The sequence below is a fragment of the Ahaetulla prasina genome, chromosome 9, assembly GCF_028640845.1.
Source record: "Ahaetulla prasina isolate Xishuangbanna chromosome 9, ASM2864084v1, whole genome shotgun sequence".
Taxonomy (NCBI): Eukaryota; Metazoa; Chordata; class Lepidosauria; order Squamata; family Colubridae; genus Ahaetulla; species Ahaetulla prasina.
Genome location: NC_080547.1, coordinates 34,743,165 through 34,847,695, shown reverse-complemented (window position 1 = coordinate 34,847,695; position 104,531 = coordinate 34,743,165). Strand labels below are relative to the sequence as shown.

General features: G+C 39.8%; 1 protein-coding gene and 1 long non-coding RNA gene across 2 annotated transcripts; both read left to right on the top strand.

The window, feature by feature from the left end:
• The first annotated feature begins 12,714 nt into the window (after nt 1-12,714).
• Nucleotides 12,715-20,935, top strand: LOC131204035 (uncharacterized). Its single transcript, XR_009156517.1, has 3 exons — nt 12,715-12,802; nt 13,112-13,195; nt 20,857-20,935. It is a non-coding gene; the product is annotated as an uncharacterized LOC131204035 (long non-coding RNA).
• Nucleotides 20,936-21,737: 802 nt separating this feature from the next.
• LOC131204032 (zinc metalloproteinase-disintegrin-like MTP9) lies at nt 21,738-72,184 on the top strand. Its single transcript, XM_058194833.1, has 17 exons — nt 21,738-21,915; nt 22,881-22,984; nt 23,958-24,034; nt 25,868-25,946; nt 27,098-27,174; nt 36,207-36,405; nt 37,835-37,897; nt 38,562-38,633; nt 39,128-39,297; nt 40,630-40,714; nt 41,398-41,528; nt 58,796-58,973; nt 59,478-59,567; nt 60,773-60,968; nt 62,401-62,503; nt 67,114-67,237; nt 71,837-72,184. The coding sequence occupies exons 1-17, from the start codon at nt 21,753-21,755 to the stop codon at nt 71,867-71,869; spliced, it is 1,944 nt and encodes a 647-aa protein (XP_058050816.1). The 5' UTR covers nt 21,738-21,752; the 3' UTR covers nt 71,870-72,184.
• Nucleotides 72,185-104,531: the final 32,347 nt, after the last annotated feature.

The following is a 104,531-nucleotide window of genomic DNA, read 5'->3' as shown; positions in this document are numbered from 1 at the left end:
GGGCAGAGCTGCAGAGGCAAGCCTGATTCGGATTTCCCTGACCCGGCCGTCAGCGGAGGAGTGGGACACGACAGCATGATTTGTCTAAGTCAGGTGCAGCAATTTGTCTAAGTCAGGTGCCACGTTATAAAATCTTTTGTCAAGGGCATTCGGGTTGGACCTAGAGCCTGGGTTTTGCCACTGGCGCTGGGCAACGTCAACGAAGAGTTTTAGAACCGGAATGGTCTCTGAAACCACAATGGGTTCTGCAAACAGGTGATCTGAAGGGTCTTTTGTCGTCTGGTCAGTAGGAGCAGATGTCGTAATTCCTAGACCAGTGGAAGTTTGTGCTTTGAAGAGCAGGGAGCAGAAATAAAGGTGCAGCCTCAGAATAGGGAGGCAAAGTATCTGAGGCCGAGCGGTCAGGAGACCATTCTCCAGTATTGGTAGGAGAAGGATAGCCCAAAACATTGGAAGAGGGCCTATCTTCCTGTGTGGAAGGTTCCTCTTGAGCTGGTCTGACTGTCTTATTAGACTTTTTCAAGGATTTGGTGATGGCTTTTTCGATCGCCTTGTGGCGTCTTTCCTCAGCTTTAGAATGAGGTTTGGAGGCTTTTGTAACTGGGTTGGAAGCCCCTTTGGAATGGACTTGGGGGACATTTCCTGAGGGCCCCTCTCCTGGGTCGCTAAAACGGCAGCTCCGACCCTTGCCAGTGGAGCCCTTCTTTGCCTCCACCATCTTAATTGCTAGCCCGCCAAATTAACCGATCTGATAAGGAAAGCAGCAGTGATGAAAAACGATTACTCACAACCTCCGTTTGTAGAAATGGTAGATCAGAGAAAGCAAGGTCGCCAAAGCTTAGTTCCAGCAGGAATTTGAAGGCTCAGCTGTTAAGTCAGGCCTTAAAAATATTGCTCGCCGAAAGAGGCTGCTAACGCGATGTATTAAAATGGGGAATTGTATTCCCCCGCCCCTTCTGTCAGAAGAATCGCTAGCCACAAGGGCTTTTAGCACGAAGCAGAAACCAAGGAGTTTTTCTCCTCTCCGAAAGTCCAATCGCTAGCAGCAAGGGCTTCAAATGCGATGAGAGTAATATGGGGAATTCTTCCCCTTCGTCAGCTTAGTCGCCAGCTACAACGGCTATGAAGGCGACAGATCGTGGCGCAGAAGCCTCCAATGCCTCGGCAACTGCTCTGATGTAAATTAGCAGACGCCTGCTCGCTATGCTAATCACCAACAGCGAGCCTTCTGGGCACACTTCAGGGCGAGCCCGTGGTCGCTGACCCAGGAATCACCAGTTGACTGATTGCAGCCGAATGGAAAAAAACCATCCCTCAGCAGAATCGGGTTAAAAAACCTTTCATGCTGGTAAGAGATCTATTAGTTGTTAAGGTTTAAAAGAGTAGGAAAACACAACGACACATCTGGTCCTGGCAAGGACGGAGTCGAAAAGCTGGCGTACAGCATCTGGAGGCGGGGCTTAAGAAAATCCTTGCAGACTCGGTCTTACGGCAAGCAAAAGGATTTTCCCAAACCTGACTGCCGTTTCCCCCGACAATGAGAATTCAGCTCACAAGGAGCGAAAAATAAGCTGGGAAATGCAAAAATAAGGAGCCAAAAAATAAAAATAAGAAACTTACACTAATAGATTGCCTCCTTCATGTCAAACTTCACTTACCTTTAACTAATTATGAATCTCTGTTCATGTCTCCTTGCAGACATATATATTAATTCCGATGGACCATCTGGCACCAAAGCCAATCAATAAGTAAAGTTATTTTTTTCTAAAATCCATTGCCTATGGGAATCATATTTTCAGGAAAGCTAAACCTTAGAAAGTTATTTTAATATAATCTCACATTATTTTTAGGCTTAAACCAGGCTCCAGACTAGCTGCTTGATTGCAAAGTTTGCAGGATGAAACCAGAGGTGGGATTCGGCCAGATTGCACCGGTTCAAGTGAACCGGTAGCTAACACCATTGGCTGGCCCCGCCTCTTGTCCCTCTCCTTCCAGCCACTCCTCACATGACTGGCTTTTTGCCTAGGTTTGTCCTGCTGTCGGGGCAGGGGGAACAAATGGGGGCCTGGGGAGGAGGTGCCTTGCCTGCTGCAGCTGCCAGCAGTTGGGGGGCAGCCAGGGACTCCCTCTGTCAGCTGGCCCTCCCCCACCAACCTGCCTGCTGGCCTGAAACTTTGAGATGAGCACGGCAGGCCAGAAACAGATCTCAGACTCATGTGGGCATGATGCGAACCAATAGTAAAGGTAAGTAGAACCCACCTCTGATCCTTATATAATGTGAAGTAATAATAAGAGCGGAAATCAGAACTTGAACTATGGTAGTATTAATGTTTGAACAATATGGTGATTGGCATAAAAATAATATATTGAAATACTGAATAACCAAATAATGAGAGATTATAATTCAACAAAAATATGTGTATTATTACCAAAACATATGAAGAACGGTTGCAGGAACTGGGTATTTAATAAAAAGAAGGACCAGGGGAGACATGATAGCAGTGTTCCAATATCTCAGGGGCTGCCACAAAGAAGAGGGAGTCAAACTTTTCTCCAAAGCACCTGAGGGTAGAACAAGAAGCAATGGGTGGAAACTGATCAAGGAAAGAAGCAACTTAGAACTAAGGATAAATTTCCTGACAGTTAGAACAATTAATAAGTGGAACAACTTGGCTGCAGAAGTTTTGAATGCTCCAACACTGGAAATTTTTAAGAAAATGTTAGATAACCATCTGTCTGAGACAGTGTAGGGTTTCCTGCCTGGGCAGGGGGTTGGACTAGAAGGCCTCCAAGGTCCCTTCCAACTCTGTTGTTATTATTATTATTATTAACTATATAAACTTGTCAACAGTAGTAAATAAGTTGAATATTATTTTATTTGTACTGAAATGTAAGACACTCAGGGCTATACTGTTTATGCACTGATAATAATATATAACAGATTAACAGAATTGGAAGGGACCTTATAGGTTATCTAGTCCAACCCCCAGCTCAAGCAGGGGACCCTATTCCATTTTTGACAAATGGCAGTCCAATCTTTTCATGAAAATCTCAAGTGATGAAGCTCCCACAACCTCTGAAGGTCACTGTCAGAAAGTTCCTCCTTATTTCTAGGTTGAATCTCTCTTTGGTCAGTTTCCATCCATTATTCCTTGTCTGGCCTTCAGGTGCTTTGGAAAATAGTTTCACCCCCCTCTTCTCTGTGGCAGCCCCTCAAATGTTGGAAGATGGCTATCCTGTCTCCCCTGGTCCTTCTCTTCACTAGACTAGCCATGCCCAGTTCCTATAACCGTTCTTCATATGTTTTAGTCTCCAGTCCCCTAATCATCCTGGTTGCTCTTCTCTGCACTTTTTCTAGTCTGCACTTTTTTTTTTTTAATAGTGTGGTGACCAAAACTGGATGCAGCACTCTAGGTGTGGTCTTACTAGGGCTTTATAGAGTGGTATTAGTACTTCACTTGATCTTGATTTTATCCCTCTGTTAATGCAATTTAGGATTGCATTGGCTTTTTTAGCTGCCACTGCACACTGTGGCTCATATTTAGCTGGTTGTCCACTAAGACTCCAAGATCCTTCTCACAATTACTGCTATTAAGCCTGGTTTTCCCCAGTTTATATGTGTACTTTTGGTTTTTCTTACCTAAGTGTAAGACTTTACTTTTCTCTACATTGAATTTCATTTTGTTAGATAGGGCCCAGTGTTCAAGTCTATCAGGATCCATCTGGATCTTGAGCCTATCTTCTAGGGTGTTGGCTATTCCTGCCAGCTTAGTATTGTCTGCAAATTTGGTGAGTTCCCCCTCTATTTCCTCATCTAAGTTGTTTATGAAGATATTGAAGAGTACTGGGCCTAAGACGGAACCTTGTGGCTCCCCACTGCTTACTTCTCTCCATATAGATTTAGATGTTTGTAAAAAAAGAAAAAAAGAAAACTTGGGGAGAAAAGAACAAAGACTGACATATTGACATGTTCTAGTTGAGATTAGAGTGATAAAAGAATTCCCCAGATATGCATGATCTCAGTGATCTAAGAGCCTAGAGGGAGGAAACCATCGGTTGGGACAAGGATTGATGTATTTATAATAGCTATTGGATAAAAAAAAACTATGTTTCGATAGGATTTCTGCCTCTTTGTCTCTCTCTCTCTCCTGCTCTGAGGAATCAAACTTCTTTGATCTTCCACTGATTCATCAGGAAATGTGACAGGCAGAATAGTAACATATTGCAGCCAGTGGTGGGATTCAGCTGATTTGCGCCAGTTCAGCGAAATCAGTTAACTTTTTGTGCAGTTTGGTGAACCAGCTGATACCACTACTGGCTGGCCCTGCCCTGCCCCGCCCGCCCCTCCCAGCCACTACTTTTCTTGCCTCACCTGCTCCAAGTTTGAATAAATCCAGGATGAAGTTCATGGTGGGGAGGCTGCAGGGTCATGACTGGGAGCTGCACTGATCAGCTGGGAGGTGGCAAACAGACAGGCAATGCCGATCAGCTTGCAGGCTGGGAGGCGGCGAATGGACCAGCCACAACATTGGGCTGGCAGGCAGTGAATGAACAGGCTGCGCTGATAAGCTGAAGTGGCAAATGAACCAGCCACGCCAATCAGCTGGGAGGCGGCAAATGATCTGGCCACACCGATAAGCTAGGAGGAGATGAATGAACCATCCGTGCCTATCAGCTGGGAGGCCAGTCACCTGTGAGTGATCAGCTGGGAGGCCACGCCAATCACCTATGAGGCAGTGAATGGACTGGCCACGCCAATCAGCTGGGAGGTGGCGAATGAACCAGCCTGCTCTGATCAACTGGAAGGCTGGGAGGCGGTGATTGAATCGGCCATCCTGATCAGTTGGGAGGTGGCAAATCGACCGATCACGCCAATCAGCTGGGAGATAGCGAATGAACCAGCCGCACCAATAATCTGAGAGGCGGTGAATGAACCGGCCATGCCGATCAGCTGGAAGGCTGGGAGGCAGAGAATGAATTGACCACGCTGATCAGCTGGGAGATGGTGAATGGATCAGCCCGCTGAGTGGCTGAAGGTGCCCTGCAGCCCTTTTTTGGCCTGTGTAGCCTCCTGCAAAATCCTGCAACAACCACAATTCACTCACTAGCCTGTTTTTCAACTCCATTCTCTGGCATTCAGGGCAACAAAAGAAGACCATGTGACAACCAGTTTTTTTCAAAAGTTCAATCAGACCTTCTAAAAGACCTTCTAAAATATTGCGAGATCTTTTTTTTCCTGCGAAGTTGGAAGGTCTGATTGCACTTTTTAAAAAACTGGTAGTCAGATGTTCCTCTTTTGTTTCCCTGCATGCAGGAGAATGGAGCTGGAAAGCAGGTTAGTAAGGGAATTGTGGTTGCTCTGGGATGGGGTGGAAGTGAGGATTTTGCATTATGATTGTTCATAAATAAGTAAGAACCAGTCAAAGAGAAATGGAGAAAATCCCTATCTGTAGATCAGCATTTTTCAGTCTTGGCAAGTTTAAGATGAGTGAACTTCATGCTGCTTGGGGAATTCTGGGAATTGAAGTCCATACACCTTAAAGTTGCCAAAGTTGAAAACCATGGGTATAGACTAGAGTTTAGGATTTGGTGCAATTAAATAAATCAGTTGTGGTTTCCTTAATAAATAGTGATTAAAGCAATGTGAACCATTACTGGACTTTTTGTGAGAAACTGAAATTAAAAGTTGATCTGTAGCTTTGATGATTAGATATGGGATTATGGAAATAATGTAGACAAATGTTAATCTTAGAGTAAGAGTTTGATATATTTTTTACTTATATCTGTACCCAAAAAAGTTGGAAGTCATTCTTTTTTGGTTTTCCTTCTTTTCCTTTCTTTCTTATATTTTCACTCTTTTTCTTTCCTGAGCCTTTTCTTTTTTTTCAAATCTGTTTTAATTGTTTATCCTTTAGCTTTGTATTTTTTTGATGTATAAAAGATCAAAGACTCAGCCATTTTAATTCTACATTCCTTTTTTACAGAAATCATATCAAAATTTAGAATGAAATCCACTGGGAGCCATCTCATATAAGGCAGGCTCTGAGTCCCTCTAACTAAAAAGTGTTTATCGAAAGAAGAAAATATTTGTAGCTCAGGGTTGAACTGTGGGGTCCTCTGAGCTTGATGGTTTTCTTGCAGATGTTTCATTACCAAACTAGGTAACATCATCAGTACTAGAAGGGAGTGGAGTTTGCTCTTATTTTCCTGTACTAATGGCTTATCCTGTCAGTGTTCATCAGTTGCTTCACAAATAATGTTTTGATTGGTGCCAGGTCTCTACAGCCTCAGGCAGAGAAGGACTATAATTCACCCTTCCCTCTAATGTTCTTTAAAATACAGAGTTTCTCAGCATTACATTAGGAACCTCCAACATGCAAACAGTGGTTACTCATTCTAAAATGAATTCTCTTTACCTGGAGCTTCAAAATTTGCTATTTGCTGGGAAGGTGTGTAGCTAAAAATCAGTCTATACTAAGTGTATATCTGACTTTGGGGATATTTCTTCATAACCAAACAAAAGTGTATTTTCTGTTCACACTGCTTGCTCGCTGGATCTGGATATCACAAAACAAAGCCCACATTTTGTAATTAGTCCCCGCACCCCGTTTTGGCTGGCAAAGTGCTGTCAGCCACCCACCCAGCTACACCTACCCAACCACGCCCACCCAGCAGATCATTAGGGCAGAGAACCAGTTGTTAAATTATTTTGAATCCTACCACTGATTGCAGCCCTGAAATTATGGATTAATCCCGAGAAAAACCCTCAATATACTTCAGAGTCAAACTAGATCAAATTGAACTCTCCCCTTCAACACTTCTTCAGTCTGTATTGTGTGACATTTCTTTAGTTCCCTGGATTTGCTTAAAACAAGGGGGGAGTTTTCTAAGGGGTCAGAGGGCTATTGAAAACAGGGCATGACTTCTTGGCTAGGAAAAGGAGTGGATATCTTGTATGCCAGGACAATATATCACATGCGAACCGCCCCTTTATGCAGTCTCTAGAACGCCTCTTATTGTGCTGTGAAAATACCAGCAGTATATTTTCTTACCAACCTAATGGGGAAATGCATGACCCCTAGAGTATAATTCTTAAAACAGCTTATTAACGCTCTCTTCTGTATCATATATCTAAATCTATACTTAATGTGAGAAGGCATGTCCAAACAAATTGCAACTCAGTCTCTGGCTAATCTGACAAGGTTATAACCTATTGCTTTGGACTCTCATGCAGTGCACCTAGAACAAACGTTCAGGTAAGTAAAACGTTCAATCTTTCAACAAAGTACTTGAGGCTAAAGCTCCCCTGCAGGAAGTTAGGACCAAAGTTTATAGGGCCCTTTACCATAGCGAAAGTGATTAACCCTATTACAGTACAGTTTAAGGTCCCCGGCCTACTAGGGGAAATGCATCCAGTTTTTCACAGCATCTTGTGAATAGAATAGAATAGAATAGAATAGAATAGAATAGAATAGAATAGAATAGAATAGAATAGAATAGAATAGAATAGATTTTTTTTTTATTGGCCAAATGTGATTGGACACACAAGGAATTTGTCTTGGTGCATATGCTCTCAGTGTACATAAAAGAAAAGATACGTTCATCAAGGTACATTTACAACACAAATGATGGTCATAGGGTACAATTTAACACTTAATGATACAACACTTAATGATAATCATAGGGTACAAATAAGCAATCAGGAACAATCAATATCAATATAAATCATAAGGATTACCAGCAGCAAAGTTACAGTCATACAGTCATAAGTGGAAGGAGATGGGTGATGGGAACGGTGAGAAGATTAATAGTAGTGCAGATTTAGTAAATAGTTTGACAGTGTTGAGGGAATTATTTGTTTAGCAGAGTGATGGCATTCGGGGAAAAACCTGTTCTTGTGTTTAGTTGTTCTGGTGTGCAGTGCTCTATAGCATCGTTTTGAGGGTAGGGGTTGAAACAGTTTATGTCCAGGATGTGAGGGATCTATCAATAGTTTCACGGCATTTAAAGCCGGCAGTAGAATCCCAGTTTAGGCCAGTAGGTCAAGCAGCCCCACAACCAATCATAGTGCAAGGGAAAATGATTACGAGATTAAAAGAATATTAGATTCCTGATTGTACAAGGGAAGATTGCAATATTTAGTACAATGCAAGGAATATCCATTGTCCAAAGCCACATGGGTAAAGACAGACTGGTTGGCTAAGCACTTTCATGAGAGATACCCTCATGAAGCCAAAGGGATCTCCGGAGGGAAGAAAAGGGCCTGAGATTGAACACTAATCAATCTCTCTGTGCTTTCTCTTTTTTTCCAGGAGGTGCTCTTTGGTTAAGGGGGTCTGATGGTCAACTCTGAAGTGAGAATGACTGAGGCTGTCTTGGAGGCTTCAGAGTTGCAACACGGCAGAAGAAGGGGCAGGGAGGGGACAGCATTGATAGCTGCGGTTTTGTAGCCTAGACAAAACACTTTCCTGTGGGAACCAAGGACTTTCCAACAGGTGACTGGAGAGAGAAGGAGAGAAGTTACCAGGCAACCAGCCAGCACCTTGATTGGACAATGTGACTTATTGTTTGGGGCAAGGGGAAACTTTCACTTTTTAATTTGGTGAAAACCATGAAAACTTTCAGAGCTGGTTTTCACCAGTTGTGCCAATATGATTATCTCCAATAAAACTGTTCTTTGAGGAATCTACCTGCCTTGGAGTTCTGTTTGCATTGGGTGTATCACTTGGAGCACTGACAGTATTTGATAATATACCTTAGATTCTGGAGTGTTCATCGTTTTTATTTTATTATTATTTATTTAAAACTACATATTAAAATACTAAAGGGGAAAAAATAACAGCAGTAATATTATTGTTAACAGATGGAAAGGAGGGGAACATGAAGTACAGGAGGAAAGATGGGGGTCAATCCAACAGAATGGTGGGCCCCAGTTGGGGCTTCAGACCAGCTGTCAGAGCCGGGTTTTCAGGCCCTCTTGGAAGGCCAGAAAGGAGGGTCCAGATCTCCCTTCCAGGGGGAGAAGAACCCAGAAGGCAGCAAAGGCTCCTGTCCTAGGCAGCATCAGCCCAAATCCCTTCACTGATGGAGGTGCCCACCTTGCCCCCTCTGCCACCATGGGTTGCGGGGACCAATCCCATTGATCTGAGGTGATTCATTTATTATTCCGTTTATATGGACACATGGTGCATAATTCCTTGACAACTTTCATATAAGTAAAAGCCAATTTGGCAGAGCATTTATCCCTTTCTTATCATCTCTCCACCAATCCTGAGCAGCATCACTGGAGGGGAAAAAGAAATGACTAGTCTTCCTCAATGGGTCTAGGAGGCTCCCACCTTTGGCTGTGCCTCCTTCACCTCCAGCCACCCACCTCAGCCCATTCACAGCCAGCTTTCCTCTTCCGCTGGCCCTCCTCTGGTGATTCTCCCTGGCCAACGGGCCTCGGGCCCTCCGCCTCTCGCTGTGGCCCATTCACTGAGACACTCTTTGTCCCAGTTTTGCTCCATGGCACAAAATGCCACCAGCCAATCACACAGCAACAATGGAGCTGGGACTGGCGACCGAGAGGGCTGGGAGAGGGATGCAATTGGTGATAGGTTACAGAAGTGAGCAAGATCTATTGCGGGGGATGGGGGTGTTTGCAGGAAAATGCTGCCTTTGCGCAGCTCCTGGTGGTGGTGCAGAGGGTGGCAGGGCATCAGCGGTAAGCATGGCTGTTGCTAGTGTGTGTGTGTGTGTATATATGGAATGGTATTTCGCGCAATTGGGGGGGGGGTGTAGATGAACTGTCCGTTAGGTGTCAGGTTAGAGTCTAGGTGCAGAGGCAACAACAGGGATAATGGTGGTGAAAAGGCCAAGCCTAAGGTCCCATCCTATCCTCCATCTTCTTAGCCATCCCTTGATGATCACCGGCTCTTTCTTATTTATTTATTTATTTATTTATTTATTTATTTATTTATTTATTTATTTATTTATTTATTTATTTGTCACAACAGTATATATAAGCATAAGCAAGAAATAACTATACGATATGTAAGCACATATATAAGCGTAAGCATGAAATAACTATATGAATTGGATACAATCAAAGGGAACATTAGGACAGGAACGGTAGGCATGCTGGTGCTCTTATGCACGCCCCTTACAGACTGCTTAGGAATGGGGTGAGGTCAATAGTAGCCAATCTAAGGTTAAAAAGTTTTGGGGATTTTGGGAAGAGACCACAGAGTCAGGTAGTGCATTCCAGGCATTAACAACTCTGTTACTGAAGTCCTATTTTCTGCAATCAAGATTGGAGTGGTTAACATTAAGTTTAAATCTACTGTGTGCTCGTGTATTGTTGCGACTGAAGCTGAAGTAGTCTTCAACAGGAAGGACATTGTAACAGATGATTCTATGAGTTAAACTCAGGTCATGTCGAAGGCGGCGGAGTTCTAAATTTTCTAAAGCCAGGATTTCAAGTCTGATGGCATTATTGTCATTGAGACTGGGAAACTGGTGGTGTATCCCAGTTAAATTACTGGATAGCAGAAATCAGATTACCTGACTCCTTTCTGTTAATGGTAGAGAGTATCTCATTTCAATATAAAAACAACAACATATACTTTTCAGAAAGAGTGTTGTCAGAAATAATTTCTATTTCTGTGTGTGATATTTACTTTTCTCTGAATGTTGCAATCGTTTCAATCTGTCTTCTTCTAGGGGTGGTAAAAGACAGGCAGTCCTTGAACATTATTCTCCAAGGGCAGAATACGTTATAACGAAGTTCGTTTAGTGATTGTTCAAAGTTACAATGGCATTGAAAAAAGTGACATGACCATTTTCCACAGTTACAACCTTTACAGTATCCCCATGATTATGTGCTCAGAATTCAAACACTTGGCAACTGGTTCATATTTATGACCGGTGCTGTGTCCCAAAGTCATGTGATCACCTTTTACAACCTTCTGACAATCAAAGTCGATGAGGAACAACCATGAGGAACAACCAGGTTGCTAAATTATCAACTGCAGGAACAATTGAGGCAGGAATGGTCATAAAATGGGGCAAAATTCACTTATCAAATGTCTCACTTAACAACAGACATTTTGGGCTCGGTTTTGGTGGTTGGTCAAGGACTACCTGAAATACCAAAGGAAATTTCCAATTGTATTACTTCAGTTTGATATGGATGATGATGATAAGAAGGTAATCTTTAGAATAGAATAGAATGAGCCGGAAGGGACCTTGGAGGTCTTCTAGACCAGCCCCCTGCTCAAGCAGGAAAACCTATACCATCTCAGACAAGTCCAGTCTCTTGTTAAAACATCCAGTGATGAAGCACCCACAACTTCTGGTGGCAAGCTGTTCCACTGCTTAATTGTCCTCGCTGTTAGGAAGTTTCTCCTTAATTCCAGGTTGTTTCTCTCTTTGTTTAGTTTCCAACCATTATTTCTTGTCCTGCCCTCCGGTGCTTTGGAGAATAATTTGACCCCCTCTTCTTTGTGGCAGCCTCTCAAATATTGAAATATTGCTATAATGTCACCCCTAATTCTTCTTTTCTTTAGACTAGCCAGATCTAAAACCTGCAGCCGTTCTTCATATGGTTTACTCTCCAGGCCATCTTAGTCAGTCTTCTCTGAACTTTTTCCTCTGAACATTTTCCAAAGTCTCAGCATCTATTTTTGTAGTATGGTGACCAAAATGGATTGCTGCATTCCAGACTTTTGACAGTCTTCTTTTGACAATTTTATCTATTTATTTTTATTTATTTCATACCCATTTCGTGGCTGAAGGTGACTCTGAGCAGCTCAGAATATAAAACACAAAAACATTTGAAAATTCTAAGAACATTAAAATTAAAAAAGAATTAAACTGAAAAAGCAGGGATTTGGATATCCTGTAAAGATAAGGGAGGAGCAATGGCAGAAAAGGCTCTTCTTCTGGATCCCACCAGCTGAAATTCCTTGGCAGAAGGATCTGCAACAGCCAGCATGATTGGGGCAAGTCAATCCCATTGGTTCTGCAGATATCTTGGCCTGAAACTTTAAAGTTAATAATTAATATTCTTAATTGTACCCATAAACAGATCAGTGCAGCTCTTGTAACAAGGTGTTATATTTGCTATCCAAGGAGCCTCCAAAACTTTACATGCCAAAACTCTTCTGAATACTCTTCAAAGGAAGCCCCTGTAGAACATGCTACAAAAATCCAAGTGGGAGATGGACCATAGTTGGCAGCAGGAGGCTTGCTGCTTTCCAAGGGTGAGGAGGTGCCCATGAACTCACAATACAAATCAAATGCATACTTCTATTTCTTTTTCAAGTTGAAATCTGAAGATTTATCTGAAGAACACTAACTTGTGAAATCATAATTATGAATGCTAGAATCTTAAGAAAAACTTTGGTGATTCAGAGAAGTTTAGGATTATTATTTTTGGATCAAGAGCTGGGCTGTTAGATAAGACTGTAAGATGCCATCAAATGCCAAAGAAAAAAGCCATCACCTTGTGTAGAGGATAGCAGTAAATTATATGCGTGGGTTGCCCCTGGTTCGGACCGGTTCACAAGAACCGGTAGTAAAACCAGTGAGAGGCTCTGCCCACTGACCTGGACATCATCAGGAAACTTCTGCGCATGCTTCTCACATGCGGTCCCGTTGTGAACCAGTAGTAAGAGCAAGTAGAACCCACCCCTGGTGTGGTGGCACAGTAGTTAGAATGCAGTACCGCAGGCTACTTCTGCTGACTGTCGGCTGCCTGCAATTTGGCAGTTCGAATCTCACCAGGCTCAAAATTGATTCAGCCTTCCATCTTTCCGAGGTTGGTAAAATGAGGACCCAGATTATAGAGAGAAATATGCTGATTATGTAAACTGATTAGAGAGGGCTGTAAAGCACTGTGAAATAGTATATAAATCTAAGTGCTATTGCTATTGCTAAATAAGGGCTTTAGCTTCTTCATTCTGTTAAAAAAGTTTCCTTTGCAGAAGTGATCAGGTTAAATATGTTCTCTTATTATTTTCTAATCCCTGCCATGAGAAAGCTAAATGTCAGAGTGTGTGTTTATTATTACAGGTTCTTGGCATGGATGAGATTTACTCTGCTAAATGTTTTGTATTTGTCTTTCAAGGATTGGGACCATCTCCAGAAAGGCAATGAAATGCCATTACAAGTCACATGAAAGTTTTTTAAACGTAAAAGTGGACAGTGCCAGGTAAGAGTCCATGGACAAGGCCATTCATGAGGCAAAAGAGCTAAGAGATGTTCTCTTCTTCCGATGTTGTTTTTTGATTCACTGCAGTAAATGAGGATTGTCTACTCTTTTAAAACGAGGGGCAACTTGGGTAGTAAACACTCACAATGTTCAGAAATGAATGCTCTTGAGAGAGGAACATGAAGAAGAGCCAAACACTGATGGGTTCATTTTAAAAGAAATGGATTTTAAAGAAATAGGTCTCAACATGGTATTTTTAACATACCTTCTGAGTCTCACTCTTTGCATATGTCTCAGGAAGAAAAGGATATATACTTAAGCTTTGCTGGCTGAGGAACTGTGGGAGTTGAAGTCCACAAGTCTTAAAGTGGCCAAGGTTGGAGACCCCTGGACTAACAGACCTCTGAGGTCGCTTCCAGCCCTATGATTCTATATTCCATGAAAGCAGCCAAGTTGGTAGCCAGCGCCACCTCTTACAGTAGCCAATTCCAAAGCTGAATTATAAAGAGTAAGGTATACAAAATAAGATTATTAGGAGAAAGTCTTTAAGGAAAAAAATGTGCATGATGCAGAATTACAAATACAGCCTACTTTGGGAATAAACTGAAAGAATTGTAAACCTGGAAAAACAAGAGTTTCTCTAATAAGACTTTAGGAGAAGAAAAATTTAACTTCCCCTTTGTACTGTACCCTTTAAAATGATATATGTTGCAGACCACATCCATGAACACCAAGTAGCAGTCAGAAGACAGGATGAAAATTCCTTAAGTCCTTAACATAGAGTTTCAACTGGGAGAATAGAATAGAATAGAATAGAATTTATTGGCCAAATGTGATTGGACACACAAGGAATTTGTTTTGGTGCATATGCTCTCAGTGTACATAAAAGAAAAAGAAAAAAAAATACCTTCATCAAAGGTACAACATTTACAACACAAATGATGGTCATAGGTTGCAATTTAACTCTTAATGATAGCAACAAAAAGTTACAATCATACAGTCATAAGTGGAAAGAGATTGGTGATGAAAATGATGAGAAGATTAATAGTAGTGTAGATTTAGTAAATAGTTTGACAGTGTTGAGGAAATTATTTGTTTAGCAGAGTGATGGCCTTCGGGAAAAAACTGTTCTTGTGTCTAGTTGTTCTGGTGTGCAATGCTCTGTAGCGTCGTTTTGATGGTAGGAGTTGAAACAGTTTATGTCCAGGATGCGAGAGATCTGTAAATATTTTCACGGCCCTCTTCTTGATTCGTGCAGTATACAGGTCCTCAATGGAAGGCAGGTTGGTAGCAATTATTTTTTCTGCAGTTCTAATTATCCTCTGAAGTCTGTGTCTGTCTTGTTGAATTGCAGAACCGAACCAGACAGTTATAGAGATGCAAATGACAGACTCAATAATTCCTCTGTAGAACTGAATCAGCAGCTCCTTGGGCAGTTTGAGCTTACTGAGTTGGCGCAGAAAGAACATTCTTTGTTGTGCTTTTTTGATGATGTTTTTGATGTTAGCTTCCATTTTATATCTTGCGATATGATAGAACCTAGATGTGTAAAGGTTTCTACTGTTGATACTTTGTTGTCTAGTATTGTAAGAAGTGGAAGTATGGAAGGGTTTCTCCTAAAGTCTACCACTATTTCTACGGTTTTGAGTGTGTTTAGTTCCAAATTGTTTCGGTTGCACCACAAGGCTAGTCGTTTGACCTCTCATCTATATGCGGATTCGTCATTGTCTCGAATGAGACCAATCACTGTTGTGTCATCTGTGAACTTCAGTAGTTTAACAGATGGATCGTTGGAGAGGCAGTCATTGGTATACAGAGAGAAGAGAAGTGGGGAGAGCACACAGCCTTGGGGGGCCCCTGTGCTACTTGTACAGGTATCTGATGTGATCTTGCTTAGCTTCACCTGCTGCTTCCTGTTTGTTAGGAAGCTTGTGGTCTACTTACAAGTCTGTTCAGGTACCTGTAGCTGATTTAGCTTAGGAATGATGGTATTGAATGCTGAACTAAAGTCTACAAAGAGGACCCATGCATAGGTCATCTACACATTAATTGCAAGAGACAATCAAGAAGCCAAAAAGGAACAAAAAAACCAAAACCCCAAACATTTCCTCACTGGCAATCCACTACCAGATGAGCAAACTCAAATATCAAGATGAACACTGGACCAAAAATCTAGAAGTAACCCAATCAAGGAACTTCCAACTCAGACAAAAAGCTAACAGCAAAAACAACCTAATTTGGTAAAACGGAATTAAAAAGAAGACTCTCATCAACACCAATAGGGAAAGCCACTTGTATATAAATAGAGAGAAAACCCCACTCCCTTCTAGCATTGATGATATTACCTAGTTTGGTAATGAAATGTCTGCAAGAAAAAAAGGACCACACAATATTTATGAGCAATAGCTGCTTAAAAACAGCGGTAATATCAGCACAGTAATACAATAGTTTTACAGTAGTATCCTAAAGAATAGCCTTAATAATAATAATAACTGACTGCCAAAAGGTTAAGCATAATAATTGTTTCAGAGTTGTTTTGCCTTGTCTCTTGCCAGCAGCTGATTGAAAGAAACAGACAAAAAGAGATTAAAGGAGATTCAAAGGAGATTAATGCCAAGGAGAATGTCAAAAGGAACTATTTTCTTCCCTGATCTGTTTCTTTATTTCTTTGTTTTCTCTGTTTATTTTTATTTTATCTTCCAAAGCTGTAAAGGGCCTTATGCTGCACCTTATGCAACATTAGAATTAGTGGGAGTCAAGAATGCACACATTTCTCCTGCCTATATAAAAAAAACAGGGCTTTGTGGCTACCATCTTGACACTCTTTTACCAACCCTCCCTGCAGATGCCCATAGCTGCAGTCAAAACTCATGAAAATCACTGAACCTTGTTAATGGTGGTTAGAATTGGGGGAGAGATTCATTAGCAAAATGAATAACAAATGGAGTCATAAAGAGCCAGTTTGGTGTAATGGTTAAGATGCTGGTCTAGGAACCAGGAGACTGTGAGCCCATCTAAGGCATGAAAGCCAGTTGGGTGACTTTCGGCCTCTCTGTTAGCCCAACAGAACTCATAAGGTTCCCCAACAATGTGGTTGGAGAAGAAAATAGGACAATGAAAGAATGTTAGGAATGTTCACCACCTTGATGTATTTATAAAAATAATAAAGGCAGGGGAGAAAAACTAAACATAAACCAGAAATCAAGAACAAGACATTTGGCCATAAATCATATAGATGTAGGAGAAGAAAAGACAAAGCTGGAGGATGGAGTTAAATGTAACATCAGTTTGGAGTTGTTGCATTGTCAAGTCTAGTCCTCCATGAATTTCATTGACTCTTTTCTAGTATCAATTTAACATTTACCATTGGTTGACTAGATTTGTGTATACAGTGGCAGAGGTAAACCTTCTGTGCTTTGAATTCAATGGCTTTGTTTGATTAATTGTGGCTGCATTGTGTTGAATTCCAACATGACCTGGTCACTCTCTGCCAAAGTTCCTGCAACTTCAATCCCCCTTATCATTCCATCTCTGTTAATCAGAGTTCAGTCCAGTATAGCTGACCCTCTATTCCTTCCACAATTAATAGAAGCCACCATGGGGTTGTCAAAAAATTTCTTTCTTTCTTTGACAAAGTGACTAAATCAGTGGATAAGGGAATCACTGTGGACATAATTTTACTAGACTTCAGTATGGCATTTGACAGAGTAGACCACAGCCTACGTCTTGGAAAGATTGAACAATGTGGGATAATCAGTATCACCACCACATGGATTTGCAACTGACTGACCAACCACACTCAGCAGGTAATTCTCAATGGAAGTACATCTATATGGCAGGAGGTATGCAGTGGGGTACCCCAAATTCTGACTTAGGCCCAGTACTCTTCAACATCTTCATAAGTGATTTAGATGAATGAATAGAAGGGGAACTCATCAAATTTACAGATAGCCCCAAGCTGGGGGTAACAGCCAACACTTTAGAAGATAAGCTCAAGTTTCAGAATGACCATGACAGACTTGAACTCTGAGCCTTATCTAACAAAATGTAATTCAGTGATCAGAAAAGTAAGATTTTACACATAGATAAGAAAAACAAAATGCACAGATACAGACTAGGTGTTACCTGGCTCAACAGTAGCAACTGTGAGTGAAATCTAGGTGTCCTAGTAGAACCAACGTTTAAGTGTGAGCCAGCAGTGTGCTGCAGCTGCCATAAAGGCTAATGTACTCCTAGGTTGCATGAATAGAGGGATAGTTTCAAGAAATGATATTTTCTTGGTTTATACTGCACTGGTGAAACCACACTTGGAATATTACATCTAATTCTGGTCACCATGATAAAAAAAGAGAGAGAGGAGAGGAGAGGAGAGGAGAGGAGAGGAGAGGAGAGGAGAGGAGAGGAGAGGAGAGGAGAGGAGAGCAACAAACATGTTAAGGGGTCTGAAGACTAAACCATATGATCAAAGAAGAGAGAACTCGTTATGTCATGTCGAACAAAGAGAAGGACTGGGGGTGATATGATTACAGTCTTCCAGTACTTGAGGGGCTGTCACAGAGAAGAGGAGGTCAATTTATTCTTCCAAGCAGATGAAGGCTGGACAAGGAGTAACAAGTAGAGGGTCATTAGAAAGAGATTCAACCTCGAATTAAGGAATAATTTTGTGACAGTGAAAATAATTAATCAAATGAACAGTTTGACTCTGGAAGTCCATCACTGGAGGTTTTCAAGAAAAGGTTGGACAGCCACTTATCTCTAATGGTATAGGGTCTCCTGCCATGGACAGAGCTTGGACTAGAAGGTCTCTTCCAACCCTATCATTCTAGACGTTAATCTGGCCCTTCTTTCTTTAATGCCTACTTTCCAAGAAAATTAAGACGTTAATCCTAGTGCAACAATACTGTAAGTGTGTTTGAAATGGCTGCTGCCAGTTATGGAATATTGTGGTTTGGCAAGGAACCATTTCTTCTCAAGTATAGTAAACATCCTCCTCTTGTCACAAATGACAAATGAAACCTTGTTGTCCTTTCTTTTCTATTGATGTTGTGACTCAGAAGGGCTTTCAGCCTGCAAAGTCTGTGCCCACACAAATATTTGCAGTTTTCCTTGTCTTGTAAACTGATGAGTGGGGTGAAAATACTTCTCTGAGGTTCCCTGCTTAACCTTTTTTTAAAAAAAAGATTAAGTTGCCAAAAGGAAGAATGATCTAAGCATGCTTTGAATCATTTGCAAATCTACCGACGTCTATCCTAGACTTTCCAATTGAACTTTCACATTTATTTTACTTTGGTATCCTTTTCAAGGGCCAGTGTGATATAAGTTAAGGTGTTGAATTGAATTCGGGATATCCATGTTTAAATCTCCAGTTACCATGCATCTCACTGGATGAGTTTTGACATTACTTTTCTTAATATACACTAACTCTCAAGATTTGTGTTGTGAGGAAAAATAAGAAGTTATCTCATGTATATTTTAAGCTCCATGGAGGAAATGTGGGAGATGAAAGTAAGAGAATAAAGAAGATTCTTGAAGATCGCTCTTATGCAACAATTTTCCTAGATTAGATTGATGAGTTTTCTGTTTCTGTTGATTCTTTTTGACCAAGATAATATAATTTGATTGAGCTTGTAATAGCTTCTAGATTATGAGAATAGATAATAATACACCAGCAAGTATAACACAAAAATCACAGGAAAACAGAATAAAAAGGAAAAATATAATTGTTCTAAAATATCAAAAAAGGATTAGAGTAAATATGACATTCTGTACAAATGATAGGACAGTACTTAAGTAGGGCCAAGAAATAAAAACAAACTGATCCAATAATAACATCTTGAAATAAACAAATCAGAGTGACCAGATTTTTTAGTAAAGAATAGAAATAATAATTATTGGCAAACATCTGCATAGAGGGGACAATATAGAATAACATTTTCCATAAATTTAATTATTCCTCTACCACTGTCTGTGTTCAAAAGGATTTTTTGATACCCTCCTTCAGTAATTGCTGTTGGGAGGGCATTGAATTTTGCTAGGGATAATGTCCTTCTGAATTTTGGGATACTTGTGTGACTAAGATATCTGACTGGTTGGAGAAGATGTGCAGTCGTTCAAGAAGGGATTTCTGAGAATTTATTTATTTAGAAAATGTATATGGATGCCCACTCATTCTCCATGAGTACAGCTGGAAAGTCTGCTTACAGCTCTAAATCAATGGCCCACTGTTTGAGATTAGCCAGTGCATGTTCATAGACCATCATGGTGATGGCTGGCCAAGAAACCAAAAAGTTGCGATTTGGCATGTATTGCCTGGATCCAGAAGCACTAAAAGCTGTCAATCATCATTAAAGTGGACTGTCAAGCACAAATAACCAAGAGCATTTGTTGTGTTCAATGCACAGAAGAATTTATGATTGCTATCTCTAATAAAAGAACCTCAAGAGGTTCACTTTTTAATATAGTTGAAAAGAACAAATAGATATTGAGCTGTACCATGGGTTGTTTTTCTAAAGAATGGCATGCATGTACAGTACAATGGCATACAATATGGGAATCCAAGAGATAACTTTGACCCAGACGAGAACTGTTGCATCAGCAAAGAGGGTTGAAGGGTACCTGAAGCTGCAAATTTGGCTATAAATGAATCCCTATGGATTTTATAGAAGAGATGGTATCCCTAAGACTTCCAGATGCTACAAAATTAAAATCTAGATATGATGGCTGCACTGCTTAGGGTTGCTGGTAGATGCCCAGTTGATTAGCAATATCTGGAAGTCTAAGAGACTATTGGTAAAGATAAGGCAAAAGTTTCTGAAAGAAAAATCCTTATACATGTAGTACATATACCTGTACATGTATTCACCCACCTAAATAAAATACAGATAGACAATTTGTTTGACTAAGTTAGTGAATTCTGAGAAAACGTTGCTATATAAAATTTATTTTCATAATGAAGATAGAAGAAGAAATAAATAATGGTGATTTTACCAAATGTGGAGCATATGGAGGAAGAGAACAGATGGGGAACCCTAAGACCTTGCATTATGCAGAATGTGGAAGAAGAGATGGAGAAAAAAATCCTAAAAACTAGTTAAAGGGGAAATTGAAAACAAATTTAGATAAATTTAGGGAGTGTATTAGATAAAGGTGTCAGAAACCTATTTTTGCATGGTGAACAACTAAAATAATTTACCCAGAAAATTAAATATTTTAATAAATAAATATGCAATCAAAATATAGCATATTTTATAAGTAATAATGCAAATGTAGCCACACTCAGAGAAAGGAAAACAGAGATCAGGCAATAATAATTGAGACAGAATTAATCTGAATCACCTGGAAATGAATAACAATCACAGGGGAAAAGTATGTGATGATTAAGATGTTTCCTTGTCTACTGACATGTGAGTGATTATCTCTTCTTCAGAAGTAAAACACAGAGAGACAAAGAGACAAGTTAATGGAGAAGAATGAGGTTGTTCAGTTGAGTAGCAGCCATGAGGAATGATCTCAATCATGGAATTCTGTTATAATACTGGTTTATCATTTATCCTGCCCTCAAACAGAAAGGCTAAATTCAGCATAAGATGTGGCTTGAGACAACTTTGATAGCTCTTCTCATAATAAGCTTTGCAATTTTAATCAGTTTGGTGTCATTGCAGGAGAGGACTGCTGATGATGGTGAGGGCAGAAGTTCTGGAAGAAAACAAGCTGGCCACCAAAGAGAGTGTCAAAGGCTCACACAACTCCTTGTTTCTAAAAGAAGAGAAGGTTCTTTTGCCTTTATCCTCTTGGAATGAAGCTGCTGTTTCTACTGCGGCTTCTCTTCATCCCAAAATTGCCAAACAGAGTAATCAAAAGTAGATCTTCTAAAAAACCTCCAGTGTTGGAGCACCCACCATTTCTGAAATCAAACCATTCCACTGATGAATTGATCTGACTCTGAATGCATATTACTGCAGCTGACATTCACATCAACATATAAATCTCCTGTTTCAGAAAATGGAGGGGCTGGTGAAGGAATTATGTGAAAACAAAAGCTCTTGAGTTCTCTACAAAGGGAGAAATCTACCATGGCATAGAAGGTTTTTTTCCCCTGTACTGAAGTCAGGGACCACTTAGGTAAATGCATTGGCATGGACTCAGTCTTTCCTACAATAACATCGTTTTTCAGAGGCTACAAGTCAGCTCATTGAGCTTCCTGGTTAGCAACCGGCACTAAATGCTGGCAATATTAAAAGGATGCTAGAATGCTCAAAAAGTGCCTCTTAATCACAAAATACTATTTAAAAAACCAACTATTGGCATCTAAGACCCCGATGCCCCCATTAAGAGGCCCCAAATTTAGTTGTATTAACACGTGAGCCAGGAAAGGCAGTGCTGTGAGCATGTAATCCTCTCCTTTTGGCTTTGAGGGATGCCTTCAAAGAAGCTTTTCAGATGTCATAGTTGGAGTGACAAGCACTAAGCCAGTTGGAAAACTGCCCTCCAGTAATATTGTTACAACTTAGAATTTGGGCAAATCCTTTAGCAAACACCTTTGCATATAAGGGCATGAATGAAGCTGAAGGACTCGTTCCTTGCTTCTCACAGTCAACAGGAGAAGAGCTCAGGTTGGCTTGGAAGCAGAAAGAGATTCCCTGTCCGCCAGTCCGATCCAGGCTCCAAAATGATCCAAGGTCTCTTGGTAACTATATGCTTAGTGGTTTTTCCATATCAAGGTAAGATGTTCTCTTTTGTTTCCTTATTCAGATTCTCACTGCTAAAAGTCTATGGCACCCAACAAATTTCTATGGTTTTTCTTTTGATGCTTAAGCAATATTTCCTCCACTTCAGTTTCTACAGACTTAGCAAAAGAGTGCTTGCTCTCAAAGCTCACATTTCTTCGAAAGTTACATAGATGGTTTTTTTGGTATTTGCTTAAATTTTGTCAAGCCGCAAAGAGATCCTAAGAAAGAAAAGTCCTAATATCCTCAGAAGAAAAGCAGATTCATTTGGAGAAATGAATTCATCTTTTCCAATGATGTGAGTAAAAAAAAAAGGATTAGAAGACTGAAGAGGACAGAGAGGCAGAGTTTGTAACAAGAAAGTGATAACTATGATGCTATGAACTGTTTTTGAAAGTGAAAGAAAGGAAAGGAAAGGAAAGGAAAGGAAAGGAAAGGAAAGGAAAGGAAAGGAAAGGAAAGGAAAGGAAAGTCAACCAAACCATAAGGATGGCAGTGAAATAGCAGTTCAGTAAGTTGTATTTGCATATAAAGCTATGTTTACCCTAGCTTTTTGACTGATGACTATACTAAACCATCATGTAGTATGGTTTACTAAATTGTGTGAATCAGACTATTGTGATTTACAGGTTCTCATGGTACCTTTTATCACTTAGTGCACAAATTACCACATTCATTGAGATTTATTTATTTATATATTTATCTAATTATTCAAGCTCCAAAATTTTTCTTTTGCCCTGCCCAAAACAATGTCTCCAGTTAGTCTCCCAGCTCTCAAACATCATTCAACAAATTCCATATCCAGAGATAACCTGGATTTCTGTGCCAAATTCCACTAGAAAAAGATTCCATTCTTCATTGGTAAATGAATAACAAATTGAGTTGTGGATGTGGGAATGGTAGAATAACATCCCAAAGTAAACCAAACCATTCTTTTCTTTCTTTTTTTCTTTATGAAGGGAGCTCTTTAATCCTGGAATCCGGGAATGTTAATGATTATGAAGTAGTGTATCCACAAAAAGTGCCTGCACTGCCCAAAGGAGTTCAGAATCATGAGCAAGAGGTAAGAAAAAGACCTCTGTTTCATCAGCAAATTACTTCTTGTCAGCCAACAGAGCTTTTGGTATTCCTTTCCTGCCATTTCATAATTATCTGGATTTATGCATTGCAATCTATGTGCCTCATTGATTCACTCATTCATTCATTCGGTCATTCAACAAATTTATATGTCAGCCTTCCTAATATACTATAACTAATAAAGTGTTGGGAAACACCCAGCTATATAGGGAAGAGGGTTCAAGCAAGGAATTAGCCTTGAGTCATTTCATAGCTGCAACAGATCCAGGACTGACATCCTCACCCACCCACCCCCAGGAAGTTCCACTAAATTTTATCTATCTGTTCTGAAGAGAAGGGAAGCAGTCTAGGGAGATTCCTGTATTATAGGCAGAATACAATAAACTGGTTAGTTTAAACTTTACATGTGTGGATCTGGTTACTTCTGCCTAACATAAATTTTCTCTTAATACGTGACTTTGAGGGATTGTTTCTTTCTTCCTTTTTATGTTCTTGGGTCATCCTTCATAAAAGATGATAAGTAGCTGTGACAAGTATTATATAAATAAATTATTATATATTATATAAGTAAATTATACTTTCTAGCTTCTCAGAATGCATCATTTTGAAATATAAAAGTTGTGTTTCTAGGTGAAGATGGTATAGTGGTTCCAGCCCAAGATTAGGACTAAGAACCAGATTCAAGTCCATAACTGGATGACTAGTCAGTCTCTCTGTCCCAGCCTAACTTCATTCACCAAGATATTCAATTGGAGAATGAGATCTTGAACTTACAGTATATAGGAAAGTTTAATTTAATTTAAGATTGTATAGTGTCCTTCAAGCACCAGATGAAATACTCTAAATCTAATAAATAATTTGGCTGTACCTCTCCATTTGACACAGGTGTAGAGTTGTTAAGAGGGTAAACATTTTATTTGTCTATTTTTTAAATAAACCACAAACTCTTTGCATTTCAGACCAAGTATGAAGACACAATGCAATATGAATTTCAAGTGAATGGAGAGCCAGTGGTCCTTCATCTAGAAAGAAATAAGTATGTTAACTCAGAAGTTCTCTTAACTTTACGAGGACAATATGAAAAATGTATATTCTCTGACATAATCCAAGAGAAATAATAATTGTATTGCTTTGTTTGGGAAACTAAAAGTAAATTAAGTAAATTAAATTTTACACCATAGGAGAAATAGATACAGCTGGTGAACACGTTAATTATATTTTACCCCTGAACTGAGATTTTTTTTATTTATGCTTTTTATGGTACATTGCTGGACTATAACAATTTAGATAAAGTTGAACCATTTAAGGCTGATAACCTTCTATCACTTGAATTACCTAGGTTAGTTATGAAATATTACAGAGTTTTTCAAATGATTGCTTATGCTGCTTCACAGATACCTCATCAATCTATATAACATTTCCTAAGAGACCTATATAGCATGAAAGGCATGAAATATCATGATCTCTTACGGCACAAAAGGGGACACAACCTAAATAAGCTCAGGTTTCATTATGCTTTTTTTTTTTAAAAAAAAGTACCATGTGAACCTTCTTAGTGATGTTCCATTTGAACTGTAAATCAAGATAATAATAAAGATATTATTTATTTTATTATAAGCCACCTGGCTTATATTTGCATACTAACTAACCATGGAAACAGGTTTTTGGTCTTTTACCGACTCATCTAGCCAGGCCTTTAAAAAAATTGACAGCTTTGTTTCACTACAGGGAACAAAAGCAGAATAAAATTATTTTTCAGCAGAAAAGAATAGCATAGTTGGAAGGGACCTTGAAGGTCTTCTAGTCCAACCTCCTGCTCAAGCAGGAGACTATATCATTCTATAGCTTTCCAATCATTCCTTAAAAACCTCCATTGATGGAAGACCCACAACTTCTGAAGGCAAGCCATTCCACCTATTAATTATTCTCATTGTCAGGAAATTTCTCTTAATTCTAGGTTGGATTTCTCATATATAAATAAACTAATAACACCACTAAAAGAAAATATGCCATTTTCATTACCCCCAAGCCTGTAAATGCCATATCACCATTGAAATTAGTATGCAACTGTAAACATGGGAAGTCTCTGCAATCCTGATGCAATTTAACATTAGTGTTAAGACCAAGATATATAGTTGGTGCATTAAGAATGACTGTCTGGCTTTTACTTTAGAATGTATTTTGCTTTTGACTATGCTATATCCAAAAGATGCTATTTTTGCCTTTTTTAAAAAAATCATCTTTGGTATAACTATGACCTGGATGACTGAGAAGCTCCGTAGACCATGCTATATGTGCCTCAAATGAATATTGCCTTTATTATTAAGTATAGGCTGCAAAGAAATGGCCCTATATGTGGGTATCTGTATGTCACTTTATCTTATATCACTGGAGATATTTCATGCTAAATTCTGAAGTGTGCTTTAGAAATTCTAGTTTCCCCTTTTGTTTTGTTTAAAACTTCAAGACAGATGCTTCTGTATCCCTTTCTTTGAGGTTGCTTCATTTTACTCTTAAGTAAATAGAGCTATACTGCCCCTCTTTATAGACCAATCAGTTTAATCAGATGGTTGCATAGACCAGAAGAATGAAAAGAAGAGCAATACAAACTGTCTTCTCCTGGTCAATCATACCCCCTCTGAGCCTTGATGAAGAGAATTGCACAGCTTCCTTGGTGTAAATCCCTTTCCTCAGGGGAATCTAGTATGCTCAGCACTCCCCTTAAATAGGCCTCCTCATGAGATTTGAATACCTGCTCCTTTCCTTTGATACCAAACAATATGCTAAAATAAGTAATTGTAGACTTACTATAAAATTATCTCTGTCCTACTTAATTCCTGACATAGATATTCTCTTGCATTCTTTCCAGAGGACTTTTTGCAGGAGATTACAGTGAAACTCATTATTCCCCTGATGGTAGAGAAATTACAACAAACCCTCCGGTTCAGGTAATATCCAGAGTTTCTTACTTTTAGGAAACAAATTGAGAGGAATATTTGGGCACAATATTCCAAATATGTATGTACTAGACCAGGCTACTCAAACAAGAAAGACTGTATATGTATAAAGTATCTTATATCGAAATATTCATATAAGGATGTATGGATTGTTAAACCCAGTTTGTTTAATACATTGAATTAATAGGGCAACATTTCAATAACCAGTTCTTTCCTTCTGGTTAAAAACAAACATTTTTGAGTGAGTTTCACAAATAGATTTATTATGAGAACATCAGGTTTATAAGATCTACCTTTTCATTTTTAAACCAGATTACAGTGATAAATGCAAAATCATTTGTTTGTAATACTAAAAGTGGGGGAAATTCACTTTGCTCCTATACAGAAATTCATTTGATACCTCTCACATTAAAAGGGCCCAGAACATGGCTGCACAGCAAAAATATCACAGCATTAACATGCTTCATGAAGTCCTTGGCCCCTTCCCCCCAGATTGATCTAAAAATGCATCCTCTGTGTCCAAAAACTATCTTCTTCTGTCTTAACATTATCAAAGTTCATACAAATTGCTCCTATTTAGCGTGTAACAGAAATCTCCTGACTTTAATGTCTACCTGGATCATGATTCCAGATGATGCTAGGAATTATATCATATTTCTGAAAGCTTTCATTGTGTGGGCTCAAGGAAATAACAATTAATTGGTATCATTAGTAAATGTGAAATTTTTCATACATTCCGGTAAGATTTCAGAATGTAGGACAATCATCAAGTCTGACAGTTTATTCAGCAAATCCTGTGGTTCATCACTAGAGTTGATCTCCAAGAAGACAAGGCTTATAAATTGAACAGAATATTTACTATTTGTGTGTTGGTTGTCTGCCCAAAAGTTCTTAGCATTTTACCATCAGGGGGGCTCTCCCTGCAGTATAACTGGTTTTTATGGAGATTTGTGTTTATCCGATGTTCAGTTTGGAACAATCAATATTAAGCATCTCTTCTATCCCCCTGAATCAAAATGTTCTGAATAATTACTGTCTTAATATTTCATTGATGTGTTGGAATACACTGGAACTGCCCTTCTGCTCATCAAATTACACTGCAAACAAGCTTTAACCAGTGTGATCCTCTTGCCCCCATACAGGATCACTGCTATTATCATGGTTACATTCAGAATGATGCTGACTCAACTGCAGTCATCAGTGCATGCGATGGCTTGAAGTAAGACAGTCTCTTTTATTTATTTTATTAAGAATAAAATACTGCTCTTGGAGTTGTCATAACTCCAATTTAAAATGAAGGACATCAGTTTTTCATGCAAACTAGTTGGGTGTGACGTCTGCAGAATTTAGAAGGACTTTGGTTGAATACCAAGAAGAGCTACTGCCAGCCAGTAGAGACACTAGGGAGCTAAATCAGGTCTGTCTAAAGGAGCTTCCAAGCCCATGTCTCCTTTGTATATAGGAGGTGATGTTACAGGTAGAGAAGATGAGTAAATTTCAGATTGCATACTGTGCTAGAAAGTGTACAGGAAGAGGCAAGCAGACTTTTCAGTTCTACCCAGAAACACTTTCTTGAGTCCCTCTGCACACCTTCTTCAACCAGCTAGATAGCTTAGCCACATAAAAATCCCAAAATTCGGACAGTTCTTATCATTAGTCGGATTCAACATCCTCCCAGTAGCTGTTACTGAAGGAAGACACTAAAAGATTCCCTTTATATAGCAACTGTGTCCATGCAGTGGGGGAAGGAATAAAATGATCGAATATAACAGAATAACAACAGAATAATAAAGGAAGAACAGAATGATAGAGTAACAGAATTGGAAGGGACATTGAAAGTCTTCTAATTCAACCTCCTGCTCAAATAGGAGATCTATATCATTCTGGACAAATAGCTGTCAATCTCCTTTTAAAAATCAGTGGTGATGGAACACCAACAAGGTCTGAAGGTAAACCTTTCCATTGGTTAATTATTCCAACTGTCAGAAAATTTCTCCTTAGTTCTAGGTTGCTTCTCTCCTTGAATAGTTTCCATCCATTTTTTCTTGTCCTGTGTTTTGGTGGATAGATTAACCCTCTCTTAGCCCCTTAAATATTAGAAAACTGTTATCATGTCACTCTTACTCCTTCTCTTCATTAGACTAGATGTACCCAGTTCCTACAACCACTCATCTTATTTTTTAGCCTCCAGCTCCTTCTTATTCTGCATTTTTATTCCCCGTTATTATCCATATTATTCTAAATTACCCTCTCTAAGCAGTTGCTTCCCAAGAATTCTTATTTCCATTCTTTATTAAATATCCTGGTCATCCTGACTCATATCTTAAATTGCTGATTTAAAATATGATTTTATTTTCTTCATTACTATCTTGCTATAGATTGTACAATAGATTGTAATATTCCTCTTTTTCTTTTTAGATATTTAAAATAGCTATATTTTTCCTCTGTTATCCTAATTAGTTGTGACTTCTGGGTTTTATCTGCTGATCTATGGCTGAATAAAGATTTATTGATTCACTGTACAAGAGGGATCTATATACATACATGCATGCATACATACACAGTACGATTTACGTTGATTGTTTATTGAGTATCCTACAACTGCTGTAGGCCACACTTGGAATACTGCATCCAGTTTTGGTCGCCCCGGTGTAAAAAAGATGCTGAGACTCTAGAAAGAGTGCAGAGAAGAGCAACAAAGATGTTAGAGGACCGGAGGCTAAAACATAAAAAGAACGGTTGCAGGAACTGGGTATGTCTAGTCAGATGAAAAGAAGGACTAGGGGAGATATGATAGCAATGTCCCAATATTTGAAGGGCTGCCACAAAGAAGAGGGAGTCAAGCTATTCTCCAAAGCACCTGAAGGCAGGACAAGAAACAATGGGTGGAAACCAGTGGTGAAATCTGAACCGATTTACTACCAATTCTCTGGCTGCGCATACGCTCTGCATACACATGTACAGTGCACACCACATACCAAATGCGAGGTGTGCGTACATGCAGTGCATGCCAAACAGAGGCATGGGGTAAGTAGAACAATGTGTGGGGGTAATCAACTGTGGCGCGCAATCTTTTTTTTACTTTTAAAAGCATTTTTTACAACCTATTCACCTGTATAGGTTGTAAAAAAATGCTTTTAAAATTAAAAAAAAAGGCTCTGATGATCAGGCAGGTCAGCTGTGATCGTCAGAGCCTTTTTTTATCTTTTAAAAGCATTTTTTAAAAGAAGCGGCAAGCAGACAATTGGGTGACGGGGAGGGCATGGGCGGGGGGGTGGGGCAGGTGATTTTTGCTACCGGTTCTCCGAAGTTGGCTCCAGAAGTTGTGAATGCTCCAACACTGGAAGTTTTTAAGAAGATATTGGATAACCATTTGTCTGAAGTAGTGTAGGGTTACCTGCCTGGGCAGTGGGTTGGACTAGAAGACCTCTATGGTCCCTTCCAACTCTGTTATTTTGACTATCGCTAAGTGTTGTATCTTATGATATATGATGAATGCATTTTTATGATGATCATGATTTATCACTTATAGCTTTTATATGTAATGTGAGCTTATGCACTGAAGACAAATTTCTTGTGTGTCCAATCACACTTGGCCAATAAAGAATTGTGTTCCATCCCAACCCAGCCCATCCCAATCCAACCCAACCCAACCCAACCCAACCAATTCTATTCCATACTATTCATTGGTGGGTTTCCCCCGGTTCGGTCCGGTTCTTGTCAACCAATACTAAAACTGGTGGGAGGCTCCGCCCACCCACCCAGTCGTCACTATGGACGATCTGGGCATGCACGTGCTCCCATTCCGAACCGGTAATAAAGGTAAGTAGAACCCATCCCTGATTCTATTCCATTATATATATATGATATAAAGTATTTCACAATTATGAGATAAAGTTTTACACAAAAACAGAATCTTTCAATAGGTTTAGTCTTATATTTGCATAGATAAGGCCCCCCTAGTATACGACCTTATTCAGGGGGGCGTCGCGGACCTCATAGGCGTTACAGAAACCTGGCTGGGCACGGAAGGGGGCGTGCCCCTTGTTGAGATGTGCCCGCTGGGTTTCCGTGCATTCCATCAGCCGAGGGCTCAGGGTAGGGCTGGGGGGGTGGCGGTTGTGATTAGAGAGAGTCTAGAGCCGAGGGAGACCACTGTACCTCAGATTACCGGGTGCGAATCCCTCTTTGTGAGATGGGGTCATAGGTGTCAGATGGGTTTGCTGGTCACGTACCTGGCTCCTTGCTGCGTGACAGCTGCCCTGCCCGAGCTCCTGGAGGTGCTGGCTGGGGTGGCAGTTGAGACCCCCAGACTTTTAGTCATGGGGGACTTTAACTTGCCATCTTCCGGCTCGTCATCGACGGCAGCTCGGGAGTTCACGGCCTCCATGACGGCCTTGGACCTGACCCAAGTAGTTGATGGCCCTACTCACATTGGGGGTGGCACTCTGGACCTGATTTTTGTCTCTGGTCAGTGGTCGAGAGATCTGGACTTGAAGGAAATAGTCATTGAACCTTTGTCATGGTCAGATCACTCTCTTCTTCGCCTGGACTTTCTGACCGCCATTCACCACCGCAGGGAGACGGAGCCGATACGTTGGTTCCGTCCCAGGCGCCTGATGGACCCGGAGGGGTTCCGGACGGAGCTTGGGCCATTCCCTGAGGGTCTGGCTCACGGCTCGGCTGAGGAACTTGTTGCGGCCTGGGAACGGGCCGCGGCGGGGGCCTTAGACCGGGTCGTGCCTTTGCGGCCTCTGACCCGGCGCAGGTCCCAACCGGCTCCTTGGTTCTCCGAGGAGCTGAGAGGGATGAAGCGCCGGAGAAGACGCCTAGAGAGTTCCTGGAGGTCTAGCCGTTCGGAAGCTGATCGGACACTAGTGAAGTCCTATACTAGGACTTACCTAGTGGCATTGAGGGAAGCGAGGCGTAGCTACGCCTCCTCCCTCATTGCATCGGCAGATAACCGCCCAGCCGCCCTGTTTCGGGTGACTCGCTCCCTCCTACACCAGGGGGAGCGGGATGACCCGTTGCAGGGACGTGCTGAGGAGTTTAACGGTTATCTATACGATAAAATCGTTCAGCTTCGGGATGGTCTGGACCAAAATTGCGGTGACGCGGGTGAGACGGCTGAGGGTGGTCTTGGTGACATTTTATGGGATGAGTTTGACCCTGTGGCTCCCGAGGACATGGACAGGTTGTTGGGTAGGTTGAATGCCACCACGTGTTTACTGGACCCGTGCCCCTCCTGGTTGGTGCTGGCCACTCAGGAGGTGACACGAGGCTGGCTCCAGGCAATTACGGCGCTTCCTTGGTGGAGGGAGTCTTCCGGCCGCCTTGAAAGAGGCGGTGGTGAGACCCTCCTCAAGAAGCCTTCCTGACCCGGCTGTTTTAGGTAATTATCGTCTGTTCCAACCCGCTGGCGAAGGTTGTAGAGAGTATGGTGGCATATCAGCTTCCCTTATACCTGGATGAAACTGTCTATCTAGACCCGTTCCAGTCCGGCTTCCGGCCCGGTTACAGCACTGAGACGGCTTTGGTCGCGTTGGTGGATGATCTCTGGAGGGCCAGGGATAGGGGATGTTCCTCTGCCCTGGTCCTATTAGACCTCTCAGCGGCTTTCGATACCATCGACCATGGTATCCTGCTGCGCCGGTTGGGGGGATTGGGAGTGGGAGGCACCGTTTATCGGTGGTTCTCCTCCTATCTCTCCGATCGGTCGCAGACGGTGTTGACAGGGGGGCAGAGATCGGCTCCAAGGCGCCTCACTTGTGGGGTGCCGCAGGGGTCGATCCTCTCACCCCTTCTGTTCAACATCTATATGAAACCGCTGGGTGAGATCATCAGTGGCTTCGGTGTGAGGTACCAGCTGTACGCTGATGACACCCAGCTGTACTTTTCCACACCGGGCCACCCCAATGAAGCTATCGAAGTGTTGTCCCGGTGCTTGGAGGCCGTACGGGTCTGGATGGGGAGAAATAGGCTCAAGCTCAATCCCTCCAAGACAGAGTGGCTGTGGATGCCGGCATCCCGGTACAGTCAGCTGAGTCCTCGGCTGACTGTTGGGGGCGAGTCATTGGCCCCGATGGAAGGGGTGCGCAACTTGGGCGTTCTCCTGGATGAACGGCTATCTTTTGAAGACCATTTGACGGCCGTCTCCAGGAGAGCTTTTTACCAGGTCTGCCTGGTGCGCCAGTTGCGCCCCTTTCTAGACCGGGATGCCCTATGCACGGTCACTCACGCCCTCGTGACGTCTCGCCTGGATTACTGCAATGCTCTCTACATGGGCTCCCTTGAAGGGCATCCGGAGGCTGCAGTTAGTTCAGAATGCAGCTGCTATAGAGGGAGCCCTCGTGGCTCCGATGACACCAATCCTGCGCAGACTGCACTGGCTACCTGTGGCCTTCCGGTGCGCTTCAAGGTTTTGGTAACCACCTTCAAAGCGCCCATGGCATAGGGCATTACGGGACCGCCTACTGCTACCTAATACCTCTCACCGACCTGTGCTCTCACAGAGAGGACTCCTCAGGTGCGCCAGCTAGGCAGTGCCATCTGGCGACGCCCAGGGAAGGGCCTTCTGTGGGGCTCCCACCCTCTGGAACGAACTCCCCAGGACTCCGTCAACTTCCGGACCTCCGAACCTTCCGTCATGAGCTCAAGACACATTTATTCATCTGTGCAGGACTGGCCTAGATTTTAAATTTATAGGGTTTTAGCAAACTGCAGCAGATGGATTCACGAATTAAAATAAGAATGGTCTGACCGTGACATTTTATGGGATGAGTTTGACCCTGTGGCTCCGAGGACATGGACAGGTTGTTGGGTAGGTTGAATGCCACCACGTGTTTACTGGATCCGTGCCCCTCCTGGTTGGTGCTGGCCACTCAGGAGGTGACACGAGGCTGGCTCCAGGCAATTACGAGCGCTTCCTTGGTGGAGGGAGTCTTCCCGGCCGCCTTGAAAGAGGCGGTGGTGAGACCCCTCCTCAAGAAGCCATCCCTGGACCCGGCTGTTTTAGGTAATTATCGTCCGGTCTCCAACCTTCGCTTTGCGGCGAAGGTTGTAGAGAGTATGGTGGCATATCAGCTTCCCTTACACCTGGATGAAACTGTCTATCTAGACCCGTTCCAGTCCGGCTTCCGGCCCGGTTACAGCACTGAGACGGCTTTGGTCGCGTTGGTGGATGATCTCTGGAGGGCCAGGGATAGGGGATGTTCCTCTGCCCTGGTCCTATTAGACCTCTCAGCGGCTTTCGATACCATCGACCATGGTATCCTGCTGCGCCGGTTGGGGGGATTGGGAGTGGGAGGCACCGTTTATCGGTGGTTCTCCTCCTATCTCTCCGATCGGTCGCAGACGGTGTTGACAGGGGGGCAGAGGTCGGCTCCCGGGCGCCTCACTTGTGGGGGGCCGCAGGGTCGATCCTCTCACCCTTCTGTTCAACATTTATATGAAACCGCTGGGTGAGATCATCAGTGGCTTCGGTGTGAGGTACCAGCTGTACGCTGATGACACCCAGCTGTACTTTTCCACACCGGGCCACCCCAATGAAGCTATCGAAGTGTTGTCCCGGTGCTTGGAGGCCGTACGGGTCTGGATGGGGAGAAATAGGCTCAAGCTCAATCCCTCCAAGACTGAGTGGCTGTGGATGCCGGCATCCCGGTACAGTCAGCTGAGTCCTCGGCTGACTGTTGGGGCAGTCATTGGCCCGATGGAAGGGTGCGCAACTTGGGCGTTCTCCTGGATGAACGGCTGTCTTTGAAGACCATTTGACGGCCGCCTCCAGGAGAGCTTTTACCAGGTCCGCCTGGTGCGCCAGTTGCGCCTTTCTAGACCGGGATGCCCTATGCACGGTCACCACGCCTCGTGACGCCTCGCCTGGATTACTGCAATGCTCTCTACATGGGCTCCTTGAAGGGCATCCGGAGGCTGCAGTTAGTTCAGAATGCAGCTGCGGGTTATAGAGGAACCCCTCATGGCTCCCGTATGACACCAATCCTCGCAGACTGCACTGGCTACCTGTGGCCTTCCGGTGCGCTTCAAGGTTTTGGTAACCACCTTCAAAGCGCTCCATGGCATAGGGCTGGGTTATCTACGGGACCGCCTACTGCTACCTAATACCTCTCACCGACCCGTGCGCTCTCACAGAGAGGGACTCCTCAGGGTGCCGTCAGCTAGGCAGTGCCATCTGGCGACGCCCAGGGGAAGGGCCTTCTCTGTGGGGGCTCCCACCCTCTGGAACGAACTCCCCCCAGGACTCCGTCAACTTCCGGACCTCCGAACCTTCCGTCGCGAGCTCAAGACACATTTATTCATCTGTGCAGGACTGGCCTAGATTTTAAATTTATAGGGGTTTTAAATTGGTTTTAATATTTATATTTATATTTTAAAATTTGGCATTAGAATAAGTTTTTTAATGATTATTTTAATGTGTATATAAATGTTTTATTTTCCTGTGAACCGCCCTGAGTCGCCCTGAGATAGGGCGGTATACAAATATGAATAATAAATAAATAAATAAATAAATAAATAAATAGATAGAAACAATATTTTTTAAAAAAAACTCTAAGTGTATACAATATTGAATTCCATGCCAAACTTTCTCCATACAAATACTGTACGGGTATTTCCTGGTTGTGTTGCGAATGTGTATTTTTCTGATCATAGCAGAATCTTTGGGAAGCATGAGAAAGTGATATGAGTTCTGAGGATAGAAAATAATAAATTCAGTTAGTTTTAAGGAGGGATTCAAAAACACAGGGACTGTTGACTTGGTTAATTAAAAATGGCTCTCAGAGTTTAGTTGTTTCCTTGAAGACATTTCATTACCCAACTAGGTAACATCATCAGTGCAGGTCATCCCTGAACTAACAATATTCTCTTTTATCGGTTCTCTCCCATCTGAATGTGCAGATGACAGGGGGCAGTGCCCGGCGCCTACTGCAGGGTGCCCCTCCAAGACAGAGTGGCTGTGGATGCCGGCATCCCGGTACAGTCAGCTGAGTCCTCGGCTGACTGTTGGGGCAGTCATTGGCCCGATGGAAGGATGCGCAACTTGGGCGTTCTCCTGGATGAACGGCTGTCTTTGAAGACCATTTGACGGCCGCCTCCAGGAGAGCTTTTACCAGGTCCGCCTGGTGCGCCAGTTGCGCCTTTCTAGACCGGGATGCCCTATGCACGGTCACCACGCCTCGTGACGCCTCGCCTGGATTACTGCAATGCTCTCTACATGGGCTCCTTGAAGGGCATCCGGAGGCTGCAGTTAGTTCAGAATGCAGCTGCGCGGGTTATAGAGGGAGCCCCTCATGGCTCCCGTATGACACCAATCCTGCGCAGACTGCACTGGCTACCTGTGGCCTTCCGGGTGCGCTTCAAGGTTTTGGTAACCACCTTCAAAGCGCTCCATGGCATAGGGCCGGGTTATCTACGGGACCGCCTACTGCTACCTAATACCTCTCACCGACCCATGTGCTCTCACAGAGAGGGACTCCTCAGGGTGCCGTCAGCTAGGCAGTGCCATCTGGCGACGCCCAGGGGAAGGGCCTTCTCTGTGGGGGCTCCCACCCTCTGGAACGAACTCCCCCCAGGACTCCGTCAACTTCCGGACCTCCGAACCTTCCGTCGCGAGCTCAAGACACATTTATTCATCTGTGCAGGACTGGCCTAGATTTTAAATTTATAGGGGTTTTAAATTGGTTTTAATATTTATATTTTAAAATTTGGCATTAGAATAAGTTTTTTAATGGTTATTTTAATGTGTATATAAATGTTTTATTTGCCTGTGAACCGCCCTGAGTCCTTCGGGAGATAGGGCGGTATACAAATATGAATAATAAATAAATAAATAAATAAATAAATAAATAGAAACAATATTTTTTTAAAAAAACTCTAGGTGATATACAATATTGAATTCCATGCCAAACTTTCTCCATACAAATACTGTACGGGTATTTCTTGGTTGTGTTGCGAATGTGTATTTTTCTGATTGTAGCTGAATCTTTGGGAAGCATGAGAAAGTGATATGAGTTCTGAGGATAGAAAATAATAAATTCAGTTAGTTTTAAGGAGGGATTCAAAAACACAGGGACTGTTGACTTGGTTAGTTAAAAATGGCTCTCAGAGCTTAGTTGTTTCCTTGAAGACATTTCATTACCCAACTAGGTAACATCATCAGTGCAGGTCATCCCTGAACTAACAATATTCTCTTTTATCGGTTATCCATCTCTGACCACCCTTTTCTACATTATTTTACAGAGGACAGTTCAAGTATCAAAGGGAGACATATCTTATTGAACCCATGAAGCTTTCCGACAGTGAAGCCCATGCAGTCTACAAAGCTGAATATGTAGAAAAGGAGGAGGAGACCCCCAAAATCTGTGGGGTAACCGAGACTACTTGGAAATCAGATGATCCCATTAAAAAGGCCTCTCATGGGTCTATTACTCCTGAAGAAGTAAGTCTCATAAACCCTCAAGTATATAATGTCATTTGAGAACAGGGATACATTTATTTGTAAATTAAAAGAGAAATTTTTGGGTGATTAGATAGAATTCATAAGGGAGGAGCCCCCATTTCTAAATTCTTTATCCTCAGCAAGTTGTGGTTTCATACATTATGTTTAATTGGTCCTTAATTGGTCCTTTATCTTGAATGTTCTAGTCTCAATGTCTGGTCATGGTCACTTTATTCAAACTGGATCATGTGCAGCAGAGTTAAGAAAGTGGCTGTCAGAGAGCAAGGAGAGAAATTGCATTCTAGAATTGGCAATTTGGCTTTACAGCTCTATAGGCTGAAAAAACATGAATACACTTTCCTAGGGAAAGAAGCAAGTAATACACCCACACACATGCAGATCTTAGCTTAAGTGTCCTTCCTGAGTAATTTGGGCATTGTAGTGGTGAAATCTAGGAGTGGAAGGCAGGAGGGAAGGGCTCTTTCCCAGGGAAATAAGAGGCAGATCAGCAATGAGTCCTTGGATTGCAGAAAGAAGCCCAGAGAGGATCCTCCCCAAAATTTTCACAGGATGTATCCAATGGTTACTCAGAGTGTACTTTAGTCTGGCAAGATTCCTGTCTATAGGAGAGCAGCAGTAAAGAAACTACTCTCAGCACTTAACCATGTTGTTCTTGTTCCTTTTGCCTGAGCAGTCTGAAACAATATTTCAGTAATCATTTCAAAATTACATCAAAAGCAAGATGTACATCTTTGACCATTTAGGGTGAGTTCAGGGGGTCAAAATTAAATTCTGTTCAGAAATAGGTAGTCTTATATACAATTATCTTTCAATGTCAGCATCCTAAATTCCAAAAACAGATTAATTGGAAACAGTTGTCACAGCATATTAATATAAAGAAAGTTATTTGTGTCGTGACAAACTTTTTTAAAAGGTAACAACATTTGTTTCTGCTTGACAATCCATTGCATAATGTACTTTTTCCTCAAACATTCAGTTCCTCAACCTTTCCAGCTTTGGAGATGGATTGGGGGTGGGGGGGAGGGGTTGGTTCCATATGAGAAGAAGGGTCATGTGTGTGCACAGCTCCATTTGTGTGAGCAGTGGGCACATGCACCATCTCATGCAAATGGAGCATTTTCGCCCGTGCTTGCTCGCTGCCCATGCAAGTGAGATGCACATCCACCATTTCCAAGGCCCAGAAGTGGTTTGTGGCCCAGGGTTTGGGGGGTCCCGCTCTAAGTGCTAATATTTTACCAAGCTGTCTCCCTATAAATGTCTTCTTCAAAGAACCAACATTTCTGAAAATCAAGTATTTTGACCAGGGAGTATAACAAGCAGTTTTCTAATTATCTGATGATGACCAAGATTCTTGTGGGCTGCTAGGAGCAACTTCTCTAAACAGCCTTTTGTTTATTGTTTTCTTTAGCAAGACAGATACTTGGATGTCAAAAAATACATTGAGTTTTACGTAGTTGTGGACAATGCAATGGTAAGTATCCTGGATATCATTCCATTTTTTTCTACGTTGATTTCTGCCTTTTTTAATCTCGGCATTTTTGAAGGCATTAACAAACATCCTAACTGGATTTTTTCTAAAATGTGCTTCATCATAAACTTTGATATTTTTTTGTTATTGGAACCAACCAATATTTAAAAAGCTAAGAGACATTTCTAAATATACTCTAATTCACACATTTGTTTTTTTTGGATTCCATCTAAATTTATTTTTATCTCACATTGGTTAAACAATTCTATGGGTTTCTTTGAAACATTCCTGAACTATTTGTTTATCCAAGTTGACAACACATGAAGAGTAAGATGTCTAGTGGAGAATGCTTATCTTACACTTCTCTAAATATGGAAATATGGCATCCAATTTAGGAAAGCAGTAGGCTGACCAAAATTTTCTCCAACCAGGAGAAGAGCCCATGCTTGCTGCTGAAAAGTTAATAATCTTAATATATTAATGGCACAAATGTAAATTAAAAGATCAGCACAAAAGAATTCTTTGGACTGCTTGGATAAAAAGTATTTTTGTTGAAATCAGCAAATTCAATGATCCTTTCACTGATATGTTCTTTCTCTCCCTCCTTCTCTCCCTTCTTCCTATAATTATGATCTCATCTTAATTTTTTTTTTGGTCTTTTCTGTAGTACAGGAACTACAGCCGCAATTTAACTACTATAAGAACAAGAATATTTGAAACTGTCAACATTGTAAATAGGGTAAGAGGACATGGCAATGATTTCACTTGTTAGATTTAAACTTCTCTCAGTCCCATCTCAGATTCTCACTGTGTTCACACAACACACTAACCAGGTAAAGAGAGCTAGGAGATGGACTTCTATAAGAATGCTACCTTTTGGGGCTTCGAGTCAAGCAAAACTGGGTCATTTGGCCAGTTGGTGATCCAGCATTGTAAGGCCATCTCAGAAAATAGTTTATTAGGTTAATAAGCCTCTTATGTGGTGGTTCCCTTGGAGACATTTCATTATGTGACTAAACAACTTACTTGAGTAAGCAAAGAAGCAAACTCAGAGAGTACCAAGGACTCCACAACTGAGTCCAGAGCTCCAGAGATTTCTCTTCTATGGATGCCTACATCTTTTATTTTTCTACCTGCCCATAGAAGCCAATGTCAGTTGCTTTTTAATCTTGAAAGGTTTCTCAAGGTTTACTTGCATTTGAGTTTCTGATTGTTGCCATGTTCACCTGACAGATTTACAGACCTTTGAATATTCATGTAGCACTGATTGGCCTAGAAATTTGGTCCAACCGAGATAAAATTAACGTGCAATCAGCATCGGGTGTCACTTTGGACTTATTTGGAGAATGGAGAGAAACAGATTTGCTGCCCCGCAAAAGGAATGATAATGCTCAGTTACTCACGTACGTCTCATTGTGGGGAAAGGGAGTGGGGGTATCTGGGAGTGGGGGATTATGGAAGGTTAGTGCTTGCACAGCTTCCACTCTATGCTTTATACTTTAAACCATATGTGAACTATATTTCTGGGTCAACCACTTTCTTTTTTTGTAGATGAGAGCTGGTTTTGAGAAGTCCTTGAATGATTGCTGGTCAAAAACTCAGCTTGATTTCATTTCACCTGGATTTAAAATTGAAACTCAAATGATTATCCTGCTATGCTTTGGCTGTGCTTACACATGCATTTTTCATTCCATTAAGAAATGTTTTGGTTCCCAGTTTGCATTCATTAAATGAATGCTTGCATTACACAACTGATAAACCAAGAATAAAGCAGAATAATAAAACACCTAATCTATTTTTAGAGCTTAGCAATAGCACAGCTGAAGAGCCAACTTGGTCCAAAGATGCTTCCATGGTCAAGTGGCCAGCATGATTAAATACCAAAAGCACATGGAATGCTATTACCTTCCCACCAAAATGGTGCCTATTTATCCATTTATTTTTTTGTGCTTTGGAATTGCTTGCTTAGCAGGAGTTGGAGCAATGACGGGACCTCATTGCATCAAGCATTACTTACGGTAGATCTCAAACTGTCCACTTTCCAGTCAACAAGCCCAGTTTCTTAACTGCTCAGTTCTGCACCCAATCAGCCTATATATTGTCATACAATTAACACAGTTATTGTTTTATATATCTATAAGATATATAAAATAACAATTGTGTGGTGAGCAATCTAATAGGATACGTGCATAGCAAGTAGGTCTTATGAAATATCTTAGGGGCTAGGTGGAGGGGAGATCTAAGTGCAAGGGAGAATGTTAAAATATACCCCAAAAAAATCCATTTTATGTTTGCCACAGATGTTGATTTGACTTTTCACCCAATCACCTCTTCCAAACCCATCCATTCTTCAATAACCCCACACTAAATTGATAGACAAAATCTATTAAATAAATATGTATTGGGGGTTGGTTTTCATAGTTTATGGAATTTAAATTAACCTAGTGGACTGGATTCAGACAACATGCTAACCCCTGTCCCCAACCTAATTCACGCTACCAGCCAGATCACCATATAGTGAAAATGCATCCTGAATAAGTTTAACAGATCTGCTTCGTTAAATGGCTTCTGAGACTAGAGCCTAAAATAAATTCTAACATTTTGAAAACTGGTAGTAACTGAGGATAGGACGAGGGGTTTGCAAAAAGCCATAGAGAGTTATATATATGCCCTAAGACTACAAAATATGCTTCTATCATCTATAAATTTTAATCCCCTCACCTTCTTTCTTACAGGAGAATTGACTTCGATGGATATACTGTAGGACTTGGTTACGTGGGCACCCTCTGCGTGCCCATGTATTCTGCAGCAATTGTTCAGGTCAGTCAAAAGGATACCTGTTAGCTATTTGTACTCAAGTGAAAACTTATATACAGGCATAACTTCTTTACAAATAAAGTATCTTCTTATTTTTGATCCATGTCATTTTCATCCATATTTATTTGTGGATTTGACATCTCCAAGTCCTCAATGATGGCATTTTGGCACAATGCATTCTAGATATATTGTAGATCAAGCTTCTTGTATGCAATGAGCTATGTATCAGAAGGTGACAATATATTATAATGTTACTGGATCAGGAAGAGTCAAACGGTGCTCTATTTTTTTATTCAGAAAGAACATCTCATTCTTAAGTCTGTTTAGGACTTCATCCTTCAATATCCTGAAAATGCTAACTCACACAAAAAATGTTGAATAAGTTGCCTGCAAGTTTTAGTAACTAAATAAATGCAGAAAGCAAGTGAATGCGTAGGTTTTGATCTTCTTCTGTGCTGTAGCTTCTGGGCTTTAAAGTTTTTTTTTTCTAGATGTATTTGTGTATGTTCTGGAGTCTTGGTGAGCAAACATGCATTCAGAAGACCTAGAGGAGTTCTGAGATGGTATCCTCGACTCAAAATTTGTCACTTAGTCACCAATTTTAGACACTTAGTGTTAATAATAATTGGATTCACTTTCAGTTTCTTAATGGACTAACAATAAACAAAGTATTCTCTTTTCTTCAGGATCATAGCGAAAGAATAGATTTGATGGCATCTACAGTGGCCCATGAGTTGGGTCATAATCTGGGCATTAATCATGACACAGCTTCCTGTAATTGCGCTGCTAACGCATGCGTTATGTCTCCATCAATAGCGTAAGGATTGTGGAACACTTTTTATGCCTTTCCAATTAAGTTATTGTTAAATACTTGCAATTAATTGTTAAATATACTAAGGACTTACAAAAATGAAATAGTCAGGAAGTTAGAAAAAAAGAGGGTTTGGATCAACGGTGAAATCTACTTACTTTCGCTACCGGTTTGGGTGTGCTCCCGCACAGATGCATGCGCAGATGGTTAAAAAATGGGATGTAATGACATCCTGGTGGGTGCGCAGAGCCTCCTGCCGCTGGTGCTACCGGGTTTGGTGAGTCGGATAGAAATGGGGGGATTTCACCACTGGTTTGAGTCATTTGTGTGTCACTTTACCATGTGTAGTGAAAATGTGTCATATTTAGAAAGGTAGAACTGCTCTCGACAACCGAATAGCCATCATTCAGCAGCTTCCTCCAAAACACAGGAGTTTAAAGAAAGAGCATAGGAAGCATAGCCCAAGAAACCAAATATGAATATCTGTGATGGATAAAAGAGAGAAGCAGGTTAGACATTCCTAAAATGGGAAGCAAAATGGGGTGGAAAATATTCTGAACATACAACAGACCACATACAAGTCTTTTTGAACAAGTTATCAGTCAAGTACATAATTAAAACACATTTCAAATTTCACCCCCTCATTGTATTGTTTAACCAATATTTTCCCCTTCCCCTCTTAAAATTTTATTATTTGCACATTTCTATCAAAACATCCATTCTACCCCTCTATCCTGAGATTGATGTTAAATCAAGTCTAGTTCCCTCATTTTTGCCCCCTTTCTTGCCCCCCGCTTCTTCATTAAACAAAATACAACCATAATTATCTCTAATTTTATCAAAGACAGACCAGTAACTAAAAAAGAAAATAAGGATAAGGTAATATCTAAAGAAATCTTTCACACATTAAATCTCACCTTTTAGTTTCAAAAAGGTCTCCCATCACTTATTATTTAATATAATATAATATAATATAATATAATATAATATAATATAATATAATATAATATAATATAATATAATATAATATAATATAATATAATATAATATAATATAATATAATATAATATAATATAATATAATATAATAATATAATATAATAATATAATAATATAATAATATAATATAATATAATATAATATAATATAATATAATATAATATAATATTATAATATAATATAATATAATATAATATAATATAATATAATATAATAAAATATAATATAATATAAAATAATATAATATAATATAATATAATATAATATAATATAATATAATATAATATAATATAATATAATATAATATAACAACAGAGTTGGAAGGGACCTTGGAGGCCTTCTAGTCCAACCCCCTGCCCAGGCAGGAAACCCTACACCATCTCAGTCAGATGGTTATCCAACATTTTCTTAAAAATTTCCAGTGTTGGAGCATTCGCAACTTCTGCAGGCAAGTCGTTCCACTTATTAATTGTTCTAACTGTCAGGAAATTTCTCCTTAGTTCTAAGTTGCTTCTTTCTTTGATCAGTTTCCACCCATTGCTTCTTGTTCTATCCTCAGGTGCTTTGGAGAACAGCCCGACTCCCTCTTCTTTGTGGCAACCCACAAATTTCATAATCCCATTCCAAATAAAAGAAAAAAAATTAAAATAATAAACAAAATGAAAAGAGCAAAGTGAAAAGGAGCGAACATGTCTAATTTCTCACATAATTTCATGCTTATATTCAAATATTCTATTGAAAGTTTTATCTCAAATTATTTCAATTTGATTACATATGCTTAAAACTTTCATATTTTCATCTTATTAAATTTCTTAATACCCCATTCCTCCTTTTCTCAACATTTTTATAATCCTCTGATGATCTTTAATACACATTTTAGCTTTACATTATTATATCATGCTTTTTGTATTCTTAACTATCATTGCTGCAAGCAGCTCTTGTCTTTCCTAAAATATTATTAATATTCCAGTTCTGTAGTCATTTCTTATATTTCTTGCTTACTTCTCTTGTTTTCCATTGTTTTCTGCTTTGTTCTTTGCTGTTATAAGTCTTAAAGGTCAGCCATCTGGTTGCTAAAATTCTCCTTTGAAATTGTCCTGAAATCACAAAGACATTTCCCTCCTGTATTTCTTCTTCTGCCTTTAGGTGTCAGTCTTTAGTCTACAGTTGCAATCCACAATTAACAAAGTATCCATTTTGTCTAAGATAGAGATGCACCTTTTTCTTCTGCATCAATTTGTTTCCCTTTTTCAGTCCAGTTTAAATAGTTTCATTGCAATCCTTTAAGTCCAAATTTGTAAAGAATAGAGGAACTGGGAGATGTTCGAATAAAATCCATTTTTAAAGTCTTAGTTAAGTCCTTTCTTTTTTCTTCTTGCTTGTAATTTTTAAATAATCGATAAAAACCTCCAAAATTCTCCAAAGTCAATTTTAATTAGAAGTCTTATTTTCTCTGTTTTCTCTATTTAATTAGGGCTCTAGACTTAGGTTCCAAGCCAAATTTGTCAGATTTTAAGTATCATTAATTATTTCCTTCCATTTTCATTTCCTGTTTAAATTAGCCACTATTTCTCAATTTGTCTTTAAAAGCTTATTGGCAAAATTACTCCAAGTGCCCCTTCGTGAGCTGGTATTAACTCACCCAGCTTCAATATTTTGTTCAGTGTTTGTGCTTTATCCTCCTGCCAGTTCTTTGTGACTGTCCCGACTTCAGGCAGCTGGTGATGGCTGTGGTCCTCCTCGCTGGGTCGAGGGAAAAAAGCCAGAGCTGCAGGGAATTTACAACTTTGTTGTTCATTCCAGCGGTTCCCTTCATTCTTCACTGCCCCTGCAGGGCAGCTATGGTCCAAGCCGGACCCCCATATTGAGGGGATTTTCAGTGCTCACCCCGGATATCTCAGGGTTCGTGTCCGTTCCGTTGTGACGCTGGCCATGCCTACTCCTTTGTGTTCTTGTATTCAAGAACTAACTTGGTGGCCAATTTTTGTATTCCTAAAGATTTGTATTAACATTAGGAAGCTGCTTGGGTGGGCTTATGATGCCATGTTTGCATCCATTTAAATATGCAGTTTTAGTGGTCAGTGGGACGTTGCTGATATTATGACCTTTCAACAAAAGAAATGAACAATGAATATTTTAAGGCAAATAGAGTTAGTATACTTAGCTTTCTATTTGCCACAAAGTATTCATTGTTATAAAAACTACTATCCCTCCAAAAGAAGAAAAGAAAAACAAAATTCCACTGTTCCGTTAGCTATTTTGTTAGCTTAGAGAAAAAAAAATCACTAATAAATCACTTTGTTAGCGTTAGAGGATAAAATCACTGTATTTCTTCATTAGCCTTTGTATATGTTTTTGCAATGAATTCTGTTCCTAGTCCAAATATGGATGATGTCCTGATCTTGTTTTGTTTCATTTCTACAGTTCAAATCCTTTAGATGTGTTCAGCTCTTGTAGTATCCAGGAATACCAGACTTATCTTACTAATCAAAGTCCACAATGCATTCTCAACAAACCTTTGAGCACAGATATTGTTGCACCTGCAGTTTGTGGAAATTACTTTGTGGAAGTGGGAGAAGAATGTGACTGTGGGTCTCCTGAGGTAATGGGTGATTTACCTCTCCAAGAAAACCCTTCCGTACTGAAAACCCCTATTTTGTTGACATGGCCACATTATCTGTCCCACTATTTTCTTGAGCTGCTTCCTCCCAGAATTTATGACCTTTAATCTACACTCTGATTCCTAATAATATTTTTATAAGAACAGTAATTTAGTGAAGTGTTTCTTTATATTGTTAGATATACATGCAATAATGTCCTTGAGAGACAAAAGGAGGAGGAAAAGTCTACTCGATGGTCACATAAGAAGTAGATTCTTTTCACATAGGAAATATCAGCTATGTCTGTTTCACACAGATATCCCATCATCCATTTGCAATAAGAAACTGTTTATGTATTTGGTAGCATGAACCCATAAGAGGGAACACATCGCAGAAATATCTTTTTCCTTGGCAGTTTCCCTCTTCAAAATAGACCAATTCAAAAAGACCAGGCCAAAGCCTATGACATCATTTGGTATGCTTTGGTTTTCAGGATTGTCAAAATGCCTGCTGCAACGCTACAACTTGTAAACTGCGAGATGGAGTACAGTGTGAATTTGGAGAGTGTTGTGAACAATGCAGAGTAAGACATGTTTATTTTTAACACCGAGAGAGATTGTACCCTGCTCCATACTAGCCATTACAATGTGTTAAGCAATAGTCTTCATCCATTTGTATATTATATACAAAGTCAACTTTTTATTGCCCCCAATAATCTGGGTCCTCATTTTACCTACCTTATATAGGATGGAAGGCTGAGTCAACCTTGGGCCTGGTGGGACTTGAACTTGCAGTAATTGCAAGCAGCTGTTAATAACAGACTGTCTTAGTCTGCTGAGCCACCAGAGGCCCTTGGCTGTTTTCTTTGAGCAAACCATTTTAACCTATTTCCTATCCCTTCTACCAGTTTATTTGACCCTTTTGAAATTATCCATAGGGAGGATAATTTAACAAAATTTCAGCCTTGTCTCAATCTAAAATGCATTTTTTTGGCATGTTAAATCACGTCTGTGAAAATAATATATTTGTTCTTTGACTGAGTTTGCATGGAATCCCAATTTAAATAAGGGTGGGCAATGTTTGAGATTGATGCCCTAACTCAGCTTCCTGACTTTCTGGAAGAATCCACGAGTTACTGCCGTATATTCCTCAATCCGAAAAGAGAACTCTTGGAAAGCATTAACCCTGTGAATTTTTCCATTTCGGAGACAGCCTCCTGTAGCACAACTTCAGGCTTTTCCTCCAAACTTTTTAAAAAAGGCTTCTTTACATCCATTCCATATTCCAAGTCCTGATTACTTTGGTTAATTTCCTCCAAACTCTCATCCAAAACGCCTCCATTTTTTTCCAATTCGTATTGTTGAATAATTAAATACATTCTTTCTGTATAATCCTGTATAAAGTCACGAATCCATTCTTCTGAAAAAACCTTCATGGCAAAGTTCTTGCTGAAAATCCCCTTATGAAATACTTAAACAAACTAAAATAATCCAACAATCCACAGTCCAGTACAATAAGATAAAATCTCCATTCAGTTTCACTTTCTCAACAAGTAAATGCCATTTTATTTCATTGTGTTGATTGTAGATGAGAGGAAAAAAAATTATTATTATTATTTATTTATTTTTGCAAAAAATTTTTTAATTTTTCCATAATAATTCCCACAATCTGACCAGTGTACAATACAATCACTTATCCAACAATCAGTCCTATACTCAAATTATACTCAGTCAGGGCTGCTCGACTGCCACTCCCCCCTTTAATCCTTTCTTCCCTTCTCATCCTTCTTAAACTTCCCCCACCACCTTCTCCTCACTTTCCTACTTCCCCTCCTCTTTCCCACTTCTCACTACCATCCTTTCTAACCCTCTATCTTCTCCTTCTTCTCCTCCTCCTATCCTTTCTTCTCCTCCTTCTTTCCTCCCTACCCACCTACCTACCTACTTTCTTCCTTCTTTACTCCTCTTTCCTTACCCTTTCTCTTCGGGAGTGTTTGCCGAGCAGTCCCGACATTACACCATTCCAACTTGTTTAATTCTACCATTATTCCTGTACAATGGCAACCAATCAATTTATAGCCTCCCCCTTCCCGGCCCCCTTCCGCCCCGCCGCGAGACTTCCCAGAACAGAATACAGGGTATTGTAACTAACAAACATAATCTAAAATATAACATAAAACATATTCTATTTCACACCATCACACTATCAATTCCTTCTTTCTTAAACTAATACATAATAATTCCTAACTTCACTCAAAACTAATTGATATTTTTAATCTGATACTTATTTTGAATATAATCAATCCACTTCCTCCATTCCAATATATATTTTTCTTGTGTACAGTCTTTCAAGTAGGCAGAAATTTTGCCATTTCTGCTAAATTTGATACTTTACTAATCCATTCTCCAATTGTAGGTAAGTCTTCTTTCTTCCAATATTGTGCAATCAATAATCTTGCAGCAGTTATTAAATTCAGAATCAGTTTTGTCTCTATAACAGTGCAATCTGAGATTATTCCTAATAAAAGAACTGTGGAACAAACTTGATCTTCTTTTCAAAATGTTCTGCATAATCCACCATATTTTTAATCCAAAAGGCTTTAACTTTTTGCAAGTCCACCATATATGATAATAGGTAGCATCCTCACAATCACATCTCCAACATTTTGCTTTCACATTTGGATACATACATGACAGTTTTTAGGATCTAAATGCCATCTATAAAACATTTTATAAAATTTTCTCTTAAATTTTGTGCTTGCGTGAATTTAACATTCCTCACCCAAATTTTTCCCATGTTTCTAACATTATAGGTTGTTGAAAATTTTGTGCCCATTTTACCATACAATCTTTAACCAACTCCATTTCTGAATCAATTTCAACCAATACATTATATAATCTCTTTATATGCTGTTGACCTTGATCTTTTATTTGTTTTACCAGATTATCATCACTTTGCCTTATACCAATTTTCTGATCTATTTTCCATCTAGATTGCAATTGTCCATACTGGAACCATGTATAATTTCTTCCTTCATCCCTCAATTTCTCCCTAGATTTCAACTGTAATTCCCCTTTTTCCATAGTCAAAAGCTCTTTGTAAGTGATAACTTCCATTTTTTGTAATATATTTATATTCTCTATCATATGTCTGGGGATGGTCCATATTGGTATCTTTCCATCTAACTTATATTGATATTTTTTCCAAATCCTCAACAACGCACTTCTAACCATATTATTCTTAAATGTCTTATCAATTTTCTTGTCATATATTACATATGCGTGCCATCCATATAACAAACCATAACCTTTATGGATTTATTAAGGGGAGACAGATGAGATATAATATGAGACAAATTGTAAATTTACTTGAATATTTGGAAGGAAACAGCCAGGTTTCAGCAGCATTCCTCTTTTTGGATGCCGAAAAAGCTTTTGATAGATTGGATTGGCAGTTTTTGTTTAAAGTAATAGAAAAAATGCAATTTGGGGATTATTTTATTCAAGCAATTAAGGCTATATATCAAAAGCAAACAGCTCAAATAATAGTAAATGGTGGATTAACAGAATCTTTCAAGATTGAGAAAGGGACTAGACAAGGATGTCCCTTGTCACCATTATTATTCATTCTAACTTTGGAAATATTATTGAGTAAGATACGTGGTTTAGATCGAATAAAAGGAATTAGAATTAAAAATCAAGATTATAAATTAAGAGCGTTTGCAGATGATTTGGTTGTTTCTTTATCTCAACCAATACATTCAGCTGTATATTTGATGGAGACAATTGATCAGTATAGTAAGGTATCTGGGTTTAAAGTGAATCAACAGAAGACAAAATGATAATTAAAAATATGAATACACATCAGAGGAAGAATTAGAAAGAATAACTGGATATGAAGTAGTTAAAAGGTTAAATACTTAGGAGTATACATTACAGCATCGAATGTAAAATTATATAAAACAATTATGAGGTATTGTGGGGAAAAGTAATTAAAGAAATGGAGAAATGGAAGAAGTTACAATTATCATTGTTGGGAAGAGTGGCAGCTATAAAAATGAATGTTTTGCCTAGATTTTTATTTTTGTTTCAAATGATTCCAATTTTGAAGAAAGATGCAAATTTACAAGAATGGCAAAAAGGGATTAATAAATTTGTATGGAAGGGTAAAAAACCGAGGATAAAGTTAAAAATAATGCAAGACGTTAGTGAAAGAGGGGGTTTAAAAATGCCTAATTTGAAATTGTACTATGATGCAGTTGTTTTAACTTTAATTTCTGATTGGATTAATTTAACAGAGGAAAGGATTTTGAATATAAAATTATTATTTTTTTAAAAGAAAAAATAGAAGTCAGATTTAATACTTGCAATTTAAATGACTGATCTCCTGTGTTTTATTCTGTCTGCTTATAAATATCCATAACAATCAATTGAAGCAGAAGTGGTCGCTCTCTTCTCTGTCTGCTTAAAGCAGAAACACACTGGGGCTGGAGCTTTGCAGAAGGAATTCCAGGGAACTTTCCCTTTCGAGTTCCCCAAACGGGGCCTCTAGAGAGAGCTCTACCTTTCCTTCTCCTGCTCTTTCCCTTCTCCTTACCGGGGAAGGTACTTTCAGCCGTTGATTTCGCCGGCTTTTACAGAATCCCAGCGCGGGCGCCCTTAGGGCGTCCTTCGGAGAGAGCGGAGCCACCAGAAGCCTCGATTTCTGCCTTTTTTAATTTGGACATTTTTGAAGACATTAACAAACATCTTAACTGGATTTCTCCTAAAATGTGCTTTATCATAAACTTTGATATTTTTTTGTTATTGGAGCCAACCAATATTTACAAAGTTAGGAGACATTTCTAAATATACTCTAATTTGCACATTTGTTCTTCTTGGATTCCATCTAAATTTATTTTTATCCCACACTGGTTAAACAATTCTATGGGTTTCTTTGAAACATTCCTGCACTATCCAATACACAAGGCTCCTTGGTATTCTGAGGAACTGAGAAAGATGAAGCACCGGAAAAGATGCCTAGAGAGTGGTTGGAGGGCCAGTCGTTCTGAATCCGACCCGACACTAGTAAGGTCTTATGTTCAGACCTACTTAGTGGCGATAAGAGCGGCAAAACGTGAGTATTTTTCCGTTCTTCTTGCATCGGCAGAGAATTGCCCAGCCGCCCTGTTTAGGGTGACCCACTCCCTCCTCCATCTGAGAGCACGGGAGGACCCTTTGCAAGGGCGTGCTGAGGATTTCGGACAATATCTGCATGATAAAATTGCTCAGATTCGGGATGGTCTGGACTCTGACTGGGTGGATTCGGGCGGGATGACGGAGATAGGTCTTGAGGATGTTATCTGGGAAGGGTTCGATACCGTTGCTCCTGAAGACATGGACAGGATACTGGGGAGGCTGAACGTGACCACATGTTTATTGGACCCGTGTCCCTCCTGGCTGGTATTGACCACCCGGGAGGTTACACAAGGCTGGCTTCAGGGAATTGTCAACACTTCCTTGACAGAGGGTGTCTTCCCTGCCGCCTTGAAAGAGGCCGTAGTGAGGCCCCTCCTCAAGAAGCCCTCCCTGGATCCAGCTGTTCTAGCGAACTATCATCCCGTCTCCAACCTTCGCTTTGTGGCGAAGGTTGTAGAGAGTGTGGTGACGCGACAACTCCCACAGTACCTGGATGAAACTGCCTATCTTGACCCATTTCAGTCCGGCTTCCGGCCTGGGTACAGCACGGAGATGGCATTGGTCGCGTTGGTGGATGATCTCTGGAGGGCTTGGGACAGGGGTTGCTCCTCTGTCCTGGTCCTATTAGATCTCTCAGCGGCCTTCAATACTATCGACCATGGTATTTTGCTGCGCAGGTTGGAGGGGTTAGGAGTGGGGGACACAGTTCTATGGTGGTTCTCCTCCTATCTTTCTGACCGGTCGCAGACGGTGTTTGCAGGAGGGCAGAGATCGGCCGTGAGGCGCCTCATATGTGGGGTGCCACAGGGGTCGGTTCTCTCGCCTCTTCTGTTCAACATCTATGTGAAGCTGCTAGGTGAGATCATCCGTGGTTTTGGGGTGCGATGCCATCTGTACGCTGATGATACTCAGCTGTACATTTCCACCCCAAACCATCCCAACGATGCCGTTGAAGTGATGTCCCGGTGTCTGGAGGCCGTGCGGGTCTGGATGGGGAGAAACAGGCTTCGACTCAACCCTTCCAAGACAAAGTGGCTATGGATACTGGCGTCCCAGTATAGCCAGCTAACACCATCACTGACGGTTGGGGGCGATTCATTGGCATGCAATCTAGGCATCCTCCTGGATGCATGGCTGTCTTTAGAAGAGCATATGACGGCCGTTGCCAGGGGGGCTTTTTATCAGCTTCGCCTGATACGCCAGTTGCGTCCCTTCCTGGACCGGGATTCCGTATGCATGGTCACTCATGCTCTCGTCACTTCCCGCCTGGACTACTGTAAGGCTCTCTACATGGGGCTCCCCTTGAAGAGCGCCTGGAGGCTCCAACTGGTTCAGAATGTGGCCGCGCGGGTAATAGTGGGAGCAACTCGAGGCTCCCATGTAACACCTGTCCTGCGCGAGCTGCACTGGCTTCCGGTGGTCTTCCGGGTGCAATTCAAGGTGTTGGTTATCACCTTTAAAGCGCTCCATGGCATAGGACCGGGTTATCTACGAGACCGCCTGCTGATACCAATAGCCTCCCATCGACCCGTTCGCTCCCATAGAGAGGGTCTCCTCAGGGTGCCGTCGGTCAAACAATGTAGACTGGCGACCCCTAGGGGGAGAGCCTTCTCCATGGGGGCTCCTGCCCTCTGGAATGAGCTGCCTCCGAGGATACGTCAACTTCCTGATCTCCAGACCTTTTGCCGTGAGCTAAAGACCTTTCTATTTTATCGTGCAGGACTGGCTTAATGAAGTTTCTTTTATTGGGGTTTTATTATAGTCTTCAATTTCTTCAGCCTTTAATTTAATTAGTTTTTTAATGTTTTTTTAACTTTTCTGATTTGTGCTTTTTACCCTGGCTGTAAACCGCCCTGAGTCTTTCAGGAGAACGGCGGTATATAAATTAAATTAAATAAATAAGTAAGTTGACAACACATGAAGAGTAAGATGTCTAGTGGAGAATGCTTATCTTACACTTCTCTAAATGTGGAAATATGGCATCTAATTTAGGAAAGCAGTAGGCTGACCAAAATTTTCTCCAACCAGGAGGTGAGTTTATGTATGCTGCTGAAAAGTTAATAATCTTAATATATTAATGGCACAAATGTAAATTAAAAGATCAGCACAAAAGAATTCTTTGGACTGCTTGGATAAAAAGTATTTTGTCTAAATCAGCAAATTCAATGATCCTTTCACTGATATGTTATTTCTCTCCCTCCTTCTCTCCCTTCTTCCTATAATTATGATCTCATCTTAACTTTTTTTTGTCTTTTCTGTAGTACAAGAACTACAGCCGCAATTTAACTACTATAAGAACAACAGTATTTGAAACTGTCAACATTGTAAATAGGGTAAGAGAACATGGCAATGATTTCACTTGTTAGATTTAAACTTCTCTCAGTCCCATCTCAGATTCTCACTGTGTTCACACAACACACTAACCAGGTAAAGAGAGCTAGGAGATGGACTTCTATAAGAATGCTACCTTTTGGGGCTTCGAGTCAGGCAAAACTGGGTCATTTGGCCAGTTGGTGATCCAGCATTGTAAGGCCATCTCAGAAAATAGTTTAATTCAATAACTAGGTTAATAAGCCTCTTATGTGGTTGTTCCCTTGGAGACATTTCATTATGTGACTAAACAACTTTCTTGAGTAAGCAAAGCAGCAAACTCAGAGAGCACCAAGGACTCCACAACTGAGTCCAGAGCTCCAGAGATTTCTCTTCTACGGATGCCTAGATCTTTTTTTTTTAACCTGCCCATAGAAGCCAATGTCAGTTGCTTTTTAATCTTGAAAGGTTTCTCAAGGTTTACTTACATTTGAGTTTCTGATTGTTGCCATGTTCACCTGACAGATTTACAGAGCTTTGAATATTCATGTAGCACTGATTGGCCTAGAAATTTGGTCCAACCGAGATAAAATTAACGTGCAATCAGCATCGGATGTCACTTTGGCCTTATTTGGAGAATGGAGAGAAACAGATTTGCTGCCACGCCAAAGGAATGATAATGCTCAGTTACTCACGTACGTCTCATTGTGGGGAAATGGAGTGGGGGTATCTGGGAGTGGGGGATTATGGGAAGGTTAGTGCTTACACAGCTTCCGCTCTATGCTGTATACTTTAACCCATATGTGAACTATATTTCTGGGTCGAACTATTTTTGAGAAGTCTTAAATGACTGCAGGTCAAAAACTCAGGTTGATTTCATTTCACCTGGATTTAAAATTGAAACTCAAATGATTATCCTGCTATGCTTTGGCTGTGCTTACACATGCATTTTCATTCGATTAAGTAATGTTTTGGTTCCCAGTTTGCATCAATTAAATGAATGCTTGAATTACACAACTGATAAACCAAGAATAAAGCAGAATAATAAAACACCTAATCTATTTATAGAGCTTAGCAATAGCACAGCTGAAGAGCCAACTTGGTCCAAAGATGCTTCCATGATCAAGTGGCCAGCATGATTAAATGCCAAAAGCACATGGAATGCTATTACCTTCCCACCAAAATGGTGCCTATTTATCTACTTATTTTTCTCTGCTTTGGAATTGCTTGATTAGCAGGAGTTGGAGCAAGTAATTGGACCTCACTGCATCTGGCATTACTTACCGTAGGTCTCAAACTGTCCACTTTCCAATCAACAAGCCCAGTTTCTTAACTACTCAGTTCTGCACCCAATCAGCCTATACAATTGACACAGTTATTGTTTTATATATCTATCAGATATTGGGCAAATAACAATTGTGTGGTGAGCAATCTAATAGGATACGTGCATAGCAAGTAGGTCTTATGAAATATCTTAGGGGCTAGATGGAGGGAGATCTAAGTGCAAGGGAGACTGTTAAAATATACCCAAAAAATCCATTTTATGTTTGTCACAGATGTTGATTTGACTTGTCACCCAATCACCTCTTCCAAACCCATCTATTCTTCAATAACCCCACAGCTAAATTGATAGACAAAATCTATTAAATAAATACGTATTGGGGGTTTTCATAGTTAATGGAATTTAAATTAACCTAGTGGACTGGATTCAGACAACATGCTAACTCCTCTCCCCAACCTAATTCACGCTAACACCAGCCAGATCACCATATAGTGAAAATGCATCCTGAATAAGTTTAACAGATCTGCTTAGTTAAATGGCTTCTGAGACTAAAGCCTAAAATGAATTCTAACATTCTGAAAACTGGTAGTAACTGAGGACGGGGCGAGGGGTTTGCAAAAAGCCATAGAGAGTTATGTATGCCCTAAGACTACATAATGTGCTTCTATCGTATATAAATTTTATCCCCCTCCCCTTCTTTCTTACAGGGACATTGACTTCGATGGAGACACTATAGGACTTGGTTATACGGGCAGCCTCTGCATGCCGACGTATTCTGTAGCAATTGCTCAGGTCAGTCGAAAGGATACCTGTTACCTATTTGTACTCAAGTGAAAACTTATATACAGGCATAACTTCTTTACAAATAAAGTATCTTCTTATTTTTGATCCATGTCATTTTCATCCATATTTATTTGTGGATTTGACATCTCCAAGTCCTCAATGATGGCATTTTGGCACAATGCATTCTAGATATATTGTAGATCAAGCTTCTTGTATGCAATGAGCTATATATCAGAAGGTGACAATATATTATAATGTTACTGAATCAGGAGGAGTCAAAAAATTAGGAGTCTAATTTTTTATTCAGAAAGAACAACTCATTCTTAAGTCTGTTTAGGACTTCATCCTTCAATATCCTGAAAATGCTAACTCACAAAAAATGTTGAATATTTTTGGACTGAAGTTGTCTATAAGCTAAATAATGCAGAAAGCAAGTGAATGCATAGGTTTTGATCTTCTCCTGTGCTGTAGCTTCTGGGCTTTAAAGTTTCCTTTTCTGGATATATTTGTGTATGTTCTGGAGTCTTGGTGGGCAAACATGCATTCAGAAGACCTAGAGGAGTTCTGAGATGGTATCCTCAACTCAAAATTTGTCACTTAGTCACCAACCTTAGACACTTAGTGTTAATAATAATTGGATTCACTTTCAGTTTCTTAACGGACTAACAATAAACAAATTATTCTCTTTTCTTCAGGATCATAGCAAAAGAATGCATTTGATGGCATCTACAATGGCCCATGAGTTGGCTCATAATCTGGGCATTAATCATGACACAGCTTCCTGTAATTGCGCTGCTAATGCATGCCTTATGTCTGCAACAATAGCGTAAGGATTGTGGAACACTTTTAATGCCTTTCCAATTAAGTTATTGTTAAATACTTGCAATTAATTATTAAATATACTAAGGACTTACAAAAATGAAATAGGGAGTTAGAAAAAAAGAGGGTTTGGGTCAGTGGTGAAATCTACTTACTTTCGCTACCGGTTTGGGTGTGCTCCCACACAGATGCATGCGCAGATGGTTAAAAAACGGGATGTAATGACATCCTGGTGTGTGCGCAGAGCCTCCCACCGCTGGTGCTACCGGGTTTGGTCAGTCGGATGGAAATGGGGGGATTTCACCACTGGTTTGAGTCATTTGTGTGTCACTTTACCATGTGTAGTTAAAATGTGTCATATTTAAAAAGGTAGAACTGCTCTCGACAACTGAATAGCCATCATTCAGCAGCTTCCTCCAAAACACAGGAGTTTAAAGAAAGAGCATAGGAAGCATAGCCCAAGAAACCAAATATGAATATCTGTGATGGATAAAAGAGGAAAGCATTAAAGACTTTCCTAAAATGGGAAGTAGAATGGGAAAAAATTTTCTGAACCATGGAACAGCAGGAAAACAAAGATAAATTAGTGTCCATGGGGTTTTCCTACCTTTCCCCTTGTAACATAGAAGAGACGTTACATCTCTCTCATATCTTGCAGTCTTCTGAAATCAAGAGGTAGCAATGTACAGGTAGTCATTGACTTACAACCATTTGTTTAGCAACCATTCAAAGTTACAATGGCACTGAAAACAGTGACTTATGACTGGTCCTCACAGTTATAGCCATCACAGCCTCCCTTCAGTTACAGAATCAAAATTTGGGCAGCTGGCAACACCAGCATGTATTTATGATGGTTGTAGCATCCTACATTCATGTAATCATCATTTGTGACTTGCCCAGCTGTCTTCCCATATGCAAAGTCAATGTGATTCACTTAACAGAGTGGCAAAACTGGTTGTAAAACTAAGCATGACTCATTTAACAACTGGCTTGCTTGCCAATGGAAATTCTGTGGAAACAAGTCAAGGACTACCAATATTGGTAACATCAAGAGGGGAAAAGGAAACAAAACAAATCGAAGGAATCTTCTCAGCAATGGTCTTGTGCAAAACTCCCCATAACTTTTGTGTTAGAGTTTTGTGTAGCCTCAGTGAGCATGCCACTTATTGATCAATTTCTGGTTTCTTCTGCTAAAGCCCTAGGACTTCATTGCCTCATATTTCATGCAATGGCTATGAAGTCAGGGAGTATGGAGAAGGCTATGTAGCCTTTCCTGTCCTTACTGAAGGATTTCTGGGCATCATGATTACTTTTTAATACTTCTAGATACTTCATGGTGTTTTGTACAGAAGACCTTGCTTGGAAAACAATTTTGCTCAATAAACGTCACCAAATGGTGGTGCAACTTTGACCTCGAAAGAAGACCATCTTGTCTATTTAATGGCCACCAGCAGATTGTCTTTGTGTTCTTATATTCAAGAACTAACCTGAAAGCCAATTTTTGTATTCCTAAAGATTCGTATTAACATTAGGAAGCTGCTTGGGTGGGCTTATGATACCATGTTTGCATTCATTTAAATATGCAGTTTTAGTGGTCAGTGGGACGTTGCTGATATTATGAAGTTTCAACAAAAGAAATGATCAATGAATACTTTAAGGCAAATAGAGAGTTAGTATACTTAGCTTTTTATTTGCCACAAAGTATTCATTGTTATAAAACTACTATCCTCCAAAAGAGGAAAAGGAAACAAAACAAATCGAAGGAATCTTCTCAGCAATGGTCTTGTGCAAAACTCCCCATAACTTTTGTGTTAGAGTTTTGTGTAGCCTCAGTGAGCATGCCACTTATTGATCAATTTCTGGTTTCTTCTGCTAAAGCCCTAGGACTTCATTGCCTCATATTTCATGCAATGGCTATGAAGTCAGGGAGTATGGAGAAGGCTATGTAGCCTTTCCTGTCCTTACTGAAGGATTTCTGGGCATCATGATTACTTTTTAATACTTCTAGATACTTCATGGTGTTTTGTACAGAAGACCTTGCTTGGAAAACAATTTTGCTCAATAAACGTCACCAAATGGTGGTGCAACTTTGACCTCGAAAGAAGACCATCTTGTCTATTTAATGGCCACCAGCAGATTGTCTTTGTGTTCTTATATTCAAGAACTAACCTGAAAGCCAATTTTTGTATTCCTAAAGATTCGTATTAACATTAGGAAGCTGCTTGGTGGGCTTATGATACCATGTTTGCATCCATTTAAATATGCAGTTTTAGTGGTCAGTGGGACGTTGCTGATATTATGAAGTTTCAACAAAAGAAATGATCAATGAATACTTTAAGGCAAATAGAGAGTTAGTATACTTAGCTTTTATTTGCCACAAAGTATTCATTGTTATAAAAACTACTATCCCTCCAAAAGAAGAAAAGGAAACAAAACAAATCGAAGGAATCTTCTCAGAGATGGTCTTGTGCAAAACTCCCCATAACTTTTGTGTAAGAGTTTTGTGTAGCCTCAGTGAGCATGCCACCTATTGATCAATTTCTGGTTTCTTCTGCTAAAGCCCTAGGACTTCATTGCCTCATCTTTCATGCAATGGCTATGAAGTCACGGAGTATGGAGAAGGCTATGTAGCCTTTCCTGTCCTTACTGAAGGATTTCTGGGCATCATGATTACTTTTTAATACTTCTAGATACTTCACGGTGTTTTGTACAGAAGACCTTGCTTGGAAAACAATTTTGCTCAATAAACGTCACCAAATGGTGGTGCAACTTTGACCTCGAAAGAAGACCATCTTGTCTATTTAATGGCCACCAGCAGATTGTCTTTGTGTTCTTATATTCAAGAACTAACCTGAAAGCCAATTTTTGTATTCCTAAAGATTCGTATTAACATTAGGAAGCTGCTTGGGTGGGCTTATGATACCATGTTTGCATCCATTTAAATATGCAGTTTTAGTGGTCAGTGGGACGTTGCTGATATTATGAAGTTTCAACAAAAGAAATGATCAATGAATACTTTAAGGCAAATAGAGAGTTAGTATACTTAGCTTTTTATTTGCCACAAAGTATTCATTGTTATAAAAACTACTATCCCTCCAAAAGAAGAAAAGAAAAACAAAATTCCACTGTTCTGTTAGCTATTTTGTTAGCTTAGAGAAAAAATCACCAACAAATTACTTTATTAGCGTTAGAGGAAAAAATCACTGAATTTCTTCATTAGCCTTGATATATGTGTTTGCAATGAATTCTGTTCCTAGTCCAAATATGGATGATGTCCTGATCTTATTTTGTTTCATCTCTACAGTTCTGATCCTTTAGATGAGTTCAGCTCTTGTAGTATCCAGCAATACCAGACTTTCCTTATTAATGAGAGTCCACAATGCATTCTCAACAAACCCTTGAGCACAGATATTGTTGCACCTGCAGTTTGTGGAAATTACTTTGTGGAAGTGGGAGAAGAATGTGACTGTGGGTCTCCTGAGGTAATGGGTGATTTACCTCTCCAAGAAAACCCTTCCCTACTGAAAACCCCTATTTTGTTGACATGGCCACATTATCTGGCCCACTATTTTCTTGAGCTGCTTCCTCCCAGAACTTATGACCTTTAATCTACACTCTGGTCCCTAATAATATTTTTATAAAAACAGTAATTTAGTGAAGTGTTCTCTTTATATTGTTAGATACACATGTAATGGTTGGTAATAATGTCCTTGAGAGACAAAAGAAGGAGGAAAAGTCGACTCGATGGTCACATAAGGAGTAGATTCTTTTCACACAGGAAATATCAGCTATGTCTGTTTCACACAGATATCCCATCATCCATTTGCAATAAGAAACTGTTTATGTATTTGGTAGCATGAACCCATAAGAGGGAACAAATTGCAGAAATATATTTTTCCTTGGCAGTTTCCCTCTTCAAAATAGACCAATTCAAAAAGACCAGGCCAAGAAGTTTATGACATCATTTGATATGTTTTGATTTTCAGGATTGTCAAAGTGCCTGCTGTGACGCTGCAACTTGTAAACTGCGAGATGGACTACAGTGTGAATCTGGAGAGTGTTGTGAACAATGCAGAGTAAGACTTGTTTATTTTTAATACCAAGAGAGATTTTCCCCGGCTCCATACTAGCCATATAAAAATGTAATATTTCTTGGCTGTTTACTATGATCAAAACATTTTAACTTATTCCTATCCCTTCTACCAGTTTATTTGACTCTTTTGAAATTATCCATAGGGAGGATAATTTAACAAAATTTCAGCCTTGTCTCAATCTAAAATTTGTTCTTTGACTGAGTTTGCATGAAATCCCAGTTTAAATAAGGGTGGGCAATGTTTGAGATTGATGCCCTAACTCAGCTTCCTGACTTTCTGGAAGATTCTAAGACAGGGGTGGCAAACTGGAGGTCCACCGGACGGATGCGTCACGTGCAGCCCACAGACACCGCAGCTCCGCAAATGGGAAAAACATTGTGAAACGTCACATGATGGCAATGTGATGCAGCAAGTTTGATACCCTAAGAGGTCTCTGGTAATGCTGTGATATTTTTCTCTCTGAGACTTTTAGGATGGAAATCAATGCAGGATACTCCTGGAAGTAAAATTGCTTTTTTCCCACCTTAAGTTCTCTACCTGCTTTCTAAAGCCCTAAATTCAGCTATTTTGGTGGTACATTCTGGAGGTGCTGCAGGACCATGAAGAGAGAGGTGCAAGTTCCTCATTCCTTCTTTATGGGATCTCAGTTGACTCGGCAATTAACTTTTTGAGCAGAATGGCCCAAAATATTTTGTTCTTTCCATATTTTCATCACAAGCCTAGATTCACAACAAGAGACAGCAGCCACTTTTTTTTTCAGCACATCTCAGAAAAGTCTATAAATGCTTCTTCTCATGTAAAGAAATAAAAATATATCATAAGAAGTTCAGCAATTAACATTTGGTTGCTTATCATGGCAGCCCAATTGATTTTCACTTTATGGTCGGCCAACAGGTAGAACTTGTGTTTAGGAATTGAGCTTTTCATGATGATCATTTTCTCATAACAAAAAAGACAGAGTTTATTATTATTATTATTATTATTATTATTATTATTATTATTATTATTATTATTATTATTAAGTAGGACTTCTAGGCACTACGCACAATTGCAACAGGGCAGGGATGCCTTGCTTGGTAATCCTCAAGACAGATGTAAAGGAGGTTTTGAAATGTGTTATGAATCATGATTTGGCTCTTTGATCTCTAAAGAGTCATAGCTGGAAGTATTTTCCATTCTCACCACAGTTTAAGAGTGCAGAAGAAGAATGCAGGGCATCAAAGCATGACTGTGACCTGGCTGAACACTGCACTGGCCAATCTGCTGATTGTCCCACAGATCTCTTCCAGAGGAATGGACATCCATGCGAAAACAACCAAGGTTACTGCTACAATGGGGCATGTCCCACCTTGGAAAAGCAATGTATTGCTTTCTTTGGAAATGGTAAGTCAACCTTAGGGTTTCAGAATAGTGGTATTATAAAAGACTAAGACATTGCATTAATCAAAGATTTTCTCCTTTGTATCCATAATAAATCATCATTACATTTTGGTTCTATAATAGAGTAAGAAGGAGCTGGGGGGGGGGGTGTCTTTTAGTCCAACTCCCTGCTCAAGTAGGAAACATTACACCATTTCCCATCTCTCCTTAAAAAATCTCCAGTGTTGGAGTCCCTACAACTTCTGAGGGTTTTGTACAGATGTAATAATTTTTCAAGATGCAGTTCTTTCTTTGGAGGCTTAGAGCCAAGTCCTCCAGATCTTTTGGTTTAAAGCTCTAGTTATTCCTAGAGGAAATGGCCAATGGTCCAAGATGATGGCAGTTGTAGTCAAGAAATCTGGAAAGATTGACTTTGGGGAAAGAAAGCTTTTCTGGGTTGTGGATACATTCCCAAATTGGAAAAAGATCTGAGCCGATCTCAATGAGAGATAATGTAAATTTATTGTGGGACTGTGTGCTAAGAATATTCAAACCACAGCATTGATATTTTCTTCACATTTGGCACAATAATTGAAGAAACAGATGTTGGGGATCACTCCTGACTTTCAGACTATTCACAAAATTTTCAGCATTTTATGCTGAAAAATGAAACTGAAAATAAGTTCCCTTTTTCATCTAAGGTAGATAGTGTTCAGTAAACAGGGAGATTTATCGTGGCCATAGATCAGTGGTACAGTGAGGCTTGCATATAGAAAACTCAAACACAGGTTTAGGGTCATTTGCTGGATTATTTCCATTGCTTTGAAAATGGAAATCTTAGTTCAAACAAAGAAATCTTTATTTTGGTCAGTTAAATAGCATAAAATGATGTAACATTCCAAAGAATGATCAATCTTTTGCAAATAATCCAGCTATATTCAAAAAGGCTTATGCCCAGGAACTGATAGGCCTCAAACCAAGAATGACACATGATGATTCTTACAAGCTGAATTCTTTCTTCTTTCACTCCTGTAGACAAAATCTTGCTGGACTAAGGACTCTACTGTCTGCATCTACAATACACTCTGTAAACTATTAGGGAGGAGCTGTCTTCACCCTCTTTCTCTTACACGTAATAGCTGGAGGGAATTGCCTCTTATTTCTCTGGACTGCACCCCCTCCCACCCAGGGATCCCCCTCTTCACTACATTCCAGCACAGGAATGTTTCTTCAATAGTGTTCAAGTTGGAAAATGAAGAATGAGCACACAAAGGAATGAGATAGTGAATGCTTCATGTATAATCAGAATTAGATAAATAATGGGTTACAAAATAATAGGTTACAAATATTAACTATAGTTTTTTTTAACTCATCTGAGATCTCTTAAGCCATTCTTTATCCTGCTGGCATGTTACACTCTCATGTATTTGTCTTGATTTCTAACTCCCTCTTGCAGATATAATTGTGGGTCCAGATTCGTGTTTTGATAAAAACCTGCAAGGGACTTATTATGCCTACTGCAGACAGGAAGATGGTGTAAACATTCCATGTAAACCAAAGTAAGCAATCTAAATTATTTTCTTCTATGATGATGATATAATATAAGGATAATAAGAAATATGTTAGGGTCCACCTCTATGGGAATATGATTCTGTCATCTAGCTAAAACAATAGAAATATGAGTCAATTTCTGTATGGCTAATTTCCCTTTGTTTTCCATCTTGGGAAACTGCCTTTTAAAAGATTGTGTCAAAGGAAAGATAGTTCTTGACTTACAACCATTCATTTAATGACTTCTAAGAAGTGACTTACAACTGGCCCTTGCACTTGCAACTGTTGCATCATTCCTATAGTCATGTGACCAAAATTTGGGTCCTTGGCAATTGTAGTGATTCACTTAACAACCATGGCAAAAAGATCATAAAATTGGGTGCATTTGTGGTCATAAATCAAGGATTACGCTATAATTAGCCTTTCTCTTTGGGCTGACATCACTCAGCCTGTTTACCTTGCATATTATTGAATAAACCTTGGTTGGTGAGTTTATGAATCACATTTAGGCATAAATCACAATTTAGAAATCACAATGGCTAAATTTGCACCACAGGTTGAACCCAAACTAAACTTTTAGTGATGTGTATAAATCTAGACTCTGCTTTTAGCTCTTACACAAGCACAAAGACCCCTGTGCCATTGTTTCTTGTTATGAAAAGGGAACCTCTTATTTTATACATCCCTATTTCAATCTTTATTCCACTTTACTCTCATATTTTTTATTAGACTGAAATGGAATAATTGCTATTTTTCAGGGCAATTTTCCTCTCCAATGTTTATTGCAGTTGCCCCAATATTTGGATTTCAACTCTCATCATCCACTGATAAGAGATTATGAGAATTTTAGGCTAGAAATCTGGAAAATCTCGAAAGTCTCCTAAATGTAAATTAAAAAAAATCTGCTTTAAATAAGAGCATTACTTCCTCTTAAGATAAGAATCCTGAGTCAATCATCTCCACCCTTAAAAACAGGGAAATCAGAATGAGCCACTTGGAGATACAGGAACGGTGTTTTCTATTTTATTCCAAACCTTGAAACACCTTGTGAGATTTTTCAGTTATGTGTTAGGGGCAACTAGTTCCTTCTGAGGCTGAGCAAACTTCTGCTTCTCCATTTGTAATTAAACAAAAACACATAAAGGTTAACCCAAAATCAAGATTGTTAGCACAGTCATTCATGCCCTGGTCCCAGCTGGACTATTGCATAGGGCTACCCTTGAACAGTATTTGGAAGCTACAACTATGATCTTATAAACACCAACCTCTCATCTCTTGATTGGCAAAATCTATTCTCTAACTGTATCACTGCTGAAGACCATTGTAGAGTTTTCCTACTTGAAGTCAATAGAGTCATTAAACTATACGTACCACAAACCACCACAAAAATCAGAAAAAACAAATTACCCATATCAATAAAAAAACTCCAATCCAAAAAAAAGAATCTCTTGCGAAAAAACAAAACTGGCTATGTAGCCAACTTCAGAAACCGCTACAAAAATATATGCAACCAAATAAAGATTGAATGCACCAATTACTGCATCAAACAAGAAGAAGACCTTCTGCGCACAAAATCCAATCGGGCTTTCTATAATTTTGTGAACAACAAATTTAAAAGACTCGAGATCCATCCCACCCCTAAAAGGATCTAACGGTAAAGAATATAATGATGAAACAGTTAAAGCAAACCTCTTTAACACATTCTTCGGCTCAGTCTTTGCTAACAGCAATGGCTCATACCCAACATTCCCCAGTCGTACCACCAATGATCACAACAACCTAACACAAATAGATTTCACAGAAGATAATGTTGAAAAGGCCCTTTGCATACTGAAACCATCTCTATCTATTGGACCTGATAGTCTATGTGCATACTTCTTAAAAAAGTTTTCCACTAATATAGCAGAACCCGTAAGCATAATCTTTGAAAAATCTTTCAGGACCAGCTCTCTTCCCAAACTATGGTCACTAGCCATGGTCATCCCTGTCTTCAAAAAAGGAGACCCCAGCCTAGTTGAAAACTACAGACCAATTTCTTTATGCTGCATCACCTGCAAAGTAATGGAATCAATCATCAACCAATCCATCACACTCCACCTAGAAACAAACAACCTACTCTCTAATAGACAATTTGGTTTCAGAAAAAAATTATCATGTAATTTACAACTTCTTCACTGCAAAAACATATGGACTACAAATCTTGATCAGGGCAAAGCAGTAAATGCAATTTACATAAACTTCTGTAAAGCTTTTGACTAAGTGGTACATGACAAACTTCTCCTAAAACTAAAATCCAACAGCATCTCTGGACCCCTCCACAATTGGATAACAACGTTCCTGTCAAACAGACAGCAAGTGGTCAAAATAGGCAGTGCCCTATCAAATCCTGTTCCTGTCAAAAGTGGTGTTCCCCAAGGCAGCGTTCTTGGACCAACACTCTTCATATTATACATTAACAACCTCTGTGACCATATTATAAGTATTTGTGTTCTCTTTGCTGATGATGTTAAAGTATTTAGCACTACCAACAATATGGCTACCGTTCAAAAAGACCTTGACTTTGTGTCGGAATGGTCAAAAACTTGGCAACTCCAAATCTCAACCAACAAATGCTCTGTCTTACACATTGGAAAAAAGAATCAGAACACTAAATACAAGCTCGATGGACATTACCTTGTAGATGACCCTCACCCCGTTAAAGACCTTGGAGTTTTCATATCAAATGATCTAAGTGCCAAAGCCCACTGCAACTACATCGCCAAAAAGGCTTTAAGAGTTGTAAACTTAACTTGCCTAGCTTCTTCTCCAGAAAGATTACACTACTAACCAGAGCATATAAAACATTTGCTAGACCAGTTCTTGAATACAGCTCGCCTGTCTGGAACCCACACCTCATTTCTGACATTAATACAATTGAGCGTGTCCAGAAATATTTTACAAGAAGAGTTCTCCATTCCTCTGATCACAACAAAATACACCACCAGACTTGAAATCCTGGGTGTCGTGTCCCACTCCTCCGCTGAGGGCCGGGTCAGGGAAATCCGAATCAGGTGTGCCTCTGCAGCTCTGCCAAAGTCCTAGCAAAGTCCTCAAGGCAGGCAGGAGACCAGAAAGTGACTTCAGCAAGATATGTTTAGACTTTGCCTGACTCAGAGAATGCCAGAAAACAGATCCTTTATATAGGCCATGGGGTGTGGCTCCATGACTCAGCACTTATCCAGGCCTGCCCCTCCCTTCCTTCTGTTGCCTCCGCCTATCAAGTCTTCTGACGCGAGGGTCACTCCAGTCGGCAGCTGTTGGTAATAAACCTTCCTCAGGCTCACATGCTGTGGAGGAGGGGGAGGGATCTAACTGCTCCGTTTGCCTGGGCATGGAGCCAGAGCTGGGGGCTGGAGGTATTTCTTCTTCTTCAGCCTGTCTGGGCATGGAGCCAGGGCTGGGGGCTGGAGGTATTTCTTCTTCCGTGTTTGGAAGCAGATAAGAAGACCCCGGCTGAGGTGAGATTGGATGAGACACAACACTGGGTTTAGAAAATTTAGAACTCCGCCACCTTCGACATGACCTGAGTTTAACTCATAGAATCATCTGTTACAATGTCCTTCCTGTTGAAGACTACTTCAGCTTCAATCGCAACAATACAGAGCACATAATAGATTTAAGCTTAATGTGAACCATTCCAATCTTGATTGCAAAAAATATGACTTCAGAAACAGAGTTGTTAATGCCTGGAATGCACTACCTGACTCTGTAGTCTCTTCCCAAAATCCCCAAAGCTTTAACCAAGGACTATCTACTATTGATCTCACCCCATTCCTAAGAAGTCTGTAAGGGGCGTGCATAAGAGCACCAGCATGCCTACCGTTCCTGTCCTAATGTTCCCTATGATTATATATCGTATAGCTTACATATCGTATAGTTATTTCATGCTTATACTTATATATACTGTTGTGACAAATAAATAAATAAATAAATAAATAAATAAATAAATAAATAAATAAATAAATAAATAAATAAACAAACAAACAAACAAACAAACAAACTGGTACAGAAGGCAATGACACAGACAGTCCTGGAGGCCCCTGGCAGATGGCAGATGTGACACCATTGTTTCACAAGCTGCACAGGTTGCCAGGTTGCTTCTGGGCCCAATTCAAGCAGTTGGTCATTACCTTTAAAGCCCTTTATGACATGGGCCCAAGATATGAGTGGAACTGCCTTACCTTGTTGGGACTGACCTGCCCCAGTCCTTCAGTGGAAAGGGCCTGCTTTAGATTTTGGCTGAGAGAATCTGAAGCAGGAGAAAAGCTTTTTCTGCTTGGTAATATTTTCTTATGAGAGGTGAGATCTGCCCCCAGAATTCTGGCCTCTCGGAACAGCCTATAAACTCGGCTCTGTCCCTTGACCTGGGTCCCCGACATGGGCCTGCTATGGTGTGGCTGGCAGACCAGGAAGAGACGATTCTTGCCCATCATCTTGGTCTCTATTTTTTCACTTTTATTCTAATTATAATTGTTTATAGCAATTTCTAACCTTTTATTATATTATAAGTCAGCCAAGAGAACAACCTCTCATTATTCCCTTCTTTTTAATTAGAATGAATTCACTGTTTCCTTTTCAGGGATGTAAAGTGTGGCAGGCTATACTGCACACAGGGAAACTCGGATGGATGCCTTGTGATGTATTACCCAGATACCCCAGAGGATGGAATGGTTGAACCTGGAACAAAATGTGGAGATGGAAAGGTTAGTAAAAGATTACCTCTAATCTGTGTGCTCTAATTCCAAAGACTGATCACTAAAAACGTCACAATGGATCTTGCTGAAAAGCTGGTTTAGATTTTCCACACTACAGTGAATCTACATAGAAAAAAACTACCTATCTAGCCTTCTTTTGGTTTTCTTATTTTGTTCTTCCTTCAAACAACAACCACAACAAATGAGGTGAATGCCAGGGCTGTTTCTTTCTTCTAAGAACAAAATGCCTTCTCAGAGCCTTGTGCTTCTCCTTTGCAACACTTTCTCTTTTTTAAAAAAACAAGTTTTTATTGATGTTTTAATTTCCCCCCCTACACACATACATGGGTTATGAACAGAGTATTGGCCATATCATGTCTTATACAATTTAATATATTCAAATATATTTTACTTAGTTACAGTTTTTGCCAAAATATTTTTTTCATAATTTTTATTCATATCCTAATATTTCCTTGCTCATTTCACTAAGTCACATCATCTTTCGCCCTCGAGTTCTAATTTCTCCATTTTTATTAGTATGCATTCTCTTTCATTCCTTTTTTTATTAACTATTTCAATTTTTATCCTAATATTTTCAAATATATTGGGGTTGCCTTTATTCCATTTCATCTTTTCCTTTTCAGAGCAATCCTTTCGTCTTCTCATTCTTCTTCCTCCCTTCTTTCATCCTACCTACTTTCTTCTCTCCTCTCCTACTCCTTCTCTACTTCCCTTCAGTGGTGGGTTTCAAATTTTTTTACTACCGGTTCTGTGGATGTGGCTTGGTGTGCATGACATGGCTTGGTGGGCGTGGCTTGGTGGGCGTGGCAGAGGAAGGATACTGTAAAATCTCCATTCCCATCCCACTCCAGGGGAAGGTTACTGCAAAATCCCCATTTCTTCCTAATCAGCTGGGACTCGGGAGGCAGAGAATAGATGGGGCTGGGGCCTGTCAGAATTTTTACTACCTGTTTTTTTATTTATTTATTTATTTACATTTATATCCCGCCCTTCTCCGAAGACTCAGGGCGGCTTACAGTGTGTAAGGCAATAGTCTCATTCTATTTGTATATTTACAAAGTCAATTTATTGCCCCCACAACAATCTGGGTCCTCATTTTACCTACCTTATAAAGGATGGAAGGCTGAGTCAACCTTGGGCCTGGTGGGATTCGAGCCTGAAGTAATTGCAGGCTGCTGTGTTTTAATAACAGGCTATCTTACAGCCTGAGCCACCACGGCCCTTACCTGTTCTCTGAACTACTCAAAATTTCCACTACCGGTTCTTCAGAACTGGTCAAAACCTGCTGAGACACACCTCTATTCCCCTTCCTTTCTCCCCCTTGTCCCTACTTCCTCCCTATCTGATCTTCTCTCCTATTCTTATTTCTCCTACTTTTCCTCCTCTCCTCTTCCCTTTCTTCTTTCTCTCTCCCTTTCCATCTCTCTCCTTATCTTTCTCCATTGCTGTATTTATTTTCATTTCAATACTTCTGGTGTTCAGGCAACCCCGATTTCTCATTTATTGAGTATATTTCTCAAACCTCCCCTCATATATTTTAGTTATTAACATTGTCTTCATCTTATTCCATTTGTATCTTACAATCAATTAATACAATCTTCCACCTCTTATTTTCTTAGAGTTTTTGTTCACAACTTCAGTAATTATTAGTCCCTTCCAATATTATACATCATTTACTAACATTTCAGTTTCATTTCCTTTTACATCTTAATAACAATCATTTTCACTTATAAACCATACTATCTTTCACATTCCATCTGCTGGACTATTTGTTGTTATTTTTTAAGACAATATATTGCTTCTTTTTAACCTTCTTTACAATTTTATATCTTAACTTCAATTAATTTTTCCATTCTTTTATATATTTAAAGTTTATTTCCTTACCATCAACTATAATTCTCTCTCATTCCATGCATTCTCAGACACAAAAAGAAAAAGAAAACATACATCCCATTATATCTTCCACATTTCATTTACTTCTCCGTTTTACATTAAACAATATACACCTTCATTTCACCCCTTCACTACTCTTTTACAATAATCTATATATTTCTATGTATTTCTTCTAATTTCCATCATTCCTAATAATTTCTAACACTATTTTAATTTCTTTTCTACTATTCATTTTTTCTTCCTTTTAACCATTTTCTTTGTCTCTCCAAAATCCCATCTCTTAATATTTTTCTTCCTTTCTTTTATCTTTTTTTCTCTCTTTCTTATATCTTCTTTTCCACCTTCTTTCTCTAACTTTTACTCTTTTAATTTCCCCCCTCAATTTTTCTCCATTTCCTCCTCTTTTTGTTATTCTGTCACTGCTAATCCCAGTGTAATCATCTATTTTTTTCACTCTTGTAGTTTTTCCCTTCAATCTTTTCTTCTTTTCTTCTTTCTTTTTCAAGGTATCCTTCCCCTTCTTCATTTCTGTTTTTCCACTATCAATCCCAATAGGAACATCTGTATTTTTATCCTCACTCATTTCTTTTTCAACATTATATTTTTGTTGCTCTTGTTTCCTCATAATTTCTTCATTGTTTCTTTTTTTATTTTTAAGCCACAGCTCTGCTTGTTTATTCCCTTTAAAGGATTCTCGCACCATTTGAAGCATCTCCCATAATTCCTCCCAATTCTCCAATATAAGGAGAAAAACTTTTCAATATAAGGAGAAAAACTTTAAATTTATTTATTTTAATGTATGTATAGTCCACATTCAAGTCCAAAATATTGTCTCTTCCCCACCCCACTTTTCTTTTTCTGTTTCCAAATGCAAACCAGTTCAGATGTTTTTTTCCTTTTTTTTTTTTCTGGGTCGTCTTAGTTCTAATCTAGATCTCTCCAGTCTTTTGAAGCTATTCCACAGCTGTTTAAACAAGTACTCCTTCAGTGTTCCTTTTTCTCTTAATAGTCTAAACAATGCAATGTTTTGTTTTTTCCTCTCCAGTGATGTTTCTCTCCAATCCACAACTCCCAGCAATAAAATGTCACTTGATAATCCACAAAACCAATTCCTTTGTCTTCCTCTATTTAATTCTTTTGTTAGCAAAAGATGCTTTCTCTCAATTTTTCTCCATTTCCTCCTCTTTTTGTTATTCTGTCACTGCTAATCCCAGTGTAATCATCTATTTTTTTCACTCTTGTAGTTTTCCCTTCAATCTTTTCTTCTTTTCTTTTTCCCCTTTCTTTTTCAAGGTATCCTTCCCTCTCCTCATTTCTATTTTTTCCACTATCAATCCCAATAGGAACATCAGTATTTTTATCCTCGCTCATTTCTTTTTCAATATTATATTTTTGTTGCTCTTGTTTCCTCATAATTTCTTCATTGTTTCTTTTTTTTATTTTTAAGCCACAGCTCTGCTTGTTTATTCCCTTTAAAGGATTCTCACACCATTTGAAGCATCTCCCATAATTCCTCCCAATTCTCCATATTTTTAATATAAGGAGAAAAACTTTAAATTTGTTTATTTTAACTTATGTATAGTCCACATTCAGATCCAAAATATTGTCTCTCCCCCCCACTTTTTTTTTTCTGTTTCCAAATGCAAACCAGTTCAGATGTTTTTTTCCTTTTTTTTTTCTGGGTCATCCTAGTTCCAACCTAGATCTCTCCAGTCTTTTGAAGCTATGCCACAGCTGTTTAAACAAGTACTCCTTCAGTGTTCCTTTTTCTCTTAATAGTCTAAACAATGCAATGTTTTGTTTTTTCCTCTCCAGTGATGTTTCTCTCCAATCCACAACTCCCAGCAACAAAATATCACTTGATAATCCATAAAACCAATTCCTTTGTCTTCCTCTATTTAATTCTTTTGTTAGCAAAAGATGCTTTCTCTCAATTTTTTTCTCCTTTTAATATTTATTTTTTCTTCCAATACCAATTTTAAATCCACATGAAATGTTAGTTCTTTTAGGGCTTTTGTCTTAAAAATCCTCTTTGCTGTTTGTTTCCTCTCACTTTAAATTTCCGCATGCCAATTAGCCGGTAAATTCAATCTGAAAAATCTCTTGAGCTTTTAAAAAAAATATTTTTCTTCTTACCTGCGAGTTGGCCAATTGTTCGCCCGGTAACAATACTCCCTCCTGCTCAATTTTCTTGTGTGGCCATCCCAACTTTGGCAGCTCTAGTGCTGCAGGGAATTCGCAACTTCCTTGTTCGCGCCAGCTGGTGCCTCCTTTCTTCGCTGTCCCTCCAGGACAGCTATGGTCCATAAAGAACCCCCCCAAATGACTGGAATTTTGGCGTTCACCCCAGAGCACTGGGGCACACCATCCCGTCGCGAGGCTGGCCATGCCTCTACCTCTTGCAACACTTTCTCAACAGTACTTTCTCTTAACTTGTGGGTACCTCCATAGGGAAGGTGGCAAAGAGAAATGAGAAAATCAGGGCAGAGCTGCTTGTGACCCAAAGGTCTACAGTTCAATGAAGCCACTTAGAAGTGCTGAATCCACCCCAAAGCTTATGTGATAGGATCAGGACTCACTTCTCCCTGTCTTTTTATACAGTGTAGAACCTGAAAGAAGTTTGGGTTAGTTCTAAGGAATGACAGAGCTTAGTTGTGAGGAACTCTATTGATAATCTCTTACTTTGACTTTCAGGTCTGCAGCAACGGGGAGTGTGTTGATGTGTAAACAGCCTACTGATCAACCACTGGCTTCTCTCAAGTTTGATTTTGGAGATCCTCCTTCCGGAAGGCTTCCCTCAAGTCCAAAGAGACCCATTTGTCTTTATTCTACTATTAAATCACTCTTAGCTTCCAGAGGGCATTTAAAATGTGCAATATTTCTTCTCCATATTTATTCTTATTATCTTTGGATATAATCAAACCTTTTACCTGCCACAAAGCTCCATGGTCATGTAAAACACCAAGAACTTATTTGCTGACAAGAAAATGAATTGGCTTTCCAAGATGTAGCTGCTTCCATCAATAAACTATTCTCATTCTGCATTTTGTAAAGGCTCATCTTTCAAATCTGGTTTGCTGAAGTACTTGCATGCAATCATGAAGTAAACCATCCAAGTTGGATTTAGCTTATTCACATTCTGTCTCATTCTAGCTCAGAAAGCACCCCTAAATATAAATCATTCACATATTGCAAAACATGTGTTTTTCAAAAGGCAACTGGACTTTCTTGGCTTTTCCTTGAAAATGTTGCCCTTCTCATCCAAGATGCTTCTTCAGTTCTTCAAGTCCAGTTGCCTTTTGAAAAGCACCTTTGAGACCACTGTGAGGTGGATGATTGAGAATCCCCATGCACATTGCAACACAGTAAGCCAGAGCCAGAGCTTCACCAAAAATGGTTGGGCTATTTTCAGATCCTTAGGGTAAGACAGTCCAATATAGCTGAGCTCCTGTATGTGCTCCTGTAGCCAGACAAGCTCTGGCTATCTGCTTGAAGGGGAATAGAGGAGAAGGCATCCTTTAAGTCCAATACAGTTAACCATGAAAAACAAAGGTGAAATCAAAGTAGAAGGATTTGGCACTGTAGGGTGAATTGTCACTGTGAGTAAATTGATAATTCTCAAGTCCAGAACCTGGTGAAAAAACCCCTTGTGTTTCTTAGCTGACAGAGCTGGAAATTGGAATAAGTTTTTCCTTTCTTGAGAAGATCATATTGTAGGAAATGATTAATGATTGGCCCCAGTCCTGCTCTAGCTTTCTCAGAAAGAGCATACTGTTTAATGTGCACAGGTTCCTCTCCTGGTTTCAGGGCAATTTCCACAGGAGGAATATATTTAGTTCATCCTGGATTGCTTGTAGCCCAGACCCATGATATAACTGCATTTAAGACAGACTGCCTTGGATGGGGAAGCTGTTGCCTGAGTTTTTAGTTTTTATTTATTTTATTTTGTCACAACAAGATAGGCAAAAAGATCATGATTTTTTCCGTGATCAAAAGAAAGAGTGGCTCACCATTTAGAAAGTAGGTCATATCCCAAAAGTGGAATGGGGCAGTCTTGCATATTCAATAAGCCAAGTGTCAACTTTTCCCTCCAACATCCATTTCCAAAAGTTGTAAAAAGGGTTGATGTTGTATTGTCCTGAAACTCTCTAACAATAGATATAACATGGTTAGATTTAAGAGTCAGTGATTTAATGACTACAGAATGTGCAGCACCTATATCCCAAAGAAATAAATATTTTCACCTCCTACCATAGCAGATACCAAGAGCTTGGAAGGCACCAGGGTTGTTTGAAGACTCCACCCCTGGCTGCTTCATTCTTTCTCTTTCAGCACGAGAAAATATGGGCTGGTAGGCAAGTGAGATCATCAGTGGCTTCGGTGTGAGATACCAACTGTATGCTGATGACACCCAGCTGTACTTTTCCACACCGGGCCACCCCAATGAAGTTGTTGAAGTGCTGTCCCGGTGTTTGGAAGCCGTACGGGTCTGGATGGGGAGAAACAGGCTCAAGCTCAATCCCTCCAAGACGGAGTGGCTGTGGATGCCGGCATCCCGGTACAGTCAGCTGAGTCCACGGCTGACTGTTGGGAGCGAGTCATTGGCCCCGATGGAGAGGGTGCGCAACTTTGGCGTTCTCCTGGATGAACGGCTGTCTTTTGAAGACCACCTGACGGCCGTCTCCAGGAGAGCTTTCCACCAAGTTCGCCTGGTGCGCCAGTTGCGCCCCTTTCTAGACCGGGATGCCTTATGCACAGTCACCACGCCTCGTGACGCCCTCGCCTGGATTACTGCAATGCTCTCTACATGGGGCTCCCTTGAGGGGCATCCGAGGCTTCAGTTAGTCCAGAACGCGGCTGCGCTGGTGATAGAGGAGCCCTCGTGGCTCCCGCGTGACACCTATCCTGCGCAGACTGCACTGGCTACCTGTGGCCTTCCGGTGCGCTTCAAGGTTTTGGTGAACGCCTTCAAAGCGCTCCATGGCATAGGGCCGGGCTATTTACGGGACCGCCTACTGCTACCGAATACCTCCCACCGACCTGCGCTCTCACAGAGAGGGACTCCTCAGGGTGCCGTCGGCGCGACAGTGTTGCCTGGCGACGCCCAGGAAGGGCCTTCTCTGTGGGGGCTCGCCTCTGGAACGAACTCCCCCTGGGACTCCGTCAACTTCCGGACCTCCGAACCTTTCGTCGCGAGCTTAAAACGCATTTATTCATCTGCGCAGGACTGGGTTAGTTTTTTAAATTTATGGGTTTTAATTGGGGGTTTTAAATGGGGTTTTAAATTGTATCTAAATTTTTAGGCCGTTATTGAATCAGTTTTTTATATAGTTTTTAATTTGTATTCTATGTATTGTGTTTTTTATTGGCTGTGAACCGCCCTGAGTCCTTCGGGAGAAGGGCGGTATACAAATATAATAAATAAATAAATAAATAAATAAATAAATAAAGTCCCCTTTTTGAATTCAATGGGCCTGCATCATGCCAATGTCCTATTTGCTCACAAAGAACACATTGATGCTTCTGAAGAGTCTCTAGCAAGTGCAGAGTGCTTTAGTGAGGCAACTGTTCCTGTACCCCAGTGGGACAAATTGCTTCTCCTCTGTGTTACTCATCCTTTTGATAAAGACAAAATGTGGCTACCTTGAATATCTTGTTCTCTACTCTTTGTTTTGTACCATCACAGTTTGGCCAGGAGGGGGAGCAAGAGGACAATCGGAATTTAGCCCACAAGGAGCAAAAAACAAGCATTACTAAGAACCTTACATTACTATAATAGATTGCCTCCTCCATGTCAAATTTCACTTACCCTTAACTAATTATGAATCTCTGTCCATGTCTCCTTGCAGACATATACATTAAGTCCGACAGCTTTAACTTAGCAGTACAAAAGCCTCAGACAGTCTGGCACCAAAGCCAATCAATAAGTAAAGTTAATTTTTTCTAAAAATCCATTGCCTGTGGGAATTATATTTTTAGGAAAGCTAAGCCTTAGAAAGTTTTTTTTAATGTAATCTCACATTATTCATAGGCTTAAACCAGGCTCCAGACTAGCTGCTTGATTGCAAAGTTTGCAGGATGAAACCCAGATATTAAGAAAGATGGGTAAATGACCTACAGCAGAAAAATCTAAATAAAAGTCCTCTAGACTGGGTGAAAAAGTTAGCTAAATAAATATAATTTCAAACTGCATTCAAAAACCTGCCATCTGAACTAGCTACGTCATCTCTAGCAGCAAAGTTTCTTGGATTTTCAGTAGTTTTGTCAGAGTGTGAATTCCTTTAAGTGTGTAACAAGCTTCCATCATAATTACAGAGTAATATAGGTTTTATTTTTTATACTATAAATCAAATACAGATTGAATAGTGACAGTTGCAAATTAGCAAAGAGGAACTCTTGATGTGGGTGAAGGAGGAGAATGCAAAAGTTGGCTTGAAACTCAACATTAAGAAAACTAAGATCATGGCATCTGGCCCTCTCAATTCCTGGCAAATATATGGGGAAGAAATGGAGGTAATGACAGATTTTATTTTCCTGGGCACCATGATCACCGCACATGGGGTCTGCAGACAAGAAATTAAAAGACGCTTGCTCCTGGGGAGGAAAGCTATGGCAAATCTAGACAGCATTCTAAAAAGCAGAGAAAACTCAAGGAAAATTCAATTGGTAGAAGTAGCTTTTCTCAGAAAACTTACTAGTTCAGGGAAGGTTTCTATGATTTTCCCCCCTTACCCAAATCTATAGAAAAAGAATGCCATGTTGCAGGATATCTTCTTCTTTGGGAAAATCCCAAAAAGTTATCCTTGAGCCAACAAGGACTCCAGCCAAACTGATCAAGACCTTCCTTCCTTCCTTCCTTCCTTCCTTCCTTCCTTCCTTCCTTCCTTCCTTCCTTCCTTCCTTCCCAAAATCTCATTCCATGGATTTAAAAACAGTGATTATCAGAGAACATTCCAAGGTAATCTAGTAAAACTTTGTTGATCTTAATTCATTGATGGCACATCTTTGATGACACATCTTTTCCCCCTGAGATGCTTTGTGAAAGCTTGCATATACTGATAGATCTCTATATAGTGTTTTATAGTGTTTCCCCAAAAATAAGACCTGGTCTTTTGGGCTTGAAAACAAGTACTCAGGCTTATTTTTAGGAAGTTCTTATTTTTTTTAAAGTGCAGGAAGTGGCAAACGCAGGGGTCAACAGGAGTGGGACCACAGCTACCACTGGCCCCATCCTCTCCATCCCACTGTCTGCTTGCCCGCGGTTTCAATGGGCCAAGCTCTCAGCATGCCTTGGCCTCTATCCGGCCTGCCTGTGGTCCAGCTGCTGCTGGGACACTTCTCGGCCATGGCGGAGCTGTGCTGGCCAACAAATGGCTGCCCATGCTGCTGTTGGCCTCATGGGGGCTCTTCACCCTCCTGGCAGGGTGGTTGGAGGTCAGGGCATGCCGAGAGCTTGGTCCCGATAGAGGCCACAGGTAAGCAGACAGTGGGATAGAGAGGGCGGGGCTGGTAGTAGCTATTTAAACACTTTTCACCCAGAGGGAGATGAAACTTTGTCTACTTGCAAAGGGCACACTTTGAAACTGAGCTAATCATTTCAAACCGTCCCCTTTTGTCGTGTCCCACTCCTCCGCTGACGGCCGGGTCAGGGAAATCCGAATCAGGCTTGCCTCTGCAGCTCTGCCCAAAGTCCTAGCAAAGTCCTCAGAGCAGGCAGGAGACCAGAAAGTGACTTCAGCAAGATAAGTTCGACTTTGCCTGACTCAGAGACTGCCAGAAAGCAGATCCTTTATATAGGCCATGGGGTGTGGCTCCATGACTCAGCACTCATTAAGGCCTGCCCCTCCCTTCCTTCTGTTGCCTCCACCTATCCAGTCTTCTGATGCGAGGGTCACTCCAATCAGCAGCTGTTGGAAATAAACTTTCCTCAGGCTCACATGCTGTGGAGGAGGAGGAGGGGTCTAGCTGCTCCGTTTGCCTGGGCATGGAGCCAGGGCTGGGGCCGGGAGGCATACATTCCTCCGTGTTCGGGAGCAGATAAGAAGGCCCCGGCTGCTGTGAGAGCGGGCAAGACACAACACCTTTGGAAGCATACGAAGCTTTGAATCTCCATCATTTCTCCATCTAGGCGAAAAGTGTTTGGTCACCTATAGGGCACTTGGGAATGGAGCAATTTGCCTGCTGCCGGTGCCACCATGCAAGCCTCCCGCAAGCCTCCCTTGAGTCTGGATCACCTGTCTTCTCCCCATCACACTCAGACTTATCAGTATTTGCGCTGTGCCAAGGGGCTGGCAGGCTATGGCAGCTGCCAGATATTGTCAGACCCGTGCACTTGCTGCCTCTTGGGCTTATTTTTGGGCTAGGGCTTATATTAGGCCCACCCAAAACTTAGGCTAAGGTTTGTTTTCAGGGTGGGTCTTATTTTTGCAGAAACACTGTGTGTGTGTGTGTGTGAGTGTGTGTGTGTGCGCACGCGTGCTGAGATATATATATCTACCTCAGCCCACAGCTGTGCATTTATTAGTATGCAAAGGAGATGCATGGGTTGCTGATTGACAAGTTCCCCCAGGTTGCTTCACGCAATACTTCGCTCTCATTCTAAGGACTGCTTTTGCAATCAAAGACAAGACTGTGAAGAACAATGAACCACTGGAACCACTCAGATGCTTAGACCAGTCTTCAGAACAAAGACTGGCACATTGAATATTCTAGTTGAGATTAGAGCTATAAAAGAATTCCCCAGATATGCATGACCTCAGTGATCGAAGAGCCTAGAGGGAGGAAACCATCGGTTGGGACAAAGATTGATGTATTTATAATAGCTGTTGGAGAGAAAAAAAATCTATATTTTGATAGGATTTCGGCCTCTTTGTCTCTCTCTCTTTCCTGCTCTGAGGAACCAGGCTTCTTTGATCTTCCACTGGTCCATCAGGAAATGTGACAGGTACAATAGTAACATATTGTAACCCTGAAATTATGGATTAATCCAGAGAAAACCCATCAATATGCTACAGAGTCAAAATAGATCAATCTGAACTCTACCCTTCGACTCTTCTTCAGTCTTTATTGTATGACATTTCTTTGGTTCCCTGGATTTCTTGAAACAAAAGGTTTTTTTCCGTAGGGGTCAGAGGGCTATTGCAAACATGGCATGACTTCTTGGCTAGGAAAAGGAGTGGACATCTTGTATGCCAGGACAATATATGGCCCCTGGACCTCCCCGTTATGCAGTCTCTAGAACGCCTCTTATTGTGCTGCTGAAAATATCAGCAGTATATTTTCCTACCAACTTAATGGGGAAATGCATGACCCCTAGAGTATAATTCTTAAAACAGCTTATTAACTCTCTCTTCTGTATCATATATCTAAATCTATATTTAATGTGAAAAAGCCATTACCTCCATGTTTATACCTATTTGTCCTATTGTTCCACCCTCTCATGTTCAGTGCAGCTAAACATGGTCCACCACTGGCAAGAAGAAAAACAGGAATGGAAGCTTAAGACAGAATAAGAAATCCTTCATGATTTTTTTTCTCTCTGAAACATGTGACCTTAACGACTCTATTACAGGGAATATTACTGAAAAGCAACCTTTCTTGATTCTCCCTCTGGGCTTTAAAAGTTCATAGAAAATAATGAAAATTGTAGGGAAATAATCAAAATCTGTTTTAGAAAATGATTTTAATACATTAGAGGTAAAATACATTTAATAAAGCCCGTGTTGGAGAAAAATTGGAGAGGAATAAAGTCAATTAGGAAAACTAGATAGACATTAAATATAGTGTCTAATGCATTAGAAGAATCATAAAAATTGTATAGAAAATACACAATTTGGGGAAAAAACAAATATAAAAATCTATATGATAGCAACTCTAGATTTGTAGGGGAGGATTTTTTAAAAATCTTAATGGCTGAGAAATTAGGCCTTACAAAATAGCTAATAAGAGGTGTATAAGGCAAATTTCCAGTGATCCAATTTACTCCTGTAATTTACTTTTACGGATAAAATCTTGCCACCTATATCTTACCACCTAAATCTTACCAACCTTCCTCAACTTTTCATTTAATGCCGGAATTATTTTAAATAGAGGATATAATAAAAACAAAAAACAAAGAAATCATAAATTTTGCAAGTTTCTTAGCATTTCAGTATGCTTCTTTATTTAGCCAGCTCTCAGGGATGCTTTAGTATGGATTTCTGCACTGACCTCCAGTTCTTTATGTTTGCTTTCATGAAGGTTTTTACTGATGACTTTGTTTGTGGGATTGCCTTTTTCCAACTGTTTTTGTCAAGGTGGGATCCTGGTACGATATATTAAACTGTACCATCTATTCATACTAAAGCTACTCTATTAGTTGCTAGTAGGCTATGGGGTCCAGTTCTTTAACAGAAATAGAATAGAATAGAATAGAATAGAATAGAATAGAATAGAATAGAATAGAATAGAATAGAATTTTTTTGGCCAAGTGTGATTGGACACACAAGGAATTTGTCTTGGTGCATATGCTCTCAGTGTACATAAAAGAAGATACGTTCCCTCTCTAAGCAGTTTACAGCCTCTTGACCCCCACAATCTGGGTCCTCATTTTACCCACCTTGGAAGCAGTGGTGGGTTTCATTTTTTTTTTATTACTGGTTCTGTGGCTGTGGCTTGGTGGGCATGGCATGGCTTAGTGGGTGTGGCTTGGTGAGCGTGGCAGGGGAAGGATACTGCAAAATCCCCATTCTGTCCCCACTCCAGGGGAAGGTTAGTACAAAATATCCATTTCCCCCCAATCAGCTGGGATCTTGGGAGGCAGAGAATAGATGGGGACAGGACCAGTCAGAATTTTTATTATCGGTTCTTCAAACTATTCAAAATTTCCACTACCAGTTCTCCAGAACTGGTCAGAACCTGCTGAAACCCACCTCTGCTTGGAAGAATAGAAGGCTGAATCAACCTTGAGCCTGGTGAGATTCAATCTGCCAAATTGCTGGCAGCTGGCAGTCAGCAGAAGTAGCCTGCAGTACTGCATTCTAACCACTGCACCACTATGGCTCTTTAAAAAAGCCATGGAAAAGCAGATTCAACCTTGAAAGGTGTTGTGTAGTTTATCTCAGAGCAGCACTGTTTGCATTTTAACACCTTACAAGGTTGAATCTGCTTTTCCAGTCTAATCATTGGCTGAAGATTTGCTAAACATTAGATCCATACAGTACATGAGTCAGAACTTCTCTGTAAGGGCCCCCACCGTATGGGATACTTGTCAACCTCCCAGATAGACCAGACAGGAAAAACAATCAGATGAGCTAATTCTACTTTATTTCAAAGCTACATTAACAGCATCTTGAAAGTCTGAAAATACAAATCACCCACTGTTGCTTTTTACTGTCTGATTAACTGATAAGGCTTCTAAGTTTCTTTCTCTGCTATTATTCAGTTGTGGGCTCCTATTTGCTTTGTCTGATCATTCCCTGTGCAGCATCTCTTTATTATTATTATTATTATTATTTATTTGATTTCTATACCGCCCTTCTCCCGAAGGACTCAGGGCGGTGTACAGGCAAAAATAAAACAGATAATACAATATACAATTTAAAAAGCAGATTAAAAAACTTATTTTAAAATTAGCCTGATAGGCTAATTTTAAAACCCCATTTAAAATTAATTAATAAAAATTTAAAATTTAAAATTAATAAAATTCAATTCAAGCCAGCCCCGCGCGAATGAAAAGATGTGTCTTCAGTTCGCGACGGAAAGTCCGAAGGTCAGGTATTTGGCGTAAACCCGGGGGAAGCTCGTTCCAGAGTGTGGGAGCCCCCACAGAGAAGGCCCTTCCCCTGGGGGCCACCAGCCAACATTGTTTGGCGGACGGCACCCTGAGAAGTCCCTCTCTGTGAGAGCGTACGGGTCAGTGGGAGGCATGTGGTAACAGCAGGCGGTCCCGTAAGTACCCAGGCCCTAAGCCATGGAGCGCTTTAAAGGTCATAACCAACACTTTAAAGTGCACTCGAAAGGCCACAGGCAGCCAGTGCAGTCTGCGCAGGAGCGGTGTTACGTGGGAGCTACGCGTAGCTCCCTCTATCACCCGCGCAGCTGCATTCTGGACTAGCTAAAGCCTCCAAGTGCACTTCAAGGGGAGCCCCATGTAGAGAGTATTACAATCTCTCCCCCACCAATTGCCCACTCCCAAAGTCATTCTCATATTCCATTATAAATACTGCAGTCCATTCAACACACACAGAGAGAGAGACAGAAACACACAAACACACCTCTTTTCTGCTATTCCTGAAACAGGCTGAACTGACTAAGAAAGCCTAGCATACCTCTAAGTGGGAATTTATGTTTGCTTTTTACGATTATGTTTGGGTTGTGACATTATTCTTCTTTCCATAGTTATTATGTATTTGTCTTTTTACTGATGGGGTATATTTGGATCTGGACAATGTGACAGGTATTGCAAAATAATAAACAAACAATAATCTTTATCCATCGTTTCATCAGTTCATCAATCTTTCTTTTCCCCCTATACTTTTTTGGGGGGCTGGGGGTAGGGAGGATTTTTTTATGTTAAAAGTATTTGCTTGTTTAGAACCAGAATGCGTTTTTTGTAACTATAGCTCATCACATAATACTGTAAAATGCAGTACAAAGAGACAGAGACAGAGGGGGGAAATTTAATTAGGAAAATCCAAATGAAATTATTGGCTTATTCATTATCATCCCATTGCTTGTCTACAATCGCAGTGACCTTGGTTCTTTTCCACATGACTACTAGATAGCCAACTCTGACCGCAGAACTTTCTTGCCCATTGAGTGATGCTTAGTGGATAGAATTACTTCCTAAAGTTTATCAGCGGAAATATTAGGCATATATAAACTTGAAGAAATAGGAATAAATTATTCAGGAAGGAAAATGAAGGAATGTTGACAGCCACAAGGGAATGAAAGCATTAATGCTACAGTTACTACCGTATATACTCGAATATAAGCCGATCCGAGTATAAGCCGAGGTCCCCAATTTTACCCCAAAAAACTGGGGTAAACTGGGGACTCGAGTATAAGCCGAGGGAGGGAAATGAGGCAGCTACCGGTCAGGGAAAGCCTCCCTCCCTCAGCCGAGAAGGCTGGCGGCTCCCGCCCGCCCTCTCACTGCACCGCAGGGCTCCCCCGCCCTAATGCAAAAGCCCGCCAAGTTTGCACCATCCGGTATAATGTGAAAAAAAGAAGAAGAAAAAAACACTCGAGTATAAGCCGTATATACTCGAGTATAAGCCGAGGGGACGTTTTTCAGCACAAAAAACGTGCTGAAAAACTCGGCTTATACTCGAGTATATACGGTAATTATGGGTTTGATTTAAGGTGGGGAAATGAGAAGTGGTCATAATATACACCATAATAAAATGGAGTAACCCAAATTAATTGTGAACAGATTTTCCAAGCACAGTATTTTCATGGGTTTGGCAAACCTCTTCATTTCCTTGTTCTCCCTTTTCTTACCCTGCAGTTCCAATATAAAAATTTGTTTTTACGCCTGCTTTTGGAAGAAATGCTTGGATGCGTCCATACAATGGAATGATTTCGATTACTAATTGAAAGGGTAGAAGCCAATTGTGATTTTGCTTTAGTTTGTTCAGCTGGCTGGCTTCTGAGCTACATTTTAGCCCTTGAGCTATAAAATTCCCTTGGGGAAGAAATGAAAATAGTGTTTTATTCCTATTCCATTATCATCTGAAATGGATCCCACCCTCTCTTCTTAGATTTGTGGGAATCTCTTCCTAATACTCATTGTTGCAGACAATTTAAATGAATGTGCATGGGAAGGAAAGACCCTCCACCTCAAAAACCTAATTTGCAAGCTGCAATTTTTTTATGATTGAGGTTGTTTACTAGGAATTAAGAAAGCTCTATACAGGTATATGTGCAACGCAGCAAATTTAAAAACAAAACAGCCAAACCTTTCATTTATATTGCATTGATGAGAGGTTTTGAAAGGCCTTCTCTCTTCATTTAGAAAGCAAGCACTAGTTCAAAGCTTAATCACATCTGAAAAGGTAAGCTGTACAGCACAATGAAACCATCTGTCTTAGAGTGATGAGGCTAATTGTCTGAAAAATGAAATTTCCATGCTCGTTCAAGCCAGCTGGGAGTAATGGAATAAAATAAAGTATACTACAATATATGAGCTGCCTAGCTGTCTGTTAGGCTAAAGGCTTCCATATTGCATGGGGCTGTATTTTATAGCAATAAAAAGTCAAAGAGAAAGTTTGGAGAAATGTTGCTTTTTCAGCCTGTGTTCAATATGGAGACTGACTCTTCACAGTTAATGCACCCACCTCTCCAACAATGAGCACCTCTGTCAAGATTTGTGAGAGATGATAATGTATGAGTAGTTAGAAGTAATAACTACTAATCATAACTTTTATGAAAAATCTGATGTTCTCGTTAAGATAAAGAAGGTAAGTCAATTGATCAATCAACCAATTAACAGAAATCAGCTTTGGGAGGGTCTAGGAATCAATCCACATTTATATCAGTTTGCATTATTTCCCTTGATTTTGTGTGATAATGGATTTCTTGCATTAATTTCTCAGCCTTGACTGTGGAAGATGCCTCTACAATTTTTAAGAAGCTCTTTGCTTTTATCCTTGCTACCTTCAATGGATTACAAAAACCTTGGAGGAATATTTTCAGTTGCTTGCAATTATTATTTTGCATATGTTCACATCAAGAAGACTAGTAAGAATATAATTACTGAAACTTGCTTCTATCCAATATTTCTTCTAAGATAGTTATTGAGTCATTATTTATGACAGGGCTGGGGGACTTGTGTGGTTCTCAGAATATTGCTGAACTGAAATTTCAACAACTTTCAGGAACTGTGGCAGGAATTCATAAGGAGACATCAAATTTCCCATTCCTGATTTCTCAGGTTCTCTTGAGACTCCTAGCCAGACAATGTTTGATCACAAACTTTTGTACTCTTAGATTGCAGTTGAGAAAAAGCTGTGCAATATTCACATATATGCTCACTTTGAAACCTGAAAGGTAGTTTTCTCCTGCTCAGCTAACACCCGTATTGGGCTGAAAACTTCAGGCCTCATTCACACTGAGTGCAGCAAGAGCTTACTATAAAATAATTGAAATAATCATGTGCTTTCCACATACTGCCTCTAGAGAACACTGTTCAACTTCAGAAGGATATATTCTACTGAGGTTGTCCCATACAAAGGATTGGGAGAGGAGAAGGGAGGAGAGGAGAGGGAGAGAAAAGATGAATAATACAGAATGCATAAAATTTCCTGCAAATGAAGACTCACCAAAGTGATGAATAGAACTCAAAAGACAAGTGGACTGTTTTTTCCTTGAGGAAAAAGAAGATGATGTTGAACCGATAAAGCTTCTTGGATGAGAAGCGAAACAATTTCTTCTTCTTCCTTAAAGAAGAAAAAAAAAATCCAGTCCACTTGTCTTTTAAAAAAGTACCTTTGAGACAACTATGACCTGGATGACTGAGATGTTGGTGAATAGAACATTTTTTACAACAAATGTCAGTGGGGATATGTATTATTTTTCAATTGCTAGGGCTGTTCTTATTACGTACACAAAGAAATAACTGCCTGAGGCCTGAGGACTAGAAGACCTCCGAAGTCCCTTCCAACTCTGTTATTCTGTTATTCTGTAATATCAAGGCTGCAGATGGGAGAAGGATGCTGACAATAGTAGCCACAGACACTGGAGACTTAAGCTATGTGCATGGTCAGCCTTCCACCTCTTAGCTACTACAATAGAAGATGTAGGTGCACCACCTGTGTTAAAGAAGAACCAAGAACAAGTCTGCACTGTTTGCATTAATGAAACAATCTCATTTTGCCCCGTCTCTCTAGCAGTGATAAGCCACCCTAGATAAAATTCAGAATAAATGAGGCAAGTCAATGGGATTGATACAACTCATCTTCTCTGAGTTATACTCAGCGTTAATAGGACTAATTCATGGATGCTAATTTTTTTAGAGACTTACTTTTAAATTAAACATTTAATGTATCTGGTTGTTGGAATTTAATTATCCTTCCCAGGATAGCCTGTGCCAGCCTTCGAACCGAATATTAAATAATATGATTCTACTTTGTTTGCAGTTTCCTTTTGTGCTGAGCAAACTTAAAAGAAGGCATCTTGAATGCCATTCAATCCACTGGGTAAGGTCTTAAAATGGGAAAAAAACAATATGAATAGACTTTTCTTATGAAAATCAATATATATATATATATATATTGAAAAGAAAAAAGCAGCAGAAAATTAACATTTTATTGCAAAATAACAACCTCCTTAAAGCTTGCTTGTGCAAAATCCTGTTTATGCTTATGGACGGGAGGAACCAATCCAAATACTGTTGTCAGAAATAATCCCAAATGTATCATGTTGGGGAAAAAAGGAGGATATTAGGTATTCAAGCTAATATTATGCAAAAATTAAGGAGAACTTTCTGAAGGTAGGCTTCTAGTTTCCAGAAAAGCTAGCAATGAAAATCTAAGATGCCCAAGTGCTTTTTAACAGTGGTGATTTTTTTATAAGTTTGCATGTAAAAATGAAACACAAAATTCATATTTACTGGGAAGAGCAATGATCCAACCTTGCAAATATCCATGGGTACACACCCACAAGCATATTAATTAAGGGACTTAAAGTATTTAAAATTAACCAGTGAAAATATTTGGGAATATAGTATTTTTTTTTCTTTTAATGTCCCTGCAATCCTTGTATTGGGAGGGGTCAGAGAGATTGAATGGAGCTGAGCATTTACCGGCCAGATGCCCTTCCTGGTGCCTATGTGGAGTTCACAGCCGATATTTTCTCTTTGCACCCAGATAGAGAAACATCTGTCATTGCCTAGGACTGAATTCTCAACTTCCTGTGTGTGAGGTGAGAGTCTGCACTTCTAGGCCACCATGCTACTCATTTAGAAATATAGTAAATCATTCACTGAAAATATCATTTATCTAGCAACTGTGGCTTCAATGGGATTTTTGCAAAAAGCTACTTAAATACATATCAGGACAGATACTGTATGTAGAACCAGAGCTTCTGTAGGTGCACACGCATTCACAAACACACAATGCCACCTTGGGTATGGCCCACAGAGGCCTCTAGAAGTCATCAAATAGTTATATTTAATGTGACAAGAGGGGGAAAATTGAAGATAAATCATACTAATTATATTTAATTTTAGACAAACGGAAGTATATGCAACCCAGAATCCAATTTAGGTGTTTTTTTTTCCTGACCTCACCTATTACTGTTTGAAGTATGGCCTCAGCACCTCATTCAAAAACCACTAGTATTTTAATCTAGAAAGTTGTACAGATAATCCTTGATTTAAAATCATTCATTTATCAACCATTAGACATTACAAAAGCACTGAAAAAAAATGACTTATGACTGATTCATATACTTACATTTATTGTAGCATCTTCATAGTCACATGATCAAAATTTGGGCACTTGGTAACCAGTATGTATTTATGACAGTTGCAGTGTCCTAGGTTCACATGAGCACCATTTGCAATCTTCTCAGCTGGCTTCTCATAAGCAAAATCAATGGGGGGGGGGGTTTTCAAAGAAATAATGTAGTTTCTCATAACAGTAACTCTATTCAGCTTCCTTACTTTCTTAGGATAGAGCTCTGGTGGTGCAGTGGTTGGAGTGCAAGCTAACTGTCCACAGCCTGGAGTTCAATCTTGATAGGTTGACTCAGTCTTCCATCCTTTTGAGGTCAGTAAAAGAGGATTGTCAGAGGCAATATGCTGATGCTGTAAACTGCCCAGACAGTGCTGTAAAGCTTTATGGGCAGAGGTGGTATTCAGTAGGTTCTGATCAGTTTTGGAGAACCAGTAGTGGAAATTTTGAGTAGTTCGGAGAACCGGTAAATACCACCTCTGACTGGCCCCGCCCCCATCTATTCTCTGCCTCCCGAGTCCCAGCTGATTGGGAGGTAATAGGGATTTTGCAGTAACCTTCCCCTGGAGTGAGGTGGGAATAGAGATTTTACACTATCCTTCCCCTTTTTTATCGGCAGTAAAAAAACTTTGAATCCCACCACTGTACATGGGGCAGTATTCAAGTCTCAATGCTAATGCTATTGCTATTTCCTTTTTCATTTTCAGGCATACAAGGCTGAACCTCTGCCTAGTGAAACTAACTAACTTTCCTTCCTTCCTTCCTTCCTTCCTTCCTTCCTTCCTTCCTTCCTTCCTTCCTTCCTTCCTTCCTTCCTTCCTTCCTTCTTTTACACAGCTGTAGACCATGAATTAGAGATGCATTGTAAAAACAGACATTTCTGTGCTATCAATCCTAACAACAGAGGAAAAAATTGCATGGGTAAGACATACCATGACATTGTTGTCCTGGAAACAAAAGGAGCTTTGGACTAAACTATTCTGCAATCTTCATATATTTTCCAGACACCTGGAGCCAAGATTAAGAATGATGGTGAGTAAGCAATTCCACATTTAAGCTCCAGGCAGGACATCAAAGCCCAGAAGCTTTCATCTTCATTAGCCATGATCAAATGTGACATGTCTTTTATCAACCTACATCCTCTAATATTCACTTTATTAAAAAAAGAAAGTCCATCATGCCAAACCTCATAATGGGATTGGCAAGGAAAGAAAGTTAATTTATTTGACAAAGAGGCAAGGGGGAGGTGAGAGGTACGAAATGTTGCTTTCTTCCTGCCTCCTGTAGTTCGCCTCTTTCAAGAAAGATGTATGATATACAAGCTCTGAGGTGACAATGATCATGAAACAGTGCTAGGAAACTGAAAGCAACAAGACAGATCTTTGGAGTCCAATGAATTTGGCTGCTTGCTTGCAGATGTTTCATTCCCCGACTGGGAAACATCACTGCTAACAAATAATCAAGCTCAGAGAACAACAAGAACTCCACAGTTCTACACTGAGCTACAGATATTCTGTCCTATTGGAAACATAGATCTATTGACAACTTCTCAATTTCTCAAACCAATAAAGTAAAATTGCACCCAGAAGCAGAGAGCAGGATTTGGCTCATAAGTGGCATGCAAACATAATCACCTGCACATAATTTGGGCTTTGATATCTCCACTAGAAAAGGAGTTATCAAATCCCATGCAAGACTGGGACATCCTTTCCTATGGACTGGAGAGTGATGGCTGTGTCATATTGGGCTATGATGGAGCAATAGCACTTAGACTTATATATTGCTTTGCAGTGCTTTAATGTCCAGCCCACCTTGAATGCCTGCTTTATCTCCCAAGCATTTCCCTTGATTGCTAGTTGGTCAGATTCTTGCAGAGAGTTTAGACTTGCATTAAATCTTTACACTCATTTCAACTGTAAACATATTGCCCCCAACAATCTGAGTCCTCATTTTACCAGCCTTGGAAGGATGGAAGGCTGAGTCAGCCTTGAGCCAGTGAGATTTGAACTGCCAAACTGCTGGCAATTGGCAGTCAGCAGAAGTAGCCTGCAGTTCTAACCACTGCAACCACCATGGCTCATATAAGCTGAGTTCTGGCAATGGGACAGCTGTGCACCTTTCCTTAAAACATTAATTTATTTGAAAAAAACTCCTACATCAATACTCGCATTTTCATAAAATTTATGATGTCATTTTCTAGTGAGAAAATATGCCTTTGTATATTAAACTAAGATGCAAAAATTGTAAATTACACTAAGATTTTTTTTTAAAAGGCAGCCTTTGTTAGATTACCCCAAAAACCTGACTGAAACAGAAATAATCTGATTGTCAGTTTTGGAAGCCATACTAGATGGCCAGAGTGGTTTTGAAGCTTAAATCTGATCAATCTCTCTACCACTTTCCTAAAGAGAAGTATGTAAAAAAGAGTCAGACAAGACAAGATGCCTCCAAACTAATAAAAGAGGTCAGGATTTAAATTTAGATTTGTTATTCACCAACAGCGAACAAATCAAACTCCCCCTCTCAAGGTCACTCAGCTTATAATCATCCATGTCAAAATTGCTTTGCATGGATTCATAGATTGCTCTATTCCTTAATCTTAAACATCCATCCATGACTTCCCATATGGGCAGACAAGGACATCAGACAAGGGTGCATGTTGGCACCCTCATGATTTAATTTTCTCATTAACTCTCTTGTAGCCAAATTGAAATCTCCAGCCATTCATTCCCTCGTAATTGCTGTAGATATATTTCAATCTTCCTCCATATCATTGTGAGAAGATGTAATATTTCCTCACAGGCAGAGATCAGTTTGAGGAAAACACTTACTACAATACTCTTATTAAGTAAAGCCATGAAGAAAGACTTGAAAACATTTTTTAATTGTTGTTGTAGTTAGTTGCGAAGTCGTGTCTGATCCATCATGACCCCATGGACAATGTTCCTCCAGGGATTCCTGTTCTCTACCATCCTCTGGAGTCCATTTAAACTAATACCGACTGCTTCAGTGACTCCATCCAGCCACTTCATTTTCTGTCATCCCGTTCTTCTTTTGCCCTCAATCTTTCCCAGCATTAGGCTCTTCTCCAGTGAGTCCATCCTTCTCATTAGGTGGCCAAAGTATTTGAGTTTCATCTTCAGGATCTGGCCTTCTAAAGAGCAGTCAGGGTTGATCTCCTCTAGGACTGATAGGTTTGATCACCTTGCAGTCCAAGGGACTCTCAGGAGTCTTCTCCAGCATCATACTTCAAAGGCCTCAATTCTTTGGCATTCAGCCTTCCTTATGGTCCAACTTTCACAGCCATCCATTGCAGCTGGGAAAAACATAGCCTTGACTATGCACACTTTTGTTGGCAGGATGATGTCTCTGCTTTTTAGTATGCTTTTTTTAAAAATTAAGATTTATCAAACATCCTAAGTCCCAGCAACCATTTGATAGTACAAATTTAGACCTTGAAATATTTAGCTATTGCCCTACATACCCCTGGAAAACACAAAGCTATGTTTTGCATAACACAATTGCATTATGCTCAAGACTCAAAATCCTGCTTCAGCTGTTCAGACCTTCTATTCCACAAAAGGACTTAATATATACTCATTATGTCACATTTTATGTGGGAGGGCTTAGCCAAAGTTCATACACAACTTCTTTTTTGGAGCCCAGTTGGACCCATATAGGTCATTTTCTGCAAGGAAGACTTCAGTTCCAATTTCTGAAGACTAATTTCTAGGCTCCCTATTGCATATCCAGCATAGTCTTGCACCATAAAGCTGATCCTTCCAAAGCAGAAACTTCTGCCTAGTTTTGTATTCTTTCTTATTGGTTCTGTGGGCATGGCTTGGTGGGCGTGGTGTGGCTTGCTGGGTGTGGCAGGGTAAGGATACTGCAAAATCTCCATTCCTACCCCAATCCAGGAAAAGAATACTGCAAAATCTCCATTCCCACCCTACTCCTGAGGGAAGGATATTGCAAAATCTCCATTCCCTCCCCACTCCTGAGGGAAGGATATTGCAAAATCTCTATTCCCACTCCATTCTGGGGCCAGCCAGAGGTGGCATTTGCCGGTTCTCCAAGTACTCAAAATTTCCGCTACCAGTTCTCCACAACCTGCTGGATTTCAACCCTGGTGCAAACTGTTATTCTTTCCAGCTTGGCTGATTCTTTAGCTCTTCTTGGACTAGGTCACTACACAAGAAACTAAACTCTTTAGGTCTCTCCTTGGCAGTACTCTTTGAATGGCCTATGAACTTGTGTTTACCATCCTAAATAGCACATTCTGGATTTGGACCTTGTTTGCTCCTACCTAAAATGTCTTTCTGAACAGTTTCTCATCCAATCCTACCAGCAAGATATCTTAATCAAATACCAGTCCCTAAATTTTGGAAGGTTTTCTCTTTGGTTGTCACTCATGGAAGATGCCAGGGCTTTCATAATTAGTTGTTAATATGAATGGAACTAGCTTTCTTGGGGAACTCAATATATGAAAATAGAGTCAGCAAAATATCAGAACTTTTTTTTCCCCATCACTATGTCATAGATAAGTTAAGTTAGGTGCAAATCTTATTCAGTGAATACTGACTGGTCGAAATACATTGAAAGCTCTGGAATCAACTCATGTCTAAATATGATTAAATTTTATTTACACATGTTTATCCAAAGGAAAACAATTTTGTACACCACCCTGAGATATGTATGTGCCCCTCCATAACTTTTCACTCAAAACAGGAAAGTAGGGGGACTGATGAGGAGATAGAATTTGGAGTGGCCATTTATACTCACATCCTTTCTTCATTTTTATGTCTGATGTGACCTGGCTAAAGAAGAGTTATGAAGAGCCACTTGGACTTGCGTGAATTTAGGGGTACGTATCGTAAAAAGAATAAAGTTTTTTTTGAAACCTGGGTGAATGAAGGCAACTTTATGTGTCCCAGGATAATATTGCAGGATCCAATCTGAGTCAATCACCAGGACCAAAGGTTTATTTTTCCAAGCTTTTGGGTTCATACTGGAGTCCATCGTCAGGGAACTTCTCTCTCTCCAGAATATATGCACTGGACTGTTCTACGCATTGTATTTATATGGTTCCTAGTTGGGTGTAGCTTTTAGTTGTTAATTATGGTGGAACCTTATAGGTGTTGCAGAGATGTTAGCCAAAATGATAATGGTCCAAAAATGTTGGAAGCTGCAATTTGGCAATATATGCAGTGACACACATCCCTGAAGTATAGTTAATTCCGTAGTAGATGATCAGATTGAGTCTGAGGAAGAGGTCAAACTTGTCATAAGTCATGAGTCTCTGTGCACCTGCAAGAAATCTAAGTCCAGCCCACCTTGAATGCCTGCCTTATCTCCCAAGCATTTTCCTTGATCGCTAGTTGGTCAGATTCTTGCAGAGAGCTTAGACTTGCATTAAATCTTCACACTCATTTCAGTTGTCTGAATCTCCTGATTTCCCTGGCACTTGACCAATTCCCTGAGATTGCTAGAGCTCCACGATAATTCACTGAGAGTAGAGTTGTTTGAAAATATCTGGAGCTTTATCATGCATAGACAAGTTGTAACCTCAAAACACAATGGCCTGACTTTTACAGAAATTAAAATCTGAAGTAACTGGAGTCTAATGAAAGACTATTTAAATTTTGGCAGCAGCAGGATTTCCATCAGGTGGAACTGTAAGAAGGTGGGATAATTTATGTGCTTGTTTGTTCCTGTAGGGAAGTTATTCATACATAGTGTGAAATTGGGCTGTTCTACCTTGAGATATGGATGCTGCCAAGGCCAGATTTGGTGCCAAAGTCTGGACAAGCTGTCTGTACTGTATTTGCAACATCAAACTAATGATAATTTATTGGAATTACCAGCCATCACTTTTAGCAAGCTATTCTCTGAGGTACCAGATTCTATAAATTGTTTCAGTTATCTTCTTTAGGATTAGAAGGGGCTCTCTCCTATCGAAAGTCAGTTTAGTTTAATTTATTACAAAGATAAACCAGATCAAAATCAGTTCATAATTAAAACATATAATTCCCATTAGGGGGGTCGTGAGAATAAACATTAATATACTAAACTATGAAAGCTATGTATTGCTGACTAATTAAAAATGAAAGGATAAAACTAAAAGAAGTAATCAGATTTTTTGGCCAAAGTCTAAAAGTTATTTGGGTTATGGTAAATGCGACAAAGAGCAAAACGGTGTTTAATTACATTCATTGAGACAGAGTCAGATTGCTCAGACAGCATTATTTTTCTTCTGTTCAATCGTGTCCAATTTTTAGAGTGCCTAGACAATTTCCTTAAAGTTTTCTTGACAAGGTCTTTCTCAGGAATTGGGCTTGCCATTGCCTCTTTCCTAGGGCTGAGAGTCAGTGACTGGACCAAGCGTCAATGGAGATTCTCAATCATCCAGGTCACGATTGACCCAAAGATGCTTTTCCAGATGCAGTTGGATTTTCTTGTTTGTTTTTCTTCTTTGAAAACATTTCTCTTCTCATCCAAGAATCTTCTTCAGTTCAGAAAGTCCAGTGGCCTTTTGATAAGGCACCTTTGGGATGACTGGACCAAGGTCACAGAGCTGGCTTTGCGCTCAAGACGGGACTAGAATTCACAATCATCTAGTTTCTAGCCTGGTGTTTTAACTACCACACCAAAATGGCTCTCCAAACATGAATAAATATAGTAGATAAAATGAATCTGACCAAGAAGGATGTTTGTTTCCAGCATAAAACAGCATAATAGGAACAATACAATTCAATATGGGTCAACATCTCAATTTCTTCTGGGCCACAAAGGCAATGAATGCCAGGGCTTTCATTTGGCAAAGATGCCGTGTAACATATCATCCTTGTATCTCTCAATAATGAAGAAAATAGACATGCCCTTTGGGAATTATTTCTCTATTTCTTACTCCTCAGATATTTATTTGTCCCTTATTTTCCCTTGCTAAAATGTGAGTAATGTTTTTGCCTACTCTTTTATTAAAATTCAATGCAGTTGTCAGCGGGAGCACTAGCAATGTCAAGGAACACTGTCTACAGTGTCCTTCAGGACAATTCTTGGCCAACCTATAAAAGAGATACATTACAAATGCTCACAATACCATTAGACAACCCAGGTTTGTTTTCAACTGTAGGATGAAAAATGTCAATAAAGTAGGATGTTGTCATGGGAAATGATGGATATTGAAAAGTTTGATCTGGGTCATTTACTCTCTAGAGCAGAATAAAAATACTTCCTTGAGACCCTTCTAGGATTGTCTGAAGCTGATTTGACAAAATTCTTTTTCCTAATGGCCCAAGGGGAGGACTGGATTTCACTAAGAAGATTCACTGCCAAAGTCATTCGTTTGAGGAACATAAGAAACTGAAATAGAACACTTGAGCCCATTGATGTGTTTATTTCATTTCTAGACAGCTGCCCTTCCAAGGAACTCAGGCTGGAAAATATAGCTTCCCCTTTCTTCCTGCTTTATGCTTTTTCCCCAAAGTGTCCTCAGGTTATTTTGAGAATTAGTGACTGACCTATGGCAAAATTGGCTGGAAGGCATGGATGATTTTGGGGTCATTGCCTTTCTTCTAGATGTATTTTTTTAAAAAAAAGAAAAAAAATCTCATTTGTCACAGTTATGCAAATTTTCTTAAATTCTTGTTGAAAGTAAACCAAACAGTTCTCATTATAGGACAAAAAATAAATAATATTCATGTTCAGTTCAATGTATCTTACCTCCAAATAAGCACATACATAAGGGTAAATACTTCACCATGAACAACACTTTAAAAAATTAAGTTTTGCTGAACTGAACTATGGCTTTAGATGTACCAAACCAAAAGAAAGCAAAAGAGGCAGAAAAGAAAGAAAAGAAAATTAATATCCATTGCTTCTCTAAGACGTTTCCCCCCTATCCTTAGAACAATTATATACTAATCCTTTAACATATTTGCTGGGGAAAATGTTTGATTAAATAATATGGGAGTTGCTGCTGGGTAAATATGCAGAACTAGTGCACCAAAATTCACTAAAAAAAACCTCACAGCATTAAAAATTAAGGGATTCAGCTGCTGGATATCTTGCAGTCACGCAGAGCAATCTTAGCAGTGTATTTTCTGCTTATGGCACAAGAAAAGTCATTACAACAGTCAACATTTTCCATTAGAAATTGCTTTGTTAACTCTTAAGTACTATGACAAGTGACCGTTAGACATGTCAGAATGGCAATAACTCCTGGAATAGCATCCTCAGTAAGAGGAGAAGAAATGGCTATTTCTCTTCTAACTTCTTCATCATTCCTGACTGCTTGCCAGAAAGGTAGATAATCGATTGGGGCTTGTTCCTGGACAGTCCTGCCTTTTTACAATACTTCCTTCTTGCATCAAAGGTTCAGAAAAAATAGTATATATAATAGCAGTATTACTTCTGCATAAGTGCAGCCAAACAGTTGCACAACCTCTAATCTCTTCCCAGATCAATCAATCAATCAATCGCAATAATACAAGAGCAAACAATAGATTCAAACTTAATGTTAACTGCTTCAATCTTGATTGCAGAAAATATGACTTTTGTAACAGAGTTATTAACTCTTGGAACACACTACCTGACTCTGTGGTCTCTTCTCAAACTCCCAAAAGCTTTAACCAAAAACTGTCTACCATTGACCTCACCCCATTCCTAAGAGGACTATAAGGGGCGTGCATAAGTGCACAAAAGTGCCTACCATTCCTATCTTATTGTTTTGCTATCATTATATGTGCTTGTATATAATGTTGTGACAAAAATAAAAAAATAAAAAAATGAGACTCCAGTCTAGTATTTAAGGTAGATTATGCAGAGAACTAGTAAATAGCATAAATATTGTGGATAAAACCAAGCAATCAATCCATGTAAACTAACAATCTGCTTACAAATAGGACAGTATCCAAACTTTTAAAAAATACCATAAAAAAAGCTGAAAAACAAGTGTTGCAGTGAACGAAACCAGACCCTCTAAAATAAAATTGCAATCACACAAGCATTTACCAAAGGGGAGCTATTGCTTGATGCACTTTTGATCAGAAGATCAGATACCCTCACAATGAATAATTTCACAGAGTCAGCGCAAATAGATATTCCCTTGCTCCACTGAACCAAGTCTCAGTTCTCTTCAACTCACGGTAAGGTACTTCTCCCAGCAACCTCTGGTACTATGCAAATGCAATATAAATGCAATCAGGGACACTGTTCCCAGGTGGCTAGCTTGATCCACTGGACAAATTTTCATTCCTCTTCCATTCACAGTGAGCTACTTTTCTCAGAAACCTCTGGTGCTATGCCATTTCAATATAAATGTTAACACTCATGGCAAAAAAGATTTTAAAAAATCAGGAATAATTACCTTAACAGCCATCTTGGAAATTCTGGTCCCAATTGTGATTGTAACTGGAGGGCTATCTGTATACATTTGCACAGATCCTTAGGTCATCTGAGTCTTCATTAGGATACTTCCATCAGGCAGCTTTCATTAATTTTGGAATATATGTACCTTAAAAAAGGAATACAAATGTTGTAGTTTTTTAATATAAAAATACAGTCAAGATAATAGATGCCTGACATTTTGAAGGCTTATTATTCCCTTTAGCAGTAGTGCTTCAAGATACACTGGTGCCTCTTAGAGCACCAACCAGCAGGGTGAGAATCCATAGCAGTTGGAAATTCTTGTCCAACACATTAGATGGGAGAAAATTAGTCTACTAATCCTCACTGTACAATCCTATGTATGTTTGCTCAGAAATCTACCTTACTGATTTCAAGAGGGTTCGCTCCAAGTTATACAGGTACTAGCTGAAAAGTCCAGGGTTCTTCTGAACAGTAGTTTTGTAATTTTTCTTTCTGACGCCATCCAAATCTTATGTAAGAATTTTACATTTTGCATTATTGCCAGATCATTTTCAACCCTACCCCCAGTATCCAAAAAAGTTTTGCTTTATACCACTACTAGGTCCAAATTGCAATGTCACTCACTCTATCATTGATTTAGAATATTGACTAGGGATGCATGAAATTTGGCCATGTTCCTGTCACTGGCCATGAAATTGCAGAAGTAAGCTAGGCTGTACATTGGCAGCTTTTTAAAAATCCTCTTCTTCTAAGCTCACTTTATGTAAGCGGGACTCTACTCTTCATTTTAAACTGTCAATGAACACTTAGGCAAAGGAAATTACTTATTTTTTTCATACATTTAATATATTTGTTATTGTTGTTAGTCGTGAAGTCATGTCCGATCCATCGCGACCCCATGGACAACGTTCCTTCAGGCCTTCATTTCCTCTTCCATACCCCATAGTCCATTTAAGCTCACACCAACTGCTTCAGTGACTCCATCCAGCCACCTCATTCTCTGCCGCCCCCTTCTTCTTTTGCCCTCAATCTTTCCCAGCATTAGGCTCTTCTCCAGTGAGTCCTTCCTTCTCAATAGGTGGCCAAAGTATTTGAGTTTCATCTTCAGGATCTGGCCTTCTAAAGAGCAATCAGGGTTGATCTCCTCTAGGACTGACTGGTTTGATCGCCTTGCAGTCCAAGGGACTTGCAGGAGTCTTCTCCAGCACCAGAGTTTAAAGGCCTCAATTCTTTGGCGCTCAGCCTTCCTTATGGTCCAATTTTCACAGCCATCCATTGCAACTGGGAAAACCATAGCCTTGACTATACACACTTTTGTTGGCAGAATGATGTCTCTGCTTTTTATTGTTAACCACAGCTTAACGGTAAGGGAGCAAGTGCTTGATGATTCCTATGATTTTAAAAAGAATTCGGGATAAATAATTATGTTAAATTGTTTATTTGTGATGTTATTAAATCTGGAATAATGTTATTTATTGTAACAAAGATGCATAAGGCAAGGCTTTGTAGATGTTTTGAAAATATATAAAACTCCAGTGTTGCTCATCCCTGGCTGTACTGGCTGAGGTTGCATAGAATCGTAATCAGCAACATCTGGAAAAGCACAATTATACTCACAGATTTTCATTATGGTAAAGCAGGGGTCTCCAACCTTGGCAACTTTAAGCCTGGAGGACTTCAACTCCCAGAATACCCCGGCCAGAAAAGCTGGCTGGGGAATTCTGGGAGTTGAAGTCCACCAGGCTTAAAGTTGCCAAGGCTGGGGACCCCTGTGGTAAAGAATTGGCAGTGGTTTGTCTGCACAAAGCTATGGAGCTCATTTAAATGTTCCCCCGATTACAGGAAAAATGGATTCCTCCCCAATCAGTAACCTTTAGACCTTCATAAAACTCAAGGAATTTTGTCCAGGGTTCAGTTTCTGCCAAACAGAGCAAGAACATTCATTGCCTTAATCTCTGGCAACCTGCTATTAATCAGTGCATAGAATATTGGCTGAAAAAGACTGGCGCGATATAGGCCATTTTTTTCTCTGTTTCTAAATTCACCAGAATTCTGAGGCTTCCATTAGTTATAGATAATTTAAGTTTCATTAATTGCCATACGTTCGGCATGACTAAGTTGGATCCAACCCGATAGCAATTTAGAATTTGGCAGATAAAAGCTTTTATGAACAATGTTGTAACTGTCATTGAAAACACCTGATTGGTGTGCAGTCCACCAGATGTTTAGACTGGATTTTAGCCACTTTTTGAAAATCTTTCCTAAGGGCCAGAAATAGGCAGATATTCTTTTTCAATCCCAGGTTAAACAGCAACATCAGCCTATCATGATAATTATATACACAACAATGTGAAATCACAGCTACCAGTTCTTCACCTCACGGTGTTGACTTCTCTGGCGATCTTATTCAAAGAGAATTTTTGTCTTAAGGGATATTTGTTGGCATATCTAAGTAGATAGATTTGCTGGAAAGGGGCACTTTAAAATGATATTTACTGTATCCTAACAAAGGTGAGGCTCATACCCCTTAATGAGCCGCTGCTCTTACTACCAACACAGGTATAGAACTGCAGCAGCTAATAAATGCCACTTCTAGAAAGAATATGGAACTAGAAATAGGAGATTGGAAAACCAAAGTTGTTGTTGTTGTTTTTTTAAAAAAGGGTGGCATTTGAAATGGTAGGAATATTTTGTTTAGATATTTAAATTTAGTAGCAGTGGGGTTGTGCGGTGAGCCAGAAACACTCAGTTGTGGTTGATTGGTACCATAGTTCTGGCTTCTGCGTGAGGCAATCTGCCCTGTGATTGGTTGCTATGGATGGGGAGGGGTGATTGGTTGCTATGGATGGGGAGGGGTGATTGGTTGCTGTGGATGGGGAGGGGGAGGGGGAGCTTCCCTTTTTTTCCCGCCTTTTTCTTCTGTGATTTACCTCATGATGTTCCTGCCATGTCGATTTAACTGATGATATCTTAGTTTGCCGTATATATAAGTTGTAAAATGTATTTATTTATATAAAACTACAAGTCTCTATTTGAACACCAGCTGCGCAATTCCAATTTTGGTCGTGTAAAGGCAACACAGGCTAATAGAGATTTTTCATTGACAGCACTTTCCCCTTACAATGTAAATGAAGATTTAAACCTGTACAGTCATCTACTTACTACTCTCCATTTAGCGACCATTTGAAGTTACAAAGGCACTGAAAAAAGTGACTTATGACCGTTTTTCATATTTACAGCTGTCCACAGCGTCTCCATGGTCCCTGATGAAAACTCAACTGGTTGGCAGCTGACTCCTAGTTATCATAATTATAGTGTCCCAGGATCACAACTTGCAACTTTCTGACAAACAAAGTCAATGGGGAAGCCAGATTCACTTTGCAACTATGTTACTAAATTAACAAGTGCAGTGGTTCATTTAACTGCTGTGGCAAAAAATGTCATACAATGGGGATAAATTCATTTTAATGAATTTATCCCCGTTGTATGTTTAATGAAAAGAAGGACTAGGGGAGACATGATAGCTGTGTTCCAATATCTCAGGGGCTGCCACAAAGAAGAGGGAGTCAGGCTGTTCTCCAAAGTACCTGAGGGTAGAACAAGAAGCAATGGGTGGAAACTAATCAAGGAGAGAAGCAACTTAGAACTAAGGAGAAATTTCCTGACAGAACAATTAATAAGTGGAGCAACTTGCCTGCAGAAGTTTTGAATGCTCCAACACTGGAAATTTTTAAGAAAATGTTGGATAACCATTTGTCTGAAATGGTGTAGAGTTTCCTGCCTGGGCAGGGGGTTGGACTAGAAGGCCTCCAAGGTCCCTTCCAACTCTGTTATTATTATTATTACTTAACAAATGTCACAGAAATTTGGAGCTCAACTTTTGTCATAGGTTGAGGTCTATAGATTAGACATTTTCATCCATGTTCAATAATAGAAATGGAAGATGGATAAATGTCACCTGATCAAATGGTAAAAGAGGAAGCAAGAAAAAAAATATTCCAAAAATATCATAGAAGAAAAACTCTGAGCGGCTTCCAGAACCAACTATTACAATAACCAGGGCCAGAGTAAAGATGAAAACCTTGAGCAATCAGAGCAATTAATAGTGCCTGAATTCACACTTTTAATTTCCCAAAAAGAAAGGAGACCTTTACATCAACAGAGGAAAACTACTGCAACAATAGATTGCAACGATACATTTTTTTCAAGGCGTGGTTGTAACTATTCAAGAATAATGATGGATGGGACATTATAGTGTCAAATAAGTGTGAAGGAAGATGGAAACACTGTGCTGAAACCCTTTACAAATGGAATTACAGAGTGATAGAAACCTGCTTAGGAAATTACACCATTAAAAAGAAAGGTGAGAGGCAATCAATTGTCAAATGGAAAAACATCAGGCACAAATGAAGGCCGAACTGCTTAAGTTTCAGGAGAAGAGGCAATTACAGCTTTTTGTCAGGAAATATGGACCAAGCTATGTGGAAAAGATATTGACGAAAGGGCTGGAGGGGGAAAAAAAATCTGCAAATTACAAATGCCTACAGAAATGCCTTAGTCAAGCAAAATTTTGCTTAGATTCTACAAAGAAACATTTGTTATTGTTGTTAGTTGCGAAGTTGTGTCCGACCCATTGTGACTCCATGGACAACATTTCTCCAGGCCTTCCTGTCCTCTACCATCCTCTGGAGTCCATTTAAGCTCACGCCAACTGCTTCAGTGACTCCATCCAGCCACCTCGTTCTCTGTCGTCCCCTTCTTTTGCCCTCAATCTTTCCCAGCATTAGGCTCTTACAAAGAAACATAGAGGCATACATTAGCAGAGGAATGCCAAATTAAATCGCAGTTTGCAGAAAAGGCAACAGAAGAGGAAATCCTATGCATAATGAATAGAACAAGAGAATAAAAGAAGAATTTGGCTACAGCAACATGTTTGCTGCATCATGTCAACTTTTCAAAATAGTAAGGCAAATATTATGCTGAGGATCTTTTATGGAGGAACAAGGAAGAATTGAGTTTAGGGAAGAAGGGCGATTAAAAATAAGACCTGGAGCAAGAGAAGGAAGCTTATTGTCTTCATATTTGTTTAACCAGTATATTTTTCCTCCATCTGTTTAATCTAGAATAGCAGTTTGGATAAAATGACAACTGAACAAAAAATAACGCTGCAGGTTATACCACTTTGCAAGATGAAAGTAAAGAAGGCGGCCTCATCAGGAACGTATAAAAATAAAGTGAAATAGAAATGCATTAATGTTAATTTTTAAGCAGCTTGCGTAGTGAATTCTCATTAAGGTAATGGGAAGGAACAGAAGGTGGCAGATAGCTTTGTTTTCTTGGGTTCAAGAATAAAGTAATGCACAGCATGCTAGAAAATAAAGATAACATTAATCCTTCAGAGAAAGCTGATGGCAGACTTACATAAGTTTATACAGGACATTTCTGTGACAACAAATTAGAGCAGTGATTTTTGTGTATGGCTATGAAAGCTCGATGTAAGAATGAGAGAACATCCCTTCAAAATATGAAATTGGAGATGGTTGCTAAGAGTTATTGCAAGAAGCACTAATCAGTGAACCTTGGAAAAATGACTGCTTTTTTGCTTGAGGGGTGAACAAGAAGTTCATGCATTTGGGGCAAGCAACATGAGCAGAAAGCATGAGAAAAATTATTGATCCTGGGAAAAGTTAGCATCAGTTGAAAAAAGAGAAAACATTGAAAAATAACAGAATATAACAGAGTTGGACGGTCTTCTAGTCCAAACCCCTGCCCAGGCAGGAAACCCTACACCATTTCAGACAAATGGCTATCCAACATTTTCTTTAAAATTTCCAGGATTGGAACATTCACAACTTCTGAAGGCAAGTTGTTCCACTGATTAATTGTTCTAACTATCAGAAAATTCCTCCTTAGTTCTAGGTTGCTTCTCTCCTTGATTAGTTTCCATCCATTGCTTCTTGTCCTGCCCTCAGGTGCTTTGGAGAACCCCTCTTCTTTGTGGCAGCCCCTTAGATAGAAGGTGGACAAGATCAGGGTACCACTGAGTTTTTCTCCTTAAAAAAATAGTTTCTCAATATCAATTCATTTCTTCCTATATTCTTTTTGTCCTGATCCAAGAGATAATTTTGTTACTGTCACAGAAAAATCAGAAGATTAAATATTGTCTCATTAAGCAACATCACTGTTTTCTAAACCATGTACAAGCAGAATTAACTGTGAACATGCTGATAATGGCATCTCCAAAGATAGCTCATATTAATTGAATCTGATTTATAATTATCTCATAAACTTCAACAAGATGACATGATTATAAGAGCTCGTTGATTCACTTGCCATCTTTGTGTTTTGAAGGGTATTAAATATTTTATAGCATGTTTTATCTTTGCATTAATTTAGAGTGTAGTTCATTATCAGCAACTGAACTGGATGGAAAAATACGGATATATTATGAGGTAAGCTATTACCCTTTTCTATACTGTCTACTTCTTTAGGCCCATCCTCCAAAATCTGATCCAACGGAGAATGAAGTTACTTAACCTTAATGTAAAATGGCTGCGAGAACCCAAGGGAACAAATGTAATCTTAGCATATTTAATATAATTAAGGATAAATATTGCTTATCTATAGGAGACTCATTTAATGGAACAAGATAAATCTCTATTAATAAAAAAATTGGGTAGGGCAGGTCTATTTCACAGATGCTTCAACAAAAGCTAAAGTTGTGATTGTTTTGGTTTGAAAAGGATTCCCAATTATCTGTTATGACAGACATGATCTAAACTTTGTAATATGCTTCCTAATATCAATAAGCAAAAAATAAAATAAGCAAAAAAAAAAATGGTAAGAGAACACCTTTCTGATCTTGATGAATACCAATCACTGAGGGCCTGATGGATTACATCCCAGAGTTCTAAAGGAGCTGGCAGATGTCATATCAGAACCACTGTACAAATCTTTCAAAAATCCTGGTACACCTGGGAACTACCAGAGGATTGGTAAAGAGCTGATGTGGTTCCCATCTTTAAAAGAAAAAAGAAAAAAAGCATACCTAGGAAACTACAGACCAATCAGCCTAACATCAATACCCGGGAAGATACTGGAAAAGATAATAAAAAAACAGATCTGCCAACATCTAGAAACAAGTAAAGTAATAACTAGAAGTCAGCATGGGTTTGTTAAAAACAGATCGTGCCAAACCAATCTTATTTCATTTTTCAACAAAGTGACTAAATTAGTAGACCAGTGAAATACTGTGGACATAATATACTTAGACTTCAACAAGGCATTCGACAAAGTAGACCACAACCTACTTCTTGGTAAGCTAGAAAAGGGTGGGATAAATAGCATCACCATCAGATGGATTTGTAACTGGCTGACAAACTGTACTCAATGAGTAGTCCTTAATGGTACTACATCTATATGGAGGGAAGTAAGCAGTGAGATATCACAAGATTGCATCTTAGGCCCAGTATTCTTCAATATCTTCATAAATGACTTAGATGAGGGAATAGAAGGGGAATTTACCAAATTTGCAGATGATACTAAACTGGAAGAAATAGCCAACACCCTAGATGCTAGGCTCAAGATCCAGATGAATCTTGACAGACTAGAACACTGTGCCCTATCTAACAAAATGAAATTCAATGTAAAGAAAAGACTGGGCAAAACCAGGCTTAATAGCAGTTACTGTGAGATGGATCTTGGACTCAAGTGGACAACCAATTAAATATGAGCCAACAGTGTACGGCGGCAGCCAAAAAAGCCAATGCAATTCTAAATTGCATTGACAGAGGGATACATTCAAGATGAAGTGAGGTTCTAATACCACTCTATAAAGCTTTAGTAGGACTACACCTAGGATACTGCATCCAGTTTTGGTCACCACACTATAAAAAAGATGTTGAGACTCTAGAAAAAGTGCAGAGAAGAGCAACAAGGATGATTAAGGGACTGGAGGCTAAAACATATGATGAACGTTTGGAGAAACTGGGCATAGCTAGTCTAGTGAAGAGAAGGACTAGGGGAGACATGATAGCAGTGTTCCAATATTTGAGGGGCTGCCACAGAGAGGAGGGGGTCAAGCTATTTTCCAAAGCACCTGGAGGCCAGACAAGGAATATTGGATGGAAACTGAACAAGGAGAGATTCAATCTGGAAATAAGGAGAAATTTTCTGACAGTGAGAACAATCAACCATGGAACAGCTTGCCTTCAGAGCTTGTGGGAACTTCATTCCTGGAAGCTTTCAAAAAGAGACTGGACTGCCATCTGTCAGAAATGGTGTAGGGTCTCCTGCTTGGGCAAGGGGGTTGGGCTAGATGACCTACAAGGTCCCTTCCAATTTCCCACTCTGTTAATCTGTAATCACCCTAGCTATGCTGGCTGGGGAATTCTGGGAGCTGAAGTCCAGACATCTTAAAGGGGCTAAGGCTGAGAAACACTGCTTTAAAGTTACTGTACTTTATAGAGAACTCTCCAGCACAAAGAAAAATGGACATTATTGAAGAATTGAGTCTTTTTGATGGGTGAAAACTATATTTCACTCAACGGTAGTAGTGAAAAAATATATTTACTAATTGTTTGGAC

Coding starts and splice junctions, on each gene's coding strand:
- LOC131204032 (XM_058194833.1), top strand. CDS start 21,753: ATGAAGCTGAAGGACTCGTTCCTTGCTTCTCACAGTCAACAGGAGAAG. Junction 27,175..36,206: donor AGTGCATGCGATGGCTTGAA/GTAAGACAGTCT, acceptor ATTATTTTACAG/AGGACAGTTCAAGTATCAAA. Junction 40,715..41,397: donor ATTCTGCAGCAATTGTTCAG/GTCAGTCAAAAG, acceptor TCTTTTCTTCAG/GATCATAGCGAAAGAATAGA.